This window comes from Rhinatrema bivittatum, chromosome 3 (genome assembly GCF_901001135.1).
Source record: "Rhinatrema bivittatum chromosome 3, aRhiBiv1.1, whole genome shotgun sequence".
NCBI classification, from domain to species: Eukaryota; Metazoa; Chordata; class Amphibia; order Gymnophiona; family Rhinatrematidae; genus Rhinatrema; species Rhinatrema bivittatum.
Genome location: NC_042617.1, coordinates 251,202,740 through 251,346,918, shown reverse-complemented (window position 1 = coordinate 251,346,918; position 144,179 = coordinate 251,202,740). Strand labels below are relative to the sequence as shown.

At 45.8% G+C, this 144,179-nt stretch overlaps 1 protein-coding gene across 1 annotated transcript; it reads right to left on the bottom strand.

The window, feature by feature from the left end:
- Positions 1-54,524: 54,524 nt before the first annotated feature.
- Positions 54,525-112,973, bottom strand: LOC115087348 (zinc finger protein 583-like). The gene is made up of 8 exons (XM_029594456.1): positions 112,640-112,973; positions 111,788-111,914; positions 92,987-93,100; positions 92,719-92,832; positions 71,236-71,364; positions 66,065-66,172; positions 64,905-65,012; positions 54,525-57,605 (listed from the first exon to the last, which is right to left on the bottom strand). The coding sequence occupies exons 1-8, from the start codon at positions 112,661-112,663 to the stop codon at positions 56,161-56,163; spliced, it is 2,169 nt and encodes a 722-aa protein (XP_029450316.1). The 5' UTR covers positions 112,664-112,973; the 3' UTR covers positions 54,525-56,160.
- Positions 112,974-144,179: the final 31,206 nt, after the last annotated feature.

Below are 144,179 nucleotides of genomic sequence, written 5' to 3'. Positions count from 1 at the left end.
TATTTTCTAAGTCAACTTAATTAATAGCAGGTAATAGACTTCTCCAAGAAATTATCCAATCCTTTTTAAACACAGCTACACTGACTGCACTAACCACATCCTCTGGCAACAAATTCCAGAGTTTAATTGTGCATTGAGTGAAAAAGAACTTTCTCCGATTAGTGTTAAATGTGCCACATGCTAACTTCATGGAGTGCCCCCTAGTCTTTTTATTATCTGAAAGAGTAAATAACCGATTCACATCTACCTGTTCTAGACCTCTCATGATTTTAAACACCTCTATCATATCCCCCCTCAGTCGTCTTTTCTCCAAGCTGAAAAGTCCTAACCTCTTTAGTCTTTCCTCATAGGGGAGCTGTTTCATTCCCCTTATCATTGTGGTAGTCCTTTTCTGTACCTTCTCCATCACAATTATATCTTTTTTGAGATACGGAGACCAGAATTGTACACAGTATTCAATGCGGGGTCTCACCATGGAGCGATACAGAGGCATTATGACACTTTCCATTTTATTCACCATTCCCTTCCTAATAATTCCCAACATTCTGTTTGCTTTTTTGACTGCCGCAGCACACTGAACCGACGTTTTCAATATGTTATCCACTATGACGCCTGGATCTCTTTCTTGGGTGATAGCACCTATTATGGAACCTAACATTGTGTAACTACAGCATGGGTTATTTTTCCCTATATACATCACCTTGCACTTATCCACATTAAATTTCATCTGCCATTTCGATGCCTAATTTTCCAGTCTCACAAGGTCTTCCTGCAATTTATCACCTCTGAACAATTTTGTATTATCTGCAAATTTGATTACCTCACTCGTCGTATTTCTTTTCCAGATCATTTATAAATATATTGAAAAGTAAGGGTCCCAATACAGATCCCTGAGGCACTCCACTGTCCACTCTCTTCCATGGAGAAAATTGTCCATTTAATCCTACTCTCTGTTTCCTGTCTTTTAGCCAGTTTGTAACCCACGAAGGACATCGCCACCTATACCATGACTTTTTACTTTTCCTAGAAGCCTCTCATGAGGAACTTTGTCAACGCCTTCTGAAAATCCATCTACCAGTTCACCTTATACACATGTTTATTAACTCCTTCAAAAAAGTGAAGCAGATTTGTGAGGCAAGACTTGCCTTGGGTAAAGCCTTGTTGACTTTATTCCATTAAACCATGTCTTTCTATATGTTCTGTGATTTTGATGCTTAGAACACTTTCCACTATTTTTCCTGGCACTGAAGTCAGGCTAACCGGTCTGTAGTTTCCCATATCGGCCCTGGAGCCCTTTTTAAAATATTGGGGTTACATTAGCTATCCTCCAGTCTTCAGGTACAATGGATGATTTTAATGATAGGTTACAAATTTTTACTAGTAGGTCTGAAATTTCATTTTTTATTTCCTTTAGAACCCGGGGGTGCATACCATTCGGTCCAGGTGATTTACTACTCTTCAGTTTATCAATCAGGCCTACCACATCTTCTAGGTTCAACGTGATTTGGTTCAGTCCATCTGAATCATTACCCATGAAAACCTTCTCCGGAACAAGTATCTCCCCAACATACTCTTTATAAACTCTGAAGCAAAGAAATCATTTAATCTTTTCCGCGATGGCCTTATCTTCTCTAAGTGCCCCTTTAACCCCTCGATCATCTAACGGTCCAACTGACTCCCTCACAGGCTTTCTGCTTCGGATATATTTTAAAAAGTTTTTACTGTGAGTTTTTGCCTCTATGGCCAACTTCTTTTCAAATTCTCTCTTAGCCTGTCTTATCAATGTCTTACATTTAACTTGCCAACACTTATGCATTATCCTATTTTCTTCTGTTGGATCCTTATTCCAATTTTTGAATGAAGATCTTTTGGCTAAAATAGCTTCTTTCACCTCCCCTTTTAACCATGCCGGTAATCGTTTTGCCTTCTTTCCACCTTTTTTAATGTATGGAATACATCTGGACTGTGCTTCTAGGATGGTATTTTTTTTTAACAATGATCACGCCTCTTGCACACTTTTTACCTTTGTTATCTGCTCCTTTCAGTTTTTTTCTTACAATTTTTCTCATTTTCTCAAAGTTTCCCTATTGAAAGTTTAGCACGAGAGCCGTGGATTTGCTTACTGTCCCCCTTCCAGTCATTAATTCAAATTTGATAATATGATCACTATTGCCAAGCGGCCCTACCACCATTACCTCTCTCACCAAATCCTGTCCTCAACTAAGAATTAAATCTAAAATTCCTCCCTCTCTTGTTGGTTCCTGGACCAATTGCTCCATAAAAAATGTAATTTATTCCATCCAGGAACTTTATATCTCTAGCATGTACCGATGATACATTTACCCAGTCAATATTGGGGTAATTGAAATCTCCCATTATTACCGCACTACCAATTTGGTTAGCTTCCCTAATTTCTCTTAGCATTTCACTATCAGTCTCACCATCTTGACCAGGTGGACGGTAGTATATCCCTATCACTATAGTCTTCCCCCGACACAAGGGATTTCTACCCATAAAGATTCAATTGTGCATTTATTTATTTATTTATTTGGAGTTTCTTCTATACCGATAGCCGTTTGCACATCGTATCGGTTTACATACAACTAAGAACTGATGGCTTGGCCCTTACATAGAACAATAGCAAACAATGAAACAAGATACATGGATAAGTATGTATAAATAACAGGGACTATATAATGGAGTATCATAAACAGCTATAAGAAAACAAATTAAATATAGATTTGAAGAGAGATATAATGCAGGGTATCATGCACGAAATAGCAAGACAATGTACAAGAAACTATAATACATGGTAAAGGGATGCCTTGAAAGCAATTATACACATATAGTGAAAGGATGTACCATAATACATGGTACAAGGTATGCAGTAAACAAATTCAATTATAAAACAGACAGCTGGAATTGGGGAACTGAGTACCTAAATAAGTTATAAGGGGGGTTCCGGGGAACATTATGGGAGAGAAAGGACAAATGAGGGCAAGGGAAAGCTACACAGAGGTACGCGACCCTATGGGGCGGTGGAGAGAAGAGGAGGAGAGAGGCAGGGGCGCCTTGGAAAGGAGAGGGGGGGTACTTAGTGGAGATACCAAAGTCAGCTGAAGGGGGGAGCTACAAATTATATAAAAGAATCCTTCTAGTTAGGTATACTTTGTGATGGGGGAAGTGAAATCGGGGTAGGCCTGAACGAACAACCAAGTTTTTAGTTTTTTTTTTTTAATTTGGGGGTGGAGGTTTCTGTGCGTATATCGGGTGGTAGAGCATTCCAAAGGGTAGGGGTAGCAAGGGAAAATGCTCTGCTTATAGTAGAGGTCAGTTTGATTGAATTGATGGAGGGTGCGTGGAGAGTTGCTTGGAGGGCAGTACGAGTAGGTCTTGAGGAAGTGCGGGGAACGATGGGAGGACTGAGCCAGTTGAGATTTTCATTTGTGAGACTTTTATGGATGATAGAGAGGGCTTTGTAGTGTATTCGTGCTTGTATTGGGAGCCAGTGGAGTTCAATGAGCGTAGGTGTGATGTGGTCCCTTTTTTTGCAGCCTGAGAGAACACGTGCAGTAGCGTTTTGTAATAGTTGTAAAGGTTTGATATGTGTTGAAGGGAGGCCAAGGAGGAGAGCGTTACAGTAGTCTATTTTAGAGAAAATAATAGACTGGAGGACAGTGCGAAGTCAGAAAAATGCAGTAAAGGTCTGTGTTTTTTAATCGTTTGAAGCTTAAAATAGCAGTCTCTAATGATGGAATTAATAAAGGGTTTGAAAGTGAGCTGATTGTCGATGAGAACACCTAGATTGCGGGTGTGTGAAAAGAAAGAAGTAGCTGAGTGTGAGGGGGGATAGAGGGAAAAGGAAGTTTGTTGGAAATGATTAGGAGTTCAGTTTTATTGGGGTTGAGGGCGAGATGCATGTCTGTGAGTAGTTGGTTGATGGAAGAGAGGCAGGATTGCCAGTTTTGGAGTGCAGTTTGTAGTGAGTCAGTGAAGGGGAAAAGAATTTGCATGTCATCTGCATATATGAAGTGCTTGATGTGAAGATTGGTGAGAAGGGTGGTGAGGGGGAGCATGTAAATGTTAAAGAGGGTGGAGGAGAGGGAGGAACCCTGGGGGACGCCCTGAGGGAGACTGATAGGTTCAGATTCAGTGTTATCAGCAAGGACAGTGAAGGAATGATTTTGTAGATAGGATTGTATCCAAGAGAGTGCGTTACCAGAGATCCCAATACTAGTGAGAATGTTGAGGAGGATAGAGTGATTGACAGTATCAAAAGCAGCTGAGATGTCAAGCATAGCAATTAGATAAGAAGTCTAATGCAGTCTAATGCAGGATGTAAATTATGTTAAATTAGCGCCTACCTTTGGGTAGGCGCTAATTTCTTAAAGTAAAATGTGCGGCTTGGCTGCACATTTTACTTACTATATTGCGCAGGAATGACTAATAGGGCCATCAACATGCATTTGCATGTTGCGGGCGCTATTAGTCTCGGGGGGGGGGGGGGTTGGACGTGCGTTTTCGACGCGCTATTACACCTTACTGAATAAGGGGTAAAGCTAGCACGTCGAAAACGCACGTCCAAATGAGGGTTAACAGTGCGCACTGTACTGTATCGGCCTGTACATGTCTGGTAGTGGCCTACACGGGAATGATCAAATTCTCAATAAGGTGGGTTTTTTTGGTTTTGTTTTTTTTAAAGTGGCACCTGCCTATAAATTAAAGGATGAGCTAGGGGTGGCTGGGGGATGGTTGGGAAATACAAACAGTCTAACTTCAGTTAGTCAGCCAGAGTGATTCACTGCTCTCTTGATTAACAAATGTTGGTACCTAATCAAACCAAATCACACTACCTCAACACTTTTCCAAGGTGAGTAACTGAACTGAACTTTTCAACCTTTTTACTTAGGTATACACTGCTCATAGCTTATTTCTAGCTTCTGGCTACTTTTTTTTTTTTAGTATACAAACACTCTAACTTCTGCTTATGAGCTGCCTTACAGACTTTTAAAAATAAACACACTAACTACTGCTTACTAGCTGCCTTACTGACTGACTATTAAAAGCACAAACACACAAACACACTAAATAATATTACCAAATAGTTAACTTTGCCCCAATACTTTTAAAAAAGACAATATCCCAAGCAAAACTTTACTGATTCCTTTCAGCCACCAGGAAGGTGATCCTCTCCTCTCAGTGCTCCCACTGATAAAGGATAAAGGAAATGTGCCTGTGATTGACTGGTCTAGCAGGACTCATGGAAAGAAAATTATCAGGTAAGAATCATTTGAGAAGTCACGTGATGTGGTGAGCCAGGAAGATGTTCTCAGAGCTCTGGGTTTTTCCCCTTCATATCACCGATAATTTTGTTTTAAAAGTCTAGAATCGCTAAAAAGGTAAGAGTGTACAAGTCTATAAACAAATATATGCAAAAATCACCTAACAACATGCACATTAAGGGGTGAATTTTAAAAGGGCTGCGTGGGCGTCCAAGTGCGCACGGTTCCTGGCGTGTGCACATGAACACACAGATTTTATAACATGCACTCGTTAACTGCACGTTATAAAATCACCTATCTGCGCGCCCAATTTCATATTGGCATGTGCGCACAAGTGACTATTCGCGCGGGGGAGTAATTTGTATTCCCTGTATGTACCCGGATCAGTCCAGACAGTGGGTTGAGCCTCCTTTCCAGCAGATGGAGACAGAGAAAAACTAAAAGGGTATCCTATATCAGGACAGTGCTCCCTGTGTCCCTTCAGTATTTCTCTGTCTCCAGTAGATGCAGATAGCAGAACCTGTGGTTCCCCTTCTTTGTAGCAGTTTCTAGTTTGCAGGAGTTCTTCTTTCTTCTTTATATATTTTCAGAGGATCAAGCAAGTAGTGGTTAATTTCAAGCATTTCAAAAGTTAAAAAAAAAAAAAAAAAGTTTAGTTTTTAGGAGCAGCTTGTTCTGACTCCACGCTCTTGCTTGGGCCTAGGGGGGGGTCCTATCCCCTTGATTTTTTCAGCCTAGGACCCTTTTTTCCCGGTGACCTCTTGCCTGGCTCTGGGGTGATACTGGTGGTCCAGTCCCTTCCCCATTGAGACCCGGGAGAAGTTTCATGCCTCAGGTCTTTGGCTGACAGAGAAGTAAAAACCCCTCTGTCCCTTTAAGCTACTTAAAAAAAAAAAAAAAAAAAAAAAAAAGGTTTGTACTTTTTATTGTTCAGTTCCGTGGACAAGGACCACCAGTTTATGGGAGAAAGGGTGGAGAGAAGTTTCTCACTCTCTCCTGCTCGCAGCCAGGCACGGTAGAATTTTGCTGTTCCCGCGGCAACTCCTCTCCCTCCCCCCCCACGATGCTTCGCTCTCTATTTTGTCTTGCATGCGGGGAGCCGGCCTCGCGCTCTCCCGCAACGGGGTTTGTTCGACTTGTTTACCCGGCGAGGAGGGGCCCTCCTCGGTGCGGGGGAAATCGGCTGCCCATGTTCGTGCCAGCAAGCGCATTTCTAGGCCGGCCCTGATCTCAAAACCATGGGAACGGTGGCCATTTTGTCTGCAGGCATCGAGCCTGTTTCTTTGCTTGATGGGAGAAGGGATGCTGATTTTCATCAATCCCCCCCTGATTTAAGCCCCGTGGACTCTCCGGTTTTGATCCCGGACCCTCAGGATGATATCCCCCCTCCCCCAATGCAGGAAAAGCCCTTTCTCATTTTTCCACTGATTTTGTGCTTTTAGTGCCAAAGCTTATGTGACCAGCCTGTTGCAGGAGGATGATCCCCCCAAAAGACCTCCCACCTGTGGAGGGTCCTACAGTCTCTCCACCTGCAAAGGTGCCTCGGTTATCTATGGACCAGGGACCCAAACCCCCAGATCCCCAGGGGATGAATCGGGTTTGGATCATACCAGGGGCGCAAAACCTTCCGGATCCTCCCACCCCACCTCCTCAGATTCCGGACCCTGATCCAGACGCAGATCTAGAAAACCAATCCAGAAAGAACAATCTAAGAATAATAGGTCTATTGGAGCATATAGCTGAAACCAAACTGGTGGACATTCTAGAGAGCTGGCTCCCGGAGGTTTTAAATATACCAGAGTTACAAGGAGAGTTAAATATTGAGTGAGCACACCATCTTGGCAGTAAACGAGAGGGAGAAGCTCAGCAATGAATAATGTTGGTGAAACTGCTAAACTTTGCTCGCAAGCAAGTAGTGATGCAGAAGTTTTAGAAAGTAAAAGAGTTGAGGTGTCAAGATAGCTTTATGGGGGTATTTCAAGATTACTCCCTTCTTGTTTCAGTAAAACGGAGAGAATTTAATTCATTAAGTGTAACCCTCGTGCGACAGCAAATTAGATTTGCTTTTCAATATCTCGTGAAACTCAGAATATGGTACGAAGGGAAATGTTGAGATTACTTACCTGATAATCTCCTTTTCCTTAGTGTAGACAGATGGACTCAGAACAAGTGGGTATAGTGTGCTCGTGCTAGCAGTTGGAGACTGATCTGACGTCAGCATGGGTACATATACCCCCACAGGAAGTGAAGCAACTCAGTAATCTTCCTTGCAAAAGATGTTATGGATATATGTGTACTGACGATCAATGAAATAGTGAAACAGGATTCCCCTGACCGATTGATAGGAGCTGGAGACCGCCAGCGCTTCCAACCCGAAGGCGTCGACACCTGGTAGAGTGGACACTCTTATGTAGGAAAATGACATGGCTTACCTTGAATTGGTGAAACCCATGTACACCGGCAGCCGGGCGGGATGCTGAGTCCATCTGTCTACACTAAGGAAAAGGTGATTATCAGGTAAGTCATCTCACATTTCCTAGCGTGTAGCCAGATGACTCAAAACAAGTGGATGTACAAAAGCTTTACTCCCGGGACGCCTGGGCGGGAGGCTGCCTGAGGACTGCGTAGGACTGCCCTTGCAAATGCTGTGTCCTCCCTGGCCCTGGACATCCAGACGGTAAAATCTGGAAAGGTATGGAGGGGAGGACCATGTCGCTGCTTACATATTTCTGCGGGGCGACCAGCATCCTAGATTCTGCCCAAGATGCTGCTTGCGCTCTGGTAGAATGAGCCTTGACCTGTAGAGGTGGTGACTTTCCGGCCTCTACGTAGGCCCGCTCTGATAACTTCTTTAATCCAGCGGGCGATGGTGGGCGAGAGGCCGCTTCCCCTTGTTTCTTCCCGCTGTGAAGGACGAAAAGATGGTCCGTCTTTCGTACTGCTTCTGTCTTTTCCAGGTATCTGGACAGCAATCTGCCGATGTCGAGATGGCGTAGTAAACGCCCTTCTTCTGATTTCTTCAAACCCGCCGTGGTTGGCAAAGATATGGTTTGGTTGAGGTGAAATTGTGAGACTACTTTAAGTAAGAAAGAGGGAACCGTGCGAAGATGGATAGCCTCTGGAGTGATTATGAGAAAGGGATCACGGCAGGCAGGACAGCGCTTGTAGCTCTGAGATGCGGCGTGCGAAACACACTGCCAGCAAGAACACCATCTTCAAAGTTAGCGAATGGAGAGACAGGCCCCGAAGGGGTCTGAAGGTGGATCCCGTGAGGAAATCCAAAACTATGTTGAGGTTCCACAGGGGCACTGGCCACTTCAGTGGCGGGACGAATGTGCTTGACTCCTTTCATGAAGCGGGAAACATCTGGGTGCGTGGCAATGGTCTTGCCATCCCTCCTGGGACCATAGCAAGGACAGCGCAGCCACCTGAACCTTGATGGAGCTTAGGGAAAGACCCTTCTGAAGCCCATCCTGCAGAAATTCAGACAATAGGGATTGTGGTCGCATGTGGATTGGTGCCATGAGTGTCGCACCATGCTTCAAATACTCTCCAGATCCTTATGTAGGTGAGGGATGTGGAAAACCTGCGAGCTCGGAGGAGTGTATCTATCACAGGTTCTGATGTAACCTCTTTTCTTCAGTCTAGCCCTCTCAATGGCCAGACCGTAAGAGAGAATTGGAGTCGGATCCTCGTGGAGGATGGGACCTTGACGTAGCAGGTCCCTGAGAGGAGGCAGGGGAAGAGGCTCCCCTGTCAGTAGTCTTCTCATGTCCACATACCATGGTCTTCTTGGCCAGTCTGGTGCCACTAGAAGAACTAGGCCTCTGTGCCTCTGAATCTTGTGTATAAGGGCGCCCAGCAGGGGCCACAGAGGAAAGGCATATAGCAGGGTCCCTGGAGGCCATGGCTGAACCAGGGCGTCGAATCCCGTGAGAGAACGGATCTCGCTTGCGGCTGAAGTATCTGGGTACTTGAGCATTGGACCTGTCCGTCAGTAAGTCCATGTCCGGAGTCCCCCACTGATCCACAATCATCTGGAAGGCTGTGGGGGACAGCTGCCATTCTCCCGGACTAGGCTTCCCTGCTGAGGAAGTCTGCCGCGGTGTTGTCCCTTCCGGCAATGTGGACGGCGGAGATGTCTTGGAGATTCGCCTCTGCCCAAGCCATCAGCGGGGCTATCTCTAGGGACACCTGTTGGCTTCTGGTTCCGCCCCTGTCGGTTTGATGTATTCCACTGTGGTGGCGTTGTCGGACATCACTCTGACTGCTCTGTTCCTCAGTCTGTGAGCAAATCGCAGGCAGGCTAATCGGACTGCCGTGCCTCTAGGCGGTTGATGTTTCCACCCCCGACTCTTCTCTGTTCCACCGCCCTTGGGCGGTGAGCTCTTCGCAGTGTGCTCCCCATCCACTCAGGCTGGCATCTGTGGTGAGCAGAGTCCATGAGGGGGAGGACATCTTCGACCCCCTGCTCAGGTGGTCGGACTGCAACCATCACCATAGCTGGGTCCGCACCCTGGCGGGTGGTAGAGGTAGATGCATGGTGTAGTTCTGTAAACGTGGGCTCCACCGAGAGAGGAGGAGTGTTGTAACGGTCTCATAGGGCCCTTGCCCATGGTACCACTTCCAGGGTGGATGCCATGAGACCGAGAACCTGCAGATAGTCCCAAGCTATGGGCCGGCTGGCTCCCATCAAGGACCGTTGACGCATCTGGAGTTTTAACCTTCTCTTGGTGGTGAGGCTGACTTTGTCTGCCCTGGGTGTCGAACTGGACTTCCAGCTATTCCAGTGATTGGGAAGGCTTGTAGGGAACTCTTGCTTAGGTTGACTACCCATCCAGGCTTTCCAGAAGGGCGATCACCCTGTTGGGTTGCCCGATGGCTCTCCTCTCGTGATTTCGCTCTGATCAGCCAATCGTCTAGGTAGGGATGGACAAGGATTTCCTTCCCGTCTGAGCGCCGCTGTTACTGCTACGATCACCTGGTGAAGGTCCGCGGCGCCGTGGCTAACCCGAAGGGCAAAGCCCGGAATTGGAAGTGTTTGTCCCAGAACCTTGAAGCGTAGGTAGCGCTGATGATCCCGATGGATCGGGATATGCAGGTAGGCTTCTGACAAGTCTAAGGCCGTGAGGAATTCCCCCCGGCCTGTACTGCGGGTCTTGACTGAGTGCAGAGTTTCCATGCAAAACTTCGGGATCCTTAAGTATCGGTTGACTGACTTGAGGTCCAATACGGGCCGGAAAGTGCCCCTCTTTCTTGGGTACCATGAAATAAATGGAATAGTGCCCAGAATCGTTTCCCATGCAGGTACTGGGATTATGGCTTTCAAGGACAGAAGCCTCGCCAGGGTAGCTTCCAATGCTGCCTTCTTATGGATTGGACACGGAGATTCCACAAACCTGTCCGGAGGGATGTGATGGAAGTCAGATAATTACCCCTCTCGGATGATGGCGAGGACCCACTGGTCCGACGTAATCTCGACCCATCTGGGGTAGAAGAGGGTTAACCTGCCCCCTGTGGCTTCGACCCCCCGGATGGATCGGCTGATTCTCATTGGGGGGTGCGGCCGGGGCCCGAACCCGAGCCGGCTCCCCTCTTGTGCTGCTTGGTCTGAAAGGACTGGTTCCTGGCCTGAGGACGAGGTGCCTGGTAGCGACTCCTATAAGGAATGAAGCGTTGGGAGCTTCTACCTCTGGAGGGCCTCGGAAAGGTGCGCTGGTTCCTCTTGGACCTGTCTTCCAGCAGTCGAGGTACTGGAGAGGCACCCCATGTGCTGGCCAGTCTATCTAGGTCGCTGCCGAACAGAAGAGACCCTTTGAACGGCATTCTAGTGAGACGTGTCTAGAAGGAGCGTCGGCTGACCAGTTCCGTATCCAGAGCTGCCGCCTGGCTGCTACTGAGGATGAGACCCCCTTGGCTGTCGTACGGACTAGGTCGGAGGCGGCATCCGTAAGGAACGAGAGAGCCGACTCCATGTCTGCTGCCGGAGCATTGTTCCTGAACTGTGACAAACAGGAACGCGTTACCACTGTGCAGCAGGTTGCGATACGCAAAGACAGAGCTGCCACCTCAAAGGTTTGTTTCAGGATGGCGTCCAGGCGTCGGTCATGAGCCTCCTTGAGGGCTGCCCCCCCCTCCACTGGAATGGTAGTGCGTTTGACCACAGCGCTAACCAAGGCGTCCACCTGAGGGCATGCCAGCATATCCTTGATTGCCGGGTCCAAGGGGTACATGCCGGAGAGGGCCCAACCCCCTTTGAATGAGGCCTCTGGCGCATTCCACTCCAGATCGATCAGCTGTTGCGCCGCTTGCAGGAAGGAAAAATGGCGGGCTGTGGGACGAAGACCCTCCAGCAGGGGGTTCTGCGTGGATGCCTCCATGGTGCTGGGACCCGGAATGGCCAACTCCGTCAGGTACTGAGAGACCAGGTCGGAGAGATCCTCCTTGGGAAAGAACCGCCTCATAGTTCGATATGGCTCTATCCCCGAGGGAAGTTCCCCCTCCTCGGGGGGTTCGGACTCGTCCTCCGAGACATCAGGGTCCGCAGGAGCCGGACTGCCCAGAGGCGGGTGCCCGCCGTAAGGGCGAGAGGGTCCAGGGACAGGGTCAGCCGGGGCAGCAGGGCCTGAACGGGAAGCAGACTGCATCTATACAAAGCGTGAATCCCCTTAAATAAGTCCACCCAGGAAATGGAAGCGGTCTCTAGCCGTCGGGGTACCAAATCCCCCGGAATTCCTGGCTGTTCAGGACGCCCCGCTAAATCCGGGGTGGCCCCTGGGGAACTGTCGGTAAACCTCGGTTGAGACTGGTCCTGGCCCGAGGCTCCCACGGCCTCCTCACATTGGGCACAAAGGGAGTCTGGCTCCTCGCTCTGCATGGCTCTAAGCTGGCACGCTGAGCATAGGCCAAGAGCTTTCACGCCGGAATCAGGAGGTGCCGCCCCTGGAAACGCTGGGGCATTCAAGTGTTCCATCGCGTCTTGCGAATGCAGGGCGCCGGCTTATACCAATAATATGCGCTTTATAATATACAATATGCGTGCAAATATACAATATGCGCTCAAGAATATGCGTTCAGCACTATGCGTTCAAATAACATACAATATGCGCTCAATATACAATATGCGCTCAAGCATATGCGTTCAGCATTATGCGTTGAATAATATCCAATATGCGCTCAAATATAACATATGCGCTCAAGGATACGCGTTCAGCACTACTCGCTCAATAATATACAACATGCGCTTAAGAATATGCATTCAGCTATATGCGCTCAAGAGCATACGATATGCGCTCAAATATACAGGATGCGCTCAAAATTATGCGTATAGCACTATGCGCTCAATAATATACAATATGTGCACAAGAACATACGCTTAGTAATGTATATGCTGCGTTGTGCGCCCCTCCACAGGCGCCTATCCGTGGGCGCTCAATACCTTAACAAGGCTGACAAAATGGCGACCTCCACGGCGTGTCGTCTACCGGCAACGCCGCTGATCCTCGTACCTTGGAGACCAAAAGTAAGAGATGTACGCCTTACCTGATCTTCGGCGCTTCCCGGCTGTAACCCGGGCGGTCTCCGGCTGCGGGGGGAGAGGGGAAATACCTTCACCGCCGCGCTCGAGGAAATGCACCCGCTGCCTCTAAGCCGCCGAATTCGTCATGCTCGGGGCGAAGTCCACGCCGGGACCGAGGCGCCTCTCAGCCAGGCCCGAGCCCTTCTCGCTCGGAGGCTAGATCCCTGCCGCGATTCGGCCACCGGACCGAGGCCTAAACCTCCGAGGGATCGCGGAAATCACCTCGGGAAACTCAACTGGGGGAGGGACCCAAGGGTATCACCGCAGGAGTGCGGGGCTCGTCGTCTGGTATCTTCTTAGAAATTTAGTAAGTCAAAAGTAGAAAGTAGAAAGTAGATTTGGAAAACACGCTCAGCGAGCGTGCAGGAGCTCCAAACTGCTTTGGAGACGGAAATTACTGAGTTGCTTCACTTCCTGAAGGGGTATATGTACCCGTGCTGACGTCAGATCCATCTCCAACTGCTAGCACGAGCACACTATACCCACTTGTTCTGAGTCCATCTGGCTACACGCTAGGAAATCTCAGTTGTTTGAGGACGTGGAGAAGGCACACCAATTCATAAACAAGTTGTAAGAAACCAAGTTTGATTGGAAGAGCTGCGACTGAAAATTTTTATGCTGTTTGAGAGTTGATATTCCCTGTTATAATAAAGTTTCTGAATTCAAGTTGCTAAACGGTTATGAAGATCATGCTGCAGCTCTGGATATTTACTTATAAGGCAAAAAAAAAGCCATAATATTTTGGTACATATGAGCAAAGATATCCTGAAAATCTTATTCAGAGCCTCATCTCATATTGGTTAACAGAAAACTAAAAATTCCATTTTGTTAATAAATAATTACCTGCGTTTCGATACATATAAGGGATTTTTTTTTCAGCTGGACAGTACTATGAGTGTCATCAGCGCGTGGAAAGGAACAGTATGGTAAAATAAAAAAAGTTTACACTGTTTGAAAGTTGAAGAGAGCATTGGAAACATAGTGCTGGAATTCAAATGCAGTGGATGCGGACTGCATGCAGATCATACCAGAGGTGATCGCTTGCATGGATAAGATTGACCTGGACTTGGAAAAAGATTCTGGGGAAAGGTTTTAATCTGTGCCAATGGGCGGGAAAAGAAAAGAAGAAAACAAATGGTCACAGGTCGTGCCGGAGATGGCCTTGATAGGCGATGAGACTGCATTTGGGAGATGAGACATTAGATCGCCGGACACGCAAAAATCTTGCTCTCAAAAATTTGAATGGGTGCATTATAAGTTGAGAAGCAGGGGGTAATAAAAGTTCATTTTGCCCTCTTTACTGGAAGCAGTAAGAGTCTGTATGCAGTAGAAAATGTTTAATTAATTGCTTTGATGTTTAGTGAATTATTAATAGGGCTAAGCAAACTGTTCAATGAAAAGGCTAAGGAAGAGACAGAGGCCTATACAAGAAACGGATAGAGGCTGGGGGGAAGGGGAGGCACTTGTCCACATGATTCACCAACCTCATGTTCTCAAATAGAGAACAGATGAGAGTAAGGATTAGGGAAAAAGGGAGAGGAGGTGGGGAGATTATAGTAAAGTTCAGAGGTCTAAGAATGGGGTTGGTTTACTGAGTTCTAGCAGAAGGTTAAATCTGAATCTGCGATCACATTGGTTCTTTGGAAAATAGCAGTTTTACTAGAGTAGCAGCCCCTTCTTTTTTCTCTTTTGCAGCCGAAAAGTAGCACTCGTTCACCCATTCCCTCTTGGGTTTTGTGCTTTTCACCTCTGATAGATGCATCTCTTGAATGCTTGCTACTGCCGCCCCATGTCTGTGCAGGGCTTGCAATATTTTCTTGCACTTTTATAGGAGATCCTATGCCATTTACAAATAAACAGATATGGATGGGCTGGGGGATGGTGGATTCAGGGTAGTGAGAGGCATGGCTGGGGGGAAGTCTCTCACTTTGGAACAGCAGTTACTGCTCCAATTCGATGAGACACGAGCTGACGGGGGGGGGTCATAGGATCAGGTTAATTTTCTTGTATTTATTTATTCTTTTTGTAATTTTAAGAGATTTTATTTTTTGATTTACTTCCTTGTACATCGTTTTGACTAAACTTTGTTTGTAAAGACAGTATAGAAACATTTTTAAATAAATAAATAGATAAATAAATGGCATAGGATCTCCTATAAAAGTGCAAGAAAATATTGCAAGCCCTGCACAGACATGGGGAGACAGTAGCAAGCATTCAAGAGATGCATCTATCAGAGGTGAAAAGCGCAAAACCCAAGAGGGAATGGGTGAACGAGTGCTACTTTTCGGCTGCAAAAGAGAAAAAAGAAGGGGCTGCTACTCTAACTAGTAAAACTGCTATTTTCCAAAGAACCAATGTGATCACAGATTCAGAGGGTAGGTTCATTATTCTTTTGGGAAAATTAAATGGGAAAGAAATCACATTATGTAATTTATATGCCCCAAATGAATATAACCATGCTTTTTTTTGCAGGTTTGGCAGGGAAATTAATGGAATTGGTACAAGGAACACTTATAGTAATGGGGAATTTTAACCATGTACATTATCCTCTACTTGAAAATCGATAGGAGGGCAAGGTTCAAGTAAAAGGAAACTAAAAGGAATTGCATATCTCTGCAAAATATTGCAATTAATAGATGTGTGGAGGGCTCTCAACCCTTCTGTTAGGGACTTCACACATGCACATGGATCCTTGTCCAGAATTGACTATATTCTAGTGTCTCAAAATGATTTCCCATGAGTAGTGTCTACTAAAATTGGCCCGCCTATGAAATCCGACCACTCTTTGATATGGGTAGACCTTAATATTAATTTGGAAGGAAAGAAGGAATGTTTGTGGAGATTCCCTAGTTACCTGGCAAATGATACAGAATGTAAGGAATATCTGAAGGAAAAAGTGGGAAAGTTATGAGATTAATAATATCCAACATGTGGATTCCCCTGATTTGTATTGGGAGGCTAGCAAATCACTCCTTCGAGGCAAAATAAATTTCATAATTACTAAGGAAAATAAATCTCTCTCTAGATATATATACTGCAATTAGAGGAGAAGATGCAATGGCTAAAAAGGAAATTAATCAGACAACATTGTAAGAAAACTGTTAGAATACAAAATAGCACTTGAAAGCCTAAATTCCCTTCTGCATATGAGGGCCCAAAAAATGTTGCAACATGAAGAATATAATTTCTTTCGCTTTGGTAACAAATCCAGCAAATTACCAGCCAGGACACTTAAAACTTGGAAGGGGAAAGCGTATATTGAGAAAATTGCAAACAAATAATGGCAATATAACGCCACAAGTAAAGAAGCCTTCAGTGACAAGTCCTTACTAGATGCCTGCTTTAGTGGATTGAGGGGTGGATTGACTAAGGCCCTTAGCACCAGACTAAGGTCCCACTGGGGAACCACGAAGCGGAATGGTGGCTTGATGTGTTTTACCCCTTTGAGAAAACGCCCGGGGCCCGATATTCAAAGTGCATTCAGTGCTACTTAGCCGGATAAGCGGGACTTATGCAGCTAAATTGCAGCTGCTGAATATGAACTTACATTCAGCGGCTGCCACTTAGTCATACAAGTCCCTTATACCGCTAAAAGTTGCACGCACAAAAAGTAAGCGTGTTCTGGGTGAAGCGTGGGCGGAACGGGTTAGCCGTATAACCTCTACACTAACTAATGATATTTGGAAGTAGCCACACAAGAAAACATGTAAGTTTAGACACGCCATAGAGCAGGTCTAAACTTAGCTGGATAGACTCATTCATCATGCTGCTAAATACACATTGTAACTTAGCCGAATAAGTTTTAATGGCTAAGTTATTTACACGGCCAACTTTGAGTATTTACCTCCCTACGTCCAAGTGCACCGCTACTAAGGTGTCTTTAATTTGGCTTCTATAAAATTCAACGGATGTAACCTGGACTTTCAAGGACCCAAGTACCAGCCCTTTATCCAGATCCATTTGCAGGAAATCTAATATTTGAGAGATATCTGCTTTCCAAGGAGCATGGTCCTGCTTGGTAAAAAAGTTCTTAAACATTCACCAACTCTGACATAGGCCAGGAAAGTAGAAAACTTCTGTGCCTTTAACATATGACATTATAGAGGCAGAGTACCCTCTTTTGCACAAGTGCGCCCTCTCAAGGGACAAACAGAAGAGAGAATGACGTTGGGTATTCCATCGGTTCTAGACCTTGCCAGAGAAGACCCCGCGCTCCTTGGTAAATCCAGCAGGGCTCTGTCCAGCAGCCTCACCAGATCCACATACCAAGGTCTTCTTGGCCAATCTGGGACTACTAGGATTCCAAGAATTGATGGTTTTCCATCTTCTTTATTGTCCTGCCCATTAATGCTCATGGTGGGAAGACATATAGCAAGCTGAGCCTTGGCCAATGGTATAAAAGTGCATCTATTCCCCTGGAACCTGGTTCTGCCCTGCGGCTGAAAAATACGTTGGCCTTGGCATTTGCATGTGTTACCATTAGGTCCATGCCTCCAGCAGCTCACTATACTTTGAAAGTCCTCTGGCCCCAGTGTCCATTCTCCTGGCTCCAATCTGTGTCTGCTGAGGTAGTCCATTTGTAGGTTCTTCCTTCCTGCTATGTAGGCTGCTGAGAGCTGGAGAAGATGCTTCTTTGCCCACTCGAGCATCCGTGCTGCCTTCTGCAATAACGAAGGGCTGCGGTGCTGCCTTGTGTGCTGATATATCTTACTGCCATGGCATTGTCTGGCTAAACCCTGACTGCCTTCCCTCTTTTTAGGGGAAGAAAGTGCCTGATGGCTCTCGTTTCCACTTAGTCCAGAAAGAGGAGCTGGTGGATCTTATTTCTAGCATGGTTGAGACACTGGCGATGACATATGTTCCCACTATTCTCCAGGGCATTAGAAAGCCAACAAGGGCATTCTTGTTGCACACTGCCTCAGGCATATGGGTCTGATGGAACAGAACACCCCACACAGGGGGTTAAAAGGAGGAAGAACGTCAAGTAAGATTTACCCCTGCTACTGGAGGAAGAGAACAGCTTCTTGAGAATCCCTCATGTCAATGCACTGGTTACAGCTGTCACGTGGAAGATGACTATTCCTGTAGAAGAGGAGGTCAGTGCTGAAAGACCTCCAAGACAGGAAAATAGAGGGACCTCTCAAACAAGTCTTTACAACAAATGCAAGGGCTCTGCAGGCCTCCCCTCCATTTGTGGCCCTAGCTGCCCTAAGTTGGATCTAGCAGCTTCCAGACAGCCCAGAATTAGCCCGTCTGGAATCAGCCATAGCAGTTTTGACTGATATGTACATCCTAGTAAGAATGTCTTCTAAGGCTCTGACATCCCCAGTGTCTCAACCACATTAGAAATAAGGGCCGCTAGCTCCTCTTTCTGGAATAATTGGATTATGGTGGAATCTTTTAGCTGTGAATTTTTTGGAGAGCCCTGGGGAGAGGTTCATCTCAAACCATGAAGCTTCCCTAGAGGCATGGATGCTCGAATACCCCATAGGGAGAGGTTCTGAGCCCTCCCTAGTCTCTTGGCTGCTGATCCTATGAGGTGAATGGTGTCCTTTGTGGATTCAGATGTCCCTGGTTCTGCAGGTCTGAGAGCCAACTGAGGAGGGATGTGATAAAGGTCTAAAAATCATGAAAGGACTTGAACGGGTAAATGTGAATCAGTTATTTACTCTCTCTCAGATAATAGAAAGAATAGGGGGCACTCCAAGCAGTTAGCAAGAAGCACATTTAAAACAAATCTGAGAAAATTCTTTTTCACACAACGCACAATTAAGCTCTGGAATTCATTGCCAGAGGATGTGGTTACAGCATTTAGTGTAACGGGGTTTACAAAAGGTTTGGAATAAATTCCTGGAGAAGTCCATAAACTGCTATTAATCAATAAGGAATAGTAGCTTGGGATCTATTTAATGTTGGGTACTGCCCAGGGTCCTGTGTCTTGAACTGGCCACTGTTGGAAACAGGATGCAGAGTTTGATGGACCCTTGGTCTTACCCAGTATGGCAACTTATGTTCTTAGGTCTGTGCATGGCCATATATATACAGTCTGTAAAAAATGTTTCCTGTCAGGCAGTGGTGTAGCCACGGGTGGCCATGGTCCACCCACTTTGGGCTACCCGACACCAAATGGAGCTTGAAGAATGGCAGTTGCGGACTCCTTCATACCAGTGGCTGAAGAAGAAGATTGCCCGCTGAAGCAAGGCTACCATGGGAGCCCCATCCCTGTGGTGGCAAAGAAGAACCCCCCCCCGCCGAAACAAGGCTGTCATAGGAGCCTGTCGCCGTGGCAGTGAAGAAAGCGGCCCCGCTGAAGCAAGGCCGCCTTGGGAGCCTGTCCCCATGGCGATAAAGAAGAATGCCCGTCAATGTCAGGGTATGGTGGGAGCCCAGCCCCACGGCAGTGAAAGCGAGGATCTGCTGGAGCAAGGCCACTAGGGGAGCCCATCTCCGTGTGGTGAAGAAGGCCCGCCAGAGCAAGACCACTATGGGAGCCCATCCTTGCAGAGGAAGAAAGGGTTTGGCAGTGAGGCCCAGTGTGTGCATGTGAGAATGGAAGTCTGATTATGTGGATGTGTGTGAGAATGGAAACCAAAGTGTGGGTATTTGTGTGTGAGAGAATAGGAGCTTGTGTGTATGTGCATATGGGAGAATGGGAACCTGGGTTGTTTGTGTGTGAAAGAATGGGAGCCTGGGTGTCGTGTGTGTGTGTGTGTGTTTGTGTGTGTAAGAATGGGAACTTGTCTGTATGTGTGTGTGTGAGAATAGTAGCCTGGGTGTGTGTATGTGTGGGTCAGAATGGCAGCCTGGGTTGTTTGTGTGAGAACAGGAGCATAGGTGTTTTGTGTGTGTGAAAATGGGAGCCTGGGTGTGTGAGTGAGAGAGTGAGCACGTGTGTGTGGTAGAGCATGTGAGAGTGAGAGCTTGTATATGTAAGAGAGTCTGTGTGTATCTGTGAGAGAGGAAGGGAAGAAGATTGGAAAGAGAAGAAACAGAAAGGAGCGACCCTGGAGAAAATATTAGGAAATGACTGATAAGGAGAAAATGGAAAAAAAAGAGACTGGGACCAACCGATTACAAAAATAAAAAGATCAGATAACAAAGGTAAAAAAAAAAACTATTTTGATTTTTTTAGCAATTGGAATATGCCTTCTTTGGGTATCTGCATTTCTTATATTTTTGTATTTTGCTCTTTACTGTTCCACTGTTCAGAGTCTGGTTTCTCAGGCTATTTCAGTTTTGTCTGCATGTTTCTATTTCTAAATTGTAGTCCCTTATATTACGTAAGGGTCAGTTTGTGCTCTACCTGTATGTGTATCTGTTAGTGTGTAGAGATTTGTAGCAGTCCAGCTTGTTCTATTAGCCCAGTAGGTGGTGTAGAACCTGGTAGTATTTGCATTGCTTCTTATTCATAAGGTTGCTGTTATTTGAGTCCTGAGGGTCAGTGCTGTTATGATATGGTAATGCAAGGTTCTAGGTGGGTTTTTTGGGGGGTTTTTTGGAGGGGTATGTGTTACTTCACAAAATGTTTAGCAGTGAATGTTTTTGGTGAGGTGACTCCAGAATTAAATACAGTTTTTTTCATGGAGGGCTGCAATGTGAGCTGTCGTAGTTTTGCTCTGTACCCCTCTTATGATTATTGCTATTTCATTGTAGTTATGATAATCTCTGCCTTTCTGGAAAGAGGATTCATAAAATAATACATTGATATTTGTTTTATGACATGACTGATTTGATCTGTTTGTGTTCTTTGCTCTTTACATGATATTCTTGTGTATTTATAAACTGCAATAAATATAAAATGAATTAATACAGATTAATAAGGAATTTTTAATGTTGGAAGTGCTTGCAATAATTGAGTTAAAATATTCTAAAAAGTTTCATTCATGATTGTAGGGTGCTTGCTAAGGCATTATTTATCAATAAAAATACAAGTAGCGTTCAGACCTGTATGCCTAGAGCCCACCCATGTTAACCCCTTGGCCCACCCAAAAAATCAGTTCTGCCTACACCACTGCTGCCAGGGTCCCTTAGACTCTTCAAGGGTCCAAGCCCCCTCTCCTGCCTCCGGGGCTACCACCCAACATGGCTTCAGAAGGAAGAGGGTGCCCAACTCACCCCTCACTCCCCAAGAAAGGACCAGAGTTCCCTTGATCTAACAGCAGCAGTCCTGGCTCAATCTTTTTTTTTTTTTTTTTTATCAAAAACGGTTAAAACTAACAAAGGTCTGATCAGACAACATTGAAAATATTCCACTGGGCCCTAAAACACAAATACATCTCCTATTTGGAAAACAGAATAAGCTGGATTGCTACAGATTCCTACATGCTAGTGTAAGATCTGAGCTCCGTCACATATGCAGAACACAGATCATCACCAAATACAGACTAAGTGACCACAAATTAGAAATAGAAACATGCAGACAAAAATTGGATTCTTCTTTGCTCTTCTGTCCAATCTTTCACCCTTCCCATTCTGTTCCCTGTAAACAGGGAAAGAGATAAGATGAAAAGAAGGCACTGGATTAGAGAGCAGAGTGGCTGCTCTGCTCTAGGCTGCCAGGGAGGGGAAACCTGGAGCAGGAAACAATGGATTAAAATCATCCATTGTACCTGAAGACTGGAGGGTAGCTAATGTAACCCCAATATTTAAAAAGGGCTCCAGGGGTGATCCGGGAAACTACAGACCGGTTAGCCTGACTTCAGTGCCAGGACAAATAGTGGAAAGTGTTCTAAACATCAAAATCACAGAACATATAGAAAGACATGGTTTAATGGAACAAAGTCAGCATGGCTTTACCCAGGGCAAGTCTTGCCTCACAAATCTGCTTCACTTTTTTGAAGGAGTTAATAAACATGTGGATAAAGGTGAACCGGTAGATGTAGTATACTTGGACTTTCAGAATGCGTTTGACAAAGTTCCTCATGAGAGGCTTCTAGGAAAAGTAAAAAGTCATGGTATAGGTGGCGATGTCCTTTCGTGGATTGCAAACTGGCTAAAAGACAGGAAACAGAGAGTAGGATTAAATGGACAACTTTCTCAGTGGAAGGGAGTGGGCAGTGGAGTGCCTCAGGGATCTTTATTGGGACCCTTACTTTTCAATATATTTATAAATGATCTGGAAAGAAATACAACGAATGAGGTAATCAAATTTGCAGATGATACAAAATTGTTCAGAGTAGTTAAATCACAAGCAGATTGTGATAAATTGCAGGAAGACCTTGTGAGACTGGAAAATTGGGCATCGAAATGGCAGATGAAATTTAATGTGGATAAGTGCAAGCTGATGCATATAGGGAAAAATAACCCATGATATAGTTACACAACGTTAGGTTCCATATTAGGAGCTATCACCCAAGAAAGAGATCTAGGTGTCATAGTGGATAACACATTGAAATCGTCGGTACAGTGTGCTGCGGCAGTCACAAAAGCAAAAGGAATGTTGGGAATTATTAGAAAGGGAATGGTGAATAAAACGGAAAATGTCATAGTGCCTGTGCATCGCTCCATGGTGAGACCGCACCTTGAATACTGTGTACAATTCTGGTCGCCGCATCTCAAAAAAGATATAATTGCGATGGAGAAGGTATAGAGAAGGGCTACCAAAATGATAAGGGGAATGGAACAGCTCCCCTATGAGGAAAGACTAAAGAGGTTAGGACATTTCAGCTTGGAGAAGAGAAGGCTGAGGGGGGACATGATAGAGGTGTTTAAAATCATGAGAGGTCTAGAACGGGTAAAAGTGAATTGGTTATTTATCTTTCAGATAATAGAAGGACCAGGGGGCACTCCATGAAGTTAGCATGTGGCACATTTTAAAACTAATCGGAGAAAGTTCTTTTTCACTCAACACACAATTAAACTCTGGAATTTGTTGCCAGAGGATGTGGTTAGTGCAGTCAGTGTAGCGGTGTTTAAAAAAGGATTGGATAAGTTCTTGGAGGAGAAGTCCATTACCTGCTATTAATTAGGCTGACTGAGAAAATAGCCACCGCTATTATTAGCAACAGTAACATGGAATAGACTTAGTTTTTGGGTACTTGTCAGGTTCTTATGGCCTGGATTGGCCACTGTTGGAAACAGGATGCTGGGCTTGATGGACCCTTGGTCTGACCCAGTATGGCATGTTCTTATGCCTGAAATTCTGGTTCTGGCCTATGTGCTCCTGCAATGGACTTCCCTGCAGTAAAGGGCCAGCTCAGCTGCCCTTTTTACCTATAAGGTAGAGTGGCCTTGAATTACAGCATGACAAGCTACTGATGCTGAAGGGCTTTTTCAGCATGCAGAAACTCATATACTTGGAAATATAACAAGAACTTTCTCAAGAAAATATAACAAGGATGTTGCACTGTATCTCAATTAAAAGCAAAAGTGACATTTCAGGGTTAAAAAAGTGTATAACATATGCCTTTACTTTATAAATTATTATTGTACTTGATAAATTTTGTATTTGTATATAATTTAAAAAAAATTGTGCAAAAACAACAGTCAGTGATCTGAATCTTGTTGCAAAATTACACAAATTTGCCACATAATGGCTACAGCATTTTTAAAAATCTGCCACAGAATTTGGTAACTCTTGCTACAAAATCTTGAAAAGTCTGCCATAGGAAAGCAGGGGTTCTGCACTATGCGTGGTAGATAACAGAAAAGGCATATTTACCCCTTGACATGAGGATGCCATGAATCTCCTTGATGACTTTCTTGTACAGCTCCTTCTGCCATTCTCCCAGAATGCTCCACTCCACTTCCCAGAAATAAGCAGCGACATCGCTGAATGTGACCGATGCCTGGAACAGCAAACAGGACACCCTCAGTCCCTCTCTCCCCAGCTGCATTATAATATGTGTGTAATACACTGTTTGATAGGGCCTCTTGTCAGTAAGAGCAGCTCTCCAGCAGATTATAGCATCTGTGCTCTTAAATATCCAGGATTTTGTAGAGATTGCCTGGTCTCCAGAAAAACACTGGAAATCTCAGGTGCTGACTCATTCAGTAGTTGGAAGGAGAAGGAGGCCAGCAACACTTGTGGGCCAGAGGCATCAGTCTGTGTGGTTTGGATAAAAGAGAAGTAGCAACTGCAGAAGTTGAACATTTGGGAGACATAAAGAGAATCTTTAAAATATAATAAAAGCTTCAGTCAAAAAGACGTATGCACAGGCGTACATTTGTGCGCGCAACCCGGCGCGCACAAGAGTACCCCCGATTTTATAACATGTGTGCGCAGCCGCGCGCATGTTATAAAATCCGAGGTTGGCGTGCACAAGGGGGTGCACGCTAGTGCACCTTGCGTGCGCCGAGCCCTAGGGGAACCCAGATGGTATCTGGAAATCAAAAGATCCCATGTATGGAAAGCAGGGAATTTTTAAAAATCCTTATTAGTTTTAATTATTGAGTGATATTTGATGTTTCTGTTTTGAAATAATTTATTGGTGTTGGGAAAATGTTTCTATGAGTTTTTAATTATTGGAGGTTATTCTATTTGATAGCTGTTTTGAATTATACTTTGTATTGGTGTGGTTTTAATACTATTGATGAAATTTATTTTCCTTGATTTTATTGTTTTATGAGGAATGGTAATATTTCTTTTTTTATACCGTTGAACTACATACAGAATTTGGCTTGTTGCAATTTCCAGTTCAGTTTCTATGTGTATGTTTCAATTTATATTTTATTGTCTCTTTATTCTGTTTTTTGAAGGTCTGTCTATGTTCTGTATGTGTGACTGAAGTGAGATATTCCCCGTGGGGCGGATTTTAAGAGCCCTGCTCGCGAAAATCCGCCCGGATTTAATCGAGCAGGGCCCTGCGCGCCGCTGCGCCTATGTTCAATAGGCCTACCGGCGCGCGCAGAGCCCCGGGACTCGCGTAAGTCCCGGGGTTTTCCGAGGGGGGCGTGTCGGGGCGGAGCCGAGCGGCGCGCCGTTTTCGGGGCGGGGCGCGGCGTTTCGGGGGCGGGCCCGGGGGTGTGGTTTCGGCCCGGGGCGGTCCGGGGGCATGGCCGCGCCCTCCGGAACCGCCCCTGGGTTGTGTCTAGGCGCGCCAGCGGGCCGCTGGCGTGCGGGGATTTACTTCTCCCTCTGGGAGGCGTAAATCCCCCAACAAAGGTAAGGGGGGGTTTAGACAGGGCCGGGGGGGTGGGTTAGGTAGAGGAAGGGAGGGGAAGGGGAGGGGAGGGCGTTAGCGAAGTCCCTCCGAGGCTGCTCCGATTTCGGAGCGGCCTTGGAGGGAACGGCGGCAGGCTGCGCGGCTCGGCGCGCGCCGGCTACACGGATTAGGCAGCCTTGTGCGCGCCGATCCAGGATTTTAGCGGCTACGCGCGTATCTACTAAAATCCCGCGTACTTTTGTTTGCGCCTGGAGCGCCAACAAAAGTACACTAACGCGCCGTTTTTGAAAATCTACCCCCTAGAGTGTAGTTTCTGCGTAGAGATCTATAGCAGCTTGGTTTGTTCTCTTTTCTTAATAGGGTGAATTGGTGTAATATAGGAAAATTGGTTCTTACCTGCTAATTTCCGTTCCTGTAGTACCACAGATCAATCCAGACTCCTGGGTTTATTCATCCGTGCCAGCAGATGGAGACAGAGAAAGTGAAAACTGACACTGCTTCAAATACCTTGATGCCACCTGCAGTTCCTCAGTATTGACCTGTACCCAAGCTAAGTGCCATACCAAAACAGGCAATCAAAACCTTGTATAACAAAACTTGTATAGAACTAGTATAAAAAAACTTGGTAATGAACTCTTCTGCTATACCAAAAATACAACAGATGAGTGGTCGACTCTCCACCTCCATAAAATGGGAGGGCTCTGGACTGATCTGTGGTACTACAGGAACGGAAATTAGCAGGTAAGAACCAATTTTCCTTTCCCTGTACGTACCCGGATCAGTCCAGACTCCTGGAATGTACCAAAGCTCCCTACCAGGGTGGGACCTGGAGAGTCCCACTCACAAGACACTCTCACCAAAAGACTGAGCCTCTGGATCCCCCATATCTAGCCGATAGTGTCTCACAAAAGTATGCAGCGACTTCCAAGTCGCCGCTTTATAAATTTCCTGAGGAGAAACCAACTGAGTTTCTGCCCAAGAGGTCACCTGCGACTGAGTAGAGTGAGCTCTCAAACCTTCCGGCACTTGTTGATCCTTGAGAATGTATGTAGACCCAATGGCTTCCTTAAGCCACCTTGCAATGGAAGTTTTGGAAGCCTGGGTACCCTTCTTCGGACCACTCCACAAAATAAAAAGGTGATCAGACCTCCTAAAATCATTTGTGACCTTGAGATATTGCAACAAGGCTCTATGGACATCTAACTTCCGAAGTTCCCATGCATTAGGCTCAGAACTACTCAAGTCCAGAAAGGCCAGCAGCTCCACTGTCTGATTGAGATGAAAAGCGGAAACCACCTTCAGAAGAAAAGATGGCACTGTACGCAACGAGACACCTGCTTCCGAAATTTGAAGAAATGGATCGCGACATGATAAAGCTTGTAACTCAGAAATTCTCCTCGCAGAGCAGACAGCTACCAGGAAAACAACCTTCAAAGTCAGATCCTTGAGGGTCGCTCTGCGAATAGGTTCGAAGGGAGCCTCACACAAAACCCTAAGAATGAGATTGAGATTCCAAAGAGGACAAATCCTCTGCACAGGAGGATGCAGATTCTTGACTCCTTGAATAAATCTGACCACATCAGGGTGAGAAGATATTTGGTACCCATCCACCTTCCCTCATAGGGAAGCCAAGGCCTCCACTTGCACTCTTAGCGAGTTGAAAGTGAGGCCCTTGACTAATCCATCCTGGAGGAACAACAAGACGTGAGACAGAGAAGAATGGAATGCTTGAGCTCCTTTAGACACATACCGTGACTCAAAAACCTTCCAGTCTTGTACATAGGATAAGGAGGTGGGCTTCTGTCTCGCTTGATGAAGGGTAGTAATCACCACTTCCAGAAAACCCCTGCTCCTCAAACGCTTCCTCTCAAAAGCCATGCTGCTAGACAAAAGCGATCTACCTGGTCGAAAAATATGGGACCCTGCCGCAGAAGACAAGGGAGATGACCGAACTGCAACAGGCCCTTGACTGTTAGGTTGACCAGATCCGTGAACCACGGCCGGAGAGACCACTCTGGGGCCACCAGTACCACCTCCCCCGGATGTCTGTCTATGCGCCGCAAAACGTTGCCTATCAGTGGCCACGGCGGGAAAACGTATAGAACAACTTCTCGAGGCCAAGGCACCACTAAAGCGTCTACGCTCTCGTCCCCGTGTTCCCTCCATCTGCTGAAGAAGCGGGGAGCTTTCGTATTGTGTCGAGTCACCATCAGATCTATGTGTGAATGTCCCCACTTCCTGCAAATGAGCCGCATTGCCGCATCTGACAATTCCCATTCTCTATGATCAAGAAAACTGCGACTGAGAAAATCTACTTGGACATTTTTGACCCTTGCAATATGCGAAGCAGCTATCTGAATCAGCTGTTGTTCTGCCCAGAAGATCAACACGTGAGCTTCCTGTGCTTCTGCTTGACTCTTGGTGCCGCCTTGTCTATTGATGTAAGCTACAGTCGTCGCATTGTCCGATAGAACCCTTAGGGACCGGCCCCGAACCAAAGGCAGAAAGGCAAGTAAAGTTAAACGTACAGCCCTGGTCTCCAAGCGATTGACAGACCAAGAGGCCTCCTTTGCCGACCAGGCGCCCTGGGCCGCTTGACCCTGACACCCCCCCCCCCCCCAACCAGACAGACTGGTGTCGGTAGTAAGTATGACCCAGTCCGGAACCTCCAATGCGACTCCCCGCACCAGGTTGGGAGTGTGAAACCATCAGGATAGGTTGTCCCTAGCAAGAGGAGTGAGAGACACAGATTGGTGGAATGCCTCTGATAACAGGCTCCACTGTGCTAGAAGAGCCTTCTGAAGTGGCCTCATATGAGCGAAGGCCCACGGTACCAGCTCTAAAGGTCGAAGTCACTGAGCCGAGGCCCTGCAGGAAGTCCCAGGCTCTGGGGGTGCGCAACCTTGACAAGCGCCGAACTTGAGTTTGCAACTTGATCACTCTCTCCTCCATCAGGAACACCCTGCCCTGAAGTATGTCGAAACATACTCCCAAGTACTCTAGAGTTTGAGATGGGATTAAGTAGCTCTTGGCTAGATTCACTACCCAGCCTAGAGATTGCAGAGTCTGGAGCACTGTCTGTACGGCGGAGCGACAACTGCTCTCTGACTTTGCCCGAATGAGCCAATCGTCAAGATAAGGATGTACCAGGACTCCCTGACGCCGTAAGGTTGCTGCCATGACCATCATGACTTTGGTGAATGTACGAGGTGCTGTTGCCAGTCCAAAAGGGAGCGCTTGAAATTGGAAATGCTGCCCTAAGACCATAAACTGCAGGTAGCGCTGATGACCTCGCCGAATCGGAATGTGCAGGTATGCTTCCGTCAAGTCTTGAGACGCCAGGAACTCCTGAGCACATACGGCTGCAATCACCGACCGCAAAGTTTCCATGCAAAAATGGGGGATCTTCAATACCGCATTCACTCGCTTCAAGTCCAGAATGGGGCGAAACAACGAAGTAAATGGAATATCGACCCATGCGGATCTCATCCTGCGGCACTGGGACCACAGCCCCCAAGCGCTACAACCTGTCTAGGGTCCCCCGTACCACCTGGTACTTTTGCAATGAGCTGCAGGGGGTGACAAGATACAGGTCACACACGAAATGAGCAAACTCTAATGCGTAACCGTCTCTTATTAGATTGAGGACCCACTGATCCTGGGAGAGTCAAATGACCCCCTATAAAAGGCATGATGGAGTGGACCGGCCTCGCGGAAACCGCAGCCCCCATAAAACGGGAAGAGGTACGTACCAAATCATACAAGGCATCTGCCACATAAGCTACCAAAGCTTCCAAGCAATCCACCTGCCCACCTTGGAGATCAACGGTCAGATGTCCATCCTGGAGACGCTGCACCCAGGACAAAACTGGAGCAAATGGCCATCCATAGACTCAGAGCTGCAACCTCAAAAATTTGCTTGAGGTGGACCTCCAGCTTATGGTCCTGAACATCCTTCGATGACGCCGCTCCCGCTACAGGAATAGTCGTTTTTTTTTGTGACCACCAAGACTGCCGCGTCCACCATGGGGAGTGCAAAGAGGTCCAAAGTGTCTTCCGGCAAGAAATAAAGCTTCGCCGTTGCCCTGCTGACGCGCAAACCAGCATCTGGGGTGCCTCACTCTTGAGCTACCATTTTCTTAATGGATGCATGATAGGGAAACCTGGCGGGAGGGCTTCGCATACCCTCCAGTACCGGATCTGCCCCATCTTTGATAGACTCGTCTCGCAGGGGCTAGAGTCCCAGCTCCTCCAGCACCTGGGGGATGAGCGGGGCAAGTTCCTCCCTGTGGAACAAAACGGAGGATTTTGGGGTCATCCCCCTCCGGCACAGGGACAAGATCCGAATCATCTCCTTGGGCGGCGTCCGTAGCCCCTGGATCCAACCCTGGCTTTCCTGAGAGTGTTGCCCCCAGGTCCGAGCCCTCGTGCCGAGGAGCGGGACAGGCTGAACGTACTACCCTGGGACCTGAGAAGTCCTGCGAAGTCCCAGGCCCGACTGGTTCCGTGGCCGGCTCAGGGGTCAAAATGGGGGGATTTGACCCCCTGCTGTAAAGAAAGGCCTTCCTGCTGCGCCAAAAAAGCCTGGGTAACAGCAGGATAAACTCCAGGGAAAAAGGCCAAGGAGCTGCAGGAAAAACCTGCCGGTGTGCATCCACCCCGCCTGTTAGCGGGGGAGCCTGATCCAAGGCACCTTCTGAGTCCCCCTAACCCTTAACAGAACCCAGTGGGACTGGGGAAAACAGGGGAGGGAAATCCCCATCCGGCCCTGAAAGTGGGAACAGCCTGCAATGGATCCCAAAATGGCTGCTGTTCCTGTAGTTAAAGGCACGGGAGGCTGCACGTGGCCCACAGAGTGTACAGGCTGCAAAATCTGCCCAGCTGAGCTCGCACCGGCTCTCCTCCTTTTTGCAGGCAGTGGGAGCTCAGATGCCCCCCCCCCCCCCCCGAGATACACGCTGCACACTGACTGCAGCGATTTAGCCGGCCCAAAGCTGCACCACACGCACGACAAGCAGACCCGCGCACCATTACACTGGCAGGAAAAAGAAAACAAAAGAGAAGAGAACCCCAAAGCACCACGCAGGGGGGTGGGGGGGGGGGGGGCGGGCAGGAGGAGAGAGAGCTGACCTTACCGCTGTGCTGACAACCGTCCCCGGTCCTGACTCTTTTTTTTTTTTTTTTTAACTTTAACAAAGGTCCCCTCTCCTAAAACTGAAGAGAGCTGTCCAGCTAAATTCAGCAATTACGGAACGGAGAGGGGAAAGAAAAAAATAACTAATAGAGCCAAAAAACCCCAAAAGTCACCGAAGTGACCTCGTGAGGGGAGGGATCTGGACTACCAGATGTGCACCCCACTGCTACTCTGAGACCAGGTGTACAAAAGGGTCACCAACCCCCAGCCCGTCCGCCTCAACCAAACAGGGTAGGGATCCTTGATTAGGAACCCCGACCCCTGGGAGAAAGGGTCAAAAAGCTAGAAAAAAATACTGGACACACTGAAAGAAACTGCAGGTCTATTCACCAGCCACCATCTGCTGGAGACCGAGAAATACTGAGGAACTGCATGTGGCACCAGGGTATTTGAAGCAGTGTCAGTTTTCACTTTCTCTGTCTCCATCTGCTGGCAGGGATGAATAAACCCAGGAGTCTGGACTGATCCAGGTACGTACAGGGAAATTGCAGTTACTTTTTCATAGGTAGGGTTGTTGCTGTTGAATGCTGGCAGTTAGTGCTGTTTTGATATTAAAATTTTATTGTATTGTAATTCTGTTTTCTCCTGGCTTTCTGGGAGCTAAGCCCATGCCTATGGCACTTTACAGTACGTCTAATTCCATACAGAACATAAGAACATGCCATACTGGGTCAGACCAAGGTCCATCAAGCCCAGCATCCTGTCTCCACCAGTGGCCAATCCAGGCTAAAAGTACCTGGCAAGTACCCAAAAACTAAGTCTATCCCATGCTTCTGATGCTAGTAATAGCAGTGGCTATTTTCTAAGTCAACTTAATAGTAGGTAATGGACTTCTCCTCCAAGAACTTGTCCAATCCTTTTTTAAACCCAGCTTCACCAACTGCACTAACCACATCCCCTGGGAACATGTATGAGAGAGTGTCATATGTGTCTGTTAATGTGTGAAATTGAGTCCTTCTATTATCCAAAATAAGCTTTCTTAGCCATACTCAGCAGGATTTGAACCTGCACAGGGAAACCCCCAAAGAATTGCCTTAACCACTCGGCCAAGTGTCTGTTTTGCTTTTTTGCAGAGTTTTCTGGTTGGCGCTACAGCACTGCATGTAAATAAATATATTGTAAGTGATATTTTTCCTCAAAAGACTGTAGCTTGAATATCTTTTTTCAAGTTAAATCTGTTATTATAAATGCATAACTTTTAACTGTGTGAACAGAGGGCACATCAACGTGGAAGGGGGGTGCAAGGCTGTAAGGTTTGCCTGGGGCGCCTAATATCCTTGTACTGGCCTTCAGCATTGCTGTACAAATATTTAACAGAGTCTCCCAACTCCGCTGTCATGTGTTCTGTAATGGGTGAGGGCACAATTTTTCACTTGGCCATTGGCACCAAAATACATGGCTACAGCTCTGGGGTATATGCATGCAAATGTGCACATATTTGAGATGTACACATTTGTACATGTGTGTGAATGTGCATGAATGAGACAGTGTGTCATACGTGTGTCTGTTAAATGTGTGAAATTGAGTGGGTTCTTATAAGAGACTGCTGGAACAGACAGACAGTCAGGATGACAGACTTCAAAACTTCCCAGGTAGGTAAAGATCTTTATACTGTGCTGTGAGGAGGGAAGGTTGCAAGAGATGCCCAGGGAAAGGTTTTCCTTTAAGTGCTGGTAACCTGCTTATAAAAGGCTAGAGAAGAATTTCTCACCTGATGAGAAACCAGGGCAGACATTTCTCTCTGAATTCTGCAGCTGCAAGGATGGATTCAGACTGGAGATTTCCCTGTTCCTGGTCAGATGCTGAGAAAGATAAATATGAGAGGAGGAGGCAGGGTTGATTCCTGAAGGTTTCAGGTAAAGCCCGGCCTTTCTCCTTCTGCAGAGCGGAGGGGACAGATCTGAGGCTTGCATGGATTTCGAGTCCTGGAAAAGCAGAAAGTTTTGCTTTTATTCTGTCTTTTCTGCTCTTCCCAGGTGCTAGACTAGAGGAAAAGGAATGAGCAGTCAAGCATGCTCAGAACGCCCCCGCTGATGTCATGCTGCTTCCCCCAGTGCATGCTGGGGGATGTCGCCTCCTTAAGGTGGCTCTATAGAGATAGCAGGTAGCTTGCACGGTGTCCACTAGTGCTGGAGAGATACAGGCATGGTAGCAGGAAACGCAGGCTCTGAACATACCAAGACTAAAGGCCGTGAGGTCACAATGTATACATAAATAAATACAGCACAAAAGAAGATGACTGAAAGGAAGTTCATACCTTTTAATATACTGAAAGAAAAACAATTTGAACACCTATTGAAAATGGTGTTGAAAAAAACTGACTAGACATTCAACTAAATTAAGATCACAAGCGCTGTAAAGTTTCAGTCATCTACAACTAGCAGGTGAGATGCCATCTGTGGGTCATTAGGATCTTTAGGATTAAGGCTAAATCCATAGTCTCCAGTTAAGGGTACTCAGCGGAATTAGTAAGAGACAAAACAAGAGCTGTGACACGTAATTTCCCTGAATTATTCCTCCCTGGATCTTATTTAGGTATGACAAATTGGCTTCTGAATGCAAAGTATAGTCTGTCACATTTTCATAGTAAACTTAATGTATTCATTCACTTTCAGGTGCATTTTAAAAGGAATTACATGCGTAAATAACATACTATTTTAGTAATTCCAAAAAAGTAATTTACTCGTGTAAAGAGCACTTATACTAGTAAATCCTATGGACAATTCAATGGTATATATTCTAGCAATTTTCAAAAGCCCACTTACTCTAGTAAAGTGCATTTACATGTGTAAAACCCAATTTTAAGTGAGCAAATGCTTTTTAAAATCAGGTCCTCTATGTATTTCAAGGCAAATTTATTGTAACGTTTACTATTGTAGGGAACATCCCGCGATTGGCACTGTTCATCCAGGACACGAGAAGTCTCTGGCATAGCTTGGAAGCCATCATCTCTGTCTTCAGCAGCAGGAATGCCGCCATAACGCTTCCATTGCCGCTTGTCCCTGGGCTCTCCTAGGTGTGCACATGTGTGTAGCATGTTACCCTTTGAAGAGCCCACGGCTGAGTATAAGAGCCCCAACTGCACTCCCTACCTTGCCTCAGCAACATGTCCTCTTACTTCCAGCAGTGCGTATTGCTTCAGCATTCCTGATCCTGCCTTGTTCTTCTGTTCCTGTGCTTGCCTTGCCTTGTTTAGCCTACCTTGCCTCATCCAGCCTGCCCTGTCCTGTCCTGTCTCCAGCCTTGTCTTGTCTTGGTCCTTTGCTTCTCTGCCTGGTATTGACCCCTGCCACAGACCTGGTCTCCTCTCTTGCCTTCCACTGACCTCTGCTTCGGACCTCAACTACACTTTTCTTGCTACCTGCCCTGACCCTTGGCCTGACTTAGGTATCTGCCTGACCACTGACTGCCCTGACCTTGGCCTGGCCCTGGACTCTCATCCCGACTGCCCTGTGGGACTCTTGCCCAAGTCCTACCAGCCCTGGAACCCAAGGGCTCAATCTGAAGGGAATAGGACTGGTATAAGTGAAGGTCCAGTCTTGTCCCAGCCTAGGGCGGGTTCATCAGCTGTCGGCATGGGCCTAGTAGGTTCACCTACTAGGCTGCCACAATCACACCACAGCACAAGGGTCCACGACCATTACAAGGTTGATGAGGCCAATGACTCGTCCGCATTTCAGGCCATACCAGGATTGGCTCAGCATATTCAGGAGCCACAAGACATCTTGAACCAGGTGACTGGTCTGCTCGAAAGATTGGCGGCACGAATGGACACAATGCAAGCCCAGCTACCAACACTAGCTCCAGTCCCAGTTCCGGTGGTTCTGTCTCCACCCATACCTGCTCAACTCCCAGGACCCGTGCTGCACTTTCCACTGCTTCCAAGGTATCTCGGAGACCCCGAGGAATGCAGGGGCTTTATACAGTGCTTTCAGAAAGTATTCAGACCCCTTAACATTTTCCACATTTGTGTTATGTTGCAGCCTAAATTGGATAATATGCATTTTTTTCCCTCCAGAATTTGGATCATTTCCTACAGTAGTTTCATCTGCTATTTGACGAACCAGGTTGGGCCTCATCTGCATTTATGGAATTTCTGAGAATATGTTAAGGGTCTCGCACTGTGGGCAAGTTTGCTGGGCAATTCCAAACCTTGGCCTCTGAGCTCGGTTGGGGAGAATTCAGCCAGATGGCCATTGTCTGGAAAGCATTATCTGGGCAAATCAAAGCTTCTATGTAGCTGGGTTGCTCCAAGTTCACAGAGGAGGAAAAACACAGGCGGAGACAGTTAAATCTCTGCCTCTACTGTGCCAGTCGGGCATTTTGCCGGCCACTGCCCCGAGAAGTCGGGAAACTCTCACACCTAGGGTTAGTCAGAGAGGCAACCCTAAGCCAAATCCCTCCCTCTCCACAATTAGTGGTCCCTGTTTGCCTTACTATCGGAGAGACCATGATCCACACAAAGCCCTTCCTGGACTCCAGGTCAAGAGGTAACTTTATTGAAGAAGCACTAGTTCAGCAGTATAACCTGCCCACAACCACCTTGTCAAGTGTTCTTACCATCTCTTCCATTTATGGCAAGCCTCTGCCCGGTAACTTAACTCTGGTCTCTGCCCCCCCTCATGATGCAGACAGTCCTCCTTTACACCAAATGCATTGATTTCTATGTGTAACCGATCCCCCGTTTCGATGCTTTATCCTAGACTGGGGTGCTATGGGTACGAGTTCAGGTCTGGACAGGAAGGAAAATTTTTCTTCCGGGGGCCCCTGACACTAACCACCATGATCTCTGTGATCACTTCACTCTCTATGTCCAAAATCTCCAGGAGGTGCCAGATTGTGAAAAATAACAGCAGGGAAGCCAAAATTACCAAACAGGGAAAAACCAGGAATCACAAAAGGATCCATCCATCCCATTAGGCCAACACTTGGGTAAAACTCAATGAAAACACAGGAGTCTGTAGTTTGTGTTCAAATAAAAAATAGTCTTTACCAGGGATGGATTGACCTATCGGGGCTTTGGGCATGCCCTGGTAGGCCGGACTTCCCAATCACATGGTCGGTATTGGTTGCAGGGGCCCCATGCCTGGGAGCCGCTGCAACCAACACCAGGTCCCCAGCACTTCTGGCACAGTAGGAGCTTCCTACTCACTATATTTATATTTGGCCCATTCTGCTGCATTACTAGTGAGCCCCATGGCCTCCTGTAACCAGCAAGAACCCTGACGGCCACAAACGTAATTACAGCGGCACTTAGTCCCCTTCCAACATCTGCGCAATTTTCACCCAGTTCCCTATCCTCTTCCTCAACTTCGTCTGCCTCTGATTGATCATATGTGCATCAGCATCTGAGAGTATATGTGCGATCATGTGTGTGTCAGCATGTGAATATATGTGTGACTCGTCATGTGTTTGTCAGTGTGGGAATATATATGAGATTTATTGTATGTGTGTCAGTGTGTGAAAGTATGTATGACTGATTGAATGTGACAGAGTGTATGTGTGAACGAGTGTATGTGTCAGCATCTGAGAGTGTATGTGTGATCCTATGTGAGTCAGAATATGAGTATATGTATGACTCACATACATATGTGTGTGAGTGTGTGGGTTAGATAATGCATGTACATTTATTTATTTATTTAAATTTTTTTTATACCTGTATTAGTGGTTACATCATACCGGTTTACATCAGCCTGAAGGTGGAAAATACATCGAACAGGGACAGGGGATGGGACTACAGAAAACAGGGGAGAAAAATAGAAGGAAACTGTCAATTTTAACTGTAGAAGATAACATGTTAAACAATTTAACATAACTTAACAGATAATATCTAAGCAACATACTGATGCAGCAATGGGGTTAAGATGCAGAGGATATGAAAGCAAAAAGCCCCTGAGGAACCCTGGACCCACTTGGCCACTAACGCTATCACTGACCTACCCCTCTCTAATTGCCACACCACTGTATGGGTAGTGCTGAATCTCTTTTCCAAGATGGCTCACTTCACACCTCTACCTGGCCTGCCGGCTGCACCAGAGTGGGCCTGCCTGTTTGTGCGCATATCTTTCATCTACATGGACTTCCCTCTCATATCCCCTCAGACCAAGGTATCCAGTTCACTGCCCTGTTTTGGAAAGCTCCCTGTAAGAGGTTTGGCATCATTCTGGACTTCACCTTTTTGTACCATCTGTAAAGTAATGGGCAGAGGGAAAAGGTCAACCAGAACCTCAAAAGCTTCCTGTTGTGTTTGTGGCATTGTGGACCCTTGGTCTCTGTGGAGATGACTCCGCCCATGGGGAGGGGCCCCGTGGGGAACCACAGCGATAGGCTAAACTCAGATAGCAGACAGAATGAATGGAAGGCTTTATTGTACTGCTGTAGATAGATGGTATGAAGCAGAAAGGTAAGGCACTGAGGTCTGCGAGGTGCCAATACGTTCAACAGTCTCAGATGTAGAATCTCACCCAGATGTTCAAGAGAGGTGGGGACCCGCGGTGCCTGGTGGGTGGAGTTGGAGCACCGGATCGTAGAGGTACTCACAGGAGTGTAAGCGTCTTCCTGGTAGTGGGATGGTGGAATCGAAGGTCCGTGGTACAAGATACATAGACTGGTAGGCCCTCGAGGAGCAAGTACCTGATAGTCCAGAGATCCTGAAAAGAATAAGAGAGAGAGACCCCCAAGGAGCGGTTGTCTCAGTTAGTAGAGGCCCCCGAAGGGAGATGGAAGCAAGAGACTCCTGAGGAGCAGGTGCCTTGAGCTTCTAAAGGAGCGAGGCCCTGGAAGTGTAGAACGGCTTCTAAGTGTGCAGCTTAGAGCGGTCAGAGTAGCTTAAACTGAAGTCCTTGCTAACTCAAAGGTGGTAGCGAAGCGGAGGCTTTAAATATCCGGAGGTATTGACGTCATGTGATGGGGACGCCCCCGAGGTTCCCACCATGACGTGTATTTGAGCGTAGGAGATGTGCGCGCGCGTGCCCTAGGAGGCCATGGGAGTGAGCATGGCAGACTGGAACGCCCATGCTAAGCTGGAGACGCCGAGGCACTTGGCACCAGAGGCAGCCATCTTGCCCAAGGAGGAGGAAAAGGGAAGAAAAGAGGTAAGGCAGAGCAGTCACAGCCGTCTGCGACCGACGGACACAACACTTCCTAAGGGCATATATCAATGAACACCCAGATGGCTGAGTTTCCCTCCTCCTGTGGGCAGAGTTCTATCATGTGGGGAGTTCTTTTGGATTTTCACTATTCCAGATAGTCTTTGGCCACTAGAATACCACTCCCAGAACCAATCTCACTCTCCTGTCCAGCAGCTAATACCATGGGTCGCAATCTCAGAAACCTATGGCACAGAATACATCAACTGCTTAACGCAGCTGCCAGCTAGTTAAAAAAAACAAGCTGACAAGAGGTGCCAGCTGGCACCACAATTCAAGCCTGGAGAACTGGTGTGGCTAAGCATCTGAAACCTACATCTCAAGATGTCCTCGACCAAGTTCGCACCTAGGGTTATTGGACTGTTCTCCATTCTACAGCAGATAGGGGAGACGCCTATCAGCTAAAACTGCCATCCATGCTGAAAATTCATAATGCATTTCATGTTTCCCTTTTGAAACGCTGCTTCTATCCAGGCCTTCACATCAACCTCCCAAGCCAGCTGAAGCAATGTCTGAAACAGATACTGAATTTGAAGTCCAGGAGATTCTTGATTCTAGGAGGCATTGAAATCAACTTACATATCTTACCTCTTGGATGGACTTTGGTCTCGAGGAAAACTTGTGGGAACTTGCATCCAATCTCTAAGTCCCCTAAATGGTAAGGGACCCCACCAACAGTTTCTCCAGAAACCTAAGCCTAAAAGCTTTGGGAGGGGGATTAGAAAGGGGGTACTGTATCGTTTGCCAGATGTGGGGTCATTCTGTGACTGGCAGCGCTCACTCCAAGACACTAGCAGTCACCGGTGCAGCCTGGATACCATTGTCTCTAGCTTCAGCGGCAGGAACACTGCTATAATGCTGCCAACGCTACTGGTCCCTGAGTTCTCCTAGGTATGTGCTTGGCATAGCATGCTTTGAAGATCCTGCGGTGGGAAACAGATATACTGGCGCACCCCCTGCCTTATTCTTCTGTTCCTGTGCCTGCCTTGCCTCATCCAACCTGCTCTGCCTCATCCAGTCCTTCATACCCTGTCCTGGCTCCAGACTTGCCTTGTCCCAGTCTTTTGCTTGTCTGCCTGGTATTGACCCCTGCTATGGACCTGGACTACTCTCTTGCCTGCCACCTGCCACTGACCTCTACTTCAGACCTCAACTATGCCTTGCTCACTGCCTGTCTTGACCCTTGGCCTGACTATGTTATTTGCCTGACCGCTGTCTGCCCTTACCTTGTTCTGGCCCCAGACTCTTTCATCCTAACTGCCCTATGGGACTCTCGCCTAAGTTCTGCTGGCTTAACCTGTGAAGAATGGGGCTGGTATAGGTGAAGTTCCAGCCTAAGGTGCATTTGTCAGCTGTTGGCATGGTTCTAATAGGTTTTCCTACTAGGCTGTGTCAATCATGCCACAACATAGGGATCCACTTTCATTACATCTATTATGCAAAAGTTTGGAATGCTATCAATCTAGGTAGTTTAATTTCTCCATGGTCTATTTTCTAATCCACTTTCTAGGAATTATATTATTTTCCAGTTTGTTTAGCTTATATTATGGGCTGTGAGAATATGATGGTCAAATGTTGCTTATTTATGGCTACACTTAGTCAAAGGCTGGCAATGTGACTGTACTTTAAATAATTTGTGTAAGAGCCAATTTTTAAATACAATTGGGGTGCTGAATCCAACACAAGTTACAGTGCCCCCAACAACAACAAAAAAATAAACAGAACACAGTGGATTGTGAGTGAAACTGACCAGCCTGTATTTAAATGTCCAGAGAGAAGCAGGTAATGTGGAGAGGTGTGAATCGTGTGATCAATCGTCTTAACGATCGATCTTGGCTGGGGGGGAGGGAAATCTTATCGTCGGGCTTTTTTGTTTTAAAAAATCGTTAAAAATCGTAAATCGGGGGAGGGCGGGAAAACCAGCACACCAAAATAACCCTAAAACCCACCCGAACCTTTAAAAGAAATCCCCCACCCTCCCGAACCCCCCCAAAATGTTTTAAATTACCTGGGGTCCAGTGGGGGGGGTCCCGACGCGATCTCCCTCTCTCTCTCTCTCTCTCTGGCCACGGCTGCGTTGAGAAATGGCGCCGGTGGCCCTTTGCCCTTATCATGTGACAGGGCAAAGGTAGCGCCGGCGCCATTTTGTTTCCTGGCTCCCGACATCACACCTGCTGGAGATCGCCCCCGGACCCCCGCTGGACCCCCAGGGACTTTTGGCCAGCTTGGGGGGGCCTCCTGACCCCCACAAGACTTGCCAAAAGTCCAGCGGGGGTCCGGGAGCGACCTCCTGCACGCGGGCCCTATTGCCAATCTTCAAAATGGCGCTGGCGCTACCTTTGCCCTCACTATGTCATACGGGCGACTGCCTCCATAACATGCAAATTTTCTCTCATGCATATTCATTGTGGATATCCTGAAAACCCGACTGGCTGGGGGGGTCCCCAGGACAGGGTTGAGAACCACTGTCCTAAGCCATCCAATCCCGATGCTTTTGCCAAAGATAAACGGCTAATTGCATATGATAATTCCAATGTAGTGATGGGATGTTTGAGGTAGTTGTAAGTTCTCAAAAAATTTTGTTTAGGCTTTTTCATCTTTTCCTGTTTTTGAATATAGTGTTTGGTAAAACTTGAGCATCATTTCAGTGATTTTTGCTTGGGAGGTTTGAATATGTCCATTAGAGTCTACCATATTTGTAATGAAGTGCTTAGATTTGATATTTTTAATCAATCTTGCTAGAAGTTTGCTGACTTTATTACCCTGTCTAAAAGATTGGGTTTTAAATTGGAGAATATGCTGTACTTCTCTTTGATATAGCAAGTGATTAAGAGGTTTTGTAACCAAATTTATTTCATCTTGTAACGAGTTGGCCAAGTTAGAGATATGTTGGTTTTTTTAAGGCTCTAAGTTGATTTTGTAATGAGAGTATCTCTTGATCTCTGAGCTTTTTTTTTAAATTTTTTTATAATTTATTTTTGTATTAATTTCAAAATAATAATAAAGCATTTAACATTTTTGTATAGAAGCAAAAGAAACAAAAAGTATATTAAGGGAAATTGAACAAATAGGAAATACATATATAATATTCACTCCCCATGTTTTTAGAAGGGGGAGGGGTACTAAGGAGCCCAACAAAGGAAACTTTAGTCTTGAAAAAAGGAAAAAGGACAATAGCAAGTCAATCCTGCCTTTAAATTGCCTAAGACATAGCACTCTTTAGGGGAGAGGAGATAGGTAGCAGCCTTTTCCTAGAATCAAGAAACAATTTAAGTTGTTCAGGAACAAAAAATATAAATGTATCATTATTTAACATAATGATACAGCTACATGGATATCTTAATTGAAAGGATGCTCCCAGATTTTGGGCTTCCCGTCGCAAAGACAGAAAGCCTTTCCTCCTCTCTTGAGTGGCCTTTGCTAAGTCAGGAAAAATTTGAATTGACCCATGAAATTAACTCCCATATTTTGAAAGTAATTACGCATTACTGAGCAAATGTCTTTCTCATAAATAAATGAGAAGTGTTGATCTTTCAAGAATCTCCATAGTAGAGTATTCCAGGAACTGCGTTAAGTTTTCAAATTCCACTTGCTGTTGCGCCTGAACTTCTCTTGATATCGGTGGGAAATAAACCTTATTAAATGTGGGGTAGATTTTCAAACCGTGCGATTTGGCGTACTTTTGCTGGCGCATTAGGCGCAAGCAAAAGTACGCTGGATTTTAGTAGATACGCGCGGAGCCGCGCATATCCGCTAAAATCCGGGATTGGCGCGCGCAAGGCTATCGATTCTGTATAGCCGGCGTGCGCCGAGCCGCGCAGCCTACCTCCGTTCCCTCCGAGGCCGCTCCAAAATCGGAGCGGCCTCGGAGGGAACTTTCTTTTGCCCTCCCCTCACCTTCCCCTCCCTTCCCCTACCTAACCCACCCGCCCGGCCCTGACTAAACCCCCCCCCCTTACCTTTGTCAGGGGATTTACGCCTCCCTCTGGGAGGCGTAAATCCCCGCGCGCCAGCGGGCCACTAGCGTGCCGGGACGCGACCTGGGGGTGGGTCCGGAGGGTGCGGCCACGCCCCCGGACCGCCCCGGGCCGTAACCACGCCCCCGGGCCCGCCCCCGAAACGCTCCCGACACGCCCCGAAAACGCCACGCGAATCGGGCCCGCCCCCGACACACCCCCCTTAGAAAACCCCGGGACTTACGCGAGTCCCGGGGCTCTGCGCGCGCCGGTAGGCCTATGTAAAATAGGCCCACCGGCGCGCAGAGCCCTGCTCGCCTAAATCCGCCCGGATTTAGGCGGATTTAGGCGAGCAGGGCTCTTAAAATCCGCCCCTAAAGGAATATCCTCTGTAGAAATTTTTAATATCTCAGTCATGTATTTACAAAGTGTAACACGAGGCTATTCTCCCATTATCCTTGGAAAGTTTAGTAATCTTAAATTTAAACACCTAAGACGGTTGTCCACAAATTCAACTTTCCTGTTTATAACCAAGTGTTCCTGAATTATTTATGACTGAACCTTCTGGACATTTTCTACTTTTTCTTCCAAACTTTGAATCCTACTTGTATAATCAGTATACTGAGAGTTATGTTCCAAAGACATAGCGTCCGACTTTAAAGATAGCTGATTAATCTGAGAAGAGCCCTGAAATGCAGGGGCCAATGGCGCCACAATTTCCCAGAGAGAGTCTAAGGTTACCACAGGTGGCTTTGGAGGTGTGGATGCCAAAGGTATGCGGCCCAAAGTTGCTGGAGTTATGGAGGTCTGCTCATTTAAAATAAAGTTCAAAGTAGGCTCACCTCCAGGAAGACCAAGATCAGGAGCAATGCAGCCTCTGAACCTCCACTTAGAGCCATCAAAATTGAATGCCCAGCCGTACTCTCCAGGACAACTCCCTCGATAGCAGGTCCCGTGTTATGTAAAATCAAGCCTGCTAGCACTGATTCCGGAGACAGCACGGGAGAAAACACCAGCGGTGTTTTTAGGGCGGGAGGGCATAAAGAGATCTCCCCCAGGTGAAGTGGAGGCTCCTGTCCTGCATTCATCAGCAGGGTTCGCCGCTCCCAACAGCAGGGATGTAGTCAGCTTCGGGATAGTTCTCTGCCCAGGAGGAAGAAAAGGTGGCGAGGGAAAAACTTGCACCTTCCCCTTATGCCTCCTAAGAACATTGGAAGAGGAAGCAAAATCAAAACGCAGGGCGAGGTGAGCTTGACTAATGACTTGCTGATATCTTAACTCCTCCCCCCTCCCCCGAGCTTATTTTTATAAGCTACGTATGCTATTATCTGCCCCCGCAATATAGCTTTAGCAGCATTCCAATAGGTATCACTTGAAATATCTTCTATGTGATTAAATTGGGCATATTCTTCCCATTTATTTTTTAAGTATGTGACAAACACTGCATCATGGTAAAGTGTAGGGGAAAGCCTCCATTAGTATGGAGTTTTTGGGCATATATTTATAGCTACGTCTATAGATATATGTGCATGATCTTTCAAGAACCTCTATAGTAGAGTATTCCAGGAACTGCGTTAAGTTTTCAAATTCCACTTGCTGTTGTGCCTGAACTTCTCTTGATCTTGACATTGGTGGGAAATAAACCTTATTAAATAAAGGAATATCCTCTGTGGAAATTTTTAATATCTCAGACATGTATTTACAAAGTGTAACACGAGGCTATTCTCCCATTATCCTTGGAAAGTTTAGTAATCTTAAATTTAAACACCTAAGATGGTTCTCCACAAATTCAACTTTTCTGTTTATAACCAAGCGTTCCTGAATTATTGATGACTGAACCTTCTGGACACATATCAGTGGAAATAAAAAAAAAAAAAAGTATTCTTGAACAGGAGTTATGGACCTTTGAATAATATGTGAAGTCTAGCTCCGTTGGATGTAGTACTCGCCAAGCATCTATCAGTTGGAGCTCTTTCATCAAAAAGTAGATCCCCTCTGTATCCCTGCTAAAAGTTCCGGTTCTAACTGGTTTAGTATCTAATTTCAGATCAATGGGCAAATTTAAGTCCCCTCCTGATATTAATTTATGCTGGAGGTGGCGATGGGATAGGTGGCGATGTCCTTTCATGGACTGCAAACTGGCTAAAAGACAGGAAACAGAGAGTAGGATTAAATGGACAATTTTCTCAGTGGAAGGGAGTGGACAGTGGAGTGCCTCAGGGATCTGTATTGGGACCCTTACTTTTCAATATATTTATAAATGATCTGGAAAGAAATACGACGAGTGAGATAATCAAATTTGCAGATTACACAAAATTGTTCAGAGTAGTTAAATCACAAGCAGATTGTGATAAATTGCAGGAAGACCTTGTGAGACTGGAAAATTGGGCATCCAATTGGCAGATGAAATTTAATGTGGATAAGTGCAAGGTGATGCATATAGGGAAAAATAACCCATGCTATAATTACACAATGTTGGGTTCCATATTAGGTGCTACAACCCAAGAAAGAGATCTAGGTGTCATAGTGGATAACACATTGAAATCGTCGGTTCAGTGTGCTGCGGCAGTCAAAAAAGCAAACAGAATGTTGGGAATTATTAGAAAGGGAATGGTGAATAAAACGGAAAATGTCATAATGCCTCTGTATCACTCCATGGTGAGACCGCACCTTGAATACTGTGTACAATTCTGGTCGCCGCATCTCAAAAAAGATATAATTGCGATGGAGAAGGTACAGAGAAGGGCTACCAAAATGATAAGGGGAATGGAACAACTCCCCTATGAGGAAAGACTAAAGAGGTTAGGACTTTTCAGCTTGGAGAAGAGACGACTGAGGGGGGATATGATAGAGGTGTTTAAAATCATGAGAGGTCTAGAACGGTAGATGTGAATCAGTTATTTACTCTTTCAGATAGTAGAAAGACTAGGGGGCACTCCATGAAGTTAGCATGGGGCACATTTAAAACTAATCGGAGAAAGTTCTTTTTTACTCAACGCACAATTAAACTCTGGAATTTGTTGCCAGAGGATGTGGTTAGTGCAGTTAGTATAGCTGTGTTTAAAAAAGGATTGGATAAGTTCTTGGAGGAGAAGTCCATTACCTGCTATTAAGTTCACCTAGAGAATAGCCACTGCCATTAGCAATGGTAACATGGAATAGACTTGGTTTTTGGGTACTTGCCAGGTTCTTGTGGCCTGGATTGGCCACTGTTGAAGGCAGGATGCTGGGCTTGATGGACCCTTGGTCTGACCCAGTATGGCATTTTCTTATGTTCTTATGGAGATGTTGTCCTATTTCAGAGGTCAGACCCACAAAAAACTCATGGCTATAAATATTAGGGGCATAAATATTGCACAGCAGAATTTTTTGTTGATCAATAGTGCCACATATGATGAGGAATCTGCCATCTTTATCTTTACTCTGCTTGTCCATGACAAAGGGACAATCTTTATGTATCAGGATGGCAACTCCACCACGTTTTGTGGAATAAGATGCATTATAGCACTGGCCCACCCAATCTTGTTTTAACTGTCCGTGGTCCTTGTCAGATAAATGGGTCTCTTGTAAAAACCCTATTTGCGCTCTTGCCCTATTTAGATGGCTCAAAATCTTTTTACGCTTAATGATCCAAGTCCCATATACTTTATTAGTTGTATTTAGACTATTTTTCCTAAAGTAAGAAATCACAGTCAGCAGAACACCACATTTACCCCTCCGGGTATTTCTTATTCCATGCTTCACACCATTCATTCTTTCAGGCATCCTCATAACACTAACCATTCATATAATTATCACCCAACACATCCATATAAAAACACTTGCTCCTAATGGGCACATCTTCCCCAATTTGTTTCTGTTCTTCCTTCTTCTAGGGGAAGACATATCCTTTGGGCTTGACCATCATAGTACAATTTGAAGCAGACTAATAGACAGGGGAGATTCACCATCTTGATCAGGGGTCATAACATTCCATAGTGTGGGAAAGATAACCTTCCAGATTTGAGTTGTTTCACAAAAGTCACCTCCTAAGAGAGCTCTCCCTAAGATATCCATTAGTCTTCTTATCAATGTTAGTATTCAGAAACCAAAAGGACAATAGGAAGATCTGGTGCTGTTTAGTAGGGAGAGCTGTATGGCTTGACAAGCAGAAAATGAGAATGTTATAATTTGCCAATTTGATCAGTCCTTAATTTTTCTTGATCTTCCTTCTTTCCACTAGAATTCTTCTCTGATGCATTCACTGAATATCAGGAAGGGCAGTCTTTGCTGCGATGATTAAGTCTTATTCCGCAGCGTTCCAGTTTTTCACTTCTTAATGGCGTAGTAGGTTTAAGAGTCCTGTTGGACATCGTTCTCTAAATGAAGAAATGCAATGAATTTTTGTGCGTTTTCCCAGCATATGTGATTTTTAATTTGGCTGGATATTGAAGCGTGAATCTGATTCCTTTTTTGTATAGTTCAGCACATATTCCTGAGAATGCATGTTTGTCCTCTGAGACCTTTGCTGAGTAATCATTGAACAGGAGGATGAAGGAATCTTCATATTTTAGTGGTTGTGCTGCTCCCTCTTTTTTTCTTTTTTTTATAAGCCATGGGAAGTTTTTGTTTGTCAGCAAAATTCAATATCCTAGCTATCACTGGTCTCGGTTTAACAGCATTTTGGTTAGTAGCACCCAGTCAATGAGCTCTTTCCACTACCACCAGCTCTGTCATCAGATCTAGGCCCAAGGTTTCTGGTAGCCACACCTGCACTAGTGGCAATAAATCAGAATCTCTCACTGATTTTGGGACACCAATAACACGTAGATTATTTTGACGCCCTTTGTTCTCTTGATCTTCAAGCCGATCTTTCTAAACGGCATTTTCTATCTCCATGCGGTCCATATTTAACTCCTGCATCACCATACAGGACTAGAGTTCCATGATCCTATGGTTCTGCTATTCAAAGGATTCTTTTATTTCATCTATTGATGATTGCAATTTAATTTGTCTCCCAAGAGCGCCGACCCATTTTTTGAGATTTCTCTTATTAAATCAGCTTTAAGTTCCTGCATCGACTTTTCGAACTCCGATGCCATTTGTATTCTCCAGCCTTTACCTTATCCCACATTTGTTGTTGTGGGCAAGCTGTCATTCCTTCCCACACCTCTCATTAGTCGCTCCACTTGTCACTTGTCGCTTAAACTCTGTGGTAGGAGCTTTTTTCCCCCAAAGAACAACACATTTGAGGTGTATAAGGGGCAGCCCAAATGGAGCTCTTCAGACACATGACTTCACAGCTGCATGATGGCACTGGACCCTTTTCTTTTCAACGGTAAAAAAAAACAAACCCCTATATAACCAGCAATAACTTAATCACTTTAAATATCTATCTACCAACAGCAGAACTCTCTTTAGCCAGTTTAAACCTACCACTCTCTGGCTGTCCCTGCAACCAGACCCACTCACAGTTTCCTTTCTACCTGAAACTTTTTTTTCTTCTGTGCAGGTTCTGAGCCACACCCTTTCACAAGCCACCATGCTGTGCACTCTTGCACTCTGTTGTTTGTTTTAGAGCCACAGGTGCCCTGTGTTCTGTACTTCATTTTAGAACCCCAGGTCCTTTTCACAACTCTCTGTACTCCAAATAGACAATTTTCTTCTCTCTTCTGCAAATATTTGGCTTCCAAAATGCTTCTGGCAAGCTACACATACACCAAACTTTTCTTTGGTGACTGGGGGTATTTTACTATGCAATGCTTTAGAAAAATCCCATGCATGACATCATATGTAAGATTGAGTGGTGATCTTCTAGGCCTGGAGACAAACATAGCCTGACTCCAGCCTTTCTTAAAACACTATATCTTTATTCACAGCTTAAACATGGACACATCAGTTACCACCTTCACCTTCAGACAGTGTACTCTCTTTACTCACAGTTCAGTACTGCTTCCCTCAGTACTAACACAGCTTTGTCAAAGTTGTGTTTGACAGAATTATTCTGCAGGAGTTGCCTTCCTCCTGGAGACCTGGGCCTGGTCTGACTAACCCACCTGGGACCCAGCTCTTATTGCTCCCCTGTTGGACCCAATCTCTCTCTCACAATGGGAATTAAAGGTAATCAGGCATCTAGCCTGGTCCTGAATCTGTTTAAGGTGGAAAATAATGGCACTGCCTCACAAGGGGGTAGCAAAGCAGCTTCCTCAGAAGCAGCTAGATGCCCTCCAGTCCTGGTGGACAAGGGAATTGAGTGTGGAAGACACACAGATCACTTGATCGTTGATGTTTTCAAGATGGAATTGAGAGTTTCTGCTATGGGAATTGATACCCACAGACTCTCCTAGCTGCAAGTCTCAGACCTTCGCCTAAAGGTCCAGGAAAAATTCATGGACATGCCATGCCTGGAGAGAATATCTTCAGAGAGAAGGTGAAAGTTATAGTGGTACAAATCCATGAACAATGTACAGTGCTGCATCACCTCCCCACTCCCACTCCAAATACATTCTCCACTTCCAGGAGATATCTGAGACTAAGACAGAGGAGGCACATTTTCCAACCAAGGTAGTACCCTCTACTCTCTGTGGCTTAGGAGACCATCTGAGGCAGCAGTGGGACCCCTAGCCACAGTCAGCATCCCAGCCAACTCTATGGACAGGGTTTTAACTAGATCTCAGAGAGTTTAGCTTGTATCCTGATACCTGTGCCAAAGGACCTTCTGGTCAGAGGCAGGCTGAGGTTTTATGTAAACCAATGACCCATTATAACTTTGAGCCAGTGGGTCCTTGGCATCATAAAGAGAGGGTACAAAGTGAATCTATTAGGCATCCCGCCAAATCAGCCCCTGGACCCATCAAATCAAAAACTGCTTTGAAAAACATTCTCCTCCCTCTTGGACCAGAGTGGTTGAACCTGTTTCACCAAGAGAAAGAAGGTGGGGATTTTATTACAAGTATTTTATGATTCCCAAGAAAACAGGAAGATTCCATCCCATCCTAGAACTAACGAACAACTTTATCAAAAAGGAAAAGTTCAAGATGCTTTCCTATGTCACCTTAATTCCCTTTCTTTGAAAAGGGGGACTGGTTATGCTCTCTTGATTTCAAGCAATCTCAAGGATGCTTACACACACAGAAATATTCCCTCATCACAGCAAATATCTCAGATTTGTGGAGGGGAGCCATCAACTCCAGTATTGTTTACTTCCCTTTAGCTTAGAGTCAGCCCCCGTGTCTTTACCAACCCTTGCCTGGTAGCGGTGAACCTACACAAGCTGGGGGTGCACATGTTTATCCCTACTTGGATGATTAGCTAGTCAAGAGTAAATCACAGCCGAGTGCCACAGAATTAATGCACAAAACTATGCCAAATCACATGAGCCCATCATCTCAATTGGAGTTCATTGGGGCTCTGCTAGACATGATTCAGGCAAAAGCCTTCCTTCCACACCAGAGGGCTATCATCTTGATGTCCACTGTGGAAAGGATTCAAATGAGTCAGCAGATATCAGCATGGAACATATTGAGGATGTTGGGCCATTTGGCATCCATCATACAATCGCTCCCTTGGCACATTTCCACATGAGAATAGCCCAACAGCTCCTCAGTTCTCTGTGGCTGCAGGCTACTCAGGATCTCAGCGACAGCATTGAAGTCACAGAACTGCTCAAGGACTCCATCACCTAGTAGTGGGACAAATCCAATCTGACCAGATGTATACACTTCCTAATCTCTCTTGTTCAAACTATCCTTACCATGGATGCATCCAACCTGGGATGGGGAACTAATGTAGAGGGGATTTGCATCCATGGTCTTTGATTTACTCAGAAAAAAGTTAAATCAGATAATCTTCCTGGAGCACAGGGTGATCTGGTATGTACTAAAGGCTTTCAGGATCATACTTCCTGTGTCAGTGTTGCAACCGTCCCTTCCCGACAGCTTCACTCCGCCTACCTTTCTTTCTTTGCACCTCCTCTCGCTATGGATGGATATCTGGCTGCTGCGGCGTCTGCCTGCTGTCCTCTCAGGCATCTCCGGACCGGCTTGGGCACTGCCTCTCACCATGCTCCGCTGGTACCTTAGGGTGCGTGCGCGGCGTGGCCCTCACTCTTATTTCCTATTTGGCGCGAACCTCAGGGGCGTCCCCCTGTGATGACGTCATGCTGCCCGGATATTTAAAGCCTACAATGTTTGCTAGCCTTTGAGTTAGCAAGGGGGTATCTTACGGATGGGATTCGCTCTCCGGACCCAGCTACTCTGCATCTCCAATCATCCATTGGACTCTTAATGCTAACAGGGTACCCATTCCTCGGGGGCCTCACTTGCTTTTCAGGTCGCTATCAGGAAACCGGTACTCGCTCCTCGATGGCCCATGTTCCCTGACTCGCTGCCTGCTCCTACCTTCTCTTCTGCCTGGAAGGATTCGCTATCTTCAACACCAGTGAGTACTACCATCTTTACCTCAGAGCTGTTCCCTGGAACCAGGTACTCGCTCCTCGAGGGCCTGCCTCCGTTCCAGCCCTAGTGCCATCTCCTACGTGGAACCGCTGTGTGAGTATATTACCTTCAAGCCTCTCAGCTCTCAGGTACTCGCTCCTCGAGGGTCTGCTCTCCCTATCCTGGGGTTCTCCATACTGGGGCTTTGTGCATATTCCACTGTACTCATTATTCTCAGTTCTTTCCACTATAGCACTGCTACCGGAGGAGTCGCTGTTCCAGCGCCTGAGGGATACTAGCCCAGCCAGGCTACCTCTGCTGCTCACCACTGCCACCTCTGGTGGCTTCATCACATTGTTTAATAAAAGATCAATCTCTGTGTTTGTGTGTCCTAAGCTGAGCCTGACCTGTGTCCCTCACGTGACTTCCCCCCGTGGGCGTGGTCAGCTGCCACAATGTCCAAGGGTCCACCCAAACCTCACTAATTATAACAGTCAGGAAACTGTCCAGTTGGGCAATCTCTCAAGGGATAGTTCTCAGGGCCACATATCTGGCAGGCATGAAGGATGACCTGGTAGACATTGAGTTGAATCCTGGCACCACACAAGTGGTCACTGGACTGTAGGATAGCAAGACAGATTTTCAGCCAATGGGCGAACCTGGTGGTGGATCGGTTTGCATCCCTTTTGAAGAGGAAGGCTCGGCTCTTCTGTTCCATAAAATGGACACAAGACAAACTAGACTCATAAGCCTTCACCCTGAATTAGGGCAGAGGGCTTTTTCCTGCTAGTTATACCTCTCTAGCTTTAGTCATTGACTAGTCACATAGCTTTGCCACCTTCAGATCATCAGACACTATCCCAAGAAAGAGACCTCTGGGTCATAGTGTCTGTGAAGCATTGTGAAAAAGCAGTGGCTAAGGCTAGAGGGATGTTGGGCTGCATAGAGAGAGGCATGACTAGCAGGAAAAAGGAGGTGATAATGCCCTATACAGGTCCTTGGTGAGGCCTCACTGGGAGTACTGTATTCAGTTCTAGAGATCGTATCTCAAAAAGTAAAAGAGACAGAATGGATGCAGTTCAGAGAAAGGCAACCAATATGGTGTGGGTTCTGCACCGGAAGACTTAAGAGATAAGACTGAAGGACCTAAATATGTATACCCTGAGGAGTGGAGGGACAGGGGAGACAGGATACAGACTTTTAAATACCTGTAGGGTATGAATGATGTACAAGAATCAAACCTTTTCCAATGGAAAGAAAGCTGTAGAACGAGGGGGACATAATTTAGTTATAAGGGATAGACTCAGGAACAACATCAGGAAATATTTCTTCACTGAAAGAGTGGTGGTTGTATGGAATGCCCTTCTGGAAGATGTAATAAATACAAGAACGGTAATGGAATTCAGATGATCACTACTGTCTGAAGGATGTAAATGAAGAAAAGGGGTAACCTGTGTTAAATGGGGTAACCTGCATGGTGCGGTATTTACTGTAACCCTTAATAGAAGGTATGGAGGTAACGTACCAAATGATAGTTACTACACTAGGTAGCTTGCTGGGCAGGCTGAGATAGATTTGGTTTCCACTCCTCAGGAAGATGTCCATCAGGAAACAAAACAGGCTGGGGACTTCCCCAGACTGAGGAAGGTTGCACCATCCCAACATCAGGTCCTGGCTCTCACTGCCTAAATATTGTGAGGCTGACCTTGCAACCTCTCAATCTCTCTGACAATGTGACTCGAGTTCTGCTAATTTCAAGAAAGGATTTCACTACAAAGTCCTATGGATTTAAATGAAAGAAGTTTGCCCAGTGGTATGAGCAGAAGGTCCTAGATCCTTTCTCCTGCTCCACACAAAAACTGCTTAAACATGTTCTACATATGTCCAAGTCTGGTCTCAAAACCAGCTCAGTAATGGTTCAACTTAGTGCAATTGGTAAATTCATCTCTCAACAGTCTTTGGTAGTCTGATTCGTGTAGAGTCTGCTTTATTTGAAGCTTCCCATCGTGTCTTGGGACCTTAACATGATTTTGACCCAGGTAATGAAAGCCCCTTTTTAGCCAATTGCGCTCCTGTGACCTGACGAATCTGATCTAGAAGATCATGTTTTTGATGGCACCCAAGGTCAGTAAGCACCAGGTTCTAGTAACTTATCCTAAATCCTAAACTCATCCTAAATTCTTGCCTAAGGAGGTGGCATAATTCCATCTTAACCAGTCAATTGTCCTTCCAACATTCTTTCCACCAAAGTGAACAAGCACAGGTATTCTCTGAGGATAGCAAGATATCAGTCATCACAAAACCTGCCCACCTTCCCTTGGAGTTGGCTTCAGTTTTAACTGCTAAAGTACAAGACTGAAGGGCCTCCACATGGATACGTAGCTTGTTAGCCTGCATGGGCATGCTCAGTGAGGGATGGTCATACTTCTAGAAACTTTAACATAAAAGCTATGTGCCAGGCCTATCGGATAATGTCACCCATGTGTGAGGACAGACATCCTGCTGTCCTTGAAGAACACCATTTATAGGTAAGCAATTCTGCTTTCACCGTGGAAGGGTCAGAAGCAGGACCACATAAAATGAGCACAAATAAAATTGGAAGTGCGGTAAACCTTGATTTTCAGAAAAGCATATTCATGTGGAACTAACTAAACTTAATGTAGATAAAGTCCATAGAAAGTTCACTCAGCTATTTGTTTCTTTTGACACCAACAAACCAGAAATTGCCATTGCCAAATCGACTTTTTCCAATTGGCTAACAGATTACATTCCCTTCTGTTAAGCCCAGTTAGGCCTGAATCTGGTGGGTCATGCCAAGGCTTATTCTGTCTGAGCCATAGTGTGTCAGTGGCGGAGGAGGAGATCTGCAAAGATATAACGTAGAGTTCTCTCCACACATTCACATCACACTATTATTTGGACAGGGATTCATGACACGACAGTAGGTTTGGCCATTCTGTCCTGCAGAATCTCTTTGAGAGGTAGAAGCGAACTCCACTCCCTACTAGGGCTCATTGTTTTTGTTCTATGCTGCCCCTCATAAGAAAAGAAAAAAGGTCCATTCCCATCAAAAACAGTTGTGCCCATTGGCACTGTTTTTGGTTTTTCCCTTTTTCATTCGGAGCAGTCTGTACCTAGGGATTCCACACTTATGAGGACTGCCGTCCTGCTTGACCTCAATAAAGCAAAATTGCTTACCTGTAACAGGTGTTCTCAGAGGACAGCAGGATGTCAATCTTCTCAAAACCCTCCTGCCTTCTCCATATTTTTGGTAAGACAACTGATATGGCCCTGAGCATGCTCAGTGAAGCACAGTCAAAATTCTGGAAACTTTGACATAAAAGTTCCAGACTGGTTTGCATTGTGAGTCACCCACTTGTGAGAACTGACATTCTGATGTCCTCAGAGAATATCTGTTACAGGTAAGGACTTCTTTGTTATCAACAGTGTCTGTATGAAGCAGCATCCTTGGCAAGTGTGTGCAATGCTGAAAAGCCACTTTCCTGTTATTCTCTTGTTTACTAAAACAATTTCAGACATGTTTCTTAATGAACCACACAACTTCGATGTGGAAAGTAACAGTGATTGTCCACACTAGAGCACACAAATTAACCCATGAATGAAGAGACACTTTGCCAAAAAGGTATATGACCAAATCAGGATAAAGAAACTTCAGAGTTGTCGTTATCCTAAAAGAAGCAAGCTTTGGTTGCAGACTTATCTAACCTTCCAACTCTTCCGATTTACAAGAAGCTATTTTGACCAAGAGCCAGTAACTCCTATTACAAAGACAATACAAATAACTAAATTTCTGAATATATATACACTATAATCTGATTGTATTGTAATTGTAGTAATTATAATATTAACTTGTCTGACTTTCTAGTCTCCAAGAATTATTTGCAGGTCTTATTGTTTATTTTGGCATCAACACCACTGCTGTTGCTAATTCCCCTCTCAAACTGGTAACAAGTGTTACTGTGGCAATCCCTTTTCTTTTTATCTGCCTATTACATTTAATCTTTTTGCATTCACTGTACATCTTTGTTGTTAATAAATTGTAGTTCATTAGCTCTGACTTTGTGACTGGTCAATGATCCAGGTAAGTCTCAATATGTTCCCAGTATTTTTGGGTGTGTGATCTGCAAGTACTTTTTCTGGGAGTTTTGTGATATTCAGGTATGTAAAATTGCAGCATCCCCAGAAACCACCAGAGAATAGCTTGTGGGTAGGGTATTTGTCCTGAGGCAAGCTGGAATGCAGGTGAGAAGTTACCAGGAGAGGGACACAAGTACACATGTGCTTCTTGGGACCCTCAAGTGATCAAGGATTGATCTCTGGTGAGTCTAGCGGGTAACACGGAGGTGTTACATGATATATATAGGAATTTGAATAGGAAAGTATAACAGTCTTCAGTCAGAGAGCTATTCAGTTTTGTTTTCCTCTAAGGAAGATCATCTTAGCACATTTTTCTAGGGCAAATAATCTGAGAAACTCTTCACTGCTCAGAGTTGTTTCATAAAATGATGATCACAGGAGCTGTAAAGCTTCACATCATTCACAAATAGTAGGTGCAATGTTATCTATGGATCATTAGAATCTTGGTGATTAAATCCATAACACAAGGAGTTAATAAGAATATTCAGTGAAATCAGTGCCAGACAAAACAAGAGAATAGTGAGAGAAAGTTTCCATGATAAATACTTCATTGGATCTTGACGTTAGCAATGACAAATTGTCCATCTACATAATTCAGGAGAGTAGTCTACCACATTTTCTTGAACTTGATCAATGCATGATTTATTTTGGACATTTCAAGACAATTAATTATCCAGCAGTGTAGGATGTAATCAAAAGCTGTTTAATAGTCAATTCATGGTATATAGAGATTTCATATTTTCTTACAGGAGACCAGGTATGCTATAGCATTAATTGGCCCTTGGTTCTATATGCTGTTCTGTCTTGATACGTTTCAATTCTATCTGAATGAAGTAATTAGAGTCAATAAGATTATCTATTCTCTCTGTTACCTATTGTACTTAGATTGTTAGCTCTTTTGGGGAGGAACTTATATCTGAATATTTATTACCATTGAACAGCACAGCATACATCCAGTAGTGCTATAAAAATCGTAAGAATGGCTTGTAGATTTTAAGAAGGGCCTCCCCTTCAAAGGAGGAGTGTTCTTCCTGTTATTAGCCATTGTGCTTTTCGCTCTGCAAAAATCAATTGATCAGATAGCCAATTTACCAGGTCTTGGTGAAGAGATTTTACATTTTTGAGTCAAAAGTTGGCCATCCTGTAACTGGGTGGCAGCTCTTTTGTTGAAACTTGAGGTTGTTCCATAGATTTAATATTTGCTTTTTCTATATTCTTCTGTATGCTGGGTAGCAATTTTGCTTCTTTGTTGTCCTCTATGAAATCCTCACATAAATTTCTTCAAATTTTTCTATTTCAGACTTTGTTGGTGGTGCTCTTGCCCATTTCCCTGGATTCTCTCTGTTTTATTTTGATGTCTTGGTTTCGGTTTTCTTTATGCCTGTGCAGCTTTTGTGCTTCTGCTGTTATTTTCCATTTATTATTGAAGGATATGAATTGAATGTGGTCTTCTGCTAGTGCAGCATGTTTTAGCTTATGCCATGGATTTTTTACAATGATTTTTGGTCTCCTCGATCCTTTGAGGTACTCCTCTACCAGCGACAGCTCTACACACAATATTTTCATTTTTCCTTTATACATTTTATCCAAGGAGGAGTTATCTTTATCTTTTCTTTCTGACTTTGTGTCCTTGTTGATAGGGCTCTCTGTCATTAGTTATTGTTGATTCACAATATTATATCTGATTTATTTCTGTGACATCAATAGATGGCCTCTTTTTTGCAAGATCATGGACTTATTGATCTTACTTATGCTTTTTACTTTGGTTGTCAAATTTAACTTAGGCAGTCTTTCCCTCTCCTGAACCCCAGCATGTGTGTCCACCTCCATATAAGCCAAGAGCTCAACCACCAGTTCCTCTACCTCTTGCTCTCGCTCCTTTCCTCTTTGCTCTGCTTTCTGGCCTGTTATCCTCCTGTGTTGCACCCCCATCATTCACTGGGGTTTCACCTGTTACCTCCTCCAATTACTCTGGTTGTTTTTGGAACCTTTCCTCAGGTGCTCTTGAGCTGTTTTGATGCCTGCCTTCTGGCATCTCTCTTCTGGGGCTCCTCTGTCGATCTCCTTTTTCTCTTACCTTATTACAGCAGGGTTGGAGGAGAGATAAGAAATGCAAGGAGACCTTCCTCAGGTGTTCTCTAATCAATATACATCAGAGCTAAGGTCCATAAAAAATTCCAGAATTTGAAGGAGAAAAGGCAACATGGAACAGCTCCCTCATGTGCAAACATACTTGCTATGAACTGTGACTGGGATGTCTTTTCTCCCCCACTTCTTGCTCCATACTACTTTTGTTCACCCCAGATTTATAGACAGGTCTCTGTCTCAGAACCAGTCACCGCTGATGTTGATGGACTGGAGATCCGCCACTTGCATGACATTGATGACGCTGTTGGCCAGGCATTTGATGCCCTCTGGGGAGAGGGCCTCCATGGCCATCATGTCAGTGGTTGTGATGAAAGCTTGGGACTTGGAGGTTGTGATGTCATCTGAGCCAGACTCAGTATTCATGATCACAGTGGTTCTGGGATTTCCCTTCTTATTTTGGTGAGTCTTGATGTGTTTGGACAGGTGGTCACTCCTCATGAAGCATTTAGAGCACTTTGGGCAGGAAAACTTTTTCTCACCAGTGTGTGTACGCTTGTGCCGCTGCAGTTCATCACTTCGTATGAAGCGTTTCCCACAGTACACCCAGTTGCATACAAAAGGTTTTTCACCTGTATGCCACCGGAGGTGGGCTCGCAAGTGGCAGGTCTTCCTGTATATCTTGCCACAGCCTTGAATATGGCATATGTGCTGCTTCCTTTTCCCTGGGTCTCCAGAGCCTCTCCCTTTATTGTCTTTACAGTAGGGGCAGGTGCAGGCTTCCCTCTTCACCTTCCGACCCTGCTGTCGCTGTGGCTCTAGGCTGATCTCAGCTTCATCCATAGTATCATTGTCCTCATGTTTCTCTCCTCCTGTGTGGATTCTTTCATGTCTTCTTAAGCCAGATTTTTGACTGAAGCTTTTATCACATTCTGAACATTTGAATGGCTCTTGTCCTTTGTGGAACATCTCATGAATTTTAAGCTCCGATCTGTGTGTAAAACATTTTTCACATTCAGTACACTTAAAAGACTTGTCTCGTCTGTGAATTTTTTTATGTTCTGTCAGGTTTGACTTCCTAGTAAACCTTTTCTCACATTCAGAACACTGAAATGGTTTTCCTCCTGAGTGAATTCTCACATGCTTTTCCAGCTCAGCTCTGCTGGCAAAGTATTTTTCACAATGAGTACATTTTAATGGTTTCTTTTGCATGTGAATTTTTCTATGTGCTATAAGTTTTGCTTTCTTAGGAATTCTTTTCTCACCTTCAGTACCTGTACATTTTTTCACCCTTCTATGATACTGTTGGATACATGTGTAATTTGACCTCTCAATGAGCTTGTTCTCACATTCACTCTTTTCTTGGTGCTCAGCAGAATGTGAGCTGGTGGTGACGTTTTCCCAAATATTAACACTTTTAAATGGTTTCTCTTCTTCCTTGAGTCTCTGAGTTTGTACAAGAATTGGGCAGTGGTTAGAATTTCCCTCATATTTAGCATTTGAGTTTGATCTCTCTCCGTTTTGGTCTTTTTCTTTCATGCTGGGTGATGTTACTCTGCTGATACCTCCTTTACAGTCAGCTGAAAGATCTGGGCTGTGTCTGGAGGGGTCTCTGTGTGTCCATTCCTCACCTTGCTGCCCATCACATATTCTCATTATCTTACTATTGTTCCTGACTTCATCGTCTGTTGGATAAAAATAAGAGTATGTTCATTAATTTTACAGCTATGGAACAGAACATCTTTTGCAGAATCTCTCATATGATAACTTAAACGCATTTACTTGGCTATGGATTCATATGACACATAACATGGAGTGTTGTTGCTTGTTGACAGGCACAGATGGGCAACACAAGAAAAGAGGTAACCAGACAATGTTAGATCTTATCCTGCTGGTTCTGTGCACCTCATCTTCACCTCCTCTCTCTGCAGGTTCCCTTTACTCTGATTAGTCATTAACCTCTATAATGCCCTGCTACAGTCCTGGTATTTATTCAGGACCTGGGGCCCCGAACCTTAGAATCGTCAGCTTAAAGCAACTGAATTCTAATAGCTTAGTTGTACAAATTTAATTGAAAGCCAGTAATAAGATTCAATCTGTATGTGTGAAGTCTGAGATACTCCACAGCTTGTATTTTATTATAGAAAAGTGAGGTTAAGCCATCTGGACCCGTGGACTTAAAATTTTGTAAACTAGAAATAACTGACCCAATCTATATGACAGTGAATGGGGTATTAAGAAACTCCAGGTGCTGGCTAGACAACTGGGGTAGTTTCACACTATCTAGAAAAGCATGCAGTTTGTCCAAATCAACCTTGTTAGCAATATACAGTATAGAACTTGATAATGTTCTTTAAATCATTCACAAATATCCTTGGCAGATGCTAAATTGTCCCCTCCTTATTGCTGAGCCTCACAATAAATGCAGAACCAATTTTCACTCTGACCACACCGGCCAACATTTTACTGTATTTGTTCCCATATAGAAACAACCTGTGCCTTGTGAGTACAGTGACACAGCGGCCCTCTGGTGTAACTTGTCATTTGAAAGTCAGTGTGTGGATAAAATCTTTTCAGCCACAGTACCAGTGCTGGACCCCCATCATGCCCTTTTTATATATTTCCAAAGTTTTTCATCAATCATAAAATATCTTGTTTTAGCTCTCATGTTTGGCTGAGACAGAGCTGATTATCTCCTCCTTAGAACTATCTTGGCAGATTCCCCAAAAAACAGTTGAGGTGTCTTTATGAGCCACATTGTAGGCTGCAAATTCTAACCACTTTTTTCTAGAACCCCTGGGAATGGAGAAATTACTTACCTGATAATTTTGTTTTCCTTAGTGTAGACAGATGGACTCAGATTTCAAAGCTGACGTCACCCTAGATATTCCCCTGCCATGACCTCAGCTCCTCAGTATACTCTTTGAAAAGCCATTGTGGACATTTATATTGGTTAATTAAAACAGACCGTCAGTGCACTCAATCAACATAACGCCGACTCCCATCATAATGTGGGTGCCCTGAACTGGGGGTAGGGTAACGGCTTATCCGTATTTGTATAGCATTGAGGTTCACTTTCCAGGCTCTTCTTTGGCCCTTCTCCTCGGCAGCCATGGGCGGGATGCTGAGTCCATCGGTCTACACTAAGGAAAAAGAAATTATCAGGTAAGTAATTTCTCCATTTCCTAGCATGTAGCCAGATGGACTCAGGACCAGTGGGATGTACAAAAGCTACTCTCGGACAGGGCAGGAGGCTGCCCGTGGCCCACTTAGCACTGCCCTTGCAAAGGCTGCATATTCTCGAGCCTTTACATCCAGGTGGTAGAACCCGGAGAAGGTGTGTAGGGAAGACCACGTCGCCGCTCAACAGATGTCGGCTGGTGACAGTAGTTTGGCCTCTGCCCAGGATACTGCCTGGGCCCTAGTAGAATGAGCTTTAACCTGCAGGGGTAAAGGCTTCCCTGCCTCTATATAAGCTGCCTTGATTACTTCCTTGATCCAGCGAGCTATAGTCGCTTCGCCTTGTTTCTTCCTGCTGTGAAGAACAAACAAGCGATCCATTTTGTGCACCGGTTCTGATTGTTCTAGGTATCATACTAGGAGTTTGCCAATGTTTAGATGGCGAAGAAGTCGAGAGTCTTCCAAATCCTAATGTCCCTTCGGTGATGGTAGGGAGATGAATTGATTCAAGTGAAACCCCGAGATCACTTTTGGTAGGAAGGAGGGGACCTCCTGGAGTAAAGCGGAGGAATGGATCCCGACAGGATAGTTCCTGTAGTACCGAGATGAGACGGGCCGAGCCGAGCATATTGCCACCAAGAAGACTGTCTTTAGCGTTAAAAGGCGTAGTGACAGCCTGCGCATTGGACTGAAGGAAGGCCCTGCTAGAAAGTCCAATATCAGGTTGAGATTCCATAGGGGGACCGGCCACTTTAGGGGTGGTCAAGTTGCTTAACCCCTTTTAGGAAACGGGCCAAGTCCGGGTGTGCAGACAGACTGTTTCCGTTTACTTTGTCTCTAAAGCAGGAGAGAGCTGCTACCTGAACCTTGAGGGAGTTGAGTGGCAACCCTTTTTTCATACCGTCCTGTAGGAATTCCAGAATCATGGGGATCTTGGCCGTTCACGGGGGCACCCCGCGGTCCTTGCACTAGGCTTCGAATATTCTCCAGATCCGTATGTATGCCAGGGATGTTGAGAACTTCCGTGTGTGGAGCAAGGTGGCGATCACGGCCTTCATGTAACCACGCTTCTTCAGGTGAGTCCTCTCAAGGGCCAGACCATAAGAGAGAATCGAGACAGATCTTTGTGAAGGATAGGGTCCTGCTGGAGAAGGTCCCTGTGTGGAGGGAGGTACAGAGGGCTCCCCGCAAGGAGTCCCTGCATGTCTGTGTACCATAGGCATCTGAGCCAATCCAGAGCCACTAGTAGGACTAGCCCTCTGTGGTGTTCTACCTTGCGGATGATATTGCCCAGTAGAGGCCATGGAGAGAAGGCGTACAGTAAGTCGGTCCTCTGGCCAGCTCTGGACGAGGGCGTCAATCCCTTGGGAATGCTGCTCTCATCTGTGGCTGAAGAACCAGGGGACTTTGGCATTGTGAGATGTGGCCAGTAAGTAAATCGCTGGGGCCTCCCGGCCATGGACCATCAGCTGGAAGCCTCTGGTCGACAGCGCCCACTCTCCCGGGTCCCGTATTTCCCTGCTGAGGAAGTCCGCTGAGATGTTGTCTTTCACTGTGATGTGGGAGGACGAGATCCCTTGTAGGTTGACCTCTGCCCATTCCATGAGGGGATCTATCTCCAGAGACACCTGCTGGCTCCTGGTTCCTCCCTGGCGGTTGATGTAGGCAACCTTTGTTGCGTTATCCAACATCACTCGAATCGCTTGACCTTGGAGTCTGTAGCTGAACTGCAGGCATGCTAGTCTGACCGCTCGAGCTTCCAGGCAGTTAATGTTCCATTTCGTCTCTTCCTAGGTCCATTGTCCCTGGGTTGTCAGTTCCTGGCAGTGGGCTCCCCATCCTCGGATGCTCATGTCTGTAGTGAGTACGATCCAGTTCCAGTTCGGTGAGCATAGGCTTACGCCTCTGCTTAGGTGGTTTTCCTGCAGCCACCACTGGAGCCGACAGCATATCTCCATTGGTAGGTGGAGACGAATCACGTAATCTTAGGACAGTGGGTTCCAGCGGGACAGTAAGGCGCGTTGGAGTGGCTGCATGTGAGCCCTTGCCCACGGTACTACTTCCAGAGTTGATGGCATGAGGCCTAGGACCTGAAGGTAATCCCATACCTTGGGGCGTGTCCTGGTCATCAATCGGCCTACTTGTTCCATCAGTTTCCTCCTCCTCGGGGGGGGGGGGGGGGGGGGGAGAGGAAGACTTTGTTCTGCTTGGTGTCAAACCAGGCCCCCAGGTACTCTAAGGTCTGACAGAGCTGTAGACTGCTCTTGTCCATGTTCACGACCCAACCGAGTTCCTGAAGGAGGGTCCTGACTCTGTTGGTCACCTGAAGGCTTTCTTCCGATGACTTCGCCTGAATCAGCCAGTCGTCCAAGTAGGGGTGTAACAGGATCCCTTCTTTTCTCAGTGTTGCCGCCACGACCACCATAATTTTGAAGAATGTTCTGGGAGGGTTGCCAGGCCGAAGAGAAGCGCCCGGAACTAGTAATGGTGACCCAGTACCGCAAAACGTAGAAAACGCTGGTGGTCTTGATGGACTGGAATGTAAAAGTAGGCTTTGGAGAGGTCCAGGGAGGTTAGGAACTCTCCCGGTTGCACTGCCATTACGGAATGGATAGTTTCCATGCGGAAGTGTAATATCCATAGATGACGGTTGACGTTCTTGAGGTCCAGAATGGGTCGGAATGACCCTTCTTTCTTGAGCACGATAAAATAGATGGAATAGCACACCATATTTAGCTGGGGTGTAGGCACCGGCGATATAGCCTTCAGACTAAGTAGTCTTGTCAGTGTGGATTCCACTGCCAGTCTCGAGGTGGGAGTGACAGGTTGATATCATAAGCTTGTCTCGAGGGACGCTGTGAAACTCCAGAGTGTAGCCTTCTTGTATGATGTTTAGTACCCATTTGGTAGAAGAGGGAAAGTCTACCCCCTATTTCCTCTTCCTGTGGAAAGGTCTGCCCATTCTCATTGGGAAGTTCGGGTTGAGCCTGCACCCGGACCTGTTCCTCTTTTGGGTTGTCGGTTCCGAAAGGACTGAGACCTCCTGGAAGGTCGTGCTGTCTGGAAGGACAGGTTTCTGTAGAGCCGGAAGCGTTGGGAGCCTCTGCCCCGGACTCTCCTGAGAAAGGGACGCTGGGATCTCTTTCCTCTGTCTTCCGGTAGACGAGGCACTGGAGATTTGCCCCACTTACTGGCTAGTTTCTCCAATTCGCTTCCGAATAGGAGAGATCCTTTAAAGGGCATTCTTGTGAGATTCGCCTTAGAGGTCATGTCTGCTGACCAGTTGCGCAACCATAATTGAATTCTGGCCGCCACTACCGAGGCTACTCCTCTGGCTGAGGTATGCACTAGGTCTAAGCTTACATCTGCCAGGAAGGCTGCGGCAGGCTCAACTGCATCTCCGGCGTATGCTCTGGAACTGTCTCTCGAGAGAAGCACGCAGGAGCGAGCCACCAGAGTGCAGCAGGAAGCAATTTGCAGTGTCACTGCTGTCGCTTCGAAGACTTGTTTAAGGATGGATTCTAATCGTCTATCTTGAGCATCCTTCAATGCTGCCACTCCCTCAATGGGAATGGTTGTTCGCTTCGAGACGGCACAGACCATGGTGTCCACTTTTGGGAAACACAGGAGTTCCTTGGTCGCGGGTTCCAGAGGGTACAAGGCTTCCAAGGCCCACCCTCCTTTAAAGTTTGCCTCCAGGGCGTCCCATTCCAGGTCAATCAGTTCCTGGATGGCTTCCAGCATTGGGAAATAGCAAGAGGCCTTACAAAGAGACACCAGTATGGGCTTCTTCTTTGGTTCCACCATAGGGTTCATCCTGAAATCCCCAGAGTCTTCAGAGTCTGGGAGACAAGGGCTGGCAATTCATCCCTGTGGAAGAAGCGAAGCATGGTTCTGTATGGTTCCAGAACTGGAGGGATTTCCCCTTCCTCCAGTGAGCTCTCATTGTCATCTGTGGTGTCTGGGTCCCTGTAATGGGATATTCTTGGTGAGGCGAGGCATGTCTCAAGGTCCCCAGACTGGGCCAGGGGGATCAGTTGCCCCCAGGCTGGGGTTCCATCCGGATCGTGGCCAGGGCTGACTGCGCCTGAACAAAGGCTTGTAGGTTGGAATTTTTCCAGGGACAAGAGAAGGCCTCTGGGTCCATGTTTATCCCTTGGGGAGCCAAAGTAGGGGTTACTGAAGTGCCCTCTTGTGATGAGGACACCATCTCGAAATTGCTCAGTTCCGGGGAGCTGTCTGATAAAGTCATTGCTGACCCATCCTCCGATTGGGATGGACCAGACTTGGAAAAATTTTGAGAATCTAGTCCTCCCTGGGCTTCCTCACAGTGTTGACATAGGTAGGACTCCAGGTTGGGCTGTGCCGCTCTGATGTGGCAGGCCGCGCAAAGGGAGTGCCGTCTGAGCTTCTTTGCTGCCGGGGCCATTGTCTCCGTGTATGTGCATTTGGTGTCCAGTACGCACAGGTAATGTGCCTGGATATGAGTCTATGCAGCTATGCGTGCAGTTATGCATGTGGCTATGCACTTGTAAAAGCGCACGTTGTGCACCCAAGAGGCCAGCCTGACCCGCGCATACCGACGGCCGAAGGGGGGAAGATGGCGCCGCACCCCAACGCGCACAAGATGGCGCTGCCGTGGGTCGCCACGTGGCTGACTCACCGAGCCAAAAACGGGGCCTAGCCCATCGAAGGCTGCTCAACCCACTCGGAGCCCCCCCCCCCCTTATTATCTCGCTGGGATCGAGAACGGAGTCGATACGGCGCGCCGAGCAAGGAACCAGAGAAGAGTCGCCGGAGCCCTTCTTCTCTGGACTGAAGATTTTTCTAAACTTACCTGGTCTCAGTGCTTACTGGCCGAGTGCAGAGACGGTCTCCAGCTGCGGGAGGAGAGGGCTGTGGCCTTCACCCCTTGCTCGGCTTTGCACCCGCTGCCTTTCAGCCACTTCAGCGGCTAAGTCCATGCCGGGAGCCGGCTACCGGACCAAGGCACACCTCTGTGGGATCAGAAATTACCTCAGGAATTCTCGAATGAGGGAGGGATCCTTAGGTATCGCGGGGCTAAATCTTCTTAAAGATAAATGCTTCTCTTTCCTTTTTTTTTTTTTTGTAATCCTGCTAGCCCATGCTAGCGAAGGGATAGTGTCCACATCTGCTAGGGAGACGGAGAGATACTGAGGAGCTGAGGTCACAGCAGGGGTATATCTAGGATGACGGCAGCTTTGAAATCTGACTCTGTCTCCTATCTGCTAGCAGTGGAGCACATAACCCACTGGTCCTGAGTCCATCTGACTACATGCTAGGAAATTGTTTATTAAAATACAATCAGGCAGGCATTCTCCACCTCTCTCCCAACATGCCTTCCATTCTCCATCCAACAATATACTATACTGGGCAGTGATCAGATATTACCTGAGGATTCAATGTCTGAGCTATGAGTCTTGGGAAAGAGGCATTCAGACAAACATAACTAGTCTATTCAAGATTACCGACCTGCCATGTTCCATGTAATAACTTTAAGCTATGCTCCCATCCCATATGTCTGGTGTGAAATTTAGCTCATTATTTCTAACTATGACCCACGGGTTCCCACTGTGTCCCAACATAAGCAGTGGCTCCTGCACATAGCTAACTTTAGTGTGGATGTCCATCCAACTAACTCCCAAAAGTTCCTGTATATTTCCCCCCTCTCCCCAACCAAGCCTTGCCCATCAAAGCATCTCATGACACCACCAGAATAGCCTTCATCAAATGGAAGCAAGAGCCATTCTATGTATTTTATTATAAAGGAATTTTTTGCTCACTGTTCTTGGTGTCCATATTTTCTTCCCCTCCATCCAGCTGGTCACTGATGTGAAACTCTTCCATTTTCAAGATCGGTGTTGTGGGATTAGGACTGTAACCTCGGCTGCCTGATAGCAAGATGGGAAAATATCTTCAGTTTTTACATTGTTTGGGATATTGACTTAAGAAAAGCAGTACTTGAGTAAAAGGAAGATAATGGAAGTTTTTTGAACTCTGAAAATGTAAGTATCCTAACGGAAAAAGTTAAGGACCCTCTGTTGCTATGATAAGGAACAAAACAGGGAACACACACACAACTTCATATCATGAGATCTAGCAAAATAAGTAAAATCTTTCTGCGGGGTATAGGACTCTCCAGATATCCAGAAGCTGAAAAGGAGTGCAAAAATAATTCACCCCTTGCTTTCCCCCCAAGGCCTTAATCCCTTTCAATGATTTGCCTATCCAGCCGTGGGTCTCTAATGTTTAGCTGGACCCAAGGCAATCGTTTGGGATACTACTTGTGCAAAAATGTTGTGATTGTACTAGGGGCAAAAACTGAAGCCAAAATGAAATCCTCACCATACAATTTGCCTAATACAATTATGTACAATATCTACCATTGAGATCTACAATTGTCTCTTCCATCCGAAAACAAACATTTCTATGGAGTAAAATTGCAATCCGCAACTCTGTTCTCCCTCGCACAATAAACACCTGAGCTACCCATCTTTTCCTCATATTAGCAGGCTCTTTTGTCATATGCATTTCCTGTAAGAAAGCCACATTGTACCACAATTTGTTCAAGTGAGACAAGACATTTTCCTTCTTAATCAGTGTACCAAAGCCTGCTATGTTCCATGTAATACCTTTAAGCTAGGTCCTCATCCTGTATGTCAGGTGTGAAATTTAGTTCATTATTTCTAACCATGACCCATGGGTTCCACTGTGTCTCAACATGAGCAGTGGCTCCTACACATAGCTAACCTTAGTGTGTATGTCCAATCAATTAGCCCTCAAACGTTCCTGTACATGTCCCTGCTCCCACTCCATCCTCTTCCCTCTTCTCCCCAACCAAGCTCTACCATCAAAGCATCCCATATCACCACCAGAATAGCCCTCATCAAATGGAAGAAAAAACCATTTTATGTATTTTAATATAAAGGAATTTTTTTCTCACTGTTCTTGGTATCCGTATTTTCCTCTCCTCCATCCAGCTGTTGGCTGACGTGAGACTCTTCCATTTTCATGATTGGTGTTGTGGAGTCAGGATTGTAACCTCGGCTGCCTGATAGAAAAATGAGAAAATATATCTTCAGCTTTTACATTGTTTTGGATATTGACTTGTGATGGAGCACCCTTATTTTTCTCCTTTAAACCTGTGTGGGACCAGGCATGCAGCCTGGTCCACTTTAAATCCCATAGGAGAAAGCTGGGCAGGAAGAGCTCTGTGGGTGGGACCCTGCTGGGATGTTAAGAGTGTGAGCCCATCTCCAGGAGAGGCAGCTCCTGTAAGTCTATTCTGACCATACCAGAAGGTTGTAAGTACACTGTGATAAGGTAAGGCAGTCTACAATAGTGTTGAATACTGTATGTGGTAACAAAGTTGTAATTGCATTAGAATAAAGTTGGAGTGAGTCAGTGTGGTTTCTATCTCCAGAGAGGGATAGTTTGTTTGCCCATCCTCACAGATGGTATCAGAAGTGAGATTTTTTTCTCTAAGCCTCGCACAGAGAAAAACCCAAACCTCCAGAAGAACAGAGAAAGAGAACATAACAGTTTACAGTTTATAAATATAACCATAACACTAAATTATAATGTGTTTACTGAAGAGGATATTGGAAAGATACTCGTTCCAGAGAAGGTTTTCATGGGTGATTCAGATCAACTGAACCAAATCACAGTGAACCTGGAAGATGTGGAACGCCTCATTGACAAACTGAAGAGTAGTAAGTCACCTGGACTGGATGGTATACACCCCAGGGTTCAGAAAGAACTAAAAAAAATTAAATTTCAGACCTATTAGTAGAAATTTGTTACCTATCATTAAAATCATTCAATGTACCTGAAGATTAGAAGATGGCCAATGTAACTCCTATATTTAAAAAGTGATCCGGGGGTGATCCGGAGAACTATAGACCAGTGAGTCTGACTTCAGTGCCAGGAAAAATCATAGAAACTGTTATAAAGAATAAAATCACAAAACATTTAGATAGCATGGTTTGATGGGACACAACCAGCATGGATTTACCCAAGGGAAGTCTTGCCTCAAATCTCCTACATTTTTTTGAAGGAGTGAATATTTACTTACTTTTATATACCGGTGTTCGATTTTACATATCACATCGGTTTACATTTAAACATGTGGACAAAGGTGAACCGGTAGATGTGGTGTATTTGGATTTTCAGAAGGCGTTCGACAAAAGTCCTGCATGAGAGACTTCTAAGAAAACTAAAAAGTCATGGAATAGGAGATGATGTCCTTTTGTGGACTGCAAGTTGGTTAAAAGACAGGAAACAGAGTAGGATTAAATGGTCAGTCTTCACAGTGGAAAAAGGTAAACAGTGGAGTGCCTCAGGGATTTGTACTTGGACCGGTGCTTTTTAATATATTTAGAAAAATAATCTGGAAAGGGGTACAACGAGTTAGGTGATCAAATTTGCGGATGAAACAAAATTATGCAGAGTAGTTAAATCCCAAGCGGATTGTGATGAATTGCAGGAGAACCTTGCGAGACTGAAGGATTGGGCTTCCAAATGGCAGATGAAATTTAACGTGGACAAGTGCAAAGTGATGCATATAGGGAAAAATAATCCTTGATGTAGTTATACAATGTTAGGTTGTATTTTAGGAGTTACCACCCAGGAAAGAGATCTAGGAGTCATAGTGGATAATACATTGAAATAGTCAGCCCAGTGTGCTGTGGCGATCAAAAAAGCAAACAGAATGTTAGGAATTATTAAGAAGGGAATGGAAAATAAAATGGAGGATGTCATAATGCCTCTGTATCGCTCCATAGTGAGACCGCATCTTGAAGATTATGTGCAGTTCTGGTCACCGCATCTTTAAAAAAGATAGAGTTCCACAGGAGAAAGTGCAGAGAAGGGTGACCAAAATATAAGGAGCATGGAACGGCTGCCCTACGAGGGAAGGCTAAAGAAGGAAAGGCTGTTCAGTTTTGGGAAGAGACAACTGAGGGGAGATATGATAGAAGTCTACAAAATCATGAAAGGACTTGAATAAGTTAATGTAAATCAGTTATTTACCCTTTCCGATAACAGAAGGACTGGAGGGCGCTCCATGAACTTAGCAAGTATCTCATTTAGAAGAAATTGAAGAAAATTCTTTTTTACTCAGCGCATCGTTAAGCTCTTGAATTCACTGCCAGAGAATATAGTTACAGCAGTTAGTGTAACTGGGTTTAAAAAAGGTTTGGATAAGTTCCTAGAAGATAAAGCCACAAAATGCTATGACAGTAATTAATAAGCAATAGTAGCTTGTGATCTATCTAATGTTTGGGTTCTTGCCAGGTACTTGTGACTTGGATTGACTAGTATTGGAAACAGGATACTGGGCTTGACGGACCCTTGGTCTCACCCAGTATGGTATATCTTATGTTCTTATGTTATGTTCGTAATAATTAAAATAGTAAAATAAAAAATAAGACAGCTTGAAATAAGATAAAATAGAATGCAATTACATAATAAAACATGAATAATTTGAATAATGAAAGTGTAAAATAGAATAAGCCATATAGAATAAACAAAATAAATTAGGATGAAAATAAAAGAATGAAGATAAAATATGCCTCATCCCTTTTCGTTTGCATTGATGTAAGTAACCAATGAACTCTCATACGCTTGCCTGAATAACTATGTTTTAAGATCTTTTTTGAAGGCTGCAAAATCTCTGTGTTCTTAAATCAGTCAGCAAAGAGTTCCATAATTTCGGGCCTGCTACAGATAATGCTCTATCTCTAACCTCAATCAAATGTGCTGATTTAATTGATGGCACATTTAGTAAACCTTTGTTTGATGAGCTCAAATTTCTTTGTGGAATGTAGAGATGAAGGGATGCATTTAACCATTCAGTGTTTTCCTTATTAATAGATTTATGTAAGAAACATAGAATTTTATACTGCATCTGAAATTTCACTAGTAGCCTTTGTAAGGAAGTTAATGTTGGAGTGATGTGGTCAAATTTACTTCCTCCTGCCAGTACCCTAGCAGTGGCATTTTGTAATAGTTGTAAAGGCCTAATAGAATATAAAGGTAACCCAAAAAGCAGTGCATTACAATAGTCCAGACTGGAAACGATCATAGTTTGAAAGACAGTACGGAAATTGTCATACTGGAGTAAAGGCTTTAAACGTTTAAGAATATGAAACTTATTGTAACCCTCTCTAATTTTAGTATTGATATGTTTCTTCATATTCAGTCCCCCCCGTAAATAAATCACTCCCAAGTCACATGCATGAACAGTCAACGCAATATTCATGTTGGTCATTCTTTATGTAAATTGGTGTTAAGATTTGATTTACAATTCAGCAGTATGATTTCAGTTTTCCGATTATTCAGAACTAATTTAATTGGTATTAAACGTTTCTGAATCGTAGCGAGAGAGTTTAACAAGCTTCAAACCTTTTTCAATAGTGTCTTCAATGGGTACTAAAAACTGTACGTCATCTGCTTACATGTAATAGTTGATATCGAGCTCGGCTAGTAATTTACACAGAAAGGTAACATGTATACATTGAAAAGGGTAACTGATAAGGCTGATCCCTGTAGAATGCCGATACCATCTTTATTTTGTCTGAGATGGAATTACCAATTATAACCTGACAGGTTCGATTTTTTAAATAAGAGGTAAACCATTTTAAGGTTTTATCACCTAAACCAGCAGTAAAAAGGTGTCTGGCTCAAAGAGGAGTACACAAGAAAGGAAAAAAAAAAAAAACGCCCAACTGAAACTGCCTTTAGAACAGAGAGTGGCTTGGGGGGGAGGGGCCTGGCAGGAAAGTAGGTTTTTTGGGGGGAGACTAAGGAGACAAGCTCCAGCTGAAGATAGAATTGTAATACTCAGTGAAGTCAGTGCCGGTGAGGCGGGGTTTGTTTTTCTTTAGAGGGGGAAAAGAAAAGAAAACAAAAAACTAAAGACAGAGAGAAAAGCAGTTGTATACCGGGGTTATAACAGGGCATGACCTAGGCAGAAAGTGAAACTGCTAAGTGCACAGGCTGTTGCCTGCAGCAGTAAGCAGGCTTTGCACTAAGTGCCAGAGTGTAGTAGAGTGGAAGCATGGTGGGAGCTATGGCATGTAGCCTGGTCCACCTTAAATCCAATAAAGGGAGAAAGCTCTGGGGACAGGACCCTGCTGGGACATTAAGAGTGTGAGCAAATCTATTCTGACCACACCAGAAGGTTGTAAATACACTTCATAAGGTATGCAGTCTACAATAGTGTTAAATGCTGTATGTGCTAATAAAAGTTATATTTGCATTAGAAAAAAGCTGGAGTCAACATGGTTTCTAATTCCAGAGAGAGGTGGTTTGCTCGGCCATCCTCACATAACTGAAGAGCAATACTTGAGTGAAAGGGAGATAATGGGAATTTTGTGAGCTCTGAAAATGTAAGTATCCTAAGTACTGTAAGTTAAGGACCCTCTGTAACTATGATAAGGGACAACAGGGAGCACACACATCTTCCCACGATATTTTAATAATGAAAACTGCTGAAGGAGATGCTGTTTGCTGTGCAACCCCACCTCCCTCCCTTCTGCTGCTAACACGAGACATCCTGCCTTTTTTCCTCCAGACAGGACCGTTCTGTCTACCTCTCTGGCTGCCAGCACTGCCCGGCTCACAGAAATTAATCCACAAGCTGCTGGGTGGGAGGAAGAGCTGGCATCTTGGAACAGCAATGCGAGAGGTCAGAAATAGCAAGGGATGGAAAGGATGAAAAAATGATAGGGGAGGAGAGAACAGGTGATGAAAGAAAAGAAAGGGAAGGGAGAGAACAAAGGAGAGAAAAAAATGAGAGACTTCATAAGGGCGAAATAATGGAAAGAGGAGAAAAAGAGGTGCCTATGGGAAGAAAGACAGGCTGAAGTGAGATGGTGGGGGGCAGAATGAGAGGGAGAAGAAAAGTATGAAAATCAAAACCAAAGAGAGACCGGAAAATGAAAGAACAAAAAGCAAAAGTCATGGGAATAGAAAAACAAATCAATAAAAGTTACAAGTCAGGGTTCTTGATTATAAATGCCTCATTCTTGCTGTGCCTGGTCCAGAGCAGCTGTCTTTCATGTAAGAAATACTTGGATCAGCCATTACCAGCTTTAAACCAAGCTGCGTCACCTGCTTCATGCAGCTCCTCACATGCGCCTGTGTTGGAGAAGTTTCCTCCTTCTTCATATTCCTGGGGCTCAATCTTGAATTCCTTGCACTTAAATCGGATTAAAATGTCAGGTTTGACATTGGAGGGGCCTGTTAAGGGAAAAGATTATTACAATATGAAGGCAACTTTCAAAACTGCTCACGTGCGCTCATTTACGCATGCATATGGGTGGACACACAGTTGTTACCTTATAACCTGTGCGGAAAGGATATGCGCAGGTTATAAAATATGAGTACATATGCCCGCGCAAATGAGGATGGATGTAAAAACCATGAGACGCGTAAGTTCAGACTTACTCGCATAAAAGCCGATTTATTCAGCTAAGTAGCAGCATGTAGCCGGATAAGTCTGAAATGCGCTATTTAGATGGACAAGTAGCACTTTTCAGACTTATCTGGCTATGGATGTCTGCTACTACTTGAGCAGATAAATCAAAATATTACTGGATAAGTGCCACTACTTATCCAAATAAGTTTAACTTTGTCTGCCTAATTAGCGGGAAAGGCGCTACTTAGTCGAATAAGGGCCTAATTCACCAAGGCTTTTTTCCCATTCTGTGTCTATGGGAAAAATGGTTCGTGAATCAGGCCCCAAGTTGGAAATTGCTGGATAAGTGTGTGCAAATCATATACCTAAGTGAATGTTATGCTTTTACATGCGGTAATGAAATAACTTGTTTTACCAATTAGTTTACCAGTTCACCCAGTCCATCTGCTTCTCATGAAGAGCCTCCTGGCTCTTCAGACTGAAGTACCCCCATTGCACCCAGACCCTCCCTACCCAGTCATTTTTTCACTTTAATGATGTTGACAATCACTTACACCAGATATTAAAGCAGAAGTAAGCATACAAAAGTAAAAGATGTACGCACGTCACTTTGGCAGGTTTTAAAATAGCAACTTATTTGTGTAAATGTTGGCCCCGCCTCGGAACGCCCCCTCTGACACATGCCAAGTTACTCATGGACCCCGATTTCTGCGTGTAGGTTGCGGTTTTCAAAATAGCATGTGTTCGCATATGTGCTATTTTGGCCTGATTTTAAAAAGCATTTACACGCTTAAAATTGGGTTTTATACGTGTAAGTGCACTTAACTCATGTAAGTGGGCTTTTGAAAATTGCTACAATATATCCCATTGAATTGTCCATAGGATTTACTCACATAAGTGCACTTTAGACAGGTAAAGTAAAATTGGTTCTTACCTGCTAATTTTCATTCCTGTAGTACCACGGATCAGTCCAGACTCCTGGGTTTTGCCTCCCCTCCAGCAGATGGAGACAGAGAAGTTTTGACAGACTCTGTCCTATACCCTGAGGTGCCACTTACAGTCCATCAGTATTTCATTGTATCAAAGCAGAATGACCCAAAACCCAATTCAACTAGCTACCCACTATAACTGGGGTTTACTTTCATAGAAACCAGGCTAACTAACCCAAACGGCAGCAGAGTCCATAACAAGTTAGAATAACATCAGTAAAAATTCCAAATTCTGTAAATTACTTATCTGTAGAGCAAACTAACCAAGAACTGAACGAGCTGACTCTCCGTTATCCCTATGCTGAAAAGGGTGGGACTCTGGACTGATTCGTGGTGCTACAGGAACGAAAATTAGCAGGTAAGAACCAATTTTCCTTTCCCTGTACGTACCCAGATCAGTCCAGACTCCTGGGATGTACCAGAGCTCTCCTACCTGGTGTGGGACCCTGAGAGCCCGCTCGGATCACACCTTCCCCAAAACTCCCAGAGTCTGGGGCTCGCACATCCAATCGATAATGGCGAGGAAAGATGTGCAAAGACTTCCAAGTGGCCGCTCTACAAATCTCCTGCGGCGAAATTTGTTGCCACTCAGCCCACGGGGCTGCCTGTGAACATGTAGAATGTGCTCGGAGACCCTCCGGGAGGTACGCTGAGCCAATGGCCTATTTTAACCAACAGGCTATTGTAGCCCTAAATGCTTCATGATCTCTTCTGGGACCACTCCACAGTACAAATAGATGGTCTAACATGCGGAAACTATTTGTAACCTCCAAATAGGGCAACAGGATCCGGCGGACATCTAACTTCCGTAAATCATTAGAGTGGGGATCAGAACGATCCAAGTCAGAGAAGGATGGGAGTCCCACAGACTGATCAAATGGAAAGAGGATACCATCTTTGGAATAAAGGAAGGAACTGTCTGTAAGGATACTCCCGAATCCATAATCCGTAAAAATGGCTACCTGCAGGATAAAGCTTGAAGCTCCGACACTCTGCGTGCCAAAGAAATGGCCATGAGAAATGACACCTTTAAAGTAAGGTCCTTCAAAGTAGCCCTCTTTATGGGCTCAAACAGCGCATTGCACAGAGCTTTAAGAACCAAGTTTAAGTTCCACAACAGATAAGACCTCTTGATTGGAGGACACAGATGTATATACTCTTACCCTACTCCCTTTACTTGTATAGCCAACCCATTACCTGCAAACTCCTAACATATTGCGAATAACTATATATCATGTAGATAGTTTACCCAACCTCCTCCCTGTTAATCCCCCTGTAGCCACAACTCCTTGTTTTTAATTTCCCTTGTTTTCGTGAAAGCAAATTTTTGCTATTGTTTTCGTATAATGTAAACCGATGTGATGTATCTAACGAATGTCGGTATATAGAAAAAACTTTAAATAAATAACGATGTTTCGTCCCTTAAGAAAACGCACCACGTCTGGATGAGCGGCCAAGGAGACCCCTCATAACTTACCACGGTAACATCCAAGGGCCGCTACCTGCACACATAGCAAGTTACAGGACAAGCCCTTAACTAGGCCCGCCTGCAGAAAGGACAGGATATCCGACACCGAGTTGGATCTATCTTGTGTTGAATGCACCAGGACTCAAAGATTCCCCACACTCTGACATAAGCTAGTGAGGTAGATGTCTTTCGTGACCGCAAGAGAGTCACTATCACCACATCTGAGTATCCTTTGCTCCTCAGACGTTGCCTCTCAAAAGCCATGCCACGAGACAAAAGCGATCCACCTCGTCCAAACAAACGGGCCCCTGATGAAGAAGATTCGGCAACTCTCGGAACCTTAGAGGGCTGTCCACGACCAGATCCGCAAACCAAGGATGTCTCGGCCATTCCGGTGCAATTAGTACCACTTCTGCCGGATGAGCCTCTATTCTTCGAAGTACTCTACGGATCAGTGGCTAGGGTGGAAATACATACAGTAGGACTTTCGTTGGCCAAGGAAGAACCAGGGCATCCACTCCTTTCGCTCCTGGCTCCCTGCGCTGATTGAAGAAACGAGGAGCCTTGGCATTCCGGAATGTGGCCATGAGATCTATGCTCGGTCTGGATCACATGTCGCATATCATCTGGAATGCTTCTGCAGAGAGTTCCCACTCTCTGGGATCAAGATGGTGGCGACTGAGAAAATCAGCTTGAATGTTGTCGACTCCGGCAATGTGAGAGGCAGCGATGCTGACTAGATGCTGCTCTGCCCAATGAATCAGGTGCTGAGCTTCCATCGCCACCGGTTGGCTCTTGGTCCCTCCTTGGCGATTGATATAAGCCAGCATTGTCAGACGGAACTCTGACCGATTTTCCCCTGGCAGAAGCAGCAGAAAGGCTGTGCAACGTAACCTCACCACTCTGGTCTCCAGACAATTGATTGACCACCTGGATTCTATAGTGACAGTGACCCTGCACCGATCTTTCTTGACAAACCGCTTCACCCATTCGGAAAGGCTGGCATACATGGTAACTACCATCCAAATGGACACTTCCAGGTGCCACACCCTGGTTTCAAGTTGTTCCGACGAGGACCACCAGTCAAGACTGGACCGTGCAGAATCTATAAGATGAAGCAGGAGATGAAATTGTTCGGAAACCAGGTTCCAACGGGGAAAACAATGCTGACTGTAGAGGTCTCAAATGAGCAAATGCCCATGGCACTAATTCTAGAGTGGAGGCCATGGAGCCAAGGACCCGCAAGTAATCCCATACTCTTGGAGGATTTTTGGACAACAAATCTTGAACCTTGTCCTTTGCAGCTTGACAATGCCGGTCGTCGGTAAGAAAGCCGTTGTACGTCCGGTCTTCAACGGCTTCGCCCACTTGCCTCACCTTAATCTCGGCTCCTCCCGCTTACCTGGGCAAGATGGCTATCGCAGCGTCTACAAGCCGATTCTCTGGCGTTCCCCAGAACGACTATGGTGCAGCCTCCTGCTAGTTGCTCTTCCCAGGTACCTACAGGTGCGCGTGCACGCACAACCCACGTCTTTATACAACCTTTGGCGCGAACCTTGAGGGCATTCCCTCTTGCTGACGTCACGCCATCCGGGTATATCACCCTCATTGATTTGCTAGCTCCCCGAGTTAGCAAGGACTCAAATCCATTCCTGTACCTACTACTACTCTGCCGCTTCCGTGCTCCGGGCTGGAAGCTTTCACTCAGCTTTTTTGTGTGTGGTATCACCTAACTTGAGTACACGCTCCTCGGGGGCCCTCCTGCACTTTATTCGGTGCCTTTCAGGGAACGGTACTACTCGTCCCTCGAGGGCCTGCTCTCCCTGCCTTGGTGGGCCTGTACCTTCATCTATTATCCGGTGGGGAATCGCATACCAACAGCTATTCTCAGTGAGTACTCTATCCTCTCAGTCTGTCTCACCCAGAGTATCTCCTCGCTGGGATATCTGCTGTGGAACCTCCTGACATCATCGTGGAGAGAAGGGCTCTCTCTGCCGAGGTCCCTGGGACTACAACTACAGACTACCTCACTACTGCCACCTGGTGGCTACCATCTAGCTGTTTTAATAAAAAACATTTCCCTGTGTTTTGTATAGCACGAGTCTAGCCCCAGTGCTGTGGCTCCTCACGGGGCTCTTCCCAATGGGTGTAGTCACCCTCCACAGCACCCAAGGATCCACCGAAACACACATAACCACAACAGAAAGACTCTCCCCTGCCGCGTGCTTGTACAAAGCTCCCAGGAATTCCAAGGACTGGGAGGGAATTAGGTGGCTCTTTGTAGGTTGACTACCCAGCCGAGGGACGTAGTAGTTGAAGCACTCTGCTCACCGCCGAATGACTGATATCCTCCGACTTGCCTGAGTCAACCAGTTTGTCCAATGTTGCGTTCGTGCCTATTCTCGCCCTCGTTCCACCCTCTCTACCTTTGTGGCAACCTCTCTTCGGGTCTGACGGACAGATGCTGCTGTGGCTTCTCCTCTCCACTTCTCCCTGGAATCCACGGGCTGACCTGAAGCTGCGGATCCGCCATGTTCCTGATGATGTAAGGGGCACGCGCTCCAGAGTTTGTACCAGCTAGGGTGCGAAACCTCCGGGGGCGTTCCCCCGTAGTGAAGTCATCCACTTCCAACTTAAAAGGTCATTGTTTGCAACTACGAATCAAGTTAGCAAAGGGAATTCTTTCTCTGCTACTCTGCCTCCACAAACTTACCAAGGGGTACCCGCTCCTCGGGGGCCCCGCTCTCTCTTCTGATTTCAGATTGCTAAGACGGGAATCCGGTACTCGCTCTTCGAGGGCCTACGTCCTGAATGCTCAGAAGGCTCCTCGTACTGCCTGGAAGCATCGCAGACGTGAACACTGTGAGCGCTATTACAGATAGGAACCGGTACTCGCTCCACAAGGGCCCATGTTCCTAAAACCCTTCACCAGACTCTCTTCTGTCTCAGAAGCTATCGCATACCTAATCTTGTGAATTACTATTACAGATACAGATAGGAACTGGTACTCATTCCACGACGGCCTATGTTCCTAAATCCCTCCAAAGACTCTTCTATTCCAGAAAGCCATCTCATACACAGATACTGTGGAGTTCTTATTCCAGACTGCATACAGGAACCAGTAACTCGCCCACGGCTCCTGTTCCTGAATATACTGAAGACTCTCTGTTGCATAGAAGCCATTACAGATATCTACAATTGTGAGTGTATCATCTACTACTGGTTATGTATCCAGCATACCCTGTTCTACTCACTATCTATAGTCTCTCTCTACAGCTCAGCAACTAAGAGATTGCAATTCCAGTATCGGAGGAACTTCAGCCCTGCCGGGCACATCAGCTCACTACTGCTACCTCTGGTGGTTTACTTCCTGTCTAATAAAGAACTATCTGTGTTTGTCTCCATACTCCAGCCAAGCCGGTGGTCCCCTCTCAGGATAATCCTCCTGGGGGCGCTGTCATCTGCCATCGGCCCAAGGATTCACCAATTTCCATTAAGTGTTTATTACTTACACTACTAGAGCGGTATCATAACAGACTGCCACTCTGTGGGAGCCATCCCACAACAGATCATTAACTCCGCCTATGGAGTATTACAAATTGTTAACTCCTTCCCTCTGGGGAGCAGATCCACAACAGATTGCCAACTCCGCCTCCCTGGTGGGGTAATCGCTAACAGATTGTTAACTCCACCTCCCTGGTGGCCAGATCTATAACAGAGTGCTAACTCCTCCTTTCTTGAGGAGCTAGATCTCTAACATCCAGGTATGGATGTACAAAAAGCCCTTCCTTTCTCAGGTTTCGCCGCCACCACGACCATGATTTTGGTAAAAGTCCTGGGTGCCTGTTATAGTTTCGAGGTGTTTTGAGTGGATTCTTGGGTGCTGCGGAGATGGAGGAGCCCCGTGAGGAACCGCAGTACTAGGCTAGACTCTATACACGCAGACACAGAGAATTCGTGTTTATTATACAGCTTGATGGTACTGCCCAGGGGGTGGCAGCAGTGAGGTAACCCAGTAGAGTATTCCAGGGGTCCTTGGCAGAGGAGACCCGACCCACACTCCAATGATGGTAGGCTGCGATGGGTAGAAGAGAGAGTCCCGGGTGTAGACTCGCAGCGCTGAAGCTGGAGGTTGAGACAAGCTGACAAGGTTAGTTTACTCACTGAATAGATAGCTGTATTGTTTGAAGATCCTGGCAGGCAGAAGTATTGGTTCGCAGGCACCAAAGCAGGGAGAGCAGGCCCTCGAGGAGTGAGTACCCAGTATCCCAGATAGGCACCTGAAAGAAAGCATAGGGCCCACAAGGAGCGGGGTACCCCGGTTAGAGGTGAATGGCCCCGGAGGGCAGAGAGAACTTCCAGCGATAGGCAAGGAAGTGGCAGAGTAGCTTAGACCAGAGGCATTCCAATCCTTGCTAACTCAGTTTGTTAGAAAACGAAGGGCAGGCTAAATACCGGATGGTCGTGACATCACTCGGAGGGGGGCCACCCCCGAGGTTTCCCGCCATGACGTGGATAAAGACGTGGTGGCGTGCCGCGCGTGTATCCCTAGGAGGCCCTCAAGAGAAACATGGCAAACACAGTCGCCGTAGCCGTTCCGGGGGATGACCGGAGAGAGCCGCACGATGATGCGGCATCAGGCCATCTTCCCAAGGCTAGTGGAGAGAGAAGGAAGAAAGGCGAGGCACAGAGGTCAAAGCATTCTGAGACCGACAGACGCAACCACAGTGCCGTAGCCAGGCAGAAGGGTTAGCAGTTGCAAAATTGAAAATCATCTCCCAGAACGGAGAACCTCTTGAATTTCTGGTGGGTCGGGACGGATACCGATGTGTAAATACGTTTTCTGTCAGATCCAGGGACGCTAGGAACTCGCCCTTGTGAACCGAGGCGATGACCAATCGCAGAGTCTCTATGAACACAAAGGCATCTGTTGACTCGCTTTAGGTCGAGGATGGGCCGGAAGGTGCCGTCTTTCTTTGGAAACAACAAAATAAATGGAGTAGCAGCCCTTCCGCAGTTCCGTGGGAGGAACTGGAACAATTGCTCCCAGATCGATAAGGCATCGTATGGTGTCCCGGACCGCCTGACGCTTCTCTTCGTACGAGCAAGGGAAGATCAGGAAGCAATCCCGAAGATGCCGAGCAAAATGTAAAGCGTAGCCTTGACTCATCACCGTGAGGACCCCACTGATCCGACGTTAACATGGCCCATTCCTCGTAAAACAGACAGTCCTGCCTCCTACAAACCGGAAAAGAGGAATGGACCAGCCTCAACTTCATTGAGAGGTTTTTAACCCCTCCTGTAGACGTGAGGGGCCCCGGATCTTCCGAATCGACAACCACGAAAGGACTGAGACCACAAACTGCTGTCTGCAAGCAGCCTGCCGAGAGGAGGAACCTAACGAACGAGAAGCCCAGAATCTTCGATTCCCCCAGAAACGAGAACTGGAAGGGAAAGGGCCCTTTGCTCTAGGCTTATCCTCAGGCAGGCAGTTGGACCTTGTTCTCTCCAAGGATTGGATGATATCTTCCAGTTATTTTCCAAATAGTAATTTGCCTTTAAACGGCAACCGATCCAAACTGAGCTTTGACGAGATGTCGGCCGACCAGTTCCTCAACCATAGTAGGAAGCGGGCCGTGACAGCAGCCACCATGGACCGGGCCGAAGTATGGAGCAGGTCATACAAGGCATCAGCATTGTACGCCACCACGGAGAAAGAGATGCAAAGTTCTGCAGCTGTTGGATCCAACGAAGCCCCGCATGCAAAGAGAAGCTGCTGTACCTAGCTGCTCGGACTCCCAGCGCAGGAACCTCAAAAATGCGCTTGAGTTGTGCTTAAAGCTTATGGTCCTGAAGGTCTCAAAGTGCCTTTGCGCCTGTCACCGGGATGGTGGTTATTTTGGATACAGCAGACACCACCGCGTCAACCTTGGGCACTCTCAAAAGATCCAGAGCCTCCTCAGGCAGGGGATACAGTTTATCCATTGCTTTGCTGACCTTCAGTCCCAATTCCAGAGTGTCCCATTCACGGAACAGCAAATCAGTAATGGACAAATGAAAGGGAAAGGATTTTGACGGTTCATGGAGACCCACCATGACCGGGTAAATGTTCCCTAACCAGGAATCTTCCTTAGGTACCTCAATACCTAATTCCTCCAAAACAGCAGGGATGAGTGGGTCCAACTCATCTCTTCTAAAGAGAAGGTCCACCTTAGGGTCATCACCCTCCATGCCATGCGGCTTGGCCTGATCCAAGTCGCAGTCAGGATCCGCCCCTAGCGGGGACTTGTCTCCCAACTCCAGGTCCTCCATGTTAGAATCCAGCGATGAAAAACCACCCACCGGATGGGATGGAGCGGAACGACGGAGGGAGTGTGGCATCGGACCATCCTCTTTTTCTGGAAGCCTAGGCCGCTTTGGACCACACGCCCCAGAGACCAGCGAGGCAGCTCCTGCCCTCTCTTAGCAGCTTTGCGGGCTCTGAACGCCTTATGCAGAAGCATAATGAACTCAGAGGAAAATGACGAAGAGGAGGAGTCAGAATCCCCCTCAGGGCGGCTTTGATGCGCTGTTGCTGGAGGCACCGGAGGTTCCCTCCTCCCCGGGGAGGCAGGCAGAGCAAAGGCCGTCTCCAGACGCTTTGCAGGCCGCTCGCCGCGGCATGAAGAGAAACGGCGGCTGAACGTCCAAAAAAGGAAAGCAGACTGTGGAGATCCCCCTCCCCCAGTGTAGCCGATAATGGAGCGAGAACCCGGTCAGTGAGGCACTCTGCCTCGGTGACAGAAAAATCAAAAGCCAAAGGGATAGATTTTCAAAGGGATACGCACGTAACCCCCGAAAACCTACCCCTGCGCGTGCCCAGCCTATTTTGCATAGGCTCGGCAGCACGCACAAGCCCCGGGTCGCGAGTATGTCCCAGGGTTTTCAAAAATGGGCGGTCCGGTGGCTCGGGCTTGGTCAGGGGCATGCCCGGGGGCGTGACAGCGGTCCATGGGTGTGGCCAGGGGCGTGGAGGTGGTCCCGAGTCCTCTGGCACAGCGGCCTGTGCTGTGGGTTGGCGCGCCGGCAACTGGCCGGTGCACGCAAGAGGCAGAAATAAGGGGTGGGGGGATTTAGGTAGGGCTGGGGGTTGGGTTAGATAGGGGAAGGAAGGGAAAGGTGGGGGGGGGAGCTAAAAAAAAAGTTCCCTCCAAGGCCGCTCCGAACGGGGAAAGCCATCGGGGCTCCTCTTGGGCTCGGCACGCACAAGTGACACGTCAGGTGTGCACCCCCTTGCGCGCGCCGACCCGGATTTTATAACATGCACGCATGTTATAAAATCGGGTGTACATTTGTGCGCGCCGGGTAGTGCACAGAAATCTACCCCGTGCGCGTAGGAATTAAAATCGGCCCCAAAACTTACTTTTTTTTTTTTTCAAAAACCTGTGTGATGCCTTCCTGGGTCCTTTGCCTCAGAGGATGAGTGAGCCGGGCTCCCCAGTATCACCCCAAATGCTAGGGGAATGGAGCAGATGAGGGGGTCCTCAACCCTCCACTCCAGCTGCCTCAAATACCAGGGTAGTCCCCTCAGGACCTGTCAACCCCCTGGGAGGCTCTGAAGGCTGTGTAAAAAACAAATAAATTCTTCTGTCTTTTTCAGTTTTTCTTTTCTTTTTTTTTTTAAACTACTTACTATCGCTACAATCTTCTATATATATATATTTTTTTACAATTAACTGACTAAGAACAGACTGTAGGTTTTGCACCTCCACCATGTGCTGGAGACAGAGAAATACTGATGGACTGTAGGTGGCACCTCAGGTTTTCGGACAGAGTCCGTCAAAATTTCTCTGTCTCCATCTGCTGGAGGGAAGGCAAAACCCAGGAGTCTGGACTGATCGGGTACGTACAAGGAAATGGCTTTTGAAAATTGCTACAAAGTAGTAACATTTACATATGTAAATCCTTTTGAAAATTACCCCCTTTAAGTGTGCAAGTGCTAATTTTTATGTATGCAATGTTTGAAAATGTAAGGCAGCTTAGGCCTTACTGTAAGGATGTATTATGTGCTATGTTATAACATGAGGAATTTTCAAAGTTTTGGGACGTTCTAGGGTATGAGTGAAAGAAAGGTCCTTCCTTCAAAGCAGATGGAAGAAATTATTTAAGGTGCTTACACAAGCACTGGAGATGAGTTGTTGGTTGTAGTTAAGGAATTCAAGCAGTTAAAGGAGAGAGAGCAGAGGCTCTCACAAGACGTCTGCAGCCTGGGGCTGAGGCTTGCAGCCTTGGTGACAGGGACAGATTTAGGATTTTGTCGCCCAAGCACTTTCGGCTGTTCTCTGCTAAATGAGATTCAGCAGAGCTGGAAGGCAGCGTCTTAGCCAGCCTGTTTGCCGCCCTAGGAACAGGTATAAAGGAAAATTGGTTCTTACCTGCTAATTTTCATTCCTGTAGTACCACGGATCAGTCCAGACACCTGGGTTCATCTCCCCCTATCAGCAGATGGAGACAGAGAAAAAAACCCTCGCTGACACTGTATCTAAGCAACCGTGCCACCTGCAGTTTGTCAGTATATATCTTTATCAAAGCAGATAATAGCAAAAAATATGGAACCATTAAACAACAATTAACAAGAACATGGAATGCAACAGAGAACAATCTTACAGCTGAGCGGACGACTCTCCCCTTAATATAACCTCCTTCTAATTGGGCGGTCTCTGGACTGATCCATGGTACTACAGGAACGAGAATTAGCAGGTAAGAACCAATTTTCCTTTCCCTGTACGTACCCGGATCAGTCCAGACACCTGGGATGTACCAAAGCTCCCTACCAGGGTGGGACCTGAAGAGTCCCACTCACAAAACACTCTCGCCAAAGGAAGGGTTTGCCTGAGCCCCAACATCTAAGCGATAGTGCCTTGCTAAAGTATGCAGCGACTTCCAAGTCGCCGCCCTGCAAATTTCCTGTGGGGAAACATGTTGAGATTCTGTCCACGAGGCCACTTGCGAATGTGTGGAGTGAGCACGCAAGTCTTCCGGAATTGGACAACCCCGTGTAATATATGCGGAAGAAATAGCCTCCTTCAACCATCGTGCAATAGAGGCTTTAGAAGCCTTGGAACCTCTCTTAGGACCACTCCACAGCACGAGAAGGTGATCGGACCTCCTAAAGTCATTGGTAATCTCGAGGTAATGCAATAAATATTCGTAAATATTTGTAAATATTTCACCCCTGTTTGACATATTATATTGTTATCACCTTTTTTCCCTCCCTGCTCTTATTTTAAGTTCTACCGGTTCAATGTAATTCTCTCACTTTGTTAATCTATTCTGTGTAAACCGATATGATGTGAAAACAAATATCGGTATAGAAAAATCTCTAAATAAATAAAAATAAATAAAGCTCTCCGAACATCTAGACATTTGAGCTCCCTCGCATTAGGATCAGATGCCGGTAAGTTAGGAAAAGCCGGAAGTTTCACTGACTGATTGACATGGAACGCTGAAACCACCTTTGGTAAAAAGGAAGGTACCGTCCGTAAAGAAACTCCGGATTCCGAAATCTGAAGGAAAGGATCTCGACAAGATAACGCCTCTAATTCAGAAATTCTTCTAGCCGAACAAATGGGACGAGAAAAATTACCTTAAGTGTCAAATTCTTTAACGTAGCCCATCCTGTAAGAAAAATAATATTTCAGGAATTAAGGCCCTAAGAGGGCAAATTCCCCTGATGGAACACCAGGACTAAAAAATCTTCCATACCTGAATATAAGAGAGGTTAGTAGACTTCCTTCTAGACTGTAACAATGTGGTGACTACCGAGTCCTTTTCAAAACCCTCCTCTCAAAAGCCATGCCGCTAGACAAAAGCGAGCAGCCTGTTCAAAAAAATAGGACCCTGTCGAAGAAGACGCGTCAGGTGGCCAAAGCGAAGCAGGACGTCCACCGCCAGGTTGACCAGATCCGCAAACCACAGATGCCGAGGCCACTCCAGAGCCACCAGAATCACCTCTCCACAATGCTTTTCTATGCAACATAAAACCTTGCCACCAGCGGCCACGGAGAAAAAACATATAGTAGAACTCCCAGAGGCCAGGGTAGAACCCGAGCGTTGACCCCTTTGGCCCTGTACTGTCTTCCCCTTGACCCGCATCCTCGGTAGCCGGAATAACCAGAGCCACCAGGGGAGCTTATCCAGACCCCTAACCAGTACCACCAGGAGTTACGTTAGCGTCCTCCGGATCAACCTGTTATGGTTATTGATGTTTGGGTGGATCCTTGGACCCTATGGCAGCTGACCATGCCCACAGGTGGCAGTCCCGTGAGGGACCATGGTGTCAAGCTAGACTCTGGACACACAAACACAGATTTGAATCTTTATTTAAACAGTTTTGGAAACCACCAGCGGTGGCAGTAGTGAGTAGTAGATGTTGAGCCCGGCTGGGCAAGTATCCCACAGGACGCTGGAACAGCGAATCCTCTGCTTAGCTGTGCTGTAGTGGAAAGAGACAGAGTTATGAGTACACAGTGAGAAACATACAGAGTCCCAGGTAGAATAGGAGAAGCTCCGAGACAGGGAGAGCAGGCCCTCGAGGAGCGAGTACCTGATCCCTTAGAGTAGAGAGACTCAGTGGTATTGTACTCACACAGCGGTTCCACTAGACGAGAGGTCTGGCACTGGAACAGAGGGCAGGCCCTCGAGGAGCAAGTACCTGGTTCTAGGTAAGCAGTACTGTGGAATAGATGGTAGTTGAACACACAGATGGAAACTGTTAGTGAAGTCTTCCAAGTAGAAAGGGTTGTAGGTGCAGGCAGCGACTAAGGGAACATGGACCCTCGAGGAACGAGTACTGGTTTCCTGATAGCACCTGAAAGAAGCAGAAGAGGCCCCCGAGGAGCGGGTACCCCATTAGCAATAAGAGTTCCAGATAACGCTGGAGTGGCAGAGTAGCTTCGGTACGGAGAGCGAATCCCATCTGTAGTATTCCGGGAGTTGCTAACTTGATTAGCTAGCAAACGTTGTAGGCTTAAATATCCGGGCAGTGTGACGTCATCTCAGGGGGACGCCCCTGAAGTTCGCGCCAATGAGGAAATAAAGATGAGGGCGGCATGCGCGCGCGCGCACGCCCTATGGTACCTTGGAGGTACCTTGGAGGAGTATGGTGGGAGTATGGGCGTCCGTAGAGACGTCCGTATGGGCGTCCGTGTCTCTGCTGGAGCCCGGAGCCTCAGGACACCTAGCGGACGCCCATCTCTCCAGTGTCTGTAGAGGCGTCCATGTCTGGGGCCTCAGAGACGCCCAGAGATGGATGGTACAGTTGAACCGAAACAGAACACATACCTCCTCCGGTCTTGCTGCTGGGTTCTCCGTTCTTGCAGCTGGGTTCTCCGGTCGGATGGGTTCTCCTTGCTGCTGGGCTCCCCTGTTCGCCTCTCCAATCTGCTGAACATTTCGAGCATTTCTCATTCTGCTTCTCAACCGAGTGAAAAATAACGCTAGAGCCAGTATATACATGTTGTCCATGGCGCTGACCGGTACGAAGCTGACTGAACACCACATTAACGCCAGGGACAGGGTAGGCGGTAAATATTCAGGTTAAAGACACGGTAAATAAGCTGGTTAACAGGGCGATAATTTGGGCGCATGTTACTGGTTCAGAGGGAATAGCTAATCCGATCATTAACATGTCATATACATGCGGCGGGCGGAAAGGGATACGCGTCCTTTTCGCCAAGCGGTAAGGAAGCGTAAAAGCCGATACTGAATTGCGGGTACGCCTTACGTGTCCAAAACGTGCGTCCAAAGCGGTTTAAAAACCTGGTAATCACGGCCGTGCTTTACTGTATCGTCCCGTAAGTCAACTTAATTAATAGCAGGTAATGGACTTCTCCTCTAAGAACTTATCCAATCCTTTTTTAAACACAGCTATACTAACTGCACTAACCACATCCTCTGGCAACAAATTCCAGAGTTTAATTGTGCGTTGAGTAAAAAAGAACTTTCTCCGATTAGTTTTAAATGTGCCACATACTAACTTCATAGAGTGCCCCCTAGTCTTTGTATTATCCGAAAGAGTAAAAAACCGATTCACATCTACCCGTTCTAGACCTCTCATGATTTTAAACACCTCTATCATATCCCCCCTTAGCCGTCTCTTCTCCAAGCTGAAACCGCTTTAGTCTTTCCTCATAGGGGAGCTGTTCCATTCCCCTTATCATTTTGGTAGCCCTTCTCTGTACCTGTAGAGCTTTCCTCCCATTCTAGCCCTCCTTGCCAGTTCCCCAACCCGGAACGGCCCCGAGACAGAGATGGAGGACTCTCCCACACCCCCACTGATGCAGGAACTGCTGCGGTAAAATCCAAAATGGCCGCCGTTCCTGCACCGGCCGGGTTAGGTAAAAAAAAAGTAGCCACAGATGAACCCTCCCAACCATCAGCACAGTTAGCGCATAACCCCGACCTATTAAGCCGGGAAGAATCAGAGTCGCATGAACGGCATGCCCTGCCGCAAGCCATAAGGTAGAGATAAAATTAAAATCCTTTCTCTGAAGGTACTCACCATGACAGAAGAAAAGGTCCCTCAAACAAACAGCCAGAGCCCCACAAAAACCTCCTACCTAAGGGGAGGAAGTCGCTCGCCTGTAGAGCAGTGCTCCGGTGCAAACACAGTTTTTTGTTTTTTTTTTTAATTAGCTTTAGTTAAAAATGAACAACCTGCCCTGAAAAATAGGCAAAAATTGCCAAAAGTTCTTGTAAAAAAGTACTGTAAAGAGCCTGCAGCTGCCTCAGGAGCCTCGTGAAGGGAGGGATCTGGACAACCAGATTTACACCTCACAGGCGCCTAGACCGAGCACATACACGGGTACCAACCCCCGGCTCGGCCGCCTCAACCGGACAGGGAAGAACCCTAAGGATTCTAAAAAAATAAAAGAAACCCCAGGGAGGAAGGCTCAAAAGAAAAAAATGAGCTGAAAAAAATTAGTCAACTGCAGAACTGCAGGATTAAAAGCCTCTGCCATCTGCTTAGATACGGTGTCAGCGAGATTTTTTTCTCTGTCTCCATCTGCTGATAGGGGGAGATGAACCCAGGTGTCTGGACCTATCCGGGTACGTGCAGGGAATGGGTGCCTACTGACAAATCCAGGAATGGGAGTGGGCCTAGCTTGGTTCTGTGTTTGAGAGCTGGAAGTGTCAAAGCCCAGGAGGTTTTACAAGGAGATAGGGAATCCCTCAGTCAGAGATAATTTTGGTCTGCCTTGAGAAGCCCACAGCCTGGGAAAGAGATTTTTGCAGGAGAGGAGTTTCCAGTGCTGTATTTGGAGCTATACAGGAGTGAGGGGCCCTGGATGGGTTTGGACTGTGGGAAAGCCCCCTGAAAAGTGGTCTGCTTTGAAATAAAGAGAATTGTGAATAACCTGTTTGAAGTTTTTTGGTGATTGGAAGTGAAACGTTATTTTTTTAAGTTGAATTCTGGACTTATGCTGCTGAAGTTTTCTACATTTTTAGTCTGCTCTAATTTGGACTGGGTAAATTCTTCTTGGAACAACACTTGGAGTGTGGACTGTGTTTTTTTCTTGCTGAATGTGTGACACCCCTTAGGTCTCATAGCTTTTCTCTGCTATTCTCTAGTGGAAGAATTCTGGTTTCAGGGCTGAAGGCAAGCTTCTATCACCCCTGCAGCCTCCAAAGGTGGCCCTTGATGAAGGGGGATGGGCTTTACAGAAAAGTTACCTCTAACTTTATATTATCAGTACAAGTGCATTTAGGATTATGATATTTTCATAGGTACTGAAACCAGTGTAGAGCTAAGAAAAGAGGAGTGCTGCTGTGCGGATCATAATCAAATATTTCATTCATTCTATTTATATATCACCTTTCAAACCCCAAAGCAAAGTACCATTTTTATTATATAAATGCAGTAATGTATAAAGAAATAATCAAATCACAAACTGTACCAATCACACAAGAGCACCGAGCTAAAAACAGTGCACACTAAAAATACTTCTAACCGTTCATCAGTTGAAGAGTGCCATAGGCAAGCTAGTCATCAGATGATGCAAGAAGCTAAATTCAAAGCAGTACTCAAAAAAATCAGAAGAGCTGCATTCTTTAAGTACATATGAACATAAGAAGTTGCCATAATGGGTCAGACCAAGGGTCCATCAAGCCCAAGATCTTGTTTCCAACTGTGGCCAATACAGGTCAAGAGTATCTGGCAAGTATCCAAATATTAAATAGATCCCATGCTACTAATGCTGGTAACAGCAGAAGGTAGATGTTCAAAGCCGCGCATGCACGCACATGAACGCACTGATTTTATAACATGCGTGCGGCGATACACGCATGTTATAAAATACGATATCCATGTGCGCATGCGTGCCAGATTTTAACATCTGTGCATGTGCGGGCAGACTGCGACTCGTGCGCATGTTGGGGGGGGGGGGGGGCGGAATTTTATAAAGTACGCGTGGCGACGCAAGTAGGCCTTCCCCAGTTCCCTCCCAGTCCGCTCCAATTAAGGAGCGGACTGGAGGGAACTTCCCTAACCCTACTCTTCCTACCTTTTTCCCTCTCCTCCCTGACCCCTAACCTAACCCTACCTAGCCTCTAATTTTTTATTTTAATACATACTGCTCCTCTGGAGCAGAAGTATATTCCATGTGCCAGCCAGCTGCTGGCACACGCTTCCCAAAGACAGCGGCTAATAGCGTTGTCCCGGCCCGCCTGCCCCCCAAGCCCAGACCATGTCCCCTGGGCCGCCCCTTTCAGCAGGCCCGGCACTTTGGCGCATAACAGGGGTTATGTGCACGGCTGGGCCCTTTGTAAAATGCGCGCAGCATGTGCAAGGCCCAGCCATGCCCATAACCCCTGAAATGTATGCGCATAGCCCTTTTAAAATCAGACCTTAAGTCAACTTGATTAATGGCAGTTTATAGACTTCTCCTTCAGGAACTTATCCAAACCTTTTTTAAACCCAGCTACACTAACTGCCCTAACCACTTCCTCTGGCAACGAATTCCAGAGCTTAATTGCATGCTGAGTGAAAAATAATTTTCTCAGATTTGTTTTAAATGTGCTACTTGCTAACTTCATGGAGTTCCCCCTAGTCCTTCTGTTATATGAAAGAAAGAAAGAAATAACCAATTCACATTTACCCGTTCTAGTCCTCTCATGATTTTATAAACCTTTATCATATACCCCTTCAGCCGTCTCCAAACTCTTTAGCCTTTCCTCATACATGAGCCGTTCCATCCCCTTTATCATTTTGGTCATCTTTCTCTGTACCTTCTCCAGTGCAACTATATCTTTTTTTGAGATGCGGCAACCAGAACTGAACATAGTATTCAAGCTGCGGTCTAACCATGGAGCAATACAGAAGCATTATGACATTCTCTGTTTTATTCACCATTCCCTTCCTAATAATTCCTAACATTGTTTGCTTTTTTGATCACTGCAACACAATGAGTCAACTATTTCAATTATCCATTATGACGCCCAGATCTTTTTCCTGGGTGGCAACTCCTAATAAGGAATCTAACATCTTGTAATTACAGCAAGGGTTATTTTTCCCCTATATGCATCACCTTGCACTTGTCCACATTAAATTTCATCTGCCATGTGGACCCTCAACCTTCCAGTCTGTTAGGTCCTCCTGCAATTTATCACAATCTGCATGTGATTTAACTACTCAGAATAATTTTATCTCATCTACAAATCTGATCAACTCACTCACCGTATCCCTTTCCAGATCATTTATAAAATATACTGAAGAGGTAAGATGGCCGCCGAGTAGGAAGCTGCATCAGGTCACTCGCTGCAAGGTTTTTGCCTTTTTTTAAATTGCCTCAATATGCCGCATACTAAAAGGAAGGGGAGATTAAGAGAAGTGAATGTTAATTCACCCTCTGTTGATTCCCGACAGCCCCACATCAAGGGTTTTTTTGCAGGAGCTACAACATCATCGCCGGAGAGTTTGGTCGCTGGAGGGGTGACGGTGGAGCGTACGCCATCTCCTCTGACCTATGACATCACTTTGTGCCCTGGGGAGCCCATCAGGCCTGCTCATCCAGGAAGAGTTGGCATGCCTCCTCTCGCCTCGGAGGCTGTGGGAACCCCCCTGGTGTCGATCCAGGGTGAGAGAGGACCAAACGGCCGGAGTGAGAGCCCGAGGGAGATTTGGGGGCTGTGAGGAGAGAGAGGAACGAGCCCTGGAGGAGGCACGGAGGGATCAGATTCAGGTCCCTCACTGGAAGAACATCGTGCAGCCGGGATGATTTCATCGCAAGGTATAGGGGTGAGCATGAGCACCAACGTGGAAGCGGGAGAAAGTCAACTTAATGCTCTAACTGCAGGCTTTATTTTACCACAACCTGAAATTATAACTTTAGAGTGGATTTGGACTGTACTGAAATCAATTGAATCTTCAATAATAACTTTATCTCAAGGAATGCTGGAAACAAAAAATCAATTTGTTCTAAATAATAATTTAATTTCCACCTTCAATAAGAAAGTAGAAAAAATAGAAAAAAGGATTACCACTATTGATGCTATTCAACAGAAATTCATCCAGTCTGAGATAATTGCTAACAAAAGATTAGAAAATATAGAGAATGCGCTTAGAGTACATAATCTCAGAGTGTTAAACTTTCCTGTAATAAGAATGATTTCTCCTCTTGAGTTATTTAAAATATACATACAACAAATACTAAAAATACCTGATTCAGCTATGCTGGTAATTATTATAGCCTATTATCTACAGCAGGCAGGCCAGGTAGAAGAACAAGAAGCAGCTGGGAGACAGACATCTTCATTGGATATATCAGGGAAATGTCCCAGGATACAGAGATCAATCAAAGATGACCTCTCCTGGTTTCTTTTGCCTTTTTGTCAGATCACAATAACATACTGAGACTTTTCTTCAGGAATAGACAATCTTTGTTTTATGGTCGTCAAATCTGGATTTATCCAGATGTGATTAAGGTTACTCAAACACATGAAAACATTTTCTTATAATGCGATCTGATACACTTCAACTAGGTGCTCGATTTATGTTAAGATAGCCGTGTAAATGCTGTGTAAGATATTTAAATGTTAATTATGTGTTTCAGGAGCCTGAACATCTTAGAGCATTTTTAGTTGCACGTACCCGAGAAGCATCCACTAATGATTTGGCATAAGTAATAAGTTGTAACACTACTCGACGTAACTTGTTTTTCCTTATATTATTGAATTACCTGTATGACGCTCTTATATCTGCCTCTCCAAATTTCCTATATCCTAGATGCAGATAATTCTTATTATCTATATGGTTTATAGTTATATTCCATTTACCTTGATATATTCCTTGTAAAAGCATCACATTTTTTGTACAAGATTTGTATTCTTGGGCAAAATTCAATAATTTGAAAATAAAGAATTAAAAAAAAATACTGAAAAACACTGGTCCAGAGTACAGATCCCTGAGGCATTACACTAGTTATTTTTTCCCACTGAGAAAACTTACCATTTAATCCTACTGTTTCCTGTCTTTTAACCAGTTTGCAATTCATGAAAGGACATCGCTTCTTATCCCATAACTTTTTAATTTTCTTAGAAGCCTCTCATTAGGGACTTTATCAAATGCCTTCTGAAAATCCAAATACTTGACATCTGCCAGTTCACTTTTATCCCTGTTTATTAACCACTTAAAAAAATTGGTAGATTTGTGAGGCAAGACTTCCCTTGGGTAAATCCATGCTGGCTGTGTTCCATTAACCATGTCTTTCTATATGTTCTGTGCTTTTGTTTTTAGAATACTTTCCATTAGAATGCTTTGCATTCTTGACCTTATTCTCTCATTCCTCAATCTAATACCTTTTTTGAAATACAAACTGTTTCTCTGGACATCTCTCACCTTAAAAAAAAAATCCTGTCCTTTACCATCATCCAAGTTCTCCCTTTGAATATTTTCAAGCCCAATTTGCCTCTTGGCTCCATCAGTCTGTGACTGTTCAGTGCCTCTCCTCATACCTAGGGACGTCACATTTTTTTTACCTTCACTTCTTCTGCAAGATAATATCAGGGCATTCCCTTTATTCACTTCCTATTGGTCTTTTGCCCTCCTCATACTCCTGGCTATACAATAGGGGACCAATATACTAAGGTGCAAGCATTCATGCTCCTTAAACACATGTTAATGTATGTTACCATTAAAGCTGTTGAGTATGCTAGTCCATATTTGTCCACATTAACAACTTTAATACAGACTTAAAGTGGATCAAGATAAATAAAAATGTTAATGAGCAGTGTCGCATACAAAATCAAACAAATCTGGTCATTAATATTAAAATGTATTACTCCAAATTGCTTTATGCACTGTGATTTACATTAACGCATTAGCAATGTAAAACCATAACTATAACCCCCCCCAGATGCAGTAAAGCTCTCATGTTATGTCTCAATGATTAAATCAAGCCACAATGTTCTTACTGGGCATGTTACCTCCCTCCCTCGCTTTTAACTATACAGATGTCTTAGTCAATGACACTCCAGGATGAAGGGCCTTTCCAGTCTGACCCGCCTCCTGTGTCCCCCACCTCCGTCAAATGCCCACCCTCCACAGCCAACTTACTCCATCCAAGATATGAAAACAGACACTGCGAGCAAGTCAAGATGATGGCCTCTTACCCACCAGCACCAAAATACAAAATGGCAACGATTGACATTTTGACAGATGTCGAGAGGAATGTTATACTTACCTATTACAGGAGGATGAATCTTTTTAGTCATCTTTGATTCAGAAGGATCCAGGAAGGGCAGATCTTCCTCTTGTTTAATGCTCATTGAGAACACAGATGTTACAATTGGAAGGCCTGTGATGAGAAAACAAACATGTCTAGAAGGATTCAAGAACGACCTGCTAATATATTAGGAAATGGATTTTAAGTCTCTAAATGTTTGATGATAGTGGCCTTTCTCCTGGGATCTGAAAATGCAGAGCCCTTTAAATCCAAAACATTTACTTACTCATGGAGGGGTCTTTCATGTTTTCTTTTCCCTCCCACTCACAGTTTTGAGTGAAATATTTCTCATCTTCCTTTTTAATCTTGAATATTACATCAGGATTAACAATTGAATAACCTGTAAAAAAGTAATAAAGGAAAAGTACATTTTAAATTTGTACTTGTAGAATTGCATCAAAACATTGTATGGGATTTTGTGGTATATATAAGGTCGATTTTAAAAGCCCTACACGCGCTAAGCCGGGAGAATCTATGAGGGTCTTGGGCCGGCGTACACCGGGGTGGATTTTAAATGCCCTGCGCGCGTAAATCCAGCCGGATTTACACACGCAGGGCCCCTCGCGAGCCGGCGTGCCTATTTTGCATAGGCCGCCAGCGGCGCAGAGCCCCGGACGCCCGTAAGTCCCGGGGCTTCATAAAAGGGGCGGGGGAGGGGTGTGTCTGGGTCGTTCCCGAAATGACGTGGCGTTTCGGGGGCGGGCCGTGGCGTTTCGGGGGCGGGGCCCGGGGGGCCGGGTGCCGGCCCTGGGGCGTGTCGAGGCCTCCGGACCAGCCCCCGGGTCAGTTGAGTGGCGCGCCAGCAGCCCGCTGGCGCGCGCAGATTTATGTCTGCTTTTAGCAGGCGTTAAATCGTGGAAACAGAGGTAAGGGGGGGGTTTAGATAGGGCCGGGGGGGGGGTGGGTTAGGTAGGTAGGGGAAGGTGGGGGGAGGGTGAAGGAAAGTTCCCTCCGAGGCCCTCTGAAATCAGAGCGGCCTCGGATGGGACAGGCAGCGCGTGCTGGCTGGCGCGCACAGGTTGTACAAATGTTGCACCCCCTTGTGCGCGCCGACCTCGGATTTTACAAGATACGCGCGTATCTTATAAAATCCAGCGTACTTTGTTTGCGCCTGGTGCGCGAACAAAGTACGCGATCGCGCACATTTTTAAATCGATACCCCACCGTGTGGATTTTAGAAGCACCCAAGTATGCACGTATCTTCAGGTATGTGCACAAATCAAAAAGTTAAAAAAAAAAAAATGGACGTGGCATGAATATAATCTGGGTGGAGCAAAGGTGGGACAAGGGTGTTCCGGAAAGTACCTTGAAACTTTGCACGTAAGTATTACGTGCACAGGTGCGCCGGGGTCCCCCTACCGTGTAACTTACTTTGGCTTGGATGGCATAAAAGTATTTAAAACCGAACTGATTTGTAAACCCTTACAAGAATTTCGGTATATAAAACTGTTAAATAATAAATAAAATAAAAACAAAACAAAACTAGATGAGTCAGCGGGGTTTTAAGGGTCGAGGTTAAAAGGGAAAGCTATATAACAGGGGTTTAGAAGTCCAATCTGTTAACTGGGTGAACTGGGAAAAAGGGCTATTGCTTAAAAACGCGTTTTTAAAATCCCCCCACTTACGCGGTAGAGCCAGCATTTGTGCGCACATGTGTACGTCCATAAAGTTATTGACTAAGGGGTAGATTTTAAAAGATGCTTGTGCCGATTTTATAACATGCGCATGTTATAACCTGTCCCTAACCTCTTACCTAATTTCCTAAAATCCCTTTACTTTCCAGCTCTGTTTAACTCAGCTCAGTTAATCCTAAATGATAGTTCTGTTTTAAAAGATTCTACTTGTTTTATGTTCAAATATATATATTCTTACTTTTGTTAAATGTATAATGCTTATTTAATCCTGTTAAATGTATAACGCTCCGGCGTAAGTTCCTGTTCATTGTACACCGACGTGATATCTTTGATGAGCGGCGGTATATAAAAAACTATAAATAAATAAATAAATAAATAAATGTGCGGGCGGTGTGCGCAAGGGGGGTGAACTTTTGCAAATTACACGCGACAACTCAATTGGTCCTTCCCCAGTTCCCTCCCAGTCCACTTTAATTAAGAAGTAGACTGGGCGGGAACTTCCCTATCCCCCTACCTAAACTCCCTCCCTCTTCCCCTTTCCTCCCCATCCCCTAAACCCTGCCTATCCTTTTTTGTTGTTTTGTTTTTCAACTTACTTCAAGGCCAGAGCTCAAGTAAGTTGCGCACGCTGGCCGGCTGCCGGCGCACGAGTCATTGGGACAGCGTACAATGGAGCCCCACCTAGACCCCACCCCCTGGCCCGCCCCTTTGAAGAGGCCCTGGCACTTGTGCACGTACCAGGGTTTACGCGTGTGGCCGGACCCTTTGAAATTCGCGTGGCACATGCAGGCCATTTAAAATCCGGCCTTTTGTGTAAGAAATAAATAAACCCCTGTGGGTTTTATCTGTTCCTCTTCCAATGGAGTAGTGGGAGCTTGCATTGTATTAGCTTTGGGGTGAGTATTTGCTTGACAAAATGGCCAATGTATTAAAACATGAGCAAAGAATATATGCTGAACTTCAGCACACATTTTCTTTACTCACATGCTAATAAGATTTAACTCCCTATACCGTAAGCTAATGGTATGTTAATGCACTGAGAGTTTAAAAGTGCACTAACCTGACATAGTAACATGGCAGAAAAAGATCAAATGGTCTATCCAGTCTGCTCAGCAAGGTTCATATGGCGTAACTGCCACTCCATGCAGGTTAACCCTATGACTCTGTTAAGGGTAGTAACTGCTGCTCCGTGATGGTTACCCCTAAGCCTTATGTTAAGCGTAATATTTACAATCAGAGAATGAACTTGAACATGCTTTGCTTTTCATCTTCAATAAAAAAAATGTTTTTTTTTAAATGTTTGTTAATAACATTTTATCTCAACTTTATCTCTGCCAAAATATCTCTTCTGCTAGATACTGTTTTCCACGTTTGACCGTTATTCACACACACACCGTGTTACAAACTTAAAAATGCTTTTATCTTAGCCAACTTGTTCTTAGCTGCTCAATGATCCCAACATGGCTAAGTTTCGGACAACATCCTGCTTCAGGGAGCACAGCATAAGTCCAAAAATGACTGTCCCAATGTCGATAGTATCACAGTGTTGAACAGCACAATTCCATACTTCCATGTGACTCTAAACAAACCAATCCTCATCTTCGTTTATACCAAAGACAATCAGTACAGTTCTTCGTTTAATCCTTCATGCTGTTCAGACTGCAGATTTAAAGAAAGAACTGGACTGGTTGTCCTTTGGCATAAACGACGATGAGGATTGGTTTGTTTAGAGTCACATGGTAGTTTATATAAACGTGGATGTTTGATGGAGAACACATCCGCCATTATGGAATTGTGCTGTTAAACACTGTGATACTATCGACATTGGGACAGTCATTTTTGGACATATGCTGCACCCCCCTGATGAAGGACTTTGTCCAAAACTTGGCCATGTTGGGATCATTCTCCAAGTCTCTCAATCCTCTTCTCTCCCCCTCCCCATCTCCTTCTGGCAGAGACTCCCAATGGGGGGGGGGGGGGGTCCCCTAATGAAAAAAAAGCAAGTTTGCTTACTGTAAATGGTGTTTTCTGTAGATAGCAGGATGAATTAGCCATGCTGTCTTAGGTGACATCAACTGACGGTGCATGATGTGGAGCTCTCTCTAGCAGCACGAAGCTTTGCTGCTCTGCTCATGTCAGCATTTCCCGCGCAGTTGAACAAAGTCGAATCTCCTTAATTCGTACAAAGTTTAGGGACTATGTCCCGTGGTATGTAGAGACTGCCAGGGACGAGGGTGGATATGCAGGCTAATTCATCCTTCAATCTATGGAATACACCATTTATGGTAGTCAAACTTGCTTTTTTTTTTGTCGATAAGTAGGCTGAATTAGCCATGTTGTCTTGGAGTCTCAAGCTTAGGGTTGCAATAAGTTGCCCCTTCTCAGAAAAGAGGCCTTTTTGCATAAAATCAGAGAACCAGACCCTCCTTGTTTATGTAGAACATAGCAACTTGATTGTTCGTGTGTATCATTACTGTTCTTCCCTCTAGCTAGTATTCGAATGCCACTAGCGTGTTGCGAATTGCTGTGAGTTCCAGCAAGTTGATCTGGAACATTGTTTCCTGCTTTGACCAATGTCCTTGCATCTTGTATTGAAGAAGGCACCCCCCCCCCCAACCCTGAGTAGAGCATCTATCATGAGGATTAGTTGATGTGGGGGTGGACACAGAGGCATCCTAATATGTAGGATTTCTAGGTTCATCCACCAAGAATTGTCCCATTTCATTGAAGCAGTTAGGAGTCTGACCGAGAGTGGTTGTCACCTGTGATCATTGAGCTCTTAGGCCTCACTATAGTCGTCACATATGTAGATGAGTGTGGGGGAACCATTTGAATGGCCACGGCCATATGGTCTAGAATGACTAATATTTTCCAGACAGAAGTCTAGTTCTGGCAAGACTGCTTGAGACAAGATTGTCTCTCAAGAGGAATACCCTGGATTGGATAGTGTCTGTTCTTGCTCCTATGACCTGCAAGACCTGCGTTGGATTCAAAATCAAATTTTTAATAATTTATAAGAAACCCTAATGTTTCCAGGCATTCTATTGTGTGTCGAAGGTCTAGTTGTAGAGCTTTGCAGTCCTGAGATATTATCAGGTAAAGAAATATGTGGATCCCTGTTTGTCGGAGGCGAGCCACAGCTACACTAAACACTTTAGGCCAAATTTTCAAAGGCTTACACGCATAAAAACCGGGATTTACGCGTGTGGCTGGCCCTTGCGCACACAGCGCACATTTTATAATGGACCCGTAACCCAGTATGTGCACAAGTGCTAGGCCCTGAAAAAGGGGCAGGGCAGAAGCCAGCTGGGACAGTGGCCATTAGCTGCTGTTCCGGAGAAGTACGCACCGGCAGTCAGCCAGCGTGTGTAACTTGCTTCTGCTCCAGAGGAAGAGTAAGTAATAAAATAGGGAAGGTAGGTTAGGTTTAGGGGGTGGGGAGGAGAGGGGAAGAGGGAGGAAATGTAGGTAGTGGGGTAGGGAAGTTACCTCTCAGTCCACTTCTTAACTGGAGCAGACTGGGAGGGAACTGGGGAAGGCCTGATTGCACTGCCGCACATATTTTATGAAAATTTGCCTCCCTCTGTGTGCACTGCCTACTTGGCCTTCTGATTTTATAACATGTGAGCGCCAGCACACACATGTTATAAAGTCGGCACATCCAAATGTGCATGCCAGGAACTGTGTGCACTGCTTTGAAAATCTACCCCTTTGTGAAGACTCTTAGGGCAGATAAGAGCCCAAAAGGGAGAATTTTGTATTGGTAGTGAAACTCATAAGAACATGCCATACTGGGTTAGACCAAGGGTCCATCAAGCCCAGCATCCTGTTTCCAACAGTGGCCAATCCAGGCCATAAGAACCTGGCAAGTACCCCAAAACTAAGTCTGCTCCATGTTACTGTTGCTAGTAATAGCAGTGGCTATTTTCTAAGTCAACTTAATTAATAGCAGGTAAAGGACTTCTCCTCCAAGAACTTATCCAATCCTTTTTTAAACACAGCTATACTAACTGCACTAACAACATCCTCTGGCAACAAATTCCAGAGTTTAATTGTGCGTTGAGAAGATAGCCTGGAAGACAGTGCAGAAGTCGTTAAGATGGAGGAGGGGTCTGAGTTTTTTGAGGACATGTAGTTTGTAATAGCAGTCTTTCATGGTGTAGTTAATGAATTTCTTTAGGTTAAGTTGGCTGTCAATTATGATGCCAAGGTCTCTAATGTGGTATAGAATGGGGGGTGTGGGGTGATCAGGGTTAGTGTCGGCCGGGGGAGTAGTGGTTTGGTTATGGGATATTTATTTTATTTTTATTTATTTAACATTTCTTTTATACCGATATCCGTTCGCACATCGTATCGGTTCACAGTGAACAAAAAACCATTGGGCAGTGCCCGTACATATAACAGATAACATAATATAATATGATGAACTAGGTAACATATAAATAATTTATGGGATATAAGAAGGAGTTCAGTTTTGGAGGTATTGAGGGCGAGGTTTAGATTTGTGAGGAGGTGATCTATTGAAGATAGACAGTTTTCCCAGATTTGGAGGGATTTGGGGATAGATTCAGTGATGGGAATTAGAATTTGGAAGTCGTCCGCATAGATGAAGTGAGTGAGACCTAGGTCAGATAGGAGTTGGCAGAGAGGCAACATGTAGATGTTGAAGAGGGTGGAGGATAGAGAGGAGCCTTGGAGTACGCCATGGGTAGATTTGATGGGAACTGACTCGTTTCCTATTTTGACTTTATATTGTCTATTGTTGAGGTATGATTTAAACCATAGCAGGGCAGTGCTGGTTATGCCAATTTCTGTTAGTCTGTTTAATGGGATTTGGTGGCTAATAGTGTCAAAGGCAGAGGAGATATCGAACATGGCTAGGATGTATGAGTGGCCTTTGTGATAGGTCTGAAATTGGCAGGTTTGGGCGAATCCAGGTTGGGTTTCTTTAAGATGGGTTTGACTATAGCTTGTTTCAGGGTGGCAGGAACATTACCATGTGTGAGGGATGAGTTGATGATTTCAGAGAGGGGTCTGGCTAGGATGTTTGAGATAGATTTGAGGGAATTAGGTGGGCTTGGATCAGCTGGGTGAGATGCTGGTTTAATTTTCTTTATAAGGGATTCGGTTTCTGAAACTGAGATGGTATCAAAGGAGTCGATGACAGTACTAAGGTTCTTTGGGGTATTGCTAGGAGAGATGTTTGGAGGGGGGGGTTTCAGTAAAAGGTTAGTGTTTTTGTCATTAAAGTAGAGGGCAAGATCATTGCATTTGGTTTTCAGGTCGGAGACAGGTATAGAGGGGGAAGAAGATTTAGTAAGATCGGAAACATAAGAAAAGAGAGCTTTGGCGTTGTATTGGAAGTTATGGATTTTTAGGACGTAGAAATCGCATTTGGTTTTCAGGCTGGTAGTTCTGTGGTAGTGGAGGGTAGTTTTGTAGGTGGCCAGTAAGGTTGGGGTGGGATCTTTCTGCCAATTCTTTTCAATGTTTCTTAGGTTACGTTTAATTTTCTTGAGTTCAGGGGAGTACCAGACTTTTTTATTGTTGAGGGAGGGGTTTATTTCTTTGGTTGTAAGGGGGGTAGTGATGTGTGTTATCCATGTGCTGTACTAATCGTGAATAATTTACGGGTGTAGCATTCACTTAAATTTTGAATTCTAGGCTACCTATGCTGGATATAGGAATCACTGGAAATGGATAACTCCATTGGACAGCTTCTTGGAAAGAGAGTGGGAAAGGATATAAATGCTTCATGTGTATTATTGTGTAGTGACTATGGGTTTTATAAAATGGTTACCATTTTGTTTTTGTGGGGGGGAGGGGTAACCCTACCTAGGGTCACTAACATGTTCTAGGTGGTTGGCGGAAGTTCCTGCTTTCCAGAGTTCAGGAAAAGGTCTGTGAGTTCTGGGTAAATGCAGAGCTCTTTCAGCTGCACGCATCCTCTCTATTAAGGAGGGGGTGCAAGGGGGGATGTAGAGAATTGGTGCTGCAAAAAAAAATGATGTAATTGAGGAGGTAGGGTAGTAACTAGAGGAGTTACTTTCCCTCCACAGGGAACAGCTTGGGTTTAGTGAGAGCCTATATATGTTGACCCCAGGCATATGTTAGTTGTTGTCTTTAAAGTCCTGAGAAGAGATAGGGCTTGTGAGGCAGCCAAAGATTTCTGCAACAAGGAATAAGGCTGATTCCAAGTTGGAGAAAAGGATTAGTGGCCTACTAGAGAGAGGACACCCTACTAAGAACAAGGGTAAAATCTGTGTCTGGGAAAGCTCCAGTACATGAACTGTCTAAGTATGAAGTTGCCCCAAAGGTCTTGGGACTGAAGTGTGGGTGAGTAGGATTTCTCCTGGTCAGAAAAGAGTGAGAATTCATTGAATGTTGGAATGTAACCAGCTATTCAAGACTTTACTATTTTTTCACTGTTTATCATTTGGATTTACAAATAACATTCATTTTGGAAACACAGATGTGGACACTGGACTGTGTTGAGCTGTGGGTAAGCCTTCTCCTGGGCCTCCCAGAATCCGTCTGGGAGGCCCAGACGGATTCTGATTCCCTGATGGGCTTTATCTGCTTCCAGGGATGCAGAAGTAGTACCAATCTCCCTCTGTAGTCTCTGAAGGTGACCCTTGAGGAAAGGGGGATTACACTTGTCCAGGGTTTCCGGGTCCTATTTCCCCTCACACCAGGGAAGAGAATGGCTTTTCCACCAAATGTATAATGCTCATGCCTAAAGTCTATAGTCAGTGGAAAGAAGGCACAGAAGAGATAGTCAAAGAGAATAGGATGGCACTAGACCCTAAGGGACAGGGGCATCCCTTAAAGAGGCCAAGATGGGATCCATCCCCATTAAGGTCCACAGTGGTCACCTGGGTTTGATAACGGAGGGTGTGGAGTCCCTGGATGAGTGAGAAGAAATAGTATTAACATCTTCAGTCATGAAAGAATCAGCTGTAAGGCTACTTAGGAAAGAGGAACTGGCAGAGCTGATTGTGAAGTTTTCCCAATGCCTAAAAAGCCTGTCTGGCAATATACGGTCTAACATCCTTGAACCTGCTTCAGGAAAGAGTTCCTCTCAAGTACCACCTGCACCAGGGGATAAAGGGGTGGACTCAAGAGGTGACTATTTTGAAGGATATTAGGAAGCAAGTGAGAGCCTTCCACTTATACCCAGCTATTTTGGAGATGATCAGAGCCAAGTGGGAAAGCCTGGATGCAGCCTTTGGGAGTAAAAGGACTATGGGTCTGTTATACCCAATACAGTAGGGACAATAGGACACCTTGCTCCAACTGCCAAAGGTAATCATGTCAATGGCAGCTGTTGCATGGAGATCAACTATCCCAGTAGAATGGGGTTCAGCACTGAAGAACCCCCAAGATAGGAATGTTTTGAATTACCAAGCCTTTAACTGCAGATGGCTATTTGTAGGGGCTATGTGCCTAGAGCAATGATGTACTGGTTTCAACAATTACAGCCAGAGTCAGAAATCAAGGGATCCCAGGCTCCTGCCGAGGAGACAGTCTGCTTAGAATCAGGAATGGCATTATTGATGGATACATTGTATAACCTGATTAGGGCATCTTTCAAACAGATAGCAACAGTAACAACAACCAAATGCTTATTGTGGCTGAGGAGCTTGGTCAGCAGATTCAGCCTCCAAGGCCAGACTGAATAAGTTACCCTTCAGAAAGTCTATTGTTTGGGGAAGAATTGGAGAAACTGATGAAGAAACTGAGAGAATCTAAATCCCAGAGACTCCCAGAAGTTAAGAATAGGTCGGAGTGGCCAACTCCAGTCACCATCTCCATTGCATGCAAATTTATCTCATGCATATTCATTGTGGATATCATGAAAACCTGACCTGTTTGTGGCTCTTGAGGACCGGAGTTGGACACCCCTAGTGCAGATGGTACTCGAGAGGAACTTTTACCTGAAGCAAGTGCAAGGATGTTAGACTGTATAATGCCAGGCAGGCTTTTTAGTACCCAGAAATCATGACCACCAGCAAAGTTGCAACCATTTCAGGGGAGTAGAAAAGGACAGGAGGAGAGGTCAAGGGATCCGACAGGATCCAGGCATGCACCTTGATAGTTTAAGGTTCCACTTCTCCCTTCCTCCGATAAGAGGATGTTTGAGGATTTTATTTAGGGAGTAGACCCATATTACGAAGGACCGGTGGGACCTAGAAATTATTCAAGAAGGTTATACCCTCGAGCTGGCCGCACTGATTCAGGAAGCCTCCAAAAAATATACAAGGCCATCAAAGAGACACTGCAAGAAATAAAACCAGTGCCCATCTTAGATTCTCCATCTATTTTGTGATTCCAAAGACAGAATGGACCTTTCGCCCAGTGCTAGATTTAAAGTATGTAAACAGATCCCTAAGGGTACCACATTTCAGAATGTAGATCTTGAAATCAGTAATGATGTTGGTAAGGAAAGGGGAGTTTTTAACTTCCTTATATCAGAGGCATATTTTCATATTCCCATCAGAATGCAGCGTCAGAAATGTTTATGGTTTCTGGTCCTGGGAAACCAGTTCTTGGCCTTGCCATGGTACCATGAACCTTTATCAATGTCAAAGTGGTAACAGCAGCATTTTTATGCAGAGAAGAAGTGAAGGTCCACCCCTATTTGGATGACTGGCTAATCAGGGCCAAATACTTTCAAGAAAATAAACAAGCAATATAGAGTGTGATTCAAGGGACGGAAGGGTTAGGCTGGGTGGTGAATCGGGCCAAGAGCCAGCTACAACCCACACAGTACCTAGTGTACCTAGGAGCAAGGTTCAGATAGAACATAGAGAAAGTATATATGACAAACGAAAGTATCACTAAGTCACAGGGACAGATAAGGAGGCTGGGTAAGGCAGAGCGCCTTGAGCTTGGATGTACTTGCAGATGCTGGGGTCAATGACAGCAGCAATAAACCTAGTGCAAGAGCCCATATGTAGCCATTGCATAGAGCTTTACTGGCAAGGTAGTCACCTCAGGGACATCGGTTAGATATAAAGATTCCAATGACAGATCAGGCCAAAAAGAATCCAAGATGGTGGCTTCTCCTGTCCAACCTGATATAAGGAGTCAATCTGGAAATCCCAGAGTGGATAACAGTGGCAACAGATGCCAGTCTGGTGGGCTGGGGAACCAATTGCTGAGGTCAGATAATACAAGGCCTCTGATCAGCCCTGGAAATGGCATAGCCAATAAATCAGTTGGCGAACAGAGTGATCAGGTTAGACTTAGTCAATCTGAGGCCTTGGCAGAAGGGAAAACAGTCAGAGTGTTATCAGACAATGCCACAGCAGTAGCTTATGTGAACAAGGAAGTACTAAGAGCAGGCAGGTGTCAAAGGAAGCAGAAAGGAAAATTGGTTCTTACCTGCTAACTTTCATTCCTGTAGTTCCACGGATCAGTCCAGACACCTGGGTTCATCGCCCCCTATCAGCAGATGGAGACAGAGAAAAAAACCCTTGCTGACACCGTATCTAAGCAACCGAGCCACCTGCAGTTCGTTAGAATATATCTAAAACAAAGCAGATAAAAGCAAAAAATATGGAACCATTAAACAATTAACAAGAACATGGAATGCAACAGAGAACAATCTTACAACTGAGTGGACAACTCTCCCCTTTATATAACCCCCTTCTAATTGGGCGGGCTATGGACTGATCAGTGGTAGTACAGGAATGAAAATTAGCAGGTAAGAACCAATTTTCCTTTCCCTGTACGTCCCCAGATCAGTCCAGACACCTGGGATGTACCACCAAGGGTGGGACCTGGAGAGTCCCGCTCGCAAAACACTCTCGCCAAAGGAAGGGTTTGCCTGATTCCCAACATCTAAGCGATAGTGCCTTGCAAAAGTATGCAACGACTTCCAAGTCGCCGCTCTGCAAATTTCCGCCCACGAGACCGCTTGGAGTGAGCATGCAAGCCTTCCAGAACTGGACGACCCCGTGTAATATATGCGGAAGAAATAGCCTCCTTCAACCATCGTGCAATAGAGGCTTTAGAAGCCTTGGAGCCTCTTTTAGGACCACTCCACAGCACGAAGAGGTGATCGAACCTCCTAAAGTCATTGGTAATTTCGAGGTAAAATAAAGCTCTCCGAACATCTAGATGTTTGAGCTCCCTCACATTAGGATCCGACGCCGGTAAGTTAGGAAAAGCCTGAAGTTCCACTGACTGATTAACATGGAACATTGAAACCACCTTTGGTAAAAGGAAGGTACTGTCCATAAAGAAACTCCAGATTCCGAAATCTGAAGGAAAGGATCTCGACAAGGTAACTCCTGTAACTCAGAAATTCTTTTAGCTGAACAAATGGTGTCAAGTAAAATTACCTTAAGTGTCAAATCCTTTAACGTAGCCCTTCAGAGCGGCTCGAAGGGAGGTAGCAGCCTGGTTGAAAAATATAGAACCCTGTCGAAGAACATGCGTCAGGTGGCCGAAGCAAAGTGGGCTGTCCAACGCAAGGTTGACCAGATCCGCAAACCACGGACGCCGAGGCCACTCCGGAGCCACCAGAATCACCTCTCTGCAATGCTTTTCTATGCGACGTAGAACCTTGCCCACCAGCAGCCACAGAGGAAAAACATATAGTAGAACTCCCAAAGGCCATGGTAGAACCAGAGCATCGACCCCTTCGGCCCTGTACTGTCTTCGGCAACTGAAGAATTGGAAAGCCTTGGTATTCCGAGAGGTTGCCATAAGGTCAACGTGAGGTAGACTCCAACGATCTCGAATTAACTGCATGGCTGTCTCTGAGAGTTCCCACTCGCCTCTATCCAAGTGTGTGCGACTCAAGAAATTCCGCCTGAAACATTCTCTGTTTCATAAGAAGAAGAACATGCCATACTGGGGTCAGACCAAGGGTCCATCAAGCCCAGCAATCCTGATTTCCAACAGTGGCCAATCCAGGCCATAAGAACCTGGCAAGTACCCAAAAACTAAGGGGCGGATTTTCAGAGCCCTGCTCGCGTAAATCCGCCCAAAACCGGGCGGATTTACGCGAGCAGGGCCCTGCACGCCGGGAAGCCTATTTTACATAGGCCTCCCGGCGCGCGCAGAGCCCCGGGACTCGCGTACGTCCCGGGGTTCTCGGAGGGGGGCGTGTCGGGGGGCGGGGCCGGAGCGCGCGGCGTTGCGGGGGCGTGTCGGCAGCGTTTTGGGGGCGGGTACGGGGCGTGGCTACGGCCCGGGGGCGTGGCCGCGCCCTCCGTACCCGCCCCCAGGTCGCGGCCCGGCGCGCAGCAGGCCCGCTGGCGCGCGGGGATTTACGTCTCCCTCCGGGAGGCGTAAATCCCCCGACAAAGGTAAGGGGGGGGTGTAGACAGGGCCGGGAGGGTGGGTTAGGTAGGGGAAGGGAGGGTAAGGTGAGGGGAGGGCAAAGGAAAGTTCCCTCCGAGGCCGCTCCGATTTCGGAGCGGCCTTGGAGGGAACGGGGGGAGGCAGCGCGGCTCGGCGCGCGCAGGCTATACAAAATCGATAGCCTTGCGCGCGCCGATCCAGGATTTTAGTGGATACGCGCGGCTCCGCGCGTATCTACTAAAATCCAGCGTACTTTTGCTTGAGTCTGATGCGCAAGCAAAAATAGGCTGATCGCGCTTCTTTTAAAATCTACCCCTAAGTCTATTCCATGCTATTGTTGCTAGTAATAGCAGTGGCTATTTTCTAAATCAACTTAATTATTAGCAGGTAATGGACTTCTCCTCCAAGAACTTATCCAATCCTTTTTTAAACACAGCTATACTAACTGCATTAACCACATTCTCTGGCAACAAATTCCAGAGTTTAATTGTGCATTGAGTGAAAAAGAACTTTCTCCGATTAGTTTTAAATGTGCCACATGCTAACTTCATGGAGTGCCCCCTAGCCTTTCTATTATCCGAAAGAGTAAATAACTAATTCACATTAACCCGTTCTAGATCTCTCATGATTTTAAATACCTCTAACATATCCCACCTCAGCCGTCTCTTCTCCAAGCTGAAAAGTCCTAACCTCTTTAGCCTTTCCTCATAGGGGAACTGTTCCATTCCCTTTATCATTTTAGTCGCCCTTCTCTGTACCTTCTCCATCGCAACTATAGGTTTTTTGAGATGCGGCGACCAGAATTGGTCACAGTATTCGAGGTGCGGTCTCACCATGGAGCGATACAGAGGCATTATGACATTTTCCGTTTTATTCACCATTCCCTTTCTAATAATTCCCAACATTCTGTTTGCTTTCTTGACTGCCGCAGCACACTGAACTGATGATTTCAATGTGTTATCCACTATGACGCCCAGATCTCTTTCTTGGGTAGTAGCTCCTAATATGGAACCTAACATTGTGTAACTATAGCATGGGTTATTTTTCCCTATATACATCACCTTGCACTTATCCACATTAAATTTCATCTGCCATTTGGATGCCCAATTTTCCAGTCTCAGAAGGTCTTCCTGCAATTCATCACAATATGCTTGTGATTAAACTACTCTGAACAATTTTGTATCATCTGCAAATTTGATTACCTCACTCGTCGTATTTCTTTCCAGATCATTTATAAATATATTGAAAAGTAAGGGTCCCAATACAGATCCCTGAGGCACTCCACTGCCCACTCCCTTCCACTGAGAAAATTGTCCATTTAATCCTACTCTCTGTTTCCTGTCTTTTAGCCAGTTTGTAATCCATGAAAGGACATCGCCACCTAACCCATGACTTTTTACTTTTCCTAGAAGCCTCTCATGAGGAACTTTGTCAAATGCCTTCTGAAAATCCAAATATACCACATCTACCGGTTCACCTTTATCCACTTGTTGATTAACTCCTTCAAAAAAGTGAAGCAGATTTGTGAGGCAAGACTTGCCTTGGGTAAAGCCATGCTGACTTTGTTCCATTAAACCATGCCTTTCTATATGTTCTGTGATTTTGATATTTAGAACACTTTCCACTATTTTTCCTGGCACTGAAATCAGGCTAACCGGTCTGTAGTTTCCCGGATCGCCCCTGGAGCCCTTTTTAAATAATGGGGTTACATTAGCCACCTTCCATTCTTCAGGTACAATGGATGATTTTAATGATAGGTTACAAATTTTTACTAATAGGTCTGAAATTTCATTTTTGAGTTCCTTCAGAACCCTGGGGTGTATACCATCCAGTCCAGGTGATTTAATACTCTTCAGTTTGCCAATCAGGCCTATCACATCTTCTAGGTTCACCGTGATTTGGTTCAATCCATCTGAATCATTACCCATGAAAACCTTCTCTGATACAGGTATCTCCCCAACATCCTCTTCAGTAAACACTGAAGCAAAAAAATAATTTAATCTTTCCGCGATGGCCTTATCTTCTCTAATTGCCCCTTTAACCCCTCGATCATCTAACGGTCCAACTGAGTCCCTCACAGGCTTTCTGCTTCGGATATATTTTTAAAAGCTTTTACTGTGAGTTTTTGCCTCTACGGCCAACTTCTTTTCAAATTCTCTCTTAGCCTGTCTTATCCATGTCTTACATTTAACTTGACAACGCTTATGCATTATCCTATTTTCTTCTGTTGGATCCTTCTTCCAATTTTTGAATGAAGATCTTTTGGCTAAAATAGCTTCTTTCACCTCCCCTTTTAACCATGCTGGTGACCGTTTTGCCTTCTTTCCACCTTTCTTAATGTGTGGAATACATCTGGACTGTGCTTCTAAGATGGTATTTTTTTTTAACAATGACCACGCCTCTTGCACACTTTTTACCTTTGTAGCTGCTCCTTTAGTTTTTTTATAACTGTTTTTCTCATTTTATCAAAGTTTCCCTATTGAAAGTTTAACATGAGAGCTGTGAATTTGCTTACTGTCCCCCTTGCAGTCATTAATTCAAATTTGATCATATTATGATCACTATTGCCAAGTGGCCCCACCACTGTTACCTCTCTCACCAAATCCTGTGCTCCACTTAGGATTAGATCTAAAATTGCTTCCTCTCTTGTCAGTTCCTGAACCAATTGCTCCATAAAGCTGTCATTTATTCCATCCAGGAACTTTATCTCTCTAGCATGTCCCGACAATACATTTACCCAGTCAGTATTGCGGTAATTAAAATCTCCCATTATTACCACACTATCAATTTGGTTAGCTTCCCTAATTTCTCTTAGCATTTCACTGTCCGTCTCATCATCTTGACCAGGTAGACGGTAATATACTCCTATCACTATAGTCTTCCCCAACACACAAGGAATTTCTACCCATAAAGATTCAATTGTGCATTTAGTCTCATGCAGGATGTTTATCCTGTTGGACTCTATGCCATCCCGGACATAAAGCGCCACACTGCCTCCTGGGTGCTCCTCTCTTTCATTGCGATATAATTTGTACCTTGGTATAGCACTGTCCCATTGGTTATCCTCCTTCCACCATGTCTCTGAGATGCCAATTAAGTCTATGTCGGTCACTGCTATACATTCTAATTCTCCCATCTTACTTCTTAAACTTCTGGCATTAGCATACAAACATTTCAGTTTGTTTTTTTGTTTGTATTTTCATTCTGCTTTTTAATAGGTCCTGCGATGTGGGATGCCGCTAATCTCTCTAGATGTCATTCCGCCCAGAGCACCAACCTCTGCGCCTCTAGAGCCACTGCCTTGTTTTTGGCTCCACCCTGCCGATTTATATATGCTACTGTTGTCACATTGTCCGACAGAACTCGAACCGGATGATTCCATAGTAACGACAGAAACTCCTTCAAAGCCAAGCAAACCACCCTGGTCTCTAGACGGTTCATAGACCACGCAGACTGTCTTGGAGACCAGGATCCCGAACCAAATGGGACTGACAAACTGCTCCCCATCCCAGAGAGACTGGCATCGGTAGTAACTACCATCCAATCGGGAACTTCAATGCCCACTCCCCGACTGAGATGGAAGTCTGAAGCCAGGGTTTCAATTTTATTTTTTATTTCTTTGTTTTTTAATTTAATTTAATTTATTTTTTATAGTGTTTACCAATTTTCATAATTTTATCTTTAGCAAGCACTAGCTGAGAAATACATCGAGCCTTGTCTCTATATGTTGATAATATGAAAGGTAATGTTCAATAATTCTTCTCTGTTCCACATCTTATCTGTTCTCCTCCATCTTTTTTACTGTATATATGAAGCTGTCTATTTTATTTGATTTATCAAAATTTGTTTGCTATTAAAAATATTGGGGTTGTTTTATTATTAATTTTAATTTACTATATTTTATTGTAGAGCCCCTGATGCAGCCATAGGGCGAAACTTTGGCCAGAGTCGGGCACTTTCAATATTGTCTAATAAATTTCTTTCCAAGGTATCAGTCTAGCTTTTGTTTTCTTTACCTTCGTGGCTTTTCTAGACCGTGCACCATCTTGTTTTGTGGGTCCCTCCTTTTTGGGGACCAGAAAATAAATGGAGTATCTCCCTTGACAGAGCTCCGCTCTGGGAACTGGTACCTACTGCACTTAACAGACATAATCGGTCTAGAGTCAGCTGTACCACCGCCTGCTTGACCAGATAGCTGCATGGGGAAATTAGAAAAAGTTCCCGTATGGGACAAGCAAATTCTAAAACGTAACCGTTTCTTATCACATTGAGAACCCACTGGTCCTGAGTGATCTTGGCTCACTCGTCGAAAAAAGTGCTGTAAACAACCTTCTATAATAGGAATGAAGCAGTGGACCAGCCTGGCGTCATTGGGTAGACTTACCTCCTGCTGAAGAGCCACCAGAGGATCCCCTCAAAAAAATTCTTGTAAAAAGTACTGTAAAGAGCCTGCAGCCACGTCAGTGGTGTCGTGAAGGGAGGGTTCTGGACAACCAGATTTACACCTCACGGGCATCCAGACCAAGCACACACAAGGGTACCAACCCCCAGCTCGGCCACCTCAACCAGACAGGGAAGAACCCTAAGAATTCTAAAAAAAAATAAAAGAAACCCCTGGGAGGAAGGCTCAAAAGAAAAAAAATTAGCTGAAAAAAATTAGTCAACTGCAGAACTGCAGGAATAACAGCCTCTGCCGTCTGCTGGAGACAGAGAAATACTGATGAACTGCAGGTGGCACGGTTACTTAGATACGAGGTGTTTTCCTCTGTCTCCATCTGCTGATAGGGGGCAATGAACCCAGGTGTCGGGAAGGATCAAGGTATGTGCAGGGAAAGGCTATTAGTGGTGTGCAGAGACCTTTTCAAGGGTCTCTCGGCAATGCTGGAAGCAGGAACTAACAATGTACAGGCGCACTTCCTGAGCAGGCAGACTCTGGTTCTTGGACAATGGGAGCTAGCAGAGGAAGCATTTGTTCAGACTGTGAACAAATGGGGGTTGCCCACAATGGGATTTGATGACATACGCAGAAAGTGCCACGGCAGAGAATGTTTACAGCCGCAAGAGAGAGCAGCATGGATGCACTTGTGCAGCCATATCCATGGGACAGCCTTCTATATGTCTTCCCACCACCCTGGCCCTGAATCAGGTGGAATAATAAGAGTATTGTGGACGTCTAGGATGGGTGAAAAGGTAACCCCAGGACGGGACAAGGAGACGTTACACAGATTTGATCATGATCCAGGAAGTGGAACCACTCACATTAGACATATACAGATGCTACTACACCATGGTTTCCTAGAGAAGCCTAGCCCTGTATTCACTAATGGTGCAAACTGCAGCCATAATCTGTTAGAGGGGGTGGATTGCAGGTCACTTGGTAGCCTTGCACCCAGATGTAGTATGCTTTCTCAAGGGCGTTGAGCATATTTGCACCCCCCCCCAACCCCCCCATCGAGGCAACCACTGATCCTGGCATGAGATATTATAGTACTGGTGTTATGTTTGGCAGTTTTTGGGATGCACTCACCCCTAATGCCTGCCGCGCCTCCTCTCAGTGCTGGGACGTCACACATGTGGCAGAATGCCACTGGGACCACCACTTCTGGCTCCTCTCCTAGACACACGCACATCCAACATCATGCTTTTAAAGGGCCCACAGCAGGAAAAAGCCATGGCACCCATCAATGACATCATCAACATTAGCCCTATTTAAGGGCAGCCTAGATGTCCCTACTTTGCCTCAGCAATGTTTCTCCTGCATTCCTGGTACAGTGCCTTTTGCTTCTCCTGCTTTCCTTTCTTCATCTCTCCAGCCTGCCTTGTCCCATTCAACCCAGCCTAGTCTCATCCTGTCCAGTTCGCTCACTTTCTTGCCTGTCCTCTTGTGTCAGTCCTTGACTCTCCTTTGAACTGACCCTTGCCTGGACATTGACCATCCTTGTTTGCTACCTGCCTCTGACCCTTACCCAGCCCTGGATCACCTACTGGTATCTGGGATTTTTCCAGCCCTGGTAAAATTGCAGCATCCATCTAGCAATTGTTCTGTGGATGTTAGATAAGAGAAAAGGCATATTTACCCCTTGACATGAGGAGGCCATGAATCTCCTTGATGATCTTCTTATATAGCTCCTTCTGCCATTCTCCCAAAATGTTCCACTCCACTTCCCAGAAATAAGCAGCAACATCGCTGAATGTGACCAATGCCTGGAACAGCAAACAGGACACCCTCAGCCCCTCTCTCTCCAGCTGCATTACAATGTGTGTATGAGAATGTTTGCTAGATAACCGTCAGTCTGTGAGATCATCTCTCCAGTAGATTTTATGAACAAGAGCTCTGTTCTCTTAAATATTTCGGTATTTTGTATAGATTGTCTGGTGTCCAGACAAACACTGGAAATCTCCTGGTGCTGAATGATTCAGCAGCAGGAGGCTGCATCAATATGTTGCAGTAGAAAGAGGTATCAAGCCTCTGCAGATTGGATGCAGGAAGAACATCTAGCTAGCAAGATGGAGAGAGGGATATGTATATGAAAAAGGAGGCAGCAGCATTTGAACAGGTGGAGGTTGGTGAGTTGATGTCTGAAGGGCAGGAAAGATGAAGCGTTTCTGGGGTCAGGCCTGGGGAAGAGAGAGTGCATGTGTTTGTATATGAGTGTGTGTGTGAGATAGAAAAGCAAGTGGTGTTTATGCGTGTATGAGAATATATGTGTGAAAGTGAGTGTTCTTTTGCGTGTGTGCATGAGAGAGAGAGAGAGAGAGTCTGCAGGGAAAGAGAGACAATCTCCATGCCCCCTGTACCCTGCTGATCTCACAGTGACCAAAACCCAAACCTTCCCAGTATAGTAAAGATCCTTGCATTATGCTGAGGAGGGAAGGATAGAAAGGCTAAACAGGGCAAAGTTTTCCTTTTAGGATAGAAAATGTCTTACCTTATCAGAAGCCAGCTCAGACATTTCCTTCTGAATTCCGTAGCTGTAGGGATGGAGCCCAGGTCTGGTCAGATGCTGAGAAAAATGAATAAAGACAGGAGGAGGTTGGGCTGATTCTTAAGGATTTCAGATAAAATCCCTCCTCTCTGCCAATCTGGGGCTGGGGTTTGCAGGGATTTCCAGTAGTGGGGAGGCAGAAAGTTTCTGCTTTTATTCTGAATCTTTGCAGCTTTGCAGCTTTTAAAGGTTTATTTTGCATGCAAACTGTTCTATGTGCTATAAATTTTGGTTTTTCAGTGCTTTTCTCCCCTTGCACATTTTGTTCTGGAAGAGAAAGAGCAGCCACCATTGAGCATGTGCAAAGCTTCCCAGCTGAGGTCATGTTGGGGATTCCACCTCCTTAAGGTGGACTTGTAGAGATAGCAGAGAGCTGCAATGTCCGAGACAGCAAGAAAAAGTCAAGAAGCTTGTTTAGTCCTGCTACATTCATGATGGGGCTTGCCTACCTTGGGGCTGAGCCCTACTGCGGTTTTTTCAGTGCTAACCTTACCCAGCTATGTAATATGGGTTTTAGCACAGAAAAAGCACACAATAAAAAAAACAGCTGTATGATTAGCCTGGCTACATGCAAATCCCATGTAAAGGAAGGTATTAGCAGAGAGACATTACAGCATGTGCTTTCTAATGTGGAAAATTTGACTTCTGGGTCAGGACAGGAGTAAAATTAAGTCATATTTCTGGAGACCATTTTAATCTATTATGTGCCCCAATGGTGGTGTGTATAGGTGCTTCTCTGTAGCAATGTGGATTACAATTTTTTTTTTATGGTTTAGTACATTTTGTGAGCTGAAGAATTAGAGTGGCAAATGCTGAAGAACAAGGAAGAGAGAGAAGACGCTTTATTACTGCAGAAGAAAGGAGGGTCTGAAACAGGCAGGCTGTCCTGGCTCAAGCCTGTTGCAGAAGGGAACAAAGGCAGCAAATATTTCTCCTAAGGACATCACTGCTGGGGGTTACTGGAAACCAAAGGTGCTGCTACAGGGTGGAAAGAGGTGTCTAGTGCCCCCCCTAAAAGATATGGCTTGCCACCCCAGTTTTACACATCAAATCAGGCAAGGATAAACCAAACCTCTGACCGATCCCATGCAGCCTTCAGCTGCTTGATCCTCTGCTTTAAGCCACCTCCCCACCACCCCCAGCCAGCAGCAGGCATCGCGTTTAAGTGAATGTCATCTTCTGGCTGCCGAGGACAATTTCATAGCTCTTATCGCGAATCGCCCCGCCGCAGCAGAGGAGATTATGTTCTTTAAACGTGATTCCTGCTGCTGTTTCCATCCCACAACCATACTCTGGAAAGAGGGGGTGATATTTCTCCCCCCAAATGTAAAAGAACCAGTGACTTGGTGGCCAGCAGCGAACTCATTCCGCTAGCCAGCTGAAGAAAAATTGAGGGGCCAGTAGGCACCGCAGAGCCTATCCTGTGGTGGCCGAAGGAACAGAGGATTTGGCAGCCACCAGAGTACCCCATCCTGTTGGCGGCTGCTAATTAGAGAGGGGGGGGAGGCCCTGAGTCTTTGTGAGTGGGTTAAGGAGCGAGAGGGAGAGAGCCTGCATGTGTGTGTGAGAGAGACAGAGAAAGCCTAAGTGTGTGTGTTTGAGAGAGCCAGTATGCTTAAGAAAGAGAGCCTGATGTGTAAAAGAGAGAAAGTCTGTGTGGGAGAGCATGAGCCTGTTTGTGTGCGCATGTATATCTCTCTAAGGGGGGTCATTTTCCAAGGAGTTACCGCAGGAGATAAGTTCGCAAATCACACTAACAGCCGTTAAACGCGATTTTTAAATTTTGTATTCAGGGGGCGGAGTTTATGTAAGTTTCATGTGCGGCGAAACAGCCACAGTGTTAGCGGCGGCTCCTAATGCGGCCAATAGCTACAAACCCTTTCATTCGTGATATGTTGTGCACTAGAGGGCTGGGTAAGGTTTATTGGGAGAGAGAGAGAGAGAGAGAGAGAGAGAGAGAGAGAGAGAGAGAGAGAGAGATGGGGATAAGTATGAGTGTAGGGGGTTGGGGGCCGCTTTCACATTCAACATGAGACGTACGAACAGAACAGTGGTCTCTTGTGAAGATTTGATGGCCTTCGGAGTGGGGAAACTCACTCCAAGATGAGATTTGGACAATGTTCTCTCCACCTAGCTTGATGTAGAGTGTCCATCAAGCTAGGTGGAGGAGAACATGGTCCAATATCTTCATCTGGGAGTGAGTTTCCCCACTCCGGGGGAAGGCCTATCAAATCTTCACAGAGACCACTGTTTCTGTGTCCGTACGTCTCACGTGTTGAAATGTGAGCGGGCCCCCAACCCCCAACCCCCTACACTAATACCTAATCCCCACCTCGATGTTACTAGGGTGGGCCTCTCATAGGGATACAAATACCTGTCTAGGGAAGATGGACATCTAGCAAGGTTCTCTCTCTCTCTCTCTCTCTCTCTCTTCTCTCTCTCTCTCTCTCTCTCTCTCTCTCTCTCTCTCTCTATCTCTCTCTCTCTCTCCCCCCCTGCAGCTCACTGACACAGGCTGTCCTGGAAACAAGGTGAACCACAACCTCTCCAGATACTGACACAGGCTGTCTGGGAAATATCATGCACTGTGATGAGTTCTGGGTGTTTGTTCTCACGCACCGGGGAAACTTCGCAATTTGCGCAAATGTATTCGCGAATACACGAAAAAGCCTCATTTGCATGGGAAACGCCCCTTAATGCATATTGGTAAATTAGGTCCTAAATGACATTATTATAAGAGGCTTTGACAAAGGTGAAAAATACTTGCTCATTCTTCTTGACCTTTCAGCCGCCTTCGACACAGTGAAACCACAATATACTATTGGAGCCGACTATCCCAAATTGGTTTAACTGGCAATACCTTACGTTGGTTTTTCTTCCTATTTATCTGATCGAACATACCAAGTATTAATCAACAACCTATCAAAAATAATCACCTAAACACCAGAGTCCCACAAGGATCAGCTTTATCAGCCACCCTTTTCAACATATACCTTCTCCCCATCTGCCAACTACTAAAAGAATATGAAATCACACACTTCCTCTACGCTGATGACATTCAGCTCCTCGCTCCCATACAGAAATTCGATTGAAGACAGCCTACAAGAAAACCTCAGAACTACTTATCTCAATCAAACATCTCCTAAATTCCCTGAAAACTCATAATCAACTTTGACAAACTGAAATAATACTCATGGATAAAAAACCCAATCCAACTCCACCACCCCTGACAATACTTGACGAACAAATGATAACTACACTCCCTACCACCCACACCAGGAACCTCGGAGTTATCATTGATAAAGAACTTTCTTTCAAGAATCACATAGCAAATAAAACTAAAGAAGGATACCACAGACTCCTAACCCTAAAACACCTGAAACCATTTCTCAACCCCTATGATTTCAGAACTGTACTTCAACTTCTTATCTTCTCCACCTTCGACTACTGCAACTCCTTACTAATTGGAATACCTTTTTCATCCCTCAAACCACTCCAAATACTGCAGAACTCAGCCGCCAGAGTCCTAACTGGAACAAAAAGAAATGAACACATAACACCAATATTGACCTCACTTCATTGGCTCCCTATTGCTGCACGTATTGCTTACAAATCAATGACCATAATCCACAAAATTCTAAACAATGATCATCAAGGTCTTAACACCCTAAACATAATCCCTCAAAATCCTCCAAGAAACCTACGCTCTAATAACTCAGGCTACCTAAACATTCCCCCTATCAAAGATGCACATCTGGCAACCACAAGAGAAAGATCCTTTTCAATTGCCTCACCTAAACTTTGGAACATCCTACCTAAATTCCTGAGAACCCAACACGACCTAAAAATATTCAAAAAGGACCTAAAAACACTAATGTTCTGCAAATTCTACACTGACCCTCAGTCGTCTGATCATTCCAACTCTCAACTGAACTCTCAGTTATAAACCTCTTAATACATTCTTTTCACCCTGATCTGCATACCCTCCTCTTCCAACCTAATAATGCTCTCTGGACTTGATATGCTTATTTCTGATATTGTTCAAATTGTTTTTTACTGTTACACAACTGCTAAGAAAAATGTATATTTTTATAAACCGTTATGATGGCTCTACCGAATGACGGTATATAAAACTCAACAAATAAATAAATAAATAAATAAATAAATAGATGGCTAGTATATATATATACGAGCCATTAGGCCCATTCAAACAGGCAAGATTCCATCTGTCAGACCGGCACGTCGGTCAGAGATGCTCTCTTCTCCACAACTTCTTACCCTTCCCACTTACTCACTCACTCACATCCTCTTCCTTCCATCCCCTCTCACCTCATCCACAACCCCTTCCCTCTCCCTCAGCCCTCTTCCTCTCTTTCTCTTCTCCAGAACGTCTTATCCTTCCCACTTACTCACTCATATCCTCTACCCTTTTCCTTCCATCCCCTCATCTTCCCTTTCCTTCCCCTCTAACCTCATCCACAACCCCTTCCCTCTCCCTCAGCCCTCCTCCACTCCCTTTTTCTCTTCTCCACGTCTTAGCCTTCCCACTTACTCACTCACATCCTCTTCCCTTTTCCTTCCATCTCCTCTCATCTTCCCTTTCCTTCCCTTCTCCTCCCATCTTCCCTTTCCTTCCCCTCTCCCTCCTTTTCTCTTCTACAGGGCTGGCTGTACCCTGCTGAACCTGTGAGATGCAGAGGGCGAGGGGCGCCGCTACAGGGACCTGCCTCTCTCCGTACCTCCCTCCGTGTACTGTGGCTTCTCACTGCTGTCCCTCTAGCCCTAATGCCTATAACAACGGATGAGATTTGCTGTGCTCCGGCCGTCCCAACTCTCTCCCCCCTTCCCCGGCGGTGGAGGGACGGGTTCAGGCTGTTGTTGGTCCGACTTCCTCCTCCTCCCCCCCCCCAGCACCGCGAAGGCCCGGAGGCAGCAGCGGTGGTGGCAGGAGCTGTAGCGGCGGCCAAGGGGGATCTGGTGAGGCGGCGTCAACTCAACACGTTGGTGAGAGATGTCTTCCACACATGCGTGGCCCCTCGGTGAGAGCTACAGAGCAGCTCTCTACTGCGCATTTGTGGCACGGTCCCAGCTCCCTTATAGGTATGATACACACACACACACACACACACACACACACACACACACATATACAAGAGAAAGAGAATCTATTGCCCACTGCAAGAAAAGTGAAAAGGTTGGGGAGGGGAATGAGCAAAGAGGCCAGAGAGAATGAGGAGGTGAAGGGGAGAGAGAGAGAATGGAGATGTGGAAAGGAGAATAAAGGCAAAAAGTGTAAGTCGTTAAGCAAAATCTTGAGGAAATAGATAAGAAAAAATCAGAAATAGAGAAAAAAATTAGTGAAAGCCATAAAAAGTGAAAAAAACAAAAAAGGTGGGCAGAATGGGATGGAGTATCTAGCTCCTAAAAAATAATGTTGGCTGGCATCTAACTTTTTCAGAAATTGTGGTGTGGAGTGGAGTGTGTCTCTGTGTTATCTGATGTGGTCTGTCTGTTCATATCTCTATGTCTGGGTTTGGTGTGTCTGCCTGTGTGGGTGAGATGTGTCTATGCCTCTTTCTGTGTTTGCAATGTGTCTGTTTTTCTGACAAGCAGGCCGATACAGTAAAAGTCGCGGCAGGGCGAGCGCCCGCTCTCCTGTGTGCGTGATTTAGTATCGGCCTGCATGCAAATGAGGGTCCACGGTAAAAAGAGGCGCTAGGGACACTAGCGCGTCCTTAGTGCCTCTTTTTTGACAGAAGCGGCAGCTGTCAGCGGGTTTGACAGCCGACGCTCAATTTTGCCGGCGTCGGTTCTCGAGCCTGCTGACAGCTACGGGCTCGGAAACCGGACGCCGGCAAAATTGAGCGTCCGGATTTCAACCCACGAGCTGCAGGCCATGATATTAAGTCGGAGGGTGTACAGAAAAGCAGTTTTTACTGCTTTTCTGTGCACTTTCCCGGTGCCAGCAGAAATTAACGCTTACCTTTGGGTAGGCGCTAATTTCTGAAAGTAAAATGTGCAGCTTGGCTGCACATTTTACTTACTGAATCACGCGGGAATAACTAATAGGGCCATCAACATGCATTTGCATGTTGCGGGTGTTATTAGTTTCGGGGGGGGGTTGGCCGCAAGTTTTTCGACGCGCTATTACCCCTTACTGAATAAGGGGTAAAGCTAGTGCATCGAAAACGTGCGTCCAAACGTGGGTATCAGCCTATAGGTGTGGTATGTCTATCTCTGAGCCTGTCTGGGTGTTGGTTTTCTGTATCTCTGTGGGGGGTGTGTGTGTGTGTGGGGGGGGGGGGCTGCCTTGTCTCTCTGTGTCAGTCTGGGTATGGAGGTAACTGTGTGCCTGGGGATGGTATATCTATGTCTGGTTAGATGTTTTGCTCTTACAGGCCGATGCAATATCCGCACGGGAAAAACGCTCATGATTGAGCACCAGCTTTCCTAACACACGCCCATCCACCTTTCCCAGGCATGTGAGGCAGTAGACTACTGAGCTACTGTGTTAAAAAGGAGGCGCTAGGGGAAGTTGTATATATTCCTAGCACCTCCTCGGCATCTGGTGCTCAGGAGAAGTGGCTGTGCACTAGTTAGGAAAACAGATGCTCAATTTTACAAGTCAGAGGAACCACAGAAAAACAGTATTTTCTGCTTTTCTGTTAAACCTTTGGGGCTCCTGAAGACATAATGCCAGCTCCGGGGCTGGCGTTAATTTTTGTGGTTTAGAGTATGCACGTCGGGCGCACATTTATTTTTTACATAAGGGGGTACTAGCTAATAGCCTCATCAACATGGCATTTACATGTGATGAGTGCTGTTAGCTATGCGCTGATCCCCTTATTGCATGAGGGGTTATGAACACGTGTCCAACCTCAGATTAACCAGTGCGCAAGCCTGAGCGCAAGGTATTGCATCGGCCTGTTAATCTGGAAGTGGGGTGTTTGTGTCTAGCTGGGTATGAGGTATCTGTTTTTCTCTGTGTCTGCCTCCCCATACCCAAGTGCGTGTGTGCCAGTGTATGTGTGAGCTTATTCCTTTCAGCAACTTGAAGAGAAACAAGAGACTTTGAGCCCATTTGGCAAATATATATTAACCCATTGGGGGAGGAGTGGCAAACAATTGTGTGAATAGAAGGTGGGCTGCAGCTCAAACATTTAGTCACCCCTGCTCTGGCTCACTTAAACAGATGCTGTTAGCCTCCCACCAATTTCTTATACCCGTACAATTAGTCATTCTTTCTTACATACGTTTTGCATAAGTCACAGAATATACATATTCATTCTCAGACCAGCTAATAAAGTTTGATGCCAGAAAAACAGATGCAGTGGTAAAGGAGTGAATGACAAACACATTAATGTGTTTGTCATTCACTCCTCATACAACTCACCATACAAAAAAATCATTCAAATTCTTTTGTCATCTCAGAACAAACCACCCCATTCAGCACATATGTAGCAAATTTGTCATACAGCAGCATTAACTCCCCCCAGGACACAGACAGCAGCCACACACCGTGGATAGTGCAGCAAGCGATGAAACACCAATACATATCCTATTGGGACAACACAACAAACAGGAATGCTAGAGAACCCTTCGTGGCAATGGCAGTAGCCCCAACGTAAATGTATCCACTCCCTCCCTCGCTCCACTTTGCACTCTTTCCACACCCAATACCAGTATCCCCCAACCTCTCTCCCCCTAACCCAGAATGCAGCCTCCCCCTCTCTCTCTCCCCCAGCCCCAACCAGAGGACCAGGGATGGCAAGAGGAGCCAAAGAGGGAGTGTGCCAGAAATGCTAATGGGGGAGAGAAGAGGAGGATAAAGAGGAAAGAGGAATGGTGGAGGGGAGGTGAGGAGGGAGGTTCCGGGGAACAGAGTTCAATATCAAGAGTAAATCCAAATTTAGAGGGGGGAGGGGGGAGAGGGATGTTCCTATCCCTATACTGATGTAGCTTCTTTTCACTCTTCTACTCCTCTCTAGCCTCTCTCTCACCCCCCCTATCCTGCATGCCCTCACACACAGCACTAACCTGCCTGCAACATCCAAACTCCTTCCAGCCACCAGCCTGCCTGTGCCACCACCACTCTTCCCCTCCCCATCAAGCAACCTGTCATACTCTGCTGGCCTACTCCATTTCCCTGCCACTGGGCCACTAAGAATCTACAGCACCTTGGCCAGTCCCCTCACAGCTCTCTCTGAGCTTGAGCCAGGCAGATGCCTCCATTCAGCACTGATCTCACCACCACTCTCCAGCTGATCTCACGAGATCAGTGCTTGTGGAAGCAACTGTGCGACTGGAAGTCAGAGAGCCACGGCTGCGCCATGCCAGTGTTAGCAGTTTGTGGGACTGGCCGAAGCACGGAAGATCCCCAGCAGTCGGAAAACTTGGGTAGGGCCTGGGCCAGCCAGGAATCAGGAGGGGGACGAAAAGTGGAAGGCCCAAACTGAGGGGGTTCAGCCCTGCAGATTCTAACCTGCAGAGTTGGAAACACACTCAAACTGCAGCACTTTGAAATGCTATAAAAGCCCACTAGAGGACACACAGGGAGAGGCAGGAAGGCAGTGCAAAGCCAATCCATCTTCACTGAAATTTAAAATTAGAACAGCGAGCTCTGAGATTTTGGTTTAACTACCATGTAAGTTACAACAGTATTTTTGCTTTAAATCCAGGACCAGGGTAACACAGAGGGGCAGTTTGCAGGAAAATATCAGTCAGGGAGATTTTTTTCAAAAACCACTGTCTGCCTCCTTTGTGTGCTTTCCCTGCAGCTTATGCTTCAACAGTTCCCAAGCAAGCCAAACTCACCCTTGAGAAGTTCATTATGCGATCTGGAAGGACTGATTGAAAAAGTCTCCAATATAAGTATCACATTTTCTCTAAATAAATTATATTTACATACATTGCTGTGGTGCCAGCCAGAAAAAAGCTGCAAAAAAAAAAAAAGCCCAAAAAAGGACACTTGGAACCCATATCACATTAGGTGAAATATAATGAGTACTGGGTGTAGGCTTGACCCTCAGAAAGCCATGCATAAACTTAATTATAATATAGTAAGCCTCCCATACTAAAACCACACTAACTGCCAGCACCTAAACAGTTACAACCCTACCTATGAAAAAGGCAAAATGGCAAATGTTACACCAGGCCCTAAAACATAAATATACCTATTAGGAAAACAGAACAATCCAGGCAGGCTGTTATAGTTCCCTGTACAGAAACTATATGTTAGTAGAATACCTCACTTTAAGAGACACATGCAAAATGCTGAAAAACTCAAATAGGAGAATAAACTATAAATAGGAACATGCAGACAAAAACTGAACTGGAAACAACAAGCCAGACATTGTATGTGGCACAAAAATGGAAAAACAGAAACATCCAAATATAAATCAAGAAATATAAATCAATAATAGTAATCCCACACTAATAAAAAGAATATTCCAAGACCACGATAAGACCTGGTCTTGAGTATCGGTATAGTAAAAGAAGTTAAATAAATAAGAACATGTCATACAGGGTCAAACCAAGGGTCCATCAAGCCCAGCATCCTGTTTCCAACAATGGCCAATCCAAGCTAAAGAACCTGGCAAGTACCCAAACACTAAGTCTATCCTATGCTACTGATGCCAGTAATAGCAGTGGCTATTTTCTAAGTCAACTTGATTAATAGCAGGTAATGGACTTCTCCAAGAACTTATCCAAACCTTTTTTAAACCCAGCTACACTAACTGCATTAACCACATCCCCTGGCATCAAAATCCGGAGCTTAATTGTGCGTTGAGTGAAAAACAACTTTCTCCAATTAGTTTTATTTAGTTTGAAACGTTTTTTATTGTTTACATAAACAATACAACAGAACCGAAGGTGCTGTGACTCTTAGACACCTTCAAACAAGGTACAAAAATGAAGAATAGAAATTATACATGGGGATCCCCTACCCACCAACCCCCCCCGCCCGACCCTACTCCATCCATACTGAATAAGACCAAAAGACAACAAACCTACACTGTGTTTCTGAACACCAAAAGAATGGCTGGAGGCACCATTACATGTCAAGAATAGAGGAAACCTGATAGTCAGTCATTCAGAATCAAACTCCTGGATCTGTGCGGAAGAGCCTGGATGTATGGGTCCCATACCAACAAGAATTTCTGGTGTAGGAGAGGAGAACATTGAAAGGCCAGATCGTCCATTTGCATCATGTAATGAAGATGATTCCGCCATGTCCAGAAAGAAGGAGCATCTGTACCCCTCCAGTTTAGCGAGATCACTTTTTTACCCACTAGGTATGCCTTCAGGATAAATAAATGAGGTCCAACACCTCTAACCTATAAGGGAGAGAGACAACCAAAGAGGAAAACTAAGGGAGATATGGGGAGAGAGATCCCTAGCAAATTCGTGATATAACTGACAACACGACCCCAAAAGCATCGTACAGGGGGACAAGCCCAAAAGGAAGGAGATAATGTGCCTGATGCTCTCTGACACTTCTTGCAGACTGTAGAGGGGGAGATTTGGGAAAAGCATGCTATATGGGCCAACATATAGACCCGCCGAAGAAATTTATATTGCATTTCCCAATAATACATGCTAGAGGAAAGTTGGGACACTAATTTGAAGCATGCCTGAAGAATAGAAATAGTAAGCCCAAACACTCCATCCCCGTTCCAACGATCCACAAGAATCGAGTATGTATCTATACGTATACGTTTTTTAAGGCTTTTGTAATACAGGGAAAGGGAAGGAGGCTGCAGCCTGTCAAACAAAAATAAAGCATCCAAGGATTGAAAGACCGTAGGGCTCAAGGACTCCAACGGCAGGGACTTGATATAGTGTTGGATCTGGAGGTAGGAAAATACCTGCTCATTATGCAAATTATACAGGTCCTTCAATCCTGGAAATGACAGCATCTGCCCCTCCTCGGTAAGCAAACAGCCCAACTGAGTGGTAGCTTTAGTCCCCCAGAGGCGAAAGCCTGCCGTCTGAGATCCCGGGCAGAAATCCAAGTTCCCCTGAATAAGCAGCAAATAAGAGCATAGCCGTGGAATCTTTAACATTTTAGTTACAGCTTGCCAGGTTTTCCGGAGAGCTGCTGTCGAAGGGGATTGAATTAGAAAGGATGGAATTTATCTGAAGAAAAGTCTGCAGCATGTATTTCAAACCCAATGGGGCTACCAGGGCTTTTTCAGCTGATACACTGACGTAAAAGGACTTGCCTAGGAGCCATTCCCTGACAATGTGCAAATTACCTGCCAAATTGTACAAAGCCAAGTCAGGAACCCCCAGACCCCCCTCCCCCCATCTTTCCCGCAACCAGGATAGGGGTATTCTAGGTTTCCCTCCCCTCCACAAAAAGGAACGTAACTCTTTGTCCAAGTTAGCAATATCCCTGCATTTGAGAAGGAGTGACATATTTTGAAGGACATAGAGCCACTTGGGAAGAATAACCATCTTGAACAAATCTACCCTACCTCCCAGGGAAAGCGGCAGAGCTCTCCAAGTATGCAGCCTCTCCTGCGAATATTTAACCAGTGGTGGGATATTTAAACTATTTAATTTAGCCAGGGAGTGAGGAAGGATAACTCTCAGATATCTGAGAGACTCTCTAACCCACTGAAGAGGAAAAGTCTCATCCCAACGTTCCCAGAGAGCCTCAGGAAAAGCCAGGGCTTCAGACTTATCAGTGTTAAGGCATAGGCCCGAAAAAATCCTGAATGCCCAAATTAATTGCAGGAGGGCTAAAGGGAGTAGGTGGGGTCTATCAAAAATACCAATATGTCATCTGCGAAAGCCGCATACTTAAAAATGTCCATCTGCAATTTAATCCCCCTCACCTCATGAGCAGCCTGGATAGATAAGAGAAGGGGGCTCAAGCTGCAAAATGAATAAAAGAGGGGATAATGGACAACCCTGCCACATGCCCCGCGAGACCAAGAAAATCTCGGGCTGTGAACGAGTGGCAACAATAAGGGCAGTCAGGTCATGATACAACAGTTGGATGGCATCATAAAAAAGGCTATCAAACCCCATAACCCGCAAAATGTGAAAGAGGTATTGCCACTCCACCCTATCAAACGCCTTCTCCACGTCAAAGCTGATCACAAGATAGGGGGTATCCGTCTGCCGGCAAATAGCCATAGTGGCCAGCACTTTTCTAATGTTAGTCAGGGCATAACGGTTCCTAACAAAACCCACCTGGCAAGAGCCAATCAGGGAGGGCAACACCTCGGCCAATCGATCTTCCATAATCTTAGCCAACAATTTAGATCAAAATTAAGCAGGGAGAAGGGACGGTAGGAGGCTAAAGAGAGGGAATCTTTCCCAGGTTTTGCGATGAGAGTAATGTGTGCAGTATTAACATGCACTGAAATGCTCCTGTTTTTATCAACTCTGAAAAGGTAAGCGCAAGAGGAGGTCTAAGAGAATCTGCCAAACATTTATAAAATTCAGTGGTAAACCCATCGAGGCCTGGGACTCACTTTGCTGTCGAATAGCCAACTGTATCTCATCAGTCCGGAGTGGTCAGTTTAACCATTCTCTCTGCTCCTCAGAGAGGCAGGGAAGGCTAAGCCGAGCACAAAAGCGATCACATGCCTCTCTATCCTAGCCTTCAGAAGAGTACAAGTCTGAGTAAAATTTCCTAATATGAGTTAAAATGCCAGAGGTATCAGTTACTATATGTCCAGCTCGGGAGCATAAAGCCATCACATGTCGAGAGCTGTGAGCAGCTCTAATTAAATTGGCCATTAATTTCCCAGACTTATTACTAAACTGATATAATCTGTATTGATAATATAGGAGGCTCTTTTTTGCACGTTGGTGAAGCAAAGAATTTAAGGCCCCTTGAAGGGAGAGATATCTCTCTCTCTATCCGAGCTAGTATTTGAACGGGCCCCCTAGTGCACCTTAATTGAGTGCTTAAAGCCAGGAGACGCTTGTCCAATGTTTTGCGTCTGTGGGTTACATAGGAAATATCACCCCTCAATACCGCTTTAGTGGTGTACCAAAAGGGGACCAGATCTGCAGAATGTTCGCTGTTTAAATTAGCGTATGCCATCCATTTAGCCAAAAGATAGTCATGAAATTGTGTATCATTGGCTAGGTAATAAGGGAAAGGCCAAATGCGAGAGGAGGAAGTGGAGGGAGAGAGCTGCAAGTCTACCCATTTTGGAGCGTGGTCAGAGATAAAAATGTCACCAATACAAGCATCGTTAATTTTTGAAAAAATATGATTACTGATTAAAAAATAATCCAACCTAGACAGGGTGGAACGGGCTCGAGAGAAATGAGTGAAGTCCTTTTCCATAGGATGAAGGATGAGCCAGGCATCTACTAAGTGAAGGGATTGTTCTAGCTGTAATGGGCCTTTGCCTGTACCTGGGTCTCTTTTGGAAGCCTGGGATTTGTCTAACTGGGGATCATGAATGGTATTGAAATCGCCCCCCATGATAATAACATCTTCCATATACGGAAGAAGCAAGTGGTGGAGCTCCCTAAAGTAGCCAGGGTTGTAGTTATTAGGAACATAACATTGCAAAGTACAATAGTGGAGTTATAAACCTGAGTAACCAGGAAGTGGAGTTATAAACCTGAGTAACCAGGAAGAAAAATGTTGCCGGAGCCACGCGGGCAGGAAGGGGGAGGAGCATCAGCCGTGTGCCGGAAGAGGAGCATCAGCCGCGTGCCAGAAGGAAGAGGAGCATCAGCCGCATGTCGGAAGGAGGAGGAGCATCAGCCACGTGCAGAAGAGGAGCAGCGCTTATGGTCCGCCGTGAATCCCACATTGCGGGCGGCCCGAGAAGACCAGGGCTGCTGCAGAGCCCATCCTGCGGCGACCCGCGAAGAGGAGGCCCAGAGGTGAGAGAGAGGCTGAGGGTGTGTGTGTGTGCACGTGTATGAGATGACTTGAGTTTGTGTGTGAGAGTGAGTTGAGAGACTGTGTGGGGAGTGAGGACCTGAATGTTTGTAGAGACAGCATGTGAGAGCCTCTGTGTGTGTGTGTGAGTGTGTGAGAGAGAGACAGCATGTGACAGTGAGAGCCTATGCTTGAGCAAGACAGCTTGTGGGAGTGAGAGAGAGCTTGTGTGTGAGAGTCAGACAGCATGTGCCAGTGAGAGACTGTGTGTATGAATGATTGTATGAGAGAGAGCATGTGAGAGTGAGAGCCTATGTGTGTGTGTGAGAGAGAGAGAGAAAGCATGTGAGAATGAGAACCTGACTGTGATTTTGAGGGAAGATGACAGATGGAGAGAAAAGAAATAGAAAAAAGACAATATAAAAGGAATTGGCAAAAAAAATAAGAAAGTAAAGGTGGAAAAAAATCCTGTGACCAACCGATTAGAAAACTAAGATCAGACAGCAAAGTAAAAAAAATAAAAAATTACTTTTTACTGATTGGCACATGTAATCTTTGGGAATGTGCAAGAGTAGCACTTTCTCTATGCACAATGTAGGAGATCAGCATGGAGGAAGTGGAAGCCCACGGGGCCTGCAGAGAGGAGGCAGCAGAATGGGCTTCAGTGCCAGTAGCAGCAATCACCAATCAGTGCCTCCCCAATAGCCATGCGGCATCAGTGACAGTGGCAGCAGAGGAATGAGAGAGGCTCTGAGGTTGCTGGCAAAAGAAAGAGAGGGGGGTCTGCCTTTAATGTGTGCATGTGTTTGAATGGGAGACTGCCTGGGGATGTATGTGTGTGAATGCATGGGTGCCTGCCTGAGGGTGTGTCTGTGTATGAGAATGAATTGGTGCCTGCCTGGGGGTCTGTGGGTGTGAGAATGAATGTGTGCATGCCTGGGGGATGGGGAGGGAGTGGTGTGAAAATGAATGGGAGCCTGCCCGGGGGTCAGTGTGAGAATGATTGGGAGCTTGCCTGGGTGTGTGTGTTTGTGTGTATGTGAGGAAGTCAGTGAGAGTGAGAGCATGAGTGTGTATGAGAAAATCCAGGGGTGTAAGAGTGTGTGTGGGGGGAGTGTGTGTTGGGGAGAGAGTGTCTTACACCTGAGAGTGTGTCAGTGTCTGTGAGAGCGAGAGGTTATGGTGGGTATAAGAGCATGAATGTGTATGTATGTGACAGTGTATGTGTGAGAGAGAATGGACATGTGAGTATGTGTGAGAGAGAGAGGATAACCTCCTAATCCTCGACAATATCAGGGTGACTGGAAATCAAGAGCTTCCATGCATGGACAGCAGGGGTTTTTAAAAATCCTTATTAGTTTTAATTATTGGGTGTTATTTGATATATGTGCTGTTTTGAAATATTTTATTGGTGTTTGGGAAATTGTAAAAAATGTATATGATTTTAATTAATAGAAATTCTATTTATCAGTAGTTTTAAAATATTCTTTTATTAGTATGGTTTTACTATTATAACTGATGCTTATGTTTCTTGATTTTATTGTTTTATGAGGAATGGTGGTTCTGTTTTTCCATTATTAATACACAGAGTCTGGCTTCTTGGGGTTTCCGTGCACAAACTTTATCCTCTTGCTTTCTCCCTTATACACACTCTAACACAGTGGCAGAGCTGGGGGGGAGGGGGGCTGGGTGCCAGGGGCCACAGCAGCTTCTCCAATCCAATTTGAATCCACCCTACCAGCTAATCCACAACAGCCAATCATGTATTGTCTAGTGCCGACTGGTTGGCTGCTTTGCAAAAGTAGCATGTGAATACATTGCATATGGTGAGCAAGCCAGACTCAAGAGCACTGCAGATTGCTTGCTTTTGCTGCTGTCTGAAGTGCTGTGCAAAGGAGGGTTCTCCTTATTTGTGTGGGCTCCTGAGATTGTACAACAGCACAGTGCAGAATTGGAGTCCCCAGCAGGGCCCTGCTCGCGTAAATCTGCCCGGATTTATGCGAGCAGGGCTCTTAAAATCCGCCCCAATGTACCTGGCAGTGGAAGGTGTTTGTGCTGCTGTTACTGTGAGGTGACACCAGAATTTGAAAATATCTTTTAGTATGGTGAGCTGTAAGGGAAACATCCAAGCTCCATTGTTTGGGGGAATTTCAGTGGATGCAGAGAGTTACAGAACTGGAGGTGCAGGATTTATATTGACATTCTGTCCCTTCCTATAGATTCCAGACTTCACTCTCATAGCCATATAGAATTAGTTGAATGAGGCTATCAAATAATTTTATAGTGTGAAACTGGCCAGCTTTTTAAAATTATGCAGAAGACCCTTTGGACTTTATTAACACTTTTTTTTATAACCAATTTTAAAGCATTTCTTCATCACACCCACCTATAGAGGTGGGTGTGATGAAGAAATGTCATTTTGGCTCCCCCCCCCCCCCAAATTCTTCTTTTTAGAGATGCCACTGATTTTTTGTGACCTTAAACATTAGTACAAGAAGGATTAAGGGGGGGGGGGGTGCTGGAGAGGCACACACATGCATTGGCCCCTGGGCACCGGAGACCCTTGGTGCACCACTGGGTGCGAGTCATATGGGGCCGCAAGCGATGGCAAAGAGGAGTGGAGATTTGGCGGGCTGCGAGCAGTGCCCAACCTGCTCGCGACCCAGAAAACCGCACAGTCAGTGGGCGTGATCGAGAATGAGGTAGGAATCGGGGCCAAGACCGGGGGGTGGCGGCGCAACGGGGGGGGCGCAAGGGAGAAGGCTCGCCTAGGGCGCCAAATCCCCTTGCACCGGCCCTGCCTGTCCCCCAACCATCCCCCCTCCCTTTAACCCCCAAAACCCCAAGCAACAAGAGCAAAAGGGTGGAAGTCACTACCATGCAATCAACCCCCCACCCCCCAATCCAGCCCCATCCACATGACACTGCACAGCTTGAACTCCAGCCAGATGGAATGTGCATATTGGTGCATGTCCCTGCTGAACTCCTGAAACAAAATAAACTTCAGGCAAGGAGATAAATATGCCAGGAGAGCATGCTGTGGCACTGACCCATATAAGTCATCAGAGTTAATGGACTACCTAGTCGCCCCTGTGGTCTCTGCGTTTTAAAATTGTCCACAATTAGATCCTCGAGGCTCTGCTTGGAAAGTACATAATTGGGGGGGGGGGGGGGGCAAAGCCCTGAGCCCTCAAGCAGACCCAAACCCCAACCACTTGCCAGAGCCAAAGCAGGATATGCCGAACAGGCGATGTCACCTAGCCAGTCTCAGGCCCTGCAGCCTCCGGGCCTTGCGAACGCGGTGGTGCATGAGTGCGCAGGAAGCTATGTACCTTTTCAGCATCAGTAAACCAGCAGTCACCCTCCAAAGTATTCGCGTGAAGTCGAGCCGGGTATACCAGGGTGGCCCGGAAGCCCGCAGCAATTAATTTGGAGCAAAGGGTAGCCATGAGACGACGTTACGCTGCTAAATTCGCCAAAAAGTCCTGGAAAACCAGGATCTTGTGGTTTTCATAATTCAAAGATTTACCGGTGCGTGTTGCTTGCAAAGTTTCACATTTATGCGCAAAATAAAAAATTTTTCCTATGACCACCCGCGGATGGGTGTCATTTATCTTTTTTGGGCTGAGTCTCTGAGCACGTTCAACCCGTAGGGGGCCATGTGCACGAGAGAGACCGAGTTCTTTACTTAGCCAGCTTTCTAAGAAGGTAGGAAGATTTCTGTCTTCTAGGGATTCCGGGAGGCCCAGAAAACGTAAGTTGGATCGTCTCAAATGATTTTCGAGATCCTCCAACCTTTGGGCGAGGTTCACCAGTGAGGCCTTGAGAGTAGAGATATCTGTCTGAGAGGCGGCCATCACAAGATGTAGGTCAGACACACATTGTTCCATCAGAGTAGACCTGGTTTTGTAGCCAGCAAATGCCGTGGAGAGCTCCGATAATTTAGAGGAGAAATTTTTTAGTTCAGGACCAAGTGTTTCGGCGATCGCCGCTTTAACTTCTGCTAACGCTGCCGTGGAAGGCATCTCAGGTGGATCCATTGTCGGCACGGCTGGCGCCTTAGAAATCCGGGGTCGATCCTTTTCCTTTTCCTTCTTAGCCAGACAGGATGTCATCATCCAGACAACCAGGGAGCTGAGGATTAGGATAGTCTGGCAGTGGTTCTCAAATAAAAAAAAAATTATTTTCCCTGTGTGGATGGGGCTGGATGCAGAGGCGGAGCGCTGCGAGAGGAAATCACATCTGTCCCCTTCACTGCATCACTGCATCATGTGATCCCCTATCCTCCAATTAGTTTTAAAGAACTTTCTCAGATTAGTTTAAGACAGCTGATGAATAGAACATCCATTAAATAAAAACTAATTTTTAAACATTTCCCAAACACCAATAAAATATTTATAACAGCAGATACAAACAGCACTAAATAATTAACTAATAAAAATTTAAAAAATACCCATTTCTCAGTACCTTGGAGCTTTTGATTAAAGTCATCTTGAGATTGTTGCAGATTAGGGCAAGGGGAGGAGATCTAAAAACTCCTCTTGTGTGCTCAGCCACAAACGCTCAGGCACACATTCTTCCCCACCCTGGCCCTCAATCCACGTGCTCTCCCCCCAAGCCTTCCCCCTACACAACTCACCCGTTCTAACTTCTTCCACACTGCATTGCATTGCTCCTTACCACCTCTGCTGTGCTACAAAGGGAGGGATGAGAGAGCTTAGCTGGCCATGCTGCCATGGTGCTTGGGGGTGGGGAGAGAGCTCAGCTGGCCATGCTGCCATGGTGCTTGGGGGAGGGGAGAAGGAGAGAGAGCTCAGCTGGCCATGCTGCCATGGTGATTGGGGGAGGGGAGAAGGAGAGAGAGCTCAGCTGGCCATGCTGCCATGGTGATTGGGGGAGGGGAGAAGGAGAGAGAGCTCAGCCGGCCATGCTGCCTCCATGGGTGGGGGAAGGGAGGAGAGAAATCAGTTAAGGGGAAGATTTCAGCAAGCACACAGGCTGATACAGTAAGGAGCGGTAGGAAGAGCTGCGTTAGTGCCGGGCGCACCCGCGATTGCCGCACGCACAACCCAGCTCACCTACCGCTCGATACTGTATGTAAATAGCTTGCAAATGCAAGCTGCGTCTAAGAAGCGTCCAAGAAGTGTTAGGCCTGCGCAACCCATTTTACTGTATAGAGTGCTGAAGAGGTTCAATTTCGGGACCCCCCTGAAGTACGAAAGAGCAACTGAACATCCTCCGACTAATCATGCCAGCAGTGAAACGCACAGCCATCTTGAACATACTAATATTTGCAACGCAAATGATACGTAATGCGTAGTGACGCAGTAACGCACTAATTTTTAGCGTAACGTAACGTAACTCCATTTTGGAATAATACTTTGTATTGTATTAATACGAATGACAATGTAAAATGTCTAACACGTCAATTAAATGACGAAACAATAGTCTGATCTTAAGCTACACCTACTAGTGGACCACGCTAGCTAATGCTTGTTCAGCAATTTGTGAAATGTTTGTTCAGCAAAAACCAGAACGCATGTGTGAAAGATAAGAGTTGTAAAGGGCATAAAAGTTTGCTCCGAAGGGGGCGTGGCATGCAGTTGTACTGAGCCTTTGTCTTAGCTGCATCTTGCTGGCAATAAAAGTCTATCTTTACGGATCAGTTGTCTGGGCCTCCTTACTGACTAAAAAGAGACAGTTACATTGGCTCGCCAATGTAACCGTCTCTTTTTAGTCAGTAATACTACGCAAACTATAAAGTTGTTTACTTACATACCTTTCACTTCCAGCGATCTTTTTAACTGGAAACAGCTCGGTCCCTCTTACGCTGATAATCCAGATCAGATGCTAGATTTTTTACGAGGAATTTTTGCAGCCCATAACCCCAACTGGGCTGACATTCGGCATCTCGCCTCCATCCTTTTTACCACCGAAGAACGCCGACAAATACAATTAAACATGGAAGAAGCAGCTCGGCTGGGAGCCGGGTCAGACAGTAATCCAGATGAAGTAGTGAGAGAGCATGCCCCTGTCGCCGATCCCAACTGGGATTTCCAGACGGCTGCAGGGCGAGCCCGCATTGCTGCATACCAAGTCGCCTTTCTCGGAGCTTTAAAGAAAGGAAAGCAGAAAGTCATGAACATGGGAAAGATCCACGACGTGGTGCAAGGAAAAGACGAGACTCCTGGAATCTTTTTGGAGAGATTGATGGATGCGTATCGGCAATACAGTCCGTTCGACCCAGAGGACCCCAAGAGTCAGTCCGTCATAGTGATGAGCTTTGTCGGACAATCCTGTCCCGATATCCGCCGGAAGCTACAGAAATCAGAGGGATTTGAGGGAATGACTATTAGCCAGTTAAAAGCCATGGCTGACAGAGTTTATGTAAACCGAGAGCCGGACGGAGACAAGAAAGAAAAGAAAGAAAGTAGAAAGTTAAGAGAAAGTGTTAGTTTGTTAGCCGCAGCGCTGGAAGAAACGAATTTCGGAAACTCGGCCAGGCACTATCAGGGATATCCTGGGCCGAGAGGAAGGGGCAGGTCACCCTCGAGGGGACCGCCCAGAGGACGAGCTAGTAGAGGAGGATCGTTTAGGGGAGGAAGGATGCCGTTGGGAGCCAATCAATGTGCATTCTGTAGACAAGAAGGACACTGGAAGTCTGAATGCCCAGAGTCCCTGCAAATGAAGCAGGAAGGATATACTCCGTCCAAACCAAAGGAAGCTGAATGGCAGATGACTGTAGGAGAAACCTCTAGCGAAGACAGTAGTGAAACATGACTAGAGAAGGGAATTCTTCCATTCGATCCCTTAGTAGAAATCAAAGTAGGAACTGAGACATTTAAGGGATTGTTAGATACCGGGGCACAAAGATCAGTCATGACTACCGCTATTACCACGCCCACTTCGAAAAACATTTCTATTGTAGGGGCCTCTGGAAAGCCACTTATCGCTCCCTTTCTTCAGAAACGACAAGTTCGAGTGGGAGGACAATTAGTATCTCATCAGTTTCTCTACGTCCCGGGATGCCCAGTTCCCCTCATTGGGAGAGACCTTCTTTGTAAGTTAAGAGCCAACTTACAATTCGAATCGACAGGAGAAATAAGAGCATCCTTCGCTGATAACCCAGTCTCTCTCATCTGTCCACTCCAAGAAGAATGGAGATTACATCTCCCTATAGTCGAACATACTACTACGCACCGATATGGAGAAAACACCGTCCTCAACGAAAAGCGCAGACAGCTAATGGACAGTATACCTAAAGTATGGGCTGAACAAAATCCAGGAGGAATAGCCATCAACGCTACCCCTATTTGGATCGAGATGAAACAGAATGCACAGGTGATAAATCAATCTCAATACCCCATTCCTTATATGGCCAGACAAGGAATTCAGATACACCTGCAAAGATTGTATGATTTGGGCATTCTCCGGCGAATCCGATCTGCTTGGAACACCCCTCTGTTGCCAGTAAAGAAGCCTGGATCAAATGACTATCGACCAGTACAAGACTTAAGAAAAGTGAATAGTCAAGTAGCAGATCTAGTAGCCCTCGTCCCAAATCCGTACTCAATCCTGGCTCTCCTGCATCAAAGTGGTACAGTGTCATTGATCTCAAAGATGCCTTCTTCTCCGTCCCGGTGGCGGAGGAATGTCAAAAGATTTTTGCTTTCACATGGGAAGATGCAGATACTGGAGTAAAGCAGCAGTACACATGGACTAGGTTGCCTCAAGGGTTTAGGCACTCACCTACGCTGTTCGGTGAGCAACTGGCAAAAGATTTAAAGATGTATCAAGTAAAGTATGGGCCAGTCATACAATACGTGGATGACCTTCTGTTGTTTCGAGAGACGTACCTCGAATGTGCGGTATCCACTCTTCAGCTGCTAAAGACGTTGTACTCAAAAGGGTATCGTGCAAGTAAAAAGAAAGCGCAAATCTGTGAATTGGAAGTAGAGTATTTAGGCTTCCAAATACGTGGAGGAACCCGATGTCTGGGGATTTCTCGCACCAGTTCTATAAGAGATCAACCTGTACCCACTTGCAAGAAAGAGCTCCGGGCGTTCCTTGGAGCTGCAGGATACTGTAGGCTGTGGATTGCTAACTATGCAGTTATTGCCCAACCCCTGTACGACAAACTGCGGGGTAAAGAGGCAGAATCTCAACCCTTCCAATGGGAAGGAAACGAACTGGCAAGCTTACGTCAACTAAAAGAAGCCTTAATTGAACCACCTGCCTTAGGATTGCCAGATGTGATGAAACCATTCCATCTATTCGTCGACGAGAAAAAAGGCATGGCCATAGGGGTATTGACTCAAACCTTAGGCTCATGGGAACGACCTGTTGCATATCTGTCTAAAGGAATGGACAATGTGTCAAAAGGATGGCCGGGATGCCTCCGAAGCATTGCTGCTGCATGTCTACTGATACCCGAAGCTGTTAAGCTAACATTTGGACAGATTTTACAAGTAACAACTCCTCATACTATCCAAGGACTGCTAGAGACCCATGGACCAAAATGGATGACAAATTCACGTCTTGTAAAGTACCAAGCGTTATTATGTGAAACTCCAGAAATTCAAATACAGGACAGTAAAAACCTGAATCCTGCAACTCTACTCCCAACCCCCACTTCAGTTTCTCATAAATGTGGGGAAATTATGGCAACAGTACATTCCAGCCGACCCGACTTACGCGACCAACCCTGGCAAGGAGCATGGACTTTATTCACTGATGGAAGCAGCCAGGTTATAAATGGAATCAGGGTCGCTGGGTATGCTGTAGTCTCCGAAGACGACATTGTTGAAGCCGAGCCCCTACCCCCAGGGACATCAGCGCAAAAAGCTGAACTAATTGCGCTCACAAGGGCTCTGCAGCTGGCAGAAGGAAAAACTGTAAATATTTATACTGATTCAAAATACGCTTTCCTTACGATCCAAGTGCATGGAGCTTTATACAAGGAACGAGGATTCCTAACTGCAGAAGGGAAACAAATAGCTAATGCATCGGAGATACATCAATTGCTAGACTCTGTATGGGCACCAAAGAAGGTAGCTGTCATGCATTGTAAAGCCCATACAGGGAGAACTGATCCCATCGCCAAAGGAAACCAATGGGCAGATAAGACTGCGAAAGAAGCAGCACGTGTGCAATCACCACATACTTCAACTCCCGCTTGCCCACTTCTACAGTTCACGAATGAAACCCCCATTTATTCAGCGGAAGAAAATGATTGGGCACAAACCGAACAATTTCATCAGCAGGATGGGTGGTGGATTGTACAAGACGATAGGGTATGGATACCCGACGCCCTGGCATGGACTGTTGTCAGGGAAGCCCATAATAAAACCCATCTCGGCCGAGATGCATTAGCAACCCTGTTGGCAAAAACTTACTACATTAATAGACTCTTTCAGCTAACTAAATACGCTGTTAATCAATGTGTTACCTGTGCAAGGAACAATCCCAGAAACGGACCTGGTCCAGCCCCTGGACATATATTGCGAGGAACAACTCCGTTTCAAGTTTGCCAAATCGACTTCACCCACATGACGGCTTCAAAAAAATACAAAGCAATGCTGGTAGCTGTCTGTACTTATACCGGATGGATCGAAGCCATACCCACTCGAACTGAGACTGCCAAGGAAGTAGTAACATTGCTTCTCCACAAAATTTTACCACGATATGGATTACCACGGCAGATAAATTCAGATAATGGACCAGCTTTCACCAGTGAAGTCACGCGACGCCTGAGTCAAATTCTAGGCATCCAATGGCACCTGCACTGCGCCTGGAGACCTCAAAGCAGTGGAGCAGTTGAACGAGCTAACAGGACACTAAAAAATCAGCTCGCTAAATTGTGTCAGGAAACAAAGACTAAATGGCCAGACATCCTGCCATTAGCTCTACTACATGTCCGATGCACCCCACGGAAGTCGTGTTTAACACCTTATGAAATGATGTACGCAAGGCCTCCACCTCTTCCATCTTTTCCTGAATCGCTGCAAATACAAGGGGAAATGTCTCTCAGTAACCAACTCAAAGGACTATATAACACAGTTATTGCGATTCAAAAATACACCTGCGACACTGAACCATTAGTCCTGCTAACCCCGATTCATCCATACCAGATTGGGAATTCGGTGTGGATAAAAGACTGGGATGAGTCTGATTCCCTCCAGCCCCGATGGAAAGGGCCGTACACTGTATTGCTAACTACTCCGACAGCTGTCAAAGTTTTTGGATGTTCTTCATGGATTCATTGGACACGTCTCAAACCAGCTTCAGCCAACTGGCAGGTCTCCAGGATTGGAGACCACAAATTAAGATTCACCCAAGGCAGGCCCAATGCTAGTCCTGAGTAAAAAGATATCAGTAACTGCAACTGAATATTAATGTGTCCATTTCTTTCCTTCCTTTCAGAATCCATTACTTATGAACGCAACCATCTACGTCATAAAGCAATGTCACAGATTCCGACTTCCAAGATCTACGTTGCATCCATCTTCTACATTCACTTACTACTCTTTTGTACACCGACTACCTCTGTTTTCCTGTCCTTGAGCAAGAATTGCACCGAATGTATCAAGCTAATTCGTACTACCACTCAAACTGGATTTCAAGTTGTCTCAACAATCATCCACCAATCTCAACCACCAACTTCCTGTGCCACACTACCTGCTTGCGCCCTGAATACTACTCAAGGCTATCAGTCCTTCCATCGATGTTTAGAAACTGGCAAAGTCATATGTCATACCCCAACCACTCCTAAGTACTACAACATAACCCTCACTGCAGGTCTACCAAAGAGCTACACATCAAGTATTGTCCCAGAAGGAAAAGGCATCTTGTACTACATCAACTCCACTAAGGTTCTTATGGGAAGTGAAACGATTGTCACAATAACGTTCGATGCCTGTGCAGCCATTGACAAACACCCAAATGCACTTCACTGTGGATCTCAAGCCTGGAGAAATTTCTATGTCTACAATCACAAATACCTCTGCCCATACAACCGGGCAGCTAATCCATCCAGTTGGCTGCCGTGCGGAGGGGACCTGACACTGTCAGGATGGGCTTTAGTTTGTGATTACACCGGCGGAGGTTACCATGGCTGCCACGGAATAGGACGGTTAACTGCAGTAAATGGTAATACAGTATCGATACAATGGCCTCTAAGAAGTGAAGGAATCCCGTGGCAAGATACTTGGGGATTTGGTATCGACGGAACTGGAAAAGACCCCATGACCTACATTACCATCACCCAGCGAAAAGACAAACCTCGTCCAATTATTCACCAAACTACTGTGGTGGGTTATCAATCCTTCTTCGATGAAATATCTCATGCCTCTGAGGAATTAAAGAAACATACAATTTCTCAACAAGTAAAAAACCTGTTTGTCAATTTGGCAGAAAACATAGCTCTCTCTCTCGAAGTCAAGAACTGTTTTGTATGTGGAGGAACAGATACAGGAGAGCAATGGCCATGGGAAGCCAAGGAAACCTTCCAATCCGATCTTAACACCTTGAATACCACTGTAACCTATAACCGTAAATCTCATCCATATGAGTGGGCACTACAGACTGATGTTATTGGTAGACTATGTATCTCTCGACAACATTCACGCATCTATACCGTGCCTGTTGGAAATTCTCCATGCACAGGAGTTCTTACTGCCAACCTTACCACCCAGACATGGTGGCAGACTGAAAATTTTACCATGCCAACTCCCATCTGGACTGACTCGACTTTGAACAAGACATGGACAGCGGCAGACGGTGCCACTACCGTTTTCAATGCTCCAGATGGTTATTATTACGTATGTGGACGAAGAGCCTATGAACAATTACCAACAAACTGGTATGGAACTTGCTTCTTGGCTACAATTCGGCCAAGTTTCTTCCTACTTCCCATCACTGCTGGAGAAACCTTAGGAGTTCCAGTATACAGTCCCATGAGACCCAACAAACGTCGCAGCACTCCTAAAGTATCCATAGGAGATTGGAAAGATCAAGAGTGGCCTCCTGAACGAATTGTACAATACTATGGTCCGGCCACCTGGGCTGAGGATGGTTCTTATGGATATAGAACACCTATCTATATGCTCAATCGAATTATAAGACTCCAAGCAGTACTGGAACTCCTGACAAATGATTCTGCCTTGGCTCTCAACATCTTAGCCAAGCAAAACACTAAAATTTTAACAGCTGTCTACCTCCTAGCCCAGGAAGGTGGTGTATGTGGCAAATTTAATCTTTCTAACTGTTGTTTACAGGTAGATGACAAGAGTAAAGTCATTGAGGAGATCACTGATCGAATGATTCGCCTGGCCCATGTACCAGTGCAGACGTGGACTGGAATTCTTGACTGGACAGGTTCTTTACCCAACTGGCTCACTTCCATTCCTGGCCTTAAAGAACTCCTCTTTCCTCTGATACTTCTTGTTTTGACATGTATTCTATTTCCTATTTGTCTCCCTCTTATTTTTAGACATCTCCGATCCATGATTGAACATATTGCTGATCGGCGAGCAGCTGCTCACGTCATGATGATTAATAAGTATGTGTCCGTCTCCACATTTCCTTCATCTGATTCTTCTGACTACGACACTAACAATGATTCGGATACTGATTCTGATAAAGAGTACCTAACTACTAACTTATAACTCTCATAAACTCTAACCTCTAAGCATTATCATAATGGAGCCAACGTGTTGTTAGGGTAAGTCGGGCTACAAAGGGGGGTGACACCAATATGGTCCACCCGTCTCAAACCCGTGAAGCAACCAACGACCTAACAACATATTAGGGCTCACATTCAATGTCATTGGTATTAACTCTTCTTGTCGTTTCAGTTACTCTTCAGAGATAAAGTGATACTTCTGCCTTCTCTTCAAAAGTTGAAGTATCAAAGGGGGGAATGAAGAGGTTCAATTTCGGGACCCCCCTGAAGTACGAAAGAGCAACTGAACATCCTCCGACTAATCATGCCAGCAGTGAAACGCACAGCCATCTTGAACATACTAATATTTGCAACGCAAATGATACGTAATGCGTAGTGACGCAGTAACGCACTAATTTTTAGCGTAACGTAACGTAACTCCATTTTGGAATAATACTTTGTATTGTATTAATACGAATGACAATGTAAAATGTCTAACACGTCAATTAAATGACGAAACAATAGTCTGATCTTAAGCTACACCTACTAGTGGACCACGCTAGCTAATGCTTGTTCAGCAATTTGTGAAATGTTTGTTCAGCAAAAACCAGAACGCATGTGTGAAAGATAAGAGTTGTAAAGGGCATAAAAGTTTGCTCCGAAGGGGGCGTGGCATGCAGTTGTACTGAGCCTTTGTCTTAGCTGCATCTTGCTGGCAATAAAAGTCTATCTTTACGGATCAGTTGTCTGGGCCTCCTTACTGACTAAAAAGAGACGGTTACAGTGCTATACAGTATCCTGGGTGTGCTGGCCTAACGCTTCACGGACATGCTGGTATCTGTCATTTCAAATGTCATTTCAAATGACATTTGAAATGACAGGTACCAGGAAGTGGACGGTTCTCCGACGCTCGGGATTGCCAGTCCTCTCTCCCCTCCTCCCGAAGCAAACAACGAAAGTGGAAAAAAGTGAAAAAGCGAAAAAAAAAAAAGCGAAAAAAAAAAAGTAGCAAGAGAGGGGAGAGAGGACGGGCAATCCTACGCTCGGGATTGCCAGTCCTCTCTCCCCTCCTCCCGAAGCAAGCAACGAAAGTGGAAAAAAGCAAAAAAGCGAAAAAAAAAAGTAGCAAGAGAGAGAGGGGAGAGAGGACGGGCAATCCTACGCTTGGGATTGCCCGTCCTCTCTCCCCTCCTCCCGAAGCAAGGCGCGAAAAGCAGCCTTGCTTTGGGAGGAGGGGAGAGAGGACTGAAAGCAATGAAGTGACTTACTTTTTTTGCAGCCCCCCTCCGGAGACGGACATCGGCGAAGACGACCGCGGCTCCCCTGCCTCCAGCTGCCCGCGAAGATAGACGCATTGCACGGGTGAAAGCGGCCCCTGTGCGTGCAATTGGGCCGCTCACGACGTGACGTCACATGCCATGACGCCAAACGTCATGACATCACGCCGTGAGCGGCCCAATTGCACGCACAGGGGCCGCTTTCGCCCGTGCAATGCGTCTATCTTCGCGGGCAGCTGGAGGCAGGGGAGCCGCGGTCGTCTTCACCGATGTCCGTCTCCGGAGGGGGGCTGCAAAAAAAGTAAGTCACTTTATTGCTTTCAGTCCTCTCTCCCCTCCTCCCAAAGCAAGGCTGCTTTTCGCGCCTTGCTTCGGGAGGAGGGGAGAGAGGACGGGCAATCCCAAGCGTAGGATTGCCCGTCCTCTCTCCCCTCTCTCTCTTGCAACTTTTTTTTTTCGCTTTTTTGGTTTTTTTTTTTGCTTTTTCGATTTTTTCCGCTTTCATTGCTTCGGGAGGAGGGGAGAGGACTGGGGCTGCCCCGGAGACCAGCACCCATGGACGCGGCCAGGGCAGGTGAGCGGGGGCTGGGGGAAAGTTTGCCGCCTCCCCTTACCCCCTGCCTCTAACGCAGGGGTAAGGGTAGGTGGTAAGTTAGCAGGTTAAACGCGCGGCAAAACGGCAGGGTAAAAAAGCGATAGTCGGGGCGCACGTTACTGTATGGGAGGGAATAGCTAATTTGATCGTTTACATGTAATATACATGCCGCGGGCGGAAGGGGTTACCCGGTGATTTAAGGACGCGATAAGAGTAGGTTAAAGGGGATAGTGTATCGCGGGTTGGACTAACATGGCCGAAAAGTGGGTAGAAAGCGGGTTAGGAGCAGGGTAACCGCGGCCGCACTTTACTGTATTGACCTGATAGGAAGGAAGAGAAATTTTGGACAGAGCGGTACTACAGGGGAAGGGATGCAAGAGAGAGCAACTGGCCCATGCTGTGGGGAGGTTGATGAAGGCTCAGCTAGCCTATGCTGACGCGGTGGGGATTGAGGGGGGAGAAGGAGAGAGATATCAGCCAACCCATGCTGCTATGATAGTTTGGGGGCGGGGGGGGGGCGGGGAGGGTAAGGGGAAACGTGCATACATAGGGAAAAAATAGAGATATGGATAGAGAGACACAGTATAGCTGTGTTTAAAAAAAAAAAAGGATTGGATAAGTTCCTGGAGGAGAAGTCCATTACCTGCTATTAAGTTCACCTAGAGAATAGCCACTGCCATTAGCATTGGTAACATGGAATAGACTTAGTTTTTGGGGTACTTGCCAGGTTCTTGTGGCCTGGATTGGCCACTGTTGGAAGCAGGATGCTGGGCTTGATGGACCCTTGGTCTGACCCAGTATGGCATTTTCTTATGTTCTTATGAACATAACTGAGCTGGGGACTCCAATTCTGCACTGTGCTGTTGTACAATCTCAGGAGCCCACACAAATAAGGAGAACCCTCCTTTGCACAGCACTTCAGACAGCAGCAAAAGCAAGCAATCTGCAGTGCTCTTGAGTCTGGCTTGCTCACCATATGCAATGTATTCACATGCTACTTTTGCAAAGCAGCCAACCAGTCGGCACTAGACAATACATGATTGGCTGTTGTGGATTAGCTGGTAGGGTGGATTCAAATTGGATTGGAGAAGCTGCTGTGGCCCCTGGCACCCAGCCCCCCTCCCCCCCAGCTCTGCCACTGTGTTAGAGTGTGTATAAGGGAGAAAGCAAGAGGATAAAGTTTGTGCACCTTCCCCTTCCCACTAATCCAGAACAATCTTGTTGACTGGAAATCAAAAGTTCCCAGTTATGGAGAGCAAAGGATTTTTTTTAATCCTCCTAATTTTTTTAATCCTCCTACTAACCCTTCAGATACCACCATACGAAAAGACACTATCTAAGGACATACAAGTTACATTTCAATACTCTCTTAACTCAACAAGACACCCCATAAGCCTCATTGACATAAATGATCCAATTAATGTCATCTGCAAGAATTAATGTCAAAGCCACAATTACAAGATGCCACTGAGGACATAATGGCGACACTGTCTCAGGTTTAACCTTTTAACCTCCTAACAAGAATGAATAAAGTTTAAAAATACAATGTTAAAGTTTAAAAATACAATGTTAAATAAGAATTAATTACATTGTAAAATAAGAGTTCATTACAATGTTAATAGGAACTAGTTACAATGTTAAATAAGATCTACTGAATGTTATAATGAAAACTAGAAGAAGTTCTAATGTAAAGCAAGAATCCCGTCTTCTTGAACACAGTTACAATGTAAACTGATGAGATATTATAAATTGAACACCGGTATATAAAAACTAACAAATAAATAAATAAATAATTCTTATTAGTTTTAATTATTAGATATTATTTTATGTATTTGCTGTTTTGAAATATTTTATTGTTTGATAAATTTATAAAATGTTAATATAAGATTTTCTATTCATATAGGGGTTCATTTTCAGCCGCTGTGCAACTTGGCTAGTTAGCCAGATATACATATCCTGCTAACCAGCAGGGTATAATCAGCAGTGCAGTCACACTGCTGAATATACTTGGCTGTCTTAAAATTAGTTGGTTATGTCTAACATTTAACTTTAGGACAGTCCTACAGCTCAACCAGACTTAGGGCCTCATTTTCTAAAGTATCGCAGGCCTGCGATACTTTAGAAGATGAGGGCGGGGGGCCGAAATGGGGGGGAGGGCCTGCGCTAGCCAGCAGCAATCGCACCATTGCAGTGCGATCGCTGCCGGTTTCACACCCAATAGCGCCACCATAGGAGGTGTAGCTATTGGGAGCGAAAGCTGCCGCGAAAAGGCACTTACCGTTTCGCTGTCCACGGCATCGGCGCAGAGTCGGCCCCGGTGACGCCCCAACTCCTCCTCTTCCGAGGCCGACTCCGCCCGACTCCACTGCCATCCTGGTATTGCACACGATAAGGGACTTTTCGCTGGCGAAAGGTCCCTTATCGCGTGCGAGTGGCGTGGAAAATGAGGCCCTTAGCCACATAACTTAAGAGGCTAATTCTGAATATCAGAAGTTAGCTGCATAGCTTATGCAGCTACCTCTGCTCCTCCCGAAAATTCCTCCCACCCACTTCCAGCCAGGGCTGGTGTGACCATTAGGTGGACTAGGCAGTCGCCTAGGGCGCCAGACGTGGGCAAGATGCCATCACGAAATGCAAGGGCAGCATATTTTAATTCGTGTGTGCAGGAAGCAGAGTAGGATTAAATGGAAAATTTTCTCAGTGGAAGGGAGTGGGCAATGGAGTGCCGCAGAGATCTGTATTGGGACCCATACTTTTCAATATATTTATAAATGATCTTGAAAGAAATACGACGAGTGAGGTAATCAAATTTGCAGATGACACAAAATTATTCAGAGTAGTTAAATCACAAGCAGATTGTGATACAATACAGGAGGACCTTGCAAGACTGGAAGATTGGGCATCCAAATGGCAGATGAAATTTAATGTGGACAAGTGCAAGGTGTTGCATATAGGGAAAAATAATCCTTGCTGTAGTTACACGATGTTAGGTTTCATATTAGGAGCTACCACCCAGGAAAAAGATCTAGGCATCATAGTGGATAATACTTTAAAATCGTCGGCTCAGTGTGCTGCAGCAGTCAAAA

Bases quoted from the DNA above. Each gene is read 5' to 3' on its own strand.
- LOC115087348 (XM_029594456.1), bottom strand. From the start codon at position 112,663: ATGTCTGAGCTGGCTTCTGATAAG. The intron at 65,013-66,064 runs GTGAGAAAAAAA...TCTTGCTATCAG, and splicing joins AAATACGGATACCAAGAACA to GCAGCCGAGGTTACAGTCCT. The intron at 57,606-64,904 runs GTGAGCAAAAAA...TTTATCCAACAG, and splicing joins AAATATGGACACCAAGAACA to ACGATGAAGTCAGGAACAAT.